Source organism: Salmo salar, chromosome ssa18 (genome assembly GCF_905237065.1).
Source record: "Salmo salar chromosome ssa18, Ssal_v3.1, whole genome shotgun sequence".
Classification (NCBI taxonomy): domain Eukaryota; kingdom Metazoa; phylum Chordata; class Actinopteri; order Salmoniformes; family Salmonidae; genus Salmo; species Salmo salar.
In genome coordinates, this window is record NC_059459.1 from 43,208,525 (window position 1) to 43,337,833 (window position 129,309).

The 129,309-nt window shown below is 45.7% G+C and overlaps 3 protein-coding genes and 1 long non-coding RNA gene across 9 annotated transcripts in view; 2 read left to right on the forward strand and 2 right to left on the reverse strand.

The window, feature by feature from the left end:
- The window catches only part of LOC106594219 (C-terminal-binding protein 2), a 360,185-nt gene extending 311,273 nt beyond the window's left edge, over positions 1-48,912 (forward strand). For 3 of the 4 annotated variants that reach the window (XM_045701166.1, XM_045701164.1, XM_045701167.1), the window contains 5 exons: positions 21,532-21,746; positions 26,625-26,755; positions 36,500-36,627; positions 38,058-38,175; positions 43,025-48,912. In XM_045701166.1, the coding sequence (XP_045557122.1) occupies positions 21,532-21,746; positions 26,625-26,755; positions 36,500-36,627; positions 38,058-38,175; positions 43,025-43,214 (782 nt within the window). In that variant the 3' untranslated portion in view covers positions 43,215-48,912. Of the gene's footprint in view, positions 1-21,531; positions 21,747-26,624; positions 26,756-36,499; positions 36,628-38,057; positions 38,176-41,522; positions 41,597-43,024 lie in introns of all 4 variants that reach the window. The other variant, XM_045701165.1, reaches the window with a different exon arrangement.
- An 8,430-nt stretch (positions 48,913-57,342) lies between these two features.
- LOC106595706 (ubiquitin thioesterase ZRANB1) lies at positions 57,343-104,798 on the reverse strand. Of its 3 annotated transcripts, none has more exons than XM_045701168.1 (10): positions 104,538-104,798; positions 102,716-103,745; positions 84,738-84,925; positions 82,143-82,296; positions 78,537-78,608; positions 75,749-75,947; positions 73,645-73,765; positions 72,536-72,665; positions 64,652-64,881; positions 57,343-61,053 (listed from the first exon to the last, which is right to left on the reverse strand). In XM_045701168.1, exons 2-10 carry the CDS (start codon positions 103,680-103,682, stop codon positions 60,841-60,843), a joined length of 2,274 nt encoding a protein of 757 aa, XP_045557124.1. In that variant the 5' UTR covers positions 103,683-103,745; positions 104,538-104,798; the 3' UTR covers positions 57,343-60,840. The 3 variants fall into 3 exon arrangements, with proteins under 3 accessions (XP_045557124.1, XP_045557125.1, XP_045557126.1); XM_045701169.1 differs by lacking the exon at positions 104,538-104,798 and adding an exon at positions 103,944-104,525; XM_045701170.1 differs by lacking the exon at positions 64,652-64,881 and having other exon boundaries at positions 60,887-61,053.
- Positions 71,578-72,529, reverse strand: LOC123728719 (uncharacterized). The gene is made up of 3 exons (XR_006760429.1): positions 72,109-72,529; positions 71,845-71,881; positions 71,578-71,601 (listed from the first exon to the last, which is right to left on the reverse strand). It is a non-coding gene; the product is annotated as an uncharacterized lncRNA (long non-coding RNA).
- A 10,348-nt stretch (positions 104,799-115,146) lies between the features above and the next one.
- Positions 115,147-121,684, forward strand: LOC106560341 (4-hydroxyphenylpyruvate dioxygenase-like protein). Its single transcript, XM_014123180.2, has 5 exons — positions 115,147-116,025; positions 116,420-116,586; positions 118,203-118,354; positions 119,286-119,422; positions 121,276-121,684. Exons 1-5 carry the CDS (start codon positions 115,325-115,327, stop codon positions 121,502-121,504), a joined length of 1,386 nt encoding a protein of 461 aa, XP_013978655.1. The 5' UTR covers positions 115,147-115,324; the 3' UTR covers positions 121,505-121,684.
- Positions 121,685-129,309: the final 7,625 nt, after the last annotated feature.

The following is a 129,309-nucleotide window of genomic DNA, read 5'->3' on the forward strand; positions in this document are numbered from 1 at the left end:
ACTCTCTCTGCCATGTCAGCATGGCTCAGCGTTCCTCTCAGACGGGACACTCTCTCAGACTGGACAATCTCTCTCTACCATGTCAGCATGGCTCAGCGTTCCTCTCAGACTGGACACTCTCTCTCTACCATGTCAGCATGGTTCAGCGTTCCTCTCAGACAGGACACTCTCTCTCTACCATGTCAGCACTGCTCAGCGTTCCTCTCAGACAGGACACTCTCTCTCTCTACCATGTCAGCACAGCTCAGCGTTCCTCTCAGACAGGACACTCTCTCTCTACCATGTCAGCATGGCTCAGCGTTCCTCTCAGACGGGACACTCTCTCTACCATGTCAGCATGGCTCAGCGTTCCTCTCAGACGGGACACTCTCTCTACCATGTCAGGACGGCTCAGCGTTCCTCTCAGACGGGACACTCTCTCTACCATGTCACCATGGCTCAGCGTTCCTCTCAGACGGGACACTCTCTCTCTACCATGTCAGCATGGCTCAGCTTCCTCTCAGACGGGACACTCTCTCTCTACCATGTCAGCATGGCTCAGCGTTCCTCACAGACGGGACACTCTCTCTCTACCATATCAGCATGGTTCAGCGTTCCTCTCAGACGGGACACTCTCTCTCTACCATATCAGCATGGCTCAGCGTTCCTCTCAGACGGGACACTCTCTCTACCATGTCAGCATGGCTCAGCGTTCCTCTCAGACGGGACACTCTCTCTCTACCATGACAGCATGGCTCAGCGTTCCTCTCAGACGGGACACTCTCTCTGCCATGTCAGCATGGCTCAGCGTTCCTCTCAGACGGGACACTCTCTCAGACTGGACAATCTCTCTCTACCATGTCAGCATGGCTCAGCGTTCCTCTCAGACTGGACACTCTCTCTGTACCATGTCAGCATGGTTCAGCGTTCTTCTCAGACGGGACACTCTCTCTCTACCATGTCAGCATGGCTCAGCTTCCTCTCAGACCGGACACTCTCTCTCTACCATGTCAGCATGGCTCAGCGTAACTCTCAGACGGGACACTCTCTCTCTACCATATCAGCATGGTTCAGCGTTCCTCTCAGACGGGACACTCTCTCTCTACCATATCAGCATGGCTCAGCGTTCCTCTCAGACGGGACACTCTCTCTCTTCCATATCAGCATGGCTCAGCGTTCCTCTCAGACTGGACACTCTCTCTACCATATCAGCATGGCTCAGCGTTCCTCTCAGACGGGACACTCTCTCTCTACCATGTCAGCATGGCTCAGCGTTCCTCTCAGACGGGACACTCTCTCTGCCATGTCAGCATGGCTCAGCGTTCCTCTCAGACGGGACACTCTCTCAGACTGGACAATCTCTCTCTACCATGTCAGCATGGCTCAGCGTTCCTCTCAGACGGGACACTCTCTCTGCCATGTCAGCATGGCTCAGCGTTCCTCTCAGACGGGACACTCTCTCAGACTGGACAATCTCTCTCTACCATGTCAGCATGGCTCAGCGTTCCTCTCAGACTGGACACTCTCTCTCTACCATGTCTGCACAGCTCAGCGTTCCTCTCAGACGTGACACTCTCTCTCTACCATGTCAGCATGGCTCAGCGTTCCTCTCAGACTGGACACTCTCTCTCTACCATGTCAGCATGGTTCAGCGTTCTTCTCAGACGGGACACTCTCTCTCTACCATGTCTGCACAGCTCAGCGTTCCTCTCAGACGGGACACTCTCTCTCTACCATGTCAGCATGGCTCAGCGTTCCTGTCAGACTGGACACTCTCTCTCTACCATGTCAGCATGGCTCAGCGTTCCTCTCAGACGGGACACTCTCTCTACCATGTCAGGACGGCTCAACGTTCCTCTCAGACGGGACACTCTCTCTACCATGTCAGGACGGCTCAGCGTTCCTCTCAGACGGGACACTCTCTCTCTACCATGTCAGCATGGCTCAGCGTTCCTCTTAGACGGGACATTCTCTCTCTACCATATCAGCATTGTTCAGCGTTCCTCTCAGACGGGACACTCTCTCTCTACCATATCAGCATGGCTCAGCGTTCCTCTCAGACAGGACACTCTCTCTACCATATCAGCATGGCTCAGCGTTCCTCTCAGACGGGACACTCTCTCTCTACCATGTCAGCATGGCGCAGCGTTCCTCTCAGACGGGACACTCTCTCAGACTGGACAATCTCTCTCTACCATGTCAGCATGGCTCAGCGTTCCTCTCAGACTGGACACTCTCTCTCTACCATGTCAGCATGGTTCAGCGTTCTTCTCAGACGGGACACTCTCTCTCTACCATGTCAGCATGGTTCAGCGTTCTTCTCAGACGGGACACTCTCTCTCTACCATGTCTGCACAGCTCAGCGTTCCTCTCAGACAGTACACTCTCTCTCTACCATGTCAGCATGGCTCAGTGTTCCTGTCAGACTGGACACTCTCTCTCTACCATGTCAGCATGGTTCAGCGTTCTTCTCAGACGGGACACTCTCTCTCTACCATGTCTGCACAGCTCAGCGTTCCTCTCAGACGGGACACTCTCTCTCTACCATGTCAGCATGGCTCAGCGTTCCTGTCAGACTGGACACTCTCTACCATGTCAGCATGGCTCAGCGTTCCTCTCAGACGGGACACTCTCTCTCCCATGTCAATACGGCTCAGCGTTCCTCTCAGACGGGACACTCTCTCTCTACCATGTCAGGACGGCTCAGCGTTCCTCTCAGACGGGACACTCTCTCTACCATGTCAGCATGGCTCAGCGTTCCTCTCAGACGGGACACTCTCTCTCTACCATGTCAGCATGGCTCAGCTTCCTCTCAGACGGGACACTCTCTCTCTACCATGTCAGCATGGCTCAGCGTTCCTCTCAGACGGGACACTCTCTCTCTACCATGTCAGCATGGCTCAGCGTTCCTCTCAGACGGGACACTCTCTCTCTACCATATCAGCATGGTTCAGCGTTCCTCTCAGACTGGACACTCTTTCTCTACCATGTCAGCACAGCTCAGCGTTCCTCTCAGACAGGACACTCTCTCTCTACCATGTCAGCATGGCTCAGCGTTCCTCTCAGACTGGACACTCTCTCTCTACCATGTCAGCATGGCTCAGCGTTGCTCTCAGACTGGACACTCTCTCTCTACCATGTCAGCATGGCTCAGCGTTCCTCTCAGACGGGACTCTCTCAATCTACCATGTCAGCATGGCTCAGCGTTCCTCTCAGACGGGACACTCTCTCTGCCATGTCAGCACGGCTCAGCGTTCCTCTCAGACGGGACACTCTCTCAGACTGGACAATCTCTCTCTACCATGTCAGCATGGCTCAGCGTTCCTCTCAGACTGGACACTCTCTCTCTACCATGTCAGCATGGTTCAGCGTTCCTCTCAGACAGGACACTCTCTCTCTACCATGTCAGCACTGCTCAGCGTTCCTCTCAGACAGGACACTCTCTCTCTCTACCATGTCAGCACAGCTCAGCGTTCCTCTCAGACAGGACACTCTCTCTCTACCATGTCAGCATGGCTCAGCGTTCCTCTCAGACGGGACACTCTCTCTACCATGTCAGCATGGCTCAGCGTTCCTCTCAGACGGGACACTCTCTCTACCATGTCAGGACGGCTCAGCGTTCCTCTCAGACGGGACACTCTCTCTACCATGTCACCATGGCTCAGCGTTCCTCTCAGACGGGACACTCTCTCTCTACCATGTCAGCATGGCTCAGCTTCCTCTCAGACGGGACACTCTCTCTCTACCATGTCAGCATGGCTCAGCGTTCCTCACAGACTGGACACTCTCTCTCTACCATGTCAGCATGGTTCAGCGTTCCTCTCAGACGGGACACTCTCTCTCTACCATGTCAGCATGGCTCAGCGTTCCTCTCAGACGGGACACTCTCTCTCTACCATGTCAGCATGGTTCAGCGTTCCTCTCAGACGGGACACTCTCTCTCTACCATGTCTGCACAGCTCAGCGTTCCTCTCAGACGGGACACTCTCTCTCTACCATGTCAGCATGGCTCAGCGTTCCTGTCAGACTGGACACTCTCTCTCTACCATGTCAGCATGGCTCAGCGTTCCTCTCAGACGGGACACTCTCTCTCCCATGTCAATACGGCTCAGCGTTCCTCTCAGACGGGACACTCTCTCTCTACCATGTCAGGACGGCTCAGCGTTCCTCTCAGACGGGACACTCTCTCTACCATGTCAGCATGGCTCAGCGTTCCTCTCAGACGGGACACTCTCTCTCTACCATGTCAGCATGGCTCAGCTTCCTCTCAGACGGGACACTCTCTCTCTACCATGTCAGCATGGCTCAGCGTTCCTCTCAGACGGGACACTCTCTCTCTACCATGTCAGCATGGCTCAGCGTTCCTCTCAGACGGGACACTCTCTCTCTACCATATCAGCATGGTTCAGCGTTCCTCTCAGACTGGACACTCTATCTCTACCATGTCAGCACAGCTCAGCGTTCCTCTCAGACAGGACACTCTCTCTCTACCATGTCAGCATGGCTCAGCGTTCCTCTCAGACTGGACACTCTCTCTCTACCATGTCAGCATGGCTCAGCGTTGCTCTCAGACTGGACACTCTCTCTCTCTACCATGTCAGCATGGCTCAGCGTTCCTCTCAGACGGGACTCTCTCAATCTACCATGTCAGCATGGCTCAGCGTTCCTCTCAGACGGGACACTCTCTCTGCCATGTCAGCATGGCTCAGCGTTCCTCTCAGACGGGACACTCTCTCAGACTGGACAATCTCTCTCTACCATGTCAGCATGGCTCAGCGTTCCTCTCAGACTGGACACTCTCTCTCTACCATGTCAGCATGGTTCAGCGTTCCTCTCAGACAGGACACTCTCTCTCTACCATGTCAGCACTGCTCAGCGTTCCTCTCAGACAGGACACTCTCTCTCTCTACCATGTCAGCACAGCTCAGCGTTCCTCTCAGACAGGACACTCTCTCTCTACCATGTCAGCATGGCTCAGCGTTCCTCTCAGACGGGACACTCTCTCTACCATGTCAGCATGGCTCAGCGTTCCTCTCAGACGGGACACTCTCTCTACCATGTCAGGACGGCTCAGCGTTCCTCTCAGACGGGACACTCTCTCTACCATGTCACCATGGCTCAGCGTTCCTCTCAGACGGGACACTCTCTCTCTACCATGTCAGCATGGCTCAGCTTCCTCTCAGACGGGACACTCTCTCTCTACCATGTCAGCATGGCTCAGCGTTCCTCACAGACGGGACACTCTCTCTCTACCATATCAGCATGGTTCAGCGTTCCTCTCAGACGGGACACTCTCTCTCTACCATATCAGCATGGCTCAGCGTTCCTCTCAGACGGGACACTCTCTCTACCATATTAGCATGGCTCAGCGTTCCTCTCAGACGGGACACTCTCTCTCTACCATGACAGCATGGCTCAGCGTTCCTCTCAGACGGGACACTCTCTCTGCCATGTCAGCATGGCTCAGCGTTCCTCTCAGACGGGACACTCTCTCAGACTGGACAATCTCTCTCTACCATGTCAGCATGGCTCAGCGTTCCTCTCAGACTGGACACTCTCTCTGTACCATGTCAGCATGGTTCAGCGTTCTTCTCAGACGGGACACTCTCTCTCTACCATGTCAGCATGGCTCAGCTTCCTCTCAGACCGGACACTCTCTCTCTACCATGTCAGCATTGCTCAGCGTAACTCTCAGACGGGACACTCTCTCTCTACCATATCAGCATGGTTCAGCGTTCCTCTCAGACGGGACACTCTCTCTCTACCATATCAGCATGGCTCAGCGTTCCTCTCAGACGGGACACTCTCTCTCTTCCATATCAGCATGGCTCAGCGTTCCTCTCAGACTGGACACTCTCTCTACCATATCAGCATGGCTCAGCGTTCCTCTCAGACGGGACACTCTCTCTCTACCATGTCAGCATGGCGCAGCGTTCCTCTCAGACGGGACACTCTCTCTGCCATGTCAGCATGGCTCAGCGTTCCTCTCAGACGGGACACTCTCTCAGACTGGACAATCTCTCTCTACCATGTCAGCATGGCTCAGCGTTCCTCTCAGACGGGACACTCTCTCTGCCATGTCAGCATGGCTCAGCGTTCCTCTCAGACGGGACACTCTCTCAGACTGGACAATCTCTCTCTACCATGTCAGCATGGCTCAGCGTTCCTCTCAGACTGGACACTCTCTCTCTACCATGTCTGCACAGCTCAGCGTTCCTCTCAGACGTGACACTCTCTCTCTACCATGTCAGCATGGCTCAGCGTTCCTCTCAGACTGGACACTCTCTCTCTACCATGTCAGCATGGTTCAGCGTTCTTCTCAGACGGGACACTCTCTCTCTACCATGTCTGCACAGCTCAGCGTTCCTCTCAGACGGGACACTCTCTCTCTACCATGTCAGCATGGCTCAGCGTTCCTGTCAGACTGGACACTCTCTCTCTACCATGTCAGCATGGCTCAGCGTTCCTCTCAGACGGGACACTCTCTCTACCATGTCAGGACGGCTCAACGTTCCTCTCAGACGGGACACTCTCTCTACCATGTCAGGACGGCTCAGCGTTCCTCTCAGACGGGACACTCTCTCTCTACCATGTCAGCATGGCTCAGCGTTCCTCTTAGACGGGACATTCTCTCTCTACCATATCAGCATTGTTCAGCGTTCCTCTCAGACGGGACACTCTCTCTCTACCATGTCAGCATGGCTCAGCGTTCCTCTCAGACAGGACACTCTCTCTACCATATCAGCATGGCTCAGCGTTCCTCTCAGACGGGACACTCTCTCTCTACCATGTCAGCATGGCGCAGCGTTCCTCTCAGACGGGACACTCTCTCCACCATGTCAGCATGCTCAGCTCCTCAGACTGGACACTCTCTCTACCATGTCAGCATGGCTCAGCGTTCCTCTCAGACGGGACACTCTCTCTCTACCATGTCAGCATGGTTCAGCGTTCTTCTCAGACGGGACACTCTCTCTCTACCATGTCAGCATGGTTCAGCGTTCTTCTCAGACGGGACACTCTCTCTCTACCATGTCAGCATGGCTCAGCGTTCCTCTCAGACGGGACACTCTCTCTCTACCAAATCAGCATGGTTCAGCGTTCCTCTCAGACGGGACACTCTCTCTCTACCATATCAGCATGGCTCAGCGTTCCTCTCAGACTGGACACTCTCTCTACCATATCAGCATGGCTCAGCGTTCCTCTCAGACTGGACACTCTCTCTACCATATCAGCATGGCTCAGCGTTCCTCTCAGACGGGACACTATCTCTCTACCATGTCAGCATGGCGCAGCGTTCCTCTCAGACGGGACACTCTCTCTCTACCATGTCAGCATGGCTCAGCGTTCCTCTCAGACTGGACACTCTCTCTCTACCATGTCAGCATGGCTCAGCGTTCTTCTCAGACGGGACACTCTCTCTCTACCATGTCAGCATGGCTCAGCGTTCTTCTCAGACGGGACACTCTCTCTCTACCATGTCTGCACAGCTCAGCGTTCCTCTCAGACGGTACACTCTCTCTCTACCATGTCAGCATGGCTCAGCGTTCCTGTCAGACTGGACACTCTCTCTCTACCATGTCAGCATGGTTCAGCGTTCTTCTCAGACGGGACACTCTCTCTCTACCATGTCTGCACAGCTCAGCGTTCCTCTCAGACGGGACACTCTCTCTCTACCATGTCAGCATGGCTCAGCGTTCCTGTCAGACTGGACACTCTCTCTACCATGTCAGCATGGCTCAGCGTTCCTCTCAGACGGGACACTCTCTCTCCCATGTCAATACGGCTCAGCGTTCCTCTCAGACGGGACACTCTCTCTCTACCATGTCAGGACGGCTCAGCGTTCCTCTCAGACGGGACACTCTCTCTACCATGTCAGCATGGCTCAGCGTTCCTCTCAGACGGGACACTCTCTCTCTACCATGTCAGCATGGCTCAGCTTCCTCTCAGACGGGACACTCTCTCTCTACCATGTCAGCATGGCTCAGCGTTCCTCTCAGACGGGACACTCTCTCTCTACCATGTCAGCATGGCTCAGCGTTCCTCTCAGACGGGACACTCTCTCTCTACCATATCAGCATGGTTCAGCGTTCCTCTCAGACAGGACACTCTTTCTCTACCATGTCAGCACAGCTCAGCGTCCCAGACACTCTCTCTCTACCATGTCAGCATGGCTCAGCGTTCCTCTCAGACTGGACACTCTCTCTCTACCATGTCAGCATGGCTCAGCGTTGCTCTCAGACTGGACACTCTCTCTCTCTACCATGTCAGCATGGCTCAGCGTTCCTCTCAGACGGGACTCTCTCAATCTACCATGTCAGCATGGCTCAGCGTTCCTCTCAGACGGGACACTCTCTCGGCCATGTCAGCATGGCTCAGCGTTCCTCTCAGACGGGACACTCTCTCAGACTGGACACTCTCTCTCCACCATGTCAGCATGGCTCAGCGTTCCTCTCAGACTGGACACTCTCTCTCTACCATGTCAGCATGGTTCAGCGTTCCTCTCAGACAGGACACTCTCTCTCTACCATGTCAGCACTGCTCAGCGTTCCTCTCAGACAGGACACTCTCTCTCTCTACCATGTCAGCACAGCTCAGCGTTCCTCTCAGACTGGACACTTTCTCTCTACCATGTCAGCATGGCTCAGCGTTCCTCTCAGACTGGACACTCTCTCTCTCTACCATGTCAGCATGGCTCAGAGTTCCTCTCAGACGGGACTCTCTCAATCTACCATGTCAGCATGGCTCAGCGTTCCTCTCAGACGGGACACTCTCTCTGCCATGTCAGCATGGCTCAGCGTTCCTCTCAGACGGGACACTCTCTCAGACTGGACAATCTCTCTCTACCATGTCAGCATGGCTCAGCGTTCCTCTCAGACTGGACACTCTCTCTCTACCATGTCAGCATGGTTCAGCGTTCCTCTCAGACAGGACACTCTCTCTCTACCATGTCAGCACTGCTCAGCGTTCCTCTCAGACAGGACACTCTCTCTCTCTACCATGTCAGCACAGCTCAGCGTTCCTCTCAGACAGGACACTCTCTCTCTACCATGTCAGCATGGCTCAGCGTTCCTCTCAGACGGGACACTCTCTCTACCATGTCAGCATGGCTCAGCGTTCCTCTCAGACGGGACACTCTCTCTCTACCATGTCAGGACGGCTCAGCGTTCCTCTCAGACGGGACACTCTCTCTACCATGTCACCATGGCTCAGCGTTCCTCTCAGACGGGACACTCTCTCTACCATGTCAGCATGGCTCAGCGTTCCTCTCAGACGGGACACTCTCTCTCTACCATGTCAGCATGGCTCAGCTTCCTCTCAGACGGGACACTCTCTCTCTACCATGTCAGCATGGCTCAGCGTTCCTCACAGACGGGACACTCTCTCTCTACCATATCAGCATGGTTCAGCGTTCCTCTCAGACGGGACACTCTCTCTCTACCATATCAGCATGGCTCAGCGTTCCTCTCAGACGGGACACTCTCTCTACCATATCAGCATGGCTCAGCGTTCCTCTCAGACGGGACACTCTCTCTCTACCATGTCAGCACGGCTCAGCGTTCCTCTCAGACGGGACACTCTCTCTCTACCATGTCAGCATGGCTCAGCGTTCCTCTCAGACGGGACACTCTCTCAGCTGGACATCTCTCTCTACCATGTCAGCATGGCTCAGCGTTCCTCTCAGACTGGACACTCTCTCTCTACCATGTCAGCATGGTTCAGCGTTCTTCTCAGACGGGACACTCTCTCTCACCATGTCAGCATGGCTCAGCGTTCCTCTCAGACGGGACACTCTCTCTCTACCATGTCAGCATTGCTCAGCGTTCCTCTCAGACAGGACACTCTCTCTCTACCATGTCAGCATGGTTCAGCGTTCCTCTCAGACGGGACACTCTCTCTCTACCATGTCAGCATGGCTCAGCGTTCCTCTCAGACGGGACACTCTCTCTCTACCATGTCAGCATGGCTCAGCGTTCCTCTCAGACGGGACACTCTCTCTTACCATGTCAGCATGGCTCAGCCGTTCCTCTCAGACGGACACTCTCTCTCTACCATGTCAGCATGGCTCAGCGTTCCTCTCAGACGGACACTCTCTCTACCATGTCAGCATGGCTCAGCGTTCCCTCAGACAGGACACTCTCTCTACCATGTCAGCTCTCGAGACTGGACACTCTCTCTCTACCATGTCAGCATGGCTCAGCGTTCTTCTCAGACTGGACACTCTCTCTCTACCATGTCAGCATGGCTCAGCGTTCCTCTCAGACGGGACTCTCTCCACCATTCAGCACGGCTCTTCCTCTCAGACGGACACTCTCTCTGCCATGTCAGCATGGCTCAGCGTTCCTCTCAGACGGGACACTCTCTCTCTACCATGTCAGCATGGCTCAGCGTTCCTCTCAGACTGGACACTCTCTCTCTACCATGTCAGCATGGTTCAGCGTTCTTCTCAGACTGGACACTCTCTCTCTACCATGTCAGCACGGCTCAAGCGTTCCTCTCAGACAGGACACTCTCTCTCTACCATGTCAGCACAGCTCAGCGTTCCTCTCAGACAGGACACTCTCTCCTACCATGTCAGCATGGCTCAGCGTTCCTCTCAGACGGGACACTCTCTCTACCATGTCAGCACGGCTCAGCGTTCCTCTCAGACGGGACACTCTCTCTACCATGTCAGGACGGCTCAGCTCCTCTCTCAGACGGACACTCTCTCTACCATGTCACCATGGCTCAGCGTTCCTCCCAGGACACTCTCTCTCTACCATGTCAGCATGGCTCAGCTTCCTCTCAGACGGGACACTCTCTCTCTACCATGTCAGCATGGCTCAGCGTTCCTCACAGACGGGACACTCTCTCTCTACCATATCAGCATGGTTCAGCGTTCCTCTCAGACGGGACACTCTCTCTCTACCATATCAGCATGGCTCAGCGTTCCTCTCAGACGGGACACTCTCTCTACCATATCAGCATGGCTCAGCGTTCCTCTCAGACGGGACACTCTCTCTCTACCATGTCTGCACAGCTCAGCGTTCCTCTCAGACGGGACACTCTCTCTCTACCATGTCAGCATGGCTCAGCGTTCCTGTCAGACTGGACACTCTCTCTCTACCATGTCAGCATGGCTCAGCGTTCCTCTCAGACGGGACACTCTCTCTCCCATGTCAATACGGCTCAGCGTTCCTCTCAGACGGGACACTCTCTCTCTACCATGTCAGGACGGCTCAGCGTTCCTCTCAGACGGGACACTCTCTCTACCATGTCAGCATGGCTCAGCGTTCCTCTCAGACGGGACACTCTCTCTCTACCATGTCAGCATGGCTCAGCTTCCTCTCAGACGGGACACTCTCTCTCTACCATGTCAGCATGGCTCAGCGTTCCTCTCAGACGGGACACTCTCTCTCTACCATGTCAGCATGGCTCAGCGTTCCTCTCAGACGGGACACTCTCTCTCTACCATATCAGCATGGTTCAGCGTTCCTCTCAGACTGGACACTCTTTCTCTACCATGTCAGCACAGCTCAGCGTTCCTCTCAGACAGGACACTCTCTCTCTACCATGTCAGCATGGCTCAGCGTTCCTCTCAGACTGGACACTCTCTCTCTACCATGTCAGCATGGCTCAGCGTTGCTCTCAGACTGGACACTCTCTCTCTCTACCATGTCAGCATGGCTCAGCGTTCCTCTCAGACGGGACTCTCTCAATCTACCATGTCAGCATGGCTCAGCGTTCCTCTCAGACGGGACACTCTCTCTGCCATGTCAGCATGGCTCAGCGTTCCTCTCAGACGGGACACTCTCTCAGACTGGACAATCTCTCTCTACCATGTCAGCATGGCTCAGCGTTCCTCTCAGACTGGACACTCTCTCTCTACCATGTCAGCATGGTTCAGCGTTCCTCTCAGACAGGACACTCTCTCTCTACCATGTCAGCACTGCTCAGCGTTCCTCTCAGACAGGACACTCTCTCTCTCTACCATGTCAGCACAGCTCAGCGTTCCTCTCAGACAGGACACTCTCTCTCTACCATGTCAGCATGGCTCAGCGTTCCTCTCAGACGGGACACTCTCTCTACCATGTCAGCATGGCTCAGCGTTCCTCTCAGACGGGACACTCTCTCTACCATGTCAGGACGGCTCAGCGTTCCTCTCAGACGGGACACTCTCTCTACCATGTCACCATGGCTCAGCGTTCCTCTCAGACGGGACACTCTCTCTCTACCATGTCAGCATGGCTCAGCTTCCTCTCAGACGGGACACTCTCTCTCTACCATGTCAGCATGGCTCAGCGTTCCTCACAGACGGGACACTCTCTCTCTACCATATCAGCATGGTTCAGCGTTCCTCTCAGACGGGACACTCTCTCTCTACCATATCAGCATGGCTCAGCGTTCCTCTCAGACGGGACACTCTCTCTACCATATTAGCATGGCTCAGCGTTCCTCTCAGACGGGACACTCTCTCTCTACCATGACAGCATGGCTCAGCGTTCCTCTCAGACGGGACACTCTCTCTGCCATGTCAGCATGGCTCAGCGTTCCTCTCAGACGGGACACTCTCTCAGACTGGACAATCTCTCTCTACCATGTCAGCATGGCTCAGCGTTCCTCTCAGACTGGACACTCTCTCTGTACCATGTCAGCATGGTTCAGCGTTCTTCTCAGACGGGACACTCTCTCTCTACCATGTCAGCATGGCTCAGCTTCCTCTCAGACCGGACACTCTCTCTCTACCATGTCAGCATTGCTCAGCGTAACTCTCAGACGGGACACTCTCTCTCTACCATATCAGCATGGTTCAGCGTTCCTCTCAGACGGGACACTCTCTCTCTACCATATCAGCATGGCTCAGCGTTCCTCTCAGACGGGACACTCTCTCTCTTCCATATCAGCATGGCTCAGCGTTCCTCTCAGACTGGACACTCTCTCTACCATATCAGCATGGCTCAGCGTTCCTCTCAGACGGGACACTCTCTCTCTACCATGTCAGCATGGCGCAGCGTTCCTCTCAGACGGGACACTCTCTCTGCCATGTCAGCATGGCTCAGCATTCCTCTCAGACGGGACACTCTCTCAGACTGGACAATCTCTCTCTACCATGTCAGCATGGCTCAGCGTTCCTCTCAGACGGGACACTCTCTCTGCCATGTCAGCATGGCTCAGCGTTCCTCTCAGACGGGACACTCTCTCAGACTGGACAATCTCTCTCTACCATGTCAGCATGGCTCAGCGTTCCTCTCAGACTGGACACTCTCTCTCTACCATGTCTGCACAGCTCAGCGTTCCTCTCAGACGTGACACTCTCTCTCTACCATGTCAGCATGGCTCAGCGTTCCTCTCAGACTGGACACTCTCTCTCTACCATGTCAGCATGGTTCAGCGTTCTTCTCAGACGGGACACTCTCTCTCTACCATGTCTGCACAGCTCAGCGTTCCTCTCAGACGGGACACTCTCTCTCTACCATGTCAGCATGGCTCAGCGTTCCTGTCAGACTGGACACTCTCTCTCTACCATGTCAGCATGGCTCAGCGTTCCTCTCAGACGGGACACTCTCTCTACCATGTCAGGACGGCTCAACGTTCCTCTCAGACGGGACACTCTCTCTACCATGTCAGGACGGCTCAGCGTTCCTCTCAGACGGGACACTCTCTCTCTACCATGTCAGCATGGCTCAGCGTTCCTCTTAGACGGGACATTCTCTCTCTACCATATCAGCATTGTTCAGCGTTCCTCTCAGACGGGACACTCTCTCTCTACCATATCAGCATGGCTCAGCGTTCCTCTCAGACAGGACACTCTCTCTACCATATCAGCATGGCTCAGCGTTCCTCTCAGACGGGACACTCTCTCTCTACCATGTCAGCATGGCGCAGCGTTCCTCTCAGATGGGACACTCTCTCTCTACCATGTCAGCATGGCTCAGCGTTCCTCTCAGACGGGACACTCTCTCTGCCATGTCAGCATGGCTCAGCATTCCTCTCAGACGGGACACTCTCTCTCTACCATGTCAGCATGGTTCAGCGTTCTTCTCAGACGGGACACTCTCTCTCTACCATGTCAGCATGGTTCAGCGTTCTTCTCAGACGGGACACTCTCTCTCTACCATGTCAGCATGGCTCAGCGTTCCTCTCAGACGGGACACTCTCTCTCTACCAAATCAGCATGGTTCAGCGTTCCTCTCAGACGGGACACTCTCTCTCTACCATATCAGCATGGCTCAGCGTTCCTCTCAGACTGGACACTCTCTCTACCATATCAGCATGGCTCAGCGTTCCTCTCAGACTGGACACTCTCTCTACCATATCAGCATGGCTCAGCGTTCCTCTCAGACGGGACACTATCTCTCTACCATGTCAGCATGGCGCAGCGTTCCTCTCAGACGGGACACTCTCTCTCTACCATATCAGCATGGCTCAGCGTTCCTCTCAGACTGGACACTCTCTCTACCATATCAGCATGGCTCAGCGTTCCTCTCAGACGGGACACTCTCTCTCTACCATGTCAGCATGGCGCAGCGTTCTTCTCAGACGGGACACTCTCTCTCTACCATGTCTGCACAGCTCAGCGTTCCTCTCAGACGGGACACTCTCTCTCTACCATGTCAGCATGGCTCAGCGTTCCTGTCAGACTGGACACTCTCTCTCTACCATGTCAGCATGGTTCAGCGTTCTTCTCAGACGGGACACTCTCTCTCTACCATGTCAGCATGGCTCAGCGTTCCTCTCAGACGGGACACTCTCTCTCTACCAAATCAGCATGGTTCAGCGTTCCTCTCAGACGGGACACTCTCTCTCTACCATATCAGCATGGCTCAGCGTTCCTCTCAGACTGGACACTCTCTCTACCATATCAGCATGGCTCAGCGTTCCTCTCAGACTGGACACTCTCTCTACCATATCAGCATGGCTCAGCGTTCCTCTCAGACGGGACACTATCTCTCTACCATGTCAGCATGGCGCAGCGTTCCTCTCAGACGGGACACTCTCTCTCTACCATATCAGCATGGCTCAGCGTTCCTCTCAGACTGGACACTCTCTCTACCATATCAGCATGGCTCAGCGTTCCTCTCAGACGGGACACTCTCTCTCTACCATGTCAGCATGGCGCAGCGTTCTTCTCAGACGGGACACTCTCTCTCTACCATGTCTGCACAGCTCAGCGTTCCTCTCAGACGGGACACTCTCTCTCTACCATGTCAGCATGGCTCAGCGTTCCTGTCAGACTGGACACTCTCTCTCTACCATGTCAGCATGGTTCAGCGTTCTTCTCAGACGGGACACTCTCTCTCTACCATGTCTGTACAGCTCAGCGTTCCTCTCAGACGGGAAACTCTCTGTCTACCATGTCAGCATGGCTCAGCGTTCCTGTCAGACTGGACACTCTCTCTCTACCATGTCAGCATGGCTCAGCGTTCCTCTCAGACGGGACACTCTCTCTCCCATGTCAATACGGCTCAGCGTTCCTCTCAGACGGGACACTCTCTCTCTACCATGTCAGGACGGCTCAGCGTTCCTCTCAGACGGGACACTCTCTCTACCATGTCAGCATGGCTCAGCGTTCCTCTCAGACGGGACACTCTCTCTCTACCATGTCAGCATGGCTCAGCTTCCTCTCAGACGGGACACTCTCTCTCTACCATGTCAGCATGGCTCAGCGTTCCTCTCAGACGGGACACTCTCTCTCTACCATGTCAGCATGGCTCAGCGTTCCTCTCAGACGGGACACTCTCTCTCTACCATATCAGCATGGTTCAGCGTTCCTCTCAGACAGGACACTCTTTCTCTACCATGTCAGCACAGCTCAGGACACTCTCTCTCTACCATGTCAGCATGGCTCAGCGTTCCTCTCAGACTGGACACTCTCTCTCTACCATGTCAGCATGGCTCAGCGTTCCTCTCAGACTGGACACTCTCTCTCTCTACCATGTCAGCATGGCTCAGCGTTCCTCTCAGACGGGACTCTCTCAATCTACCATGTCAGCATGGCTCAGCGTTCCTCTCAGACGGGACACTCTCTCTGCCATGTCAGCATGGCTCAGCGTTCCTCTCAGACGGGACACTCTCTCAGACTGGACAATCTCTCTCCACCATGTCAGCATGGCTCAGCGTTCCTCTCAGACTGGACACTCTCTCTCTACCATGTCAGCATGGTTCAGCGTTCCTCTCAGACAGGACACTCTCTCTCTACCATGTCAGCACTGCTCAGCGTTCCTCTCAGACAGGACACTCTCTCTCTCTACCATGTCAGCACAGCTCAGCGTTCCTCTCAGACTGGACACTTTCTCTCTACCATGTCAGCATGGCTCAGCGTTCCTCTCAGACTGGACACTCTCTCTCTCTACCATGTCAGCATGGCTCAGCGTTCCTCTCAGACGGGACTCTCTCAATCTACCATGTCAGCATGGCTCAGCGTTCCTCTCAGACGGGACACTCTCTCTGCCATGTCAGCATGGCTCAGCGTTCCTCTCAGACGGGACACTCTCTCAGACTGGACAATCTCTCTCTACCATGTCAGCATGGCTCAGCGTTCCTCTCAGACTGGACACTCTCTCTCTACCATGTCAGCATGGTTCAGCGTTCCTCTCAGACAGGACACTCTCTCTCTACCATGTCAGCACTGCTCAGCGTTCCTCTCAGACAGGACACTCTCTCTCTCTACCATGTCAGCACAGCTCAGCGTTCCTCTCAGACAGGACACTCTCTCTCTACCATGTCAGCATGGCTCAGCGTTCCTCTCAGACGGGACACTCTCTCTACCATGTCAGCATGGCTCAGCGTTCCTTTCAGACTGGACACTCTCTCTCTACCATGTCAGCATGGCTCAGCGTTCCTCTCAGACGGGACACTCTCTGTACCATGTCAGGACGGCTCAGCGTTCCTCTCTGACGGGACACTCTCTCTACCATGTCACCATGGCTCAGCGTTCCTCTCAGACGGGACACTCTCTCTCTACCATGTCAGCATGGCTCAGCTTCCTCTCAGACGGGACACTCTCTCTCTACCATGTCAGCATGGCTCAGCGTTCCTCACAGACGGGACACTCTCTCTCTACCATATCAGCATGGTTCAGCGTTCCTCTCAGACGGGACACTCTCTCTCTACCATATCAGCATGGCTCAGCGTTCCTCTCAGACGGGACACTCTCTCTACCATATCAGCATGGCTCAGCGTTCCTCTCAGACGGGACACTCTCTCTCTACCATGACAGCATGGCTCAGCGTTCCTCTCAGACGGGACACTCTCTCTGCCATGTCAGCATGGCTCAGCGTTCCTCTCAGACGGGACACTCTCTCAGACTGGACAATCTCTCTCTACCATGTCAGCATGGCTCAGCGTTCCTCTCAGACTGGACACTCTCTCTCTACCATGTCAGCATGGTTCAGCGTTCTTCTCAGACGGGACACTCTCTCTCTACCATGTCAGCATGGCTCAGCTTCCTCTCAGACGGGACACTCTCTCTCTACCATGTCAGCATTGCTCAGCGTTCCTCTCAGACGGGACACTCTCTCTCTACCATATCAGCATGGTTCAGCGTTCCTCTCAGACGGGACACTCTCTCTCTACCATATCAGCATGGCTCAGCGTTCCTCTCAGACGGGACACTCTCTCTCTACCATATCAGCATGGCTCAGCGTTCCTCTCAGACTGGACACTCTCTCTACCATATCAGCATGGCTCAGCGTTCCTCTCAGACGGGACACTCTCTCTCTACCATGTCAGCATGGCGCAGCGTTCCTCTCAGACGGGACACTCTCTCTGCCATGTCAGCATGGCTCAGCGTTCCGCTCAGACGGGACACTCTCTCAGACTGGACAATCTCTCTCTACCATGTCAGCATGGCTCAGCGTTCCTCTCAGACTGGACACTCTCTCTCTACCATGTCAGCATGGTTCAGCGTTCTTCTCAGACGGGACACTCTCTCTCTACCATGTCTGCACAGCTCAGCGTTCCTCTCAGACGGGACACTCTCTCTCTACCATGTCAGCATGGCTCAGCGTTCCTCTCAGACTGGACACTCTCTCTCTACCATGTCAGCATGGTTCAGCGTTCTTCTCAGACGGGACACTCTCTCTCTACCATGTCTGCACAGCTCAGCGTTCCTCTCAGACGGGACACTCTCTCTCTACCATGTCAGCATGGCTCAGCGTTCCTGTCAGACTGGACACTCTCTCTCTACCATGTCAGCATGGCTCAGCGTTCCTCTCAGACGGGACACTCTCTCTACCATGTCAGGACGGCTCAGCGTTCCTCTCAGACGGGACACTCTCTCTACCATGTCAGGACGGCTCAGCGTTCCTCTCAGACGGGACACTCTCTCTCTACCATGTCAGGACGGCTCAGCGTTCCTCTCAGACGGGACACTCTCTCTCTACCATGTCAGCATGGCTCAGCGTTCCTCTCAGACGGGACATTCTCTCTCTACCATATCAGCATGGTTCAGCGTTCCTCTCAGACGGGACACTCTCTCTCTACCATATCAGCATGGCTCAGCGTTCCTCTCAGACGGGACACTCTCTCTACCATATCAGCATGGCTCAGCGTTCCTCTCAGACGGGACACTCTCTCTCTACCATGTCAGCATGGCGCAGCGTTCCTCTCAGATGGGACACTCTCTCTCTACCATGTCAGCATGGCTCAGCGTTCCTCTCAGACGGGACACTCTCTCTGCCATGTCAGCATGGCTCAGCATTCCTCTCAGACGGGACACTCTCTCAGACTGGACAATCTCTCTCTACCATGTCAGCATGGCTCAGCATTCCTCTCAGACTGGACACTCTCTCTCTACCATGTCAGCATGGTTCAGCGTTCTTCTCAGACGGGACACTCTCTCTCTACCATGTCAGCATGGTTCAGCGTTCTTCTCAGACGGGACACTCTCTCTCTACCATGTCAGCATGGCTCAGCGTTCCTCTCAGACGGGACACTCTCTCTCTACCATATCAGCATGGTTCAGCGTTCCTCTCAGACGGGACACTCTCTCTCTACCATATCAGCATGGCTCAGCGTTCCTCTCAGACTGGACACTCTCTCTACCATATCAGCATGGCTCAGCGTTCCTCTCAGACGGGACACTTTCTCTCTACCATGTCAGCATGGCGCAGCGTTCCTCTCAGACGGGACACTCTCTCTCTACCATATCAGCATGGCTCAGCGTTCCTCTCAGACTGGACACGCTCTCTACCATATCAGCATGGCTCAGCGTTCCTCTCAGACGGGACACTCTCTCTCTACCATGTCAGCATGGCTCAGCGTTCCTGTCAGACTGGACACTCTCTCTCTACCATGTCAGCATGGTTCAGCGTTCTTCTCAGACGGGACACTCTCTCTCTACCATGTCTGCCCAGCTCAGCGTTCCTCTCAGACGGGACACTCTCTCTCTACCATGTCAGCATGGCTCAGCGTTCCTGTCAGACTGGACACTCTCTCTCTACCATGTCAGCATGGCTCAGCGTTCCTCTCAGATGGGACACTCTCTCGCTACCATGTCTGCACAGCTCAGCGTTCCTCTCAGACGGGACACTCTCTCTCTACCATGTCTGCACAGCTCAGCGTTCCTCTCAGACGGGACACTCTCTCTCTACCATGTCAGCATGGCTCAGCGTTCCTCTCAGACGGGACACTCTCTCTCTACCATATCAGCATGGTTCAGCGTTCCTCTCAGACGGGACACTCTCTCTCTACCATATCAGCATGGCTCAGCGTTCCTCTCAGACTGGACACTCTCTCTACCATATCAGCATGGCTCAGCGTTCCTCTCAGACGGGACACTCTCTCTCTACCATGTCAGCATGGCGCAGCGTTCCTCTCAGACGGGACACTCTCTCTCTACCATATCAGCATGGCTCAGCGTTCCTCTCAGACTGGACACGCTCTCTACCATATCAGCATGGCTCAGCGTTCCTCTCAGACGGGACACTCTCTCTCTACCATGTCAGCATGGCTCAGCGTTCCTGTCAGACTGGACACTCTCTCTCTACCATGTCAGCATGGTTCAGCGTTCTTCTCAGACGGGACACTCTCTCTCTACCATGTCTGCCCAGCTCAGCGTTCCTCTCAGACGGGACACTCTCTCTCTACCATGTCAGCATGGCTCAGCGTTCCTGTCAGACTGGACACTCTCTCTCTACCATGTCAGCATGGCTCAGCGTTCCTCTCAGATGGGACACTCTCTCGCTACCATGTCTGCACAGCTCAGCGTTCCTCTCAGACGGGACACTCTCTCTCTACCATGTCTGCACAGCTCAGCGTTCCTCTCAGATGGGACACTCTCTCTCTACCATATCAGCATGGCTCAGCGTTTCTCTCAGACTGGACACTCTCTCTCTACCATGTCAGCACGGCTCAGCGTTCCTCTCAGACGGGACTCTCTCTCTCCCATGTCAATACGGCTCAGCGTTCCTCTCAGACGGGACACTCTCTCTCTACCATATCAGCATGGCTCAGCGTTCCTCTCAGACGGGACACTCTCTCTCTACCACGTCAGCATGGCTCAGCGTTCCTCTCAGACGGGACACTCTCTCTCTACCATGTCAGCACGGCTCAGCGTTCCTCTCAGACGGGACACTCTCTCTACCTGACAATTGTGTTGGGGAGGGCTGAGTAGGCAAGGCTGATGCTAAGGGTCCCGTGCCAGGCCCTGCTCTCTGGGCTAAGGGACAATGAGACACTAGGCAGGTGGTGTAGTGTGGGTTGGAGAGATAAGGTGTACTTTGGAGAGAGTTGAGAGAGGGAGGAGAGGAGAGAGAGAGGAGAGAGAGAGAGGAGAGAGGAGAGAGAGGAGAGAAGAGAGAGAGGAGAGCAGAGAGAGAGGAGAGCAGAGAGAGAGAGGAGAGCAGAGAGAGAGAGGAGAGCAGAGAGAGAGGAGAGGAGAGCAGAGAGAGAGAGGAGAGCAGAGAGAGAGGAGAGCAGAGAGAGAGAGGAGAGCAGAGAGAGAGAGGAGAGCAGAGAGAGAGAGGAGAGCAGAGAGAGAGGAGAGCAGAGAGAGAGGAGAGCAGAGAGAGAGGAGAGCAGAGAGAGAGAGGAGAGCAGAGAGAGAGAGGAGAGGAGAGAGGAGAGCAGAGAGGAGAGCAGAGAGAGAGAGGAGAGCAGAGAGAGAGAGGAGAGCAGAGAGGAGAGCAGAGAGAGAAAGGAGAGCAGAGAGAGAGAGGAGAGCAGAGAGAGAGGAGAGAGAGCAGAGAGAGAGCAGAGAGAGAGGAGAGGAGAGAAGAGAGGAGACACCCGAGAGAGAGAGCAGAGAGCTCCTCCATCTGGCTGCCCATCCCACACTGAGATGAGACAGGACACACACACTATGGCTTTGCTGTTTGTAAGGTTGTGTGTGTGCGTGCGTGTGTGTGTGTGTGTGTGTGTGTGTGTGTGTGTGTGTGTGTGTGTGTGTGTGTGTGTGTGTGTGTGTGTGTGTGTGTGTGTGTGTGTGTGTGTGTGTGTGTGTGTGTGTGTGTGTGTGTGTGTGTGTGTGTGTGTGTGTGTGTGTGCGTGTGTGTGTACGTGTACGTGTGTGTGTACATGTGCGTGCGTATTGATGTTGTGACTAAACCATGCTCTCTGTCTCTGTGTGTGAAGGTCGTTCGGGTCAGGCGGTGGCCGTGCGGGCCAAGGTGTTTGGCTTCAACGTGATCTTCTACGACCCCTACCTGCAGGACGGCTTGGAGCGTTCCCTGGGCGTCCAGCGCGTCTACACCCTACAGGACCTCCTTTACCAGTCAGACTGTGTGTCTCTGCACTGCAACCTGAACGAACACAACCACCATCTCATCAACGACTTCACCATCAAACAGGTAGAGAGGACAGACACACAGCTGACCTTTGACCTTTATGGTATAACTCACTGACTCCCAGTCAGTTATTCATTCATATAGTTATTAATAAGTTATTCATTCATATAGTTATTAATATGAGTTATTAATCAGACTGTCCTTAACACCTCATCATCCTTATATATATATATATTATATATATATATATATATATATATATATATATATATATATATATATTATATATGATATGTTATCATTATTAACTACCAACTCTGCCTAGAAGGCCAGCTTTCTTGAGTCGCCTCTTCACTGTTGACATTGAGACTGGTGTTTTGCGGGTACTATTTAATGAAGTTGCCAGTTGAGGACTTGTGAGTTGTCTGTTTCTCAAACTAGACACTCTAATGTACTTGTTCTCTTGCTCAGTTGTGCACCGGGGCCTCCCACTCCTCTTTCTATTCTGGTTAGAGCCAGTTTGCGCTGTTCTGTGAAGGGAGTAGTACACAGCGTTGTAGAAGATCTTCAGATTCTTGGCAATTTCTCACATGGAATAGCCTTAATTTCTCAGAACAAGAATAGACTGACGAGTTTCAGAAGAAAGGTCTTTGTTTCGGGCCATTTTGAGCCTGTAATTGAACCCACAAATGTTGATGCTCCAGATACTCAACTAATCTAAAGACGGCCAGTTTTATTGCTTCTTTAATCAGAACAACAGTTTTCAGCTGTGCCCTACATAATTGCAAAAGTGTTTTCTAATGATCAATTAGCCTTTTGAAATGATAAACTTGGATTAGCTAACACAACGTGCCATTGGAACACAGGAGTGATGGTTGCTGATAATGGGCCTATGTACACCTATGTAGATATTCCATAAAAATCTGCTGTTTCCAGCTACAATAGTCATTTACAACATTAACAATGTCTACACTGTATTTCTGATCAATTTTATGTTATTTTAATGGACAAAAAAATGTGCTTTTCTTTCAAAAACAAGGACATTTCTAAGTGACCCAAAACACGCTGTCTGTGTGGGTGGACCATTTCAGTGTGTCTTTGACGTGTACGCCGAGGAACTTAAAACTCTCCACCCTCTCCACTGCTGTCCCTTCGATGTGGACAAGGGAATTCTCCCTCTGCTGTTTCCTGAAGTCCACGATAATCTCCTTTGTTTTGTTGATGTTGAGTGAGAGGTTATTTTCCTGACACCACACTCCGAGGGCCCTCACCTTCTCCCTGTAGGCCGTCTCGTCGTTGTTGGTAATCAAGCCTACTACTGTTGTGTCGTCTGCGAACTTGATGATTGAGTTGGAGGTGTGCATGGCCACACAGTCGTGGGTGAACAGGGAGTACAGGAGGGGGCTGAGCACGCACCCTTGTGGGGCCACAGTGTTGAGGGTCAGCGAAGTGGAGATGTTGTTTCCCACCTTCTCCACCTGGGGGCGGCCCGTCAGAAAGTCCAGGACCCAGTTGCACAGGACGGGGTTGAGACCCAGGGCTTCCAGCTTAATGACAAGTTTGGTGGGTACTATGGTGTTGAATGCTGAGCTGTAGTCAATGAACAGCATTCTTACATAGGTATTCCTCTTGTCCAGATGGGATAGGGCAGTGTGCAGTGTGATGGCGTTTACATCGTCTGTGGATCTGTTGGGGCGGTAAGCAAATTGAAGTGGGTCTAGGGTGGCCGGTAAGGTGGAGGTGATATGATCCTTGACTAGTCTCTCAAAGCACTTCATGATGACAGAAGTGAGTGCTACGGGGCGATAGTCATTTAGTTCAGTTACCTTCGCTTTCTTGGGTATAGGAACAATGGTGGACATCTATAAGCATATGGGTACAGCAGACTGGGATAAGGATTGATTGAATATGTCCGTAAACACATCAGCCAGCTGGTCTGAGCATGCTCTGAGGACGCGGCTAGGGATGCCGTCTGGGCCGGCAGCCTTGCGAGGGTTAACACGTTTAAAGGTTTTACTCACGTCGGGCCCCGGAGAAGGAGAGGAAGGGGGGGTGCAGTCCTTGTTAGCGGGTCGCGTCGGTGGAACTGTATTATCCTCAAATGACGTGAAGTAAAAGTTGTCAAAAATATAAATAGTAAAGTAAAGTACAGATCCCCCAAAAAACGACTCAATTAGTACTTTGCACCACTGGCTGAGTAGCACAGAGAGGGGAAATGTTATTGCTGTGTCAATATTACACAATAACACCAGACCCTGTCTTGTCTGACACCTGGTGGAGGAGACCTCTCTCTCTCTGTTTCCTCTTCCTCTCTGACTCTTCAGGTTGACTTCACTGCTCAGAGCTGCTGTCAATACAACAATACCCCATCTGGTCTGTCTAGTCTGCCACCTGGTGGAGGAGAGGAGCATTACACATACCTCCATTATCTCAGTTTCCTCTTCTGTTCTGTCATGTTTCTATTCTTTCTGGTTGACTTCACATCTGAGAGACACACAGAGAACAGAATAGAGAAGGCTCTATCTCTTAACCTAGTTCTTAACTCCTCTCCTTTTGTCTCTTCTTCGTTGTTCTCTCAAGGCTGCATCTTCTTATCTTCTCAAAACCAGTCACATTTTGTCTTCTTTTCTCTCCACCACCCTCCAGACACTGACAGGCTACAGCCCTGAGCTTCTAAGTAAAGCTTTCTTTCTAGTGTGTGTGTGTGTGTGCGTCTCTGTCTGTCTGTCTGTCTGTCTGTCTGTCTGTCTGTCTGTCTGTCTGTCTGTCTGTCTGTCTGTCTGTCTGTCTGTCTGTCTGTCTGTCTGTCTGTCTGTCTGTCTGTCTGTCTGTCTGTCTGTCTGTCTGTCTGTGTCTGTGTGTGTGTGTGTGTGTGTGTGTGTGTGTGTGTCAGAGTAGAACACAGCCATAATAAAAGGATGATTGGTAGCACAAGGGCTTTTCATGTCCTGGATTTCATATTTTGTCTAGATTTAAGGGATTACAGTTTCTTCCAAGAATATTAATTGGATTTTTCTGGAGCTGTTGTTTTTCTTGCTAGCAGTTTGTTGTTGTTGTCTAGTACAGTTATCAACTGTCATCTTGTCCTCAACGTAGTGCACTATAAAGGAAAGAGGGTTCGACGTGCCCATCTACAGCCAACTATGTGAGCTGAGCCAAGTAGTGCACTATCAAGGGAATAGGGTTCCATTTGGGATGTACCCATCTACGGCCAACTATGTGAGCTGAGCCAAGAAGTGCACTATCAAGGGAATAGGGTTCCATTTGGGATGTACCCATCTACAGCCAACTATGTGAGCTGAGCCAAGTAGTGCCCTATAAAAAGGGACTAGGGTTCCATTTGGGACTCACACATCTACAGCCAACTATGTGAGCTGAGCCAAGTAGTGCACTATCAAGGGACTAGGGTTCCATTTGGGACTAGGTTTCCATTTGGGACGTAGCCATGCACACAATTCTTAAAGCACTTTTGACAGTCATCATTCAGAGCTGATTTTCCTCAGGTGTAGATGTCTCTCTATGGGGATGAGACAGACATATTTGTGTGTGCGTGTGCATGTGTTGCCCAGGTGCTCAGCTTGTCATGTTTTCAGAAGAGCATTCAGTGGAGCGTCAAAGACGTTCTAGGCTCTTCTACAGCTCTATCAGTTTGTCATCTGTATTCTGGTCTCTCTTCTCCAGCTCTATCAGTTTGTCATCTGTATTCTGGTCTCTCTTCTCCAGCTCTATCAGTTTGTCATCTGTATTCTGGTCTCTCTTCTCCAGCTCTATCAGTTTGTCATCTGTATTCTGGTCTCTCTTCTCCAGCTCTATCAGTTTGTCATCTGTATTCTGGTCTCTCTTCTACAGCTCTATCAGTTTGTCATCTGTATTCTGGTCTCTCTTCTCCAGCTCTATCAGTTTGTCATCTGTATTCTAGTCTCTCTTCTCCAGCTCTATCAGTTTGTCATCTGTATTCTGGTCTCTCTTCTCCAGCTCTATCAGTTTGTCATCTGTATTCTAGTCTCTCTTCTCCAGCTCTATCAGTTTGTCATCTGTATTCTGGTCTCTCTTCTACAGCTCTATCAGTTTGTCATCTGTATTCTAGTCTCTCTTCTCCAGCTCTATCAGTTTGTCATCTGTATTCTGGTCTCTCTTCTCCAGCTCTATCAGTTTGTCATCTGTATTCTAGTCTCTCTTCTCCAGCTCTATCAGTTTGTCATCTGTATTCTGGTCTCTCTTCTCCAGCTCTATCAGTTTGTCATCTGTATTCTGGTCTCTCTTCTCCAGCTCTATCAGTTTGTCATCTGTATTCTGGTCTCTCTTCTCCAGCTCTATCAGTTTGTCATCTGTATTCTGGTCTCTCTTCTCCAGCTCTATCAGTTTGTCATCTCTCTTCTACAGCTCTATCAGTTTGTCATCTGTATTCTGGTCTCTCTTCTCCAGCTCTATCAGTTTGTCATCTCTCTTCTACAGCTCTATCAGTTTGTCATCTGTATTCTGGTCTCTCTTCTCCAGCTCTATCAGTTTGTCATCTGTATTCTGGTCTCTCTTCTACAGCTCTATCAGTTTGTCATCTGTATTCTGGTCTCTCTTCTACAGCTCTATCAGTTTGTCATCTGTATTCTGGTCTCTCTTCTCCAGCTCTATCAGTTTGTCATCTGTATTCTGGTCTCTCTTCTACAGCTCTATCAGTTTGTCATCTGTATTCTGGTCTCTCTTCTACAGCTCTATCAGTTTGTCATCTGTATTCTGGTCTCTCTTCTACAGCTCTATCAGTTTGTCATCTGTATTCTGGTCTCTCTTCTCCAGCTCTATCAGTTTGTCATCTGTATTAAGATACTTAAAAGAAGGACGCAAACAAATTATTTGTAATAACTTTGTTGGTGGTGCCCCTCTTTAGATCAAATCAACCCCCCTCCTCTCTCTCTCATCTTTCACCCCCCCCCCCGACCCTTATAGATGCGTCAGGGAGCGTTCCTGGTGAATGCAGCGCGGGGAGGGCTGGTGGATGAGAAGGCCCTGGCTCAGGCCCTGAAGGAGGGGAGGATACGTGGCGCTGCCCTGGACGTGCACGAGATAGAACCGTTCAGGTGAGACACACGTGCACGTACACACACACACACACACACGTGGACGTCCACTACACAGAACCATTGAAGTGAGACACACAGTGGATGAGGATATAGTTTACCTGGCAGTAACACCTCAGTATAGTTTACCTGGCAGTAACACCTCAGTATAGTTTACCTGGCAGTAACACCTCAGTATAGTTTACCTGACAGTAACACCTCAGTATAGTTTACCTGACAGTAACACCTCCTACCAGCTCAGTATAGTTTACCTGGCAGTAACACCTCAGTATAGTTTACCTGGCAGTAACACCTCAGTATAGTTTACCTGACAGTAACACCTCAGTATAGTTTACCTGACAGTAACACCTCAGTATAGTTTACCTGACAGTAACACCTCAGTATAGTTCACCTGACAGTAACACCTCAGTATAGTTTACCTGACAGTAACACCTTAGTATAGTTTACCTGACAGTAACACCTCAGTATAGTTTACCTGGCAGTAACACCTCAGTATAGTTTACCTGGCAGTAACACCTCAGTATAGTTTACCTGAGAGTAACACCTCTACCAGCTCAGTATAGTTTACCTGGCAGTAACACCTCTACCAGCTCAGTATAGTTTACCTGACAGTAACACCTCAGTATAGTTTACCTGACTGTAACACCTCAGTATAGTTTACCTGGCAGTAACACCTCTACCAGCTCAGTATAGTTTACCTGACAGTAATACCTCTAGTATAGTTTACCTGACAGTAACACCTCCAGTATAGTTTACCTGGCAGTAACACCTCAGTATAGTTTACCTGGCAGTAACACCTCAGTATAGTTTACCTGGCAGTAACACCTCAGTATAGTTTACCTGACAGTAACACCTCTACCAGCTCAGTATAGTTTACCTGACAGTAACACCTCAGTGTAGTTTACCTGACTGTAACACCTCAGTATAGTTTACCTGGCAGTAACACCTCTACCAGCTCAGTATAGTTTACCTGGCAGTAACACCTCTACCAGCTCAGTATAGTTTACCTGACAGTAACACCTCTACCAGCTCAGTATAGTTTACCTGACAGTAACACCTCAGTATAGTTTACCTGACTGTAACACCTCAGTATAGTTTACCTGGCAGTAACACCTCTACCAGCTCAGTATAGTTTACCTGGCAGTAACACCTCAGGATAGTTTACCTGACAGTAACACCTCAGTATAGTTTACCTGGCAGTAACACCTCTACCAGCTCAGTATAGTTTACCTGGCAGTAACACCTCTACCAGCTCAGTATAGTTTACCTGACAGTAACACCTCAGTATAGTTTACCTGACAGTAACACCTCAGTATAGTTTACCTGGCAGTAACACCTCTACCAGCTCAGTATAGTTTACCTGGCAGTAACACCTCTACCAGCTCAGTATAGTTTACCTGACAGTAACACCTCTACCAGCTCAGTATAGTTTACCTGACAGTAACACCTCAGTATAGTTTACCTGACTGTAACACCTCAGTATAGTTTACCTGGCAGTAACACCTCTACCAGCTCAGTATAGTTTACCTGACAGTAACACCGCTACCAGCTCAGTATAGTTTACCTGACAGTAACACCTCAGTATAGTTTATCTGACTGTAACACCTCAGTATAGTTTACCTGGCAGTAACACCTCTACCAGCTCAGTATAGTTTACCTGGCAGTAACACCTCAGGATAGTTTACCTGACAGTAACACCTCAGTATAGTTTACCTGGCAGTAACACCTCTACCAGCTCAGTATAGTTTACCTGGCAGTAACACCTCTACCAGCTCAGTATAGTTTACCTGACAGTAACACCTCAGTATAGTTTACCTGACAGTAACACCTCCTACCAGCTCAGTATAGTTTACCTGACAGTAACACCTCAGTATAGTTTACCTGGTAGTAACACCTCAGTATAGGTACCTGGCAGTAAGACCTCTACCAGCTCAGTATAGTTTACCTGACTGTAACACCTCAGTATAGTTTACCTGGCAGTAACACCTCTACCAGCTCAGTATAGTTTACCTGGCAGTAACACCTCAGGATAGTTTACCTGACAGTAACATCTCAGTATAGTTTACCTGACAGTAACACCTCTACCAGCTCAGTATAGTTTACCTGGCAGTAACACCTCTACCAGCTCAGTATAGTTTACCTGGCAGTAACACCTCAGTATAGTTTACCTGGCAGTAACACCTCTACCAGCTCAGTATAGTTTACCTGACAGTAACACCTCAGTATAGTTTACCTGGTAGTAACACCTCAGTATAGTTTACCTGGCAGTAACACATCTACCAGCTCAGTATTGTTTACCTGACAGTAACACCTCTACCAGCTCAGTATAGTTTACCTGGCAGTAACACCTCAGTATAGTTTACCTGGCAGTAACACCACTACCAGCTCAATATAGTTTACCTGGCAGTAACACCTCAGTATAGTTTACCTGACAGTAACACCTCTACCAGCTCAGTATAGTTTACCTGACAGTAACACCTCAGTATTGTTTACCTGACAGTAACACCTCAGTATAGATTACCTGGCATTAACACCTCAGTATTGTTTACCTGACAGTAACAGCTCAGTATAGTTTACCTGACAGTAACACCTCAGTATAGTTTACCTGACAGTAACACCTCAGTATAGTTTACCTGGTAGTAACACCTCAGTATAGTTTACCTGGCAGTAACACATCTACCAGCTCAGTATTGTTTACCTGACAGTAACACCTCTACCAGCTCAGTATAGTTTACCTGGCAGTAACACCTCAGTATAGTTTACCTGGCAGTAACACCACTACCAGCTCAATATAGTTTACCTGGCAGTAACACCTCAGTATAGTTTACCTGACAGTAACACCTCTACCAGCTCAGTATAGTTTACCTGACAGTAACACCTCAGTATTGTTTACCTGACAGTAACACCTCAGTATAGATTACCTGGCATTAACACCTCAGTATTGTTTACCTGACAGTAACAGCTCAGTATAGTTTACCTGACAGTAACACCTCAGTATAGTTTACCTGACAGTAACACCTCAGTATAGTTTACCTGGCAGTAACACCTCAGTATAGTTTACCTGGCAGTAACACCTCAGTATAGTTTACCTGGCAGTAACACCTCAGTATAGTTTACCTGACAGTAACACCTCTACCAGCTCAGTATAGTTTACCTGGCAGTAACACCTCTACCAGCTCAGTATAGTTTACCTGACAGTAACACCTCAGTATAGTTTACCTGACAGTAACACCTCAGTATAGTTTACCTGGCAGTAACACCTCTACCAGCTCAGTATAGTTTACCTGCCAGTAACACCTCTACCAGCTCAGTATAGTTTACTCGACAGTAACACCTCAGTATAGTTTACCTGACAGTAACACCTCCTACCAGCTCAGTATAGTTTACCTGACAGTAACACCTCAGTATAGTTTACCTGGTAGTAACACCTCAGTATAGTTACCTGGCAGTAAGACCTCTACCAGCTCAGTATAGTTTACCTGACTGTAACACCTCAGTATAGTTTACCTGGCAGTAACACCTCTACCAGCTCAGTATAGTTTACCTGGCAGTAACACCTCAGGATAGTTTACCTGACAGTAACATCTCAGTATAGTTTACCTGACAGTAACACCTCAGTATAGTTTACCTGGCAGTAACACCTCTACCAGCTCAGTATAGTTTACCTGGCAGTAACACCTCAGGACAGTTTACCTGACAGTAACACCTCAGTATAGTTTACCTGGCAGTAACGCCTCTACCAGCTCAGTATAGTTTACCTGGCAGTAACACCTCAGTATAGTTTACCTGAGAGTAACACCTCTACCAGCTCAGTATAGTTTACCTGGCAGTAACACCTCTACCAGCTCAGTATAGTTTACCTGACAGTAACACCTCAGTATAGTTTACCTGACTGTAACACCTCAGTATAGTTTACCTGGCAGTAACACCTCTACCAGCTCAGTATAGTTTACCTGACAGTAATACCTTAGTATAGTTTACCTGACAGTAACACCTCAGTATAGTTTACCTGGCAGTAACACCTCAGTATAGTTTACCTGGCAGTAACACCTCAGTATAGTTTACCTGGCAGTAACACCTCAGTATAGTTTACCTGACAGTAACACCTCTACCAGCTCAGTATAGTTTACCTGACAGTAACACCTCAGTGTAGTTTACCTGACTGTAACACCTCAGTATAGTTTACCTGGCAGTAACACCTCTACCAGCTCAGTATAGTTTACCTGGCAGTAACACCTCTACCAGCTCAGTATAGTTTACCTGACAGTAACACCTCTACCAGCTCAGTATAGTTTACCTGACAGTAACACCTCAGTATAGTTTACCTGACTGTAACACCTCAGTATAGTTTACCTGGCAGTAACACCTCTACCAGCTCAGTATAGTTTACCTGGCAGTAACACCTCAGGATAGTTTACCTGACAGTAACACCTCAGTATAGTTTACCTGGCAGTAACACCTCTACCAGCTCAGTATAGTTTACCTGGCAGTAACACCTCTACCAGCTCAGTATAGTTTACCTGACAGTAACACCTCAGTATAGTTTACCTGACAGTAACACCTCAGTATAGTTTACCTGGCAGTAACACCTCTACCAGCTCAGTATAGTTTACCTGGCAGTAACACCTCTACCAGCTCAGTATAGTTTACCTGACAGTAACACCTCAGTATAGTTTACCTGACTGTAACACCTCAGTATAGTTTACCTGGCAGTAACACCTCTACCAGCTCAGTATAGTTTACCTGACAGTAACACCGCTACCAGCTCAGTATAGTTTACCTGACAGTAACACCTCAGTATAGTTTATCTGACTGTAACACCTCAGTATAGTTTACCTGGCAGTAACACCTCTACCAGCTCAGTATAGTTTACCTGGCAGTAACACCTCAGGATAGTTTACCTGACAGTAACACCTCAGTATAGTTTACCTGGCAGTAACACCTCTACCAGCTCAGTATAGTTTACCTGGCAGTAACACCTCTACCAGCTCAGTATAGTTTACCTGACAGTAACACCTCAGTATAGTTTACCTGACAGTAACACCTCCTACCAGCTCAGTATAGTTTACCTGACAGTAACACCTCAGTATAGTTTACCTGGTAGTAACACCTCAGTATAGGTACCTGGCAGTAAGACCTCTACCAGCTCAGTATAGTTTACCTGACTGTAACACCTCAGTATAGTTTACCTGGCAGTAACACCTCTACCAGCTCAGTATAGTTTACCTGGCAGTAACACCTCAGGATAGTTTACCTGACAGTAACATCTCAGTATAGTTTACCTGACAGTAACACCTCTACCAGCTCAGTATAGTTTACCTGGCAGTAACACCTCTACCAGCTCAGTATAGTTTACCTGGCAGTAACACCTCAGTATAGTTTACCTGGCAGTAACACCTCTACCAGCTCAGTATAGTTTACCTGACAGTAACACCTCAGTATAGTTTACCTGGTAGTAACACCTCAGTATAGTTTACCTGGCAGTAACACATCTACCAGCTCAGTATTGTTTACCTGACAGTAACACCTCTACCAGCTCAGTATAGTTTACCTGGCAGTAACACCTCAGTATAGTTTACCTGGCAGTAACACCACTACCAGCTCAATATAGTTTACCTGGCAGTAACACCTCAGTATAGTTTACCTGACAGTAACACCTCTACCAGCTCAGTATAGTTTACCTGACAGTAACACCTCAGTATTGTTTACCTGACAGTAACACCTCAGTATAGATTACCTGGCATTAACACCTCAGTATTGTTTACCTGACAGTAACAGCTCAGTATAGTTTACCTGACAGTAACACCTCAGTATAGTTTACCTGACAGTAACACCTCAGTATAGTTTACCTGGTAGTAACACCTCAGTATAGTTTACCTGGCAGTAACACATCTACCAGCTCAGTATTGTTTACCTGACAGTAACACCTCTACCAGCTCAGTATAGTTTACCTGGCAGTAACACCTCAGTATAGTTTACCTGGCAGTAACACCACTACCAGCTCAATATAGTTTACCTGGCAGTAACACCTCAGTATAGTTTACCTGACAGTAACACCTCTACCAGCTCAGTATAGTTTACCTGACAGTAACACCTCAGTATTGTTTACCTGACAGTAACACCTCAGTATAGATTACCTGGCATTAACACCTCAGTATTGTTTACCTGACAGTAACAGCTCAGTATAGTTTACCTGACAGTAACACCTCAGTATAGTTTACCTGACAGTAACACCTCAGTATAGTTTACCTGGCAGTAACACCTCAGTATAGTTTACCTGGCAGTAACACCTCAGTATAGTTTACCTGGCAGTAACACCTCAGTATAGTTTACCTGACAGTAACACCTCTACCAGCTCAGTATAGTTTACCTGGCAGTAACACCTCTACCAGCTCAGTATAGTTTACCTGACAGTAACACCTCAGTATAGTTTACCTGACAGTAACACCTCAGTATAGTTTACCTGGCAGTAACACCTCTACCAGCTCAGTATAGTTTACCTGCCAGTAACACCTCTACCAGCTCAGTATAGTTTACTCGACAGTAACACCTCAGTATAGTTTACCTGACAGTAACACCTCCTACCAGCTCAGTATAGTTTACCTGACAGTAACACCTCAGTATAGTTTACCTGGTAGTAACACCTCAGTATAGTTACCTGGCAGTAAGACCTCTACCAGCTCAGTATAGTTTACCTGACTGTAACACCTCAGTATAGTTTACCTGGCAGTAACACCTCTACCAGCTCAGTATAGTTTACCTGGCAGTAACACCTCAGGATAGTTTACCTGACAGTAACACCTCAGTATAGTTTACCTGGCAGTAACACCTCTACCAGCTCAGTATAGTTTACCTGGCAGTAACACCTCTACCAGCTCAGTATAGTTTACCTGACAGTAACACCTCAGTATAGTTTACCTGGTAGTAACACCTCAGTATAGTTTACCTGGCAGTAACACCTCTACCAGCTCAGTATTGTTTACCTGACAGTAACACCTCTACCAGCTCAGTATAGTTTACCTGACAGTAACACCTCTACCAGCTCAGTATAGTTTACCTGGCAGTAACACCTCAGTATAGTTTACCTGGCAGTAACACCTCTACCAGCTCAGTATAGTTTACCTGGCAGTAACACCTCAGTATAGTTTACCTGACAGTAACACCTCTACCAGCTCAGTATAGTTTACATGACAGTAACACCTCAGTATTGTTTACCAGACAGTAACACCTCAGTATAGTTTACCTGGCATTAACACCTCAGTATTGTTTACCTGACAGTAACAGCTCAGTATAGTTTACCTGACAGTAACACCTCAGTATAGTTTACCTGACAGTAACACCTCAGTATAGTTTACCTGACAGTAACACCTCAGTATAGTTTACCTGACAGTAACACCTTAGTATAGTTTATCTGACAGTAACACCTCAGTATAGTTTACCTGGCAGTAACACCTCAGTATAGTTTACCTGGCAGTAACACCTCAGTATAGTTTACCTGGCAGTAACACCTCAGTATAGTTTACCTGACAGTAACACCTCTACCAGCTCAGTATAGTTTACCTGGCAGTAACACCTCTACCAGCTCAGTATAGTTTACCTGACTGTAACACCTCAGTATAGTTTACCTGACTGTAACACCTCAGTATAGTTTACCTGGCAGTAACACCTCTACCAGCTCAGTATAGTTTACCTGGCAGTAACACCTCTACCAGCTCAGTATAGTTTACCTGACAGTAACACCTCAGTATAGTTTACCTGGTAGTAACACCTCAGTATAGTTTACCTGGCAGTAACACCTCTACCAGCTCAGTATAGTTTACCTGACAGTAACACCTCAGTATAGTTTACCTGGTAGTAACACCTCAGTATAGTTTACCTGGCAGAAACACCTCTACCAGCTCAGTATTGTTTACCTGACAGTAACACCTTTACCAGCTCAGTATAGTTTACCTGACAGTAACACCTCTACCAGCTCAGTATAGTTTACCTGGCAGTAACACCTCAGTATAGTTTACCTGGCAGTAACACCTCTACCAGCTCAGTATAGTTCACCTGGCAGTAACACCTCAGTATAGTTTACCTGACAGTAACACCTCTACCAGCTCAGTATAGTTTACCTGGCAGTAACACCTCAGTATAGTTTACCTGACAGTAACACCTCAGTATAGTTTACCTGACAGTAACACCTCAGTATAGTAACCTGGCAGTAACACCTCAGTATAGTTTACCTGGCAGTAACACCTCAGTATAGTTTACCTGACAGTAACACCTCTACCAGCTCAGTATAGTTTACCTGACAGTAACACCTCAGTATAGTTTACCTGACAGTAACACCTCAGTATAGTTTACCTGACAGTAGCACCTCAGTATAGTTTACCTGACAGTAACACCTCAGTATAGTTTACCTGACAGTAACACGTCACTATAGTTTACCTGACAGTAACACCTCAGTATAGTTTACCTGACAGTAACACCTCTACCAGCTCAGTATAGTTTACCTGGCAGTAACACCTCAGTATAGTTTACCTGACTGTGCTGTTGAGGTCAATAGACATCTTTCAACGAGTTACACCAGATCTATAGGCCTACATAGTATCAACAGGTGAACCTTCCCAGGGGGACAGTTTACTGTAGGAGCTTTCATTGAGGGTTAGTTATGGTGTTGAGGGTTAGTTATGGTGTTGAGGATTAGTTACGGTGTTGAGGGTTAGTTCTGGTGTTGAGGGTTAGTTCTGGTGTTGAGGGTTAGTTCTGGTGTTGAGGGTTAGTTATGGTGTTGAGGGTTAGTTATGGTTTTGAGGGTTAGTTATGGTGTTGAGGGTTAGTTATGGTGTTGAGGGTTAGTTATGGTTTTGAGGGTTAGTTATGGTTTTGAGGGTTAGTTATGGTGTTGAGGGTTAGTTCTTGAGGGTTAGTTATGGTGTTGAGGGTTAGTTATGGTGTTGAGGGTTAGTTATGGTTTTGAGGGTTAGTTATGGTTTTGAGGGTTAGTTATGGTGTTGAGGGTTAGTTATGGTGTTGAGGGTTAGTTCTGGTGTTGAGGGTTAGTTATGGTGTTGAGGGTTAGTTATGGTGTTGAGGGTTAGTTATGGTGTTGAGGGTTAGTTATGGTGTTGAGGGTTTGTTATGGTGTTGAGGGTTAGTTATGGTGTTGAGGGTTAGTTATGGTGTTGAGGGTTAGTTATGGTGTTGAGGGTTAGTTATGGTGTTGAGGGTTTGTTATGGTGTTGAGGTTTAGTTATGGTGTTGAGGGTTGGTTATGGTGTTGAGGGTTGGTTATGGTGTTGAGGGTTAGTTATGGTGTTGAGGGTTAGTTATGGTGTTGATGTAGTTCTGGTGTTGAGGGTTAGTCCTGGTGCTGAGGGTTAGTTATGGTGCTGAGGGTTAGTTATGGTGCTGAGGGTTAATTATGGTGTCAGGGTTAGTTATGGTGTCGAGGGTTAGTTCTGGTGTTGAGGGTTAGTTATGGTGTCAGGGTTAGTTATGGTGTTGATGTAGTTCTGGTGTTGAGGGTTAGTTCTGGTGTTGAGGGTTAGTTATGGTGATGAGGAGATTAAGTGAGGAGACGAGGAGAGGAAATTAGGAGATGAGGAGATGAAGAGAGGAGATTAAGTGAGGAGATGAGGAGAGGAAATTAGGAGATGAGGAGAGGAGATTAAGAATTAAGATTAAGGAGATGAAGAAGCCACTGCCTGATTTGACTGATGGGTCTGATACTTGTTCTCTCTATCCCAACCCCTCTAGTTTTGCTACAGGCCCTCTAAAGGATGCTCCCAACCTGATCTGTACACCACACACAGCCTGGTACAGTGAACAGGCTTCTCTGGAGATGAGAGAGGCAGCTGCCACCGAGATACGAAGAGCCATCAGCGGTACGCCTGTTCCCCAGCACCTCACTAGTCAGGGACCCTGTTCCCCTGCACCTCACTAGTCAGGGACCATGTTCCCCTGCACCTCACCCTGTTCCCCTGCACCTCACTAGTCAGGTACCCTGTTCCCCTGCACCTCACTAGTCAGGTACCCTGTTCCCCTGCACCTCACTAGTCAGGGACCCTGTTCCCCAGCACCTCACTAGTCAGGGACCCTGTTCCCCAGCACCTCACTAGTCAGGAACCATGTTCCCCAGCACCTCACTAGTCAGGGACCATGTTCCCCAGCACCTCACTAGTCAGGTACCCTGTTCCCCTGCACCTCACTAGTCAGGGACCCTGTTCCCCAGCACCTCACTAGTCAGAGACCATGTTCCCCAGCACATCACTAGTCAGGGACCATGTTCCCCAGCACCTCACTAGTCAGAGACCATGTTCCCCAGCACCTCACTAGTCAGGGACCATGTTCCCCAGCACCTCACTAGTCAGGGACCCTGTTCCCCAGCACCTCACTAGTCAGGGACCATGTGCCCCAGCACCTCACTAGTCAGGGACCCTGTTCCCCAGCACCTCACTAGTCAGAGACCATGTCCCCCAGCACCTCACTAGTCAGAGACCATATTCCCCAGCACCTCACTAGTCAGGGACCCTGTCCCCCAGCACCTCACTAGTCAGGGACCATGTGCCCCAGCACCTCACTAGTCAGGTACCCTGTTCCCCAGCACCTCACTAGTCAGGTACCATGTTCCCCAGCACCTCACTAGTCAGGGACCATGTTCCCCAGCACCTCACTAGTCAGGGACCATGTGCCCCAGCACCTCACTAGTCAGGGACCCTGTTCCCCAGCACCTCACTAGTCAGCGACCCTGTTCCCCTGCACCTCACTAGTCAGGGACCCTGTTCCCCAGCACCTCACTAGTCAGGAACCCTGTTACCCAGCACCTCACTAGTCAGGGACCCTGTTCCCCAGCACCTCACTAGTCAGGGACCATGTTTCCCAGCACCTCACTAGTCAGAGACCATGTCCCCCAGCACCTCACTAGTCAGGGACCATGTCCCCCAGCACCTCACTAGTCAGGGACCCTGTTCCCCAGCACCTCACTAGTCAGGGACCCTGTTCCCCAGCACCTCACTAGTCAGGGACCATGTTCCCCAGCACCTCACTAGTCAGGAACAATGTACCCCAGCACCTCACTAGTCAGGGACCCTGTCCCCCAGCACCTCACTAGTCAGGGTCCCTGTTCCCCAGTACCTCAGAACCTCACTAGTCAGAGACCATGTTCCCCAGCACCTCACTAGTCAATAGTGATATATAATAATATTAATAATAATAATATACTCTCTCTCTCTCTCTCTCTCCATGTTTCTTAATCTATCTCCCTCTCCTCCCTCCATCTCCCCACTTTCTCTATCCCTAACTCGCTCCATCGCAGGCCGCATCCCTGACAGCCTAAGAAACTGTGTGAATAAGGAGTTCTTTGTGACCACAGGACCATGGGCAGTAATGGACCAGCAAGGTGTCCACCCAGAGCTCAATGGCACCGCCTACAGGTAGGCTGAGAAAGCACAGCGACAAGTGTGACATCTACTGTGTGTGTGTGTGTGTGTGTGTGTGTGTGTGTGTGTGTGTGTGTGTGTGTGTGTGTGTGTGTGTGTGTTTGTGTTCTACACACACACACCACACACACACACACACACACACACACACACACACACACACATACCATTTTATTTTATTGCTAATTTCACCACTTGACATATAGGTTTCTGAAGTTATTTTCATAGTCCTGGATAACTTTACTTTACTAGTTCCATACGGCAGTCCGATACATTTATGAAATACATGGACATTTACAGGCACAAAAAGACGGTTTGAGATAAAGAAACTGTCAGTTTAAAAAAAAACATGAATAGAAATGTCAATGTTATGTTTTTCATAGAATATAGTAGAAACCCTCCTGTAGGTTTTAACTCCAACCCTGTTCCTGGAGAGACACCCTCCTGGAGGTTTTAACTCCAACCCTGTTCCTGGAGAGATACCCTCCTGGAGGTTTTAACTCCAACCCTGTTCCTGGAGAGACACCCTCCTGGAGGTTTTAACTCCAACCCTGTTCCTGGAGAGACACCCTCCTGGAGGTTTTAACTCCAACCCTGTTCCTGGAGAGACACCCTCCTGGAGGTTTTAACTCCAACCCTGTTCCTGGAGAGACACCCTCCTGGAGGTTTTAACTCCAACCCTGTTCCTGGAGAGATACCCTCCTGGAGGTTTTAACTCCAACCCTGTTCCTGGAGAGATACCCTCCTGGAGGTTTTTAACTCCAACCCTGTTCCTGGAGAGACACCCTCCTGGAGGTTTTAACTCCAACCCTGTTCCTGGAGAGATACCCTCCTGGAGGTTTTTAACTCCAACCCTGTTCCTGGAGAGATACCCTCCTGTAGGTTCTAACTCCAACCCTGTTCCTGGAGAGACACCCTCCTGTAAGTTTTAACTCCAACCCTGTTCCTGGAGAGACACCCTCCTGGAGGTTTTAACTCCAACCCTGTTCCTGGAGATACCCTCCTGTAGGTTTTAACTCTACTCCTGTTCCTGGAGAGATCCCCTCCTGTAGGTTTTAACTCCAACCCTGTTCCTGGAGAGCTACCCTCCTGTAGGTTTTAACTCTAATCCTGTTCCTGGAGAGATACCATTTTAACAGGACAGCTCTAGTAACAGGGTCTAGTAACAGGGTCTAGTAACAGGACAGCTCTAGTAACAGGGTCTAGTAACAGGACAGCTCTAGTAACAGGGTCTAGTAACAGGGTCTAGTAACAGGGTCTAGTAACAGGACAGTTCTAGAAACAGGGTCTAGTAACAGGACAGCTCTAGTAACAGGGTCTAGTAACAGGACAGCTCTAGTAACAGGACAGCTCTAGTAACAGGACAGCTCTAGTAACAGGGTCTAGTAACAGGGTCTAGTAACAGGACAGTTCCAGTAACAGGGTCTAGTAACAGGACAGCTCTAGTACAGGGTCTAGTAACAGGACAGCTCTAGTAACAGGGTCTAGTAACAGGGTCTAGTAACAGGACAGCGCTAGTAACAGGGTCTAGTAACAGGGTCTAGTAACAGGGTCTAGTAACAGGACAGCTCTAGTAACAGGGTCTAGTAAGAGGGTCTAGTAACAGGGTCTAGTAACAGGGTCTAGTAACAGGGTCTAGTAACAGGACAGCTCTAGTAACAGGGTCTAGTAACAGGGTCTAGTAACAGGACAGCTCTAGTAACAGGGTCTAGTAACAGGGTCTAGTAACAGGACAGCGCTAGTAACAGGGTCTAGTAACAGGACAGCTCTAGTAACAGGGTCTAGTAACAGGGTCTAGTAACAGGACAGCTCTAGTAACAGGATCTAGTAACAGGGTCTAGTAACAGGACAGCTCTAGTAACAGGGTCTAGTAACAGGGTCTAGTAACAGGACAGCGCTAGTAACAGGGTCTAGTAACAGGACAGCTATAGTAACAGGGTCTAGTAACAGGACAGCTGTAGTAACAGGTCTAGTAACAGGGTCTAGTAACAGGAGAGCTGTAGTAACAGGGTCTAGTAACAGGGTCTAGTAACAGGACAGCTCTAGTAACAGGGTCTAGTAACAGGGTCTAGTAACAGGACAGCTCTAGTAACAGGGTCTAGTAACAGGACAGCTCTAGTAACAGGGTCTAGTAACAGGACAGCTCTAGTAACAGGGTCTAGTAACAGGACAGCTCTAGTAACAGGACAGCTCTAGTAACAGGACAGCTCTAGTAACAGGGTCTAGTAACAGGGTCTAGTAACAGGGTCTAGTAACAGGACAGCTCTAGTAACAGGATCTAGTAACAGGGTCTAGTAACAGGACAGCTCTAGTAACAGGGTCTAGTAACAGGGTCTAGTAACAGGACAGCTCTAGTAACAGGGTCTAGTAACAGGGTCTAGTAACAGGACAGCTCTAGTAACAGGGTCTAGTAACAGGACAGCTCTAGTAACAGGGTCTAGTAACAGGACAGCTCTAGTAACAGGGTCTAGTAACAGGGTCTAGTAACAGGACAGCTCTAGTAACAAGGTCTAGTAACAGGGTCTAGTAACAGGACAGCTCTAGTAACAAGGTCTAGTAACATGGTCTAGTAACAGGACAGCTCTAGTAACAAGGTCTAGTAACAGGGTCTAGTAACAGGACAGCTCTAGTAACAGGGTCTAGTAACAGGACAGCTCTAGTAACAGGGTCTAGTAACAGGACAGCTCTAGTAACAGGGTCTAGTAACAGGACAGCTCTAGTAACAGGGTCTAGTAACAGGGTCTAGTAACAGGACAGCTCTAGTAACAAGGTCTAGTAACAGGGTCTAGTAACAGGACAGCTGTAGTAACAGGGTCTAGTAACAGGACAGCTCTAGTAACAAGGTCTAGTAACAGGGTCTAGTAACAGGACAGCTGTAGTAACAGGGTCTAGTAACAGGGTCTAGTAACAGGACAGCTCTAGTAACAGGGTCTAGTAACAGGACAGCTCTAGTAACAGGACAGCTCTAGTAACAGGGTCTAGTAACAGGGTCTAGTAACAAGGTCTAGTAACAGGGTCTAGTAACAGGGTCTAGTAACAGGGTCTAGTAACAGGACAGCTCTAGTAACAGGGTCTAGTAACAGGACAGCTCTAGTAACAGGGTCTAGTAACAGGACAGCTCTAGTAACAGGACAGCTCTAGTAACAGGACAGCTCTAGTAACAGGGTCTAGTAACAGGGTCTAGTAACAGGACAGCTCTAGTAACAGGGTCTAGTAACAGGGTCTAGTAACAGGGTTGGACAGCCCTGATAGAGGGTTTCCTCTTACTCCTTCACCATGTGACCTCCCTGGATGTTGATCTGATCTCAGTCTGTCCACCTCCGTGTGCTTCTCTCACACAGCCAAGCCAACCAACCTCTGCACACCCTAACTACCGGTGTTCCTCAAGACAAAATGTAATACCTTTAGCACTCAGGTAAATACTGTGTGATGATCCGGGCCAGCCTCGTTCTGCCAGGCCTGGATATACTAACAACCATAGAAATATAATCTAGAGAACTGTTCTCCCCATTCACTCTACAGACTGTATTTCTATGACTAGAACCTCCCTGTTTCTCACCTATTTGCTGTGGACTGTAATGTTGTTATCGCCCTCTGTTCTGTTCTCTGAAAACATCCCTTTAGCGTAGAAATAGATATAGATAGATTCACTTCCTTCCGCATTGGCTCTATTCAACCATTACTCCTCTTTGCTCTCTGTGGAGCAAAAGGCGACAAGTCCACACTTGTTGCATATATTTATACGCTAGCAAAGGTAGTGTTCTCAACCCCCTTCTACCATTAGACAGACCAAATCCCTCTACCATTAGACAGACCAACCCCTTCTACCATTAGACAGTCCAACCCCCTCTACCATTAGACAGACCAACCCCCTCTACCATTAGACAGACCAACCCCCTCTACCATTAGACAGACCAACCCCCTCTAACATTAGACAGACCAACCCCCTCTACCATTAGACAGACCAACCCCCTCTACCATTAGACAGACCAACCCCCTCTACCATTAGACAGACCAACCCCCTCTACCGTTAGACAGACCAACCCCCTCTACCGTTAGACAGACCAACCCCCTCTACCATTAGACAGACCAACCCCCTCTACCATTAGACAGACCAACCCCCTCTAGCATTAGACAGACCAACCCCCTCTAGATAGACCAACCCCCTCTAGATAGACCAACCCCTCTACCATTAGACAGATAGACCAACCCCCTCTAGATAGACCAACCCCTCTACCATTAGACAGAACAACCCCCTCTAGATAGACCAACCCCCTCTACCATTAGACAGACAGACCAACCCCCTCTAGATAGACCAACCCCCTCTACCATTAGACAGACAGACCAACCCCCTCTAGATAGACCAACCCCCTCTACCATTAGACAGACCAACCCCCTCTAGATAGACCAACCCCCTCTACCATTAGACAGACAGACCAACCCCCTCTAGATAGACCAACCCCCTCTACCATTAGACTAACCACTAAGCAGATCTAGATGTTGACACTGGTAGGAGGAGGTGTGTTGTTCAGGAAGCATGACGTCACCTACATGACTTCTGTCATTCACATGAACAGTCTGCTTCTTGCTTCTTAATCTCCAGACTGACAGTGGTAGATATGTGTGTTATCACTGAACATATTTGTTTCAGTGTGATGTGGTAGAGGTAGAGAGAGAGACATTAAAGTGTCTCTGGGTGAAGAAAGGTCTTCTACTACTTTGATGCCCGTCCTCATCACTCAGTCACACAACGCTTAGGAATCTTCAGCTCTGGGCTGCTTTGCTATTGCCTGTCTGTCTACAGATGACCTTTGACCCTGACCCCTAACCTCCCTCTCCCTAGGTACCCGCCAGGCATGATGGGCATGGCTCCAGGGGTGATCCCGGGTGGGTTAGAGGGGATGGTGCCAGGGGGGGTACCAATCGCCCATACACTGCCCTCTGGTACGCACCCGTCCCAGGCCCCCTCGCCCAACCAGCCAGCCTCCAAACACTGTCATGGAGAGACCAGAGAGCACCTCACCGAGCAATAGCACCCTGACCGCCAGCATAGCAGCCAGCCAACCAGCCAGCAGAGAGGACAACAACAACAGGAAGAGCAACACCTCCTCAAACTCAACCAGTAGAGAGGACAACAACAACAGGAAGAGCAACATCCTCAACACCTCCTCAAACTCAACCAGTAGAGAGGACAACAACAACAGGAAGAGCAACATCCTCAACACCTCCTCAAACTCAACCAGTAGAGAGGACAACAACAACAGGAAGAGCAACATGCTCCTCAACACCTCCTCAAACTCAACCAGTAGAGAGGACAACAACAACAGGAAGAGCAACATGCTCCTCAACACCCCCTCAAACTCAACCAGTAGAGAGGACGACAACAACAGGAAGAGCAACATGCTCCTCAACACCCCCTCAAACTCAACCAGTAGAGAGGACGACAACAACAGGAAGAGCAACATGCTCCTCAACACCCCCTCAAACTCAACCAGTAGAGAGGACAACAACAACAGGAAGAGCAACATGCTCCTCAACACCTCCTCAAACTCAAGCTACACTCACAACCAACTCAAGTAAAACAAACACACAAACAAAAGAGCCTCAGTGAAGTGGGACCAATAAGACACAGAACACAACGATATAGAGCATCAGTCCTGGGAATAAACCTACCGAACTGTGAATGAAGAAGCAGTTCCTTCACGGATTTGTACTTAACATTTTAGTTTTGACTGTCTCGTTGGTTGATACGGTCTCTTTAGGTTCAGTACCAACTACTACAGCACTCAGTTTTATTCCGGAACATGCCCATTTGGACCGTATGTGTGGGACCATGGGTCCAGTGTTAGCTATCTATCGCCGTCGTATAGTGGCAAGCAGAGAGGAGACTGACAGTCCCGCCCACACCTCAGAGCATCATGGGAAGACTTCCTGACCAATGGGAGAACATTGAGAGAAACCTTTGCCCCCCCCATCCTTTGACCCCCCCATCCTTTGACCCCCCCATCCTTTGACCCCCCCATCCTTTGACCCCCCCCATCCTTTGACCCCCCCATCCTTTGATGGGGGGGTCAATATATATATATTATCATCAAACAGAAAGAGAAATACATTACAGATGACTTTATCATCAGTAATTGTAATCTGAGTGAACTTTAACCACTTTCCCGACCAATACGTCCTGCTATCATCATCATCATCATCAATGTTTCACAGTTGTTTCAGTTCCCAGGTGTTTACCACCAAAGAGCCCTATTATACTGCAGCGGATTGGTGGAAATGCCCTTTTCCCTCCCTATTATACTGCAGCGGATTGGTGGAAATGCCCTTTTCCCTCCCTATTATACTGCAGCGGATTGGTGGAAATGCCCTTTTCCCTCCCTATTATACTGCAGCGGATTGGTGGAAATGCCCTTTTCCCTCCCTGTTATACTGCAGCGGATTGGTGGAAATGCCCTTTTCCCTCCCTGTTATACTGCAGCGGATTGGTGGAAATGCCCTTTTCCCTCCCTCAGCCACAGAGTATCATAAACAACAAAGTGTTGTGTTACCAAGAGGGCATGTGTTGGCCGAACTCTGACATAACATATTGTAGATAGAGCCCCTGTAAGAACTGAGGACAAACATAGCTGGTTACTACAGCATGGATGTGATGATGGCCCGGATTCAATCCGATAACTTTTACATCCTCGTAATACGCTGTGAACGTGACGCGGCGTGACGTCATACTTCCAGGGTCAGTCCCTTAATCTTTTTTTGAATTCGGCTTGACAAATCTATCATCAAATTCGTGAAAACGCGGTCATTTAAGATATCAAATTATATTTGTGAATGAATTTACTTTCTGCCAGATGGCTTTTATTACGTTTTTTGTTGTTGCGATGAAGACCATTACGCTACATTTTTTTTGCAAGTTGAAGAACATTCAAAAAGCCAACAAAATTTTTAAAAACGACAAGGCTACTTCCTAGAAAATGGCGTGTCACTTTCATAGCGTATAACGTGCTGGACTTAAAAGATCATTTACGATTGAGACGTCATATGAACTGTTTACCGTGAATGCGGTCATGGTGAATGCGGGAACATTGCCTTTTGTTAAGAGTCTAAGCCAGGTCTACAAAGCTAACATATTGAAATTATTTTTAAGATGGTCCTACCAATGATTTTGAATTTTAGGACCCCCTTTAGATATAACAAAAATATATATTTAAAAAATAATTATTTGATGAAACGTTGAATTTGGCCTTACTGCTATTAGCCCATAGAAACGCATTGAATAACAGATTAATACATGGGGATAAAACAGTCAAAGAATATTATCAAAAGGAAGTTTGTTTTAAAGTTTCTGCCCTATATCTGAGAGATATAAAGAAAGATCAGGAAATTATTCATATATATTTTTACCCATATTTACTGAGAAACAAAATTATTTTACTGGCACCAAGCTACCTTTAGACAAGTCTTGACAGGCTTCTGTGTTCGTGAGAGTCTCACCTTGCCTTAGTGGTCATATTATACTGAACAGAAATATAAACACAACATGTAAAGTGTTGCTCCCATGTTTCATGAGCTGAAATAAAAGATCCCAGAAATGTTCCATACGCACAAAAAACATATTTCTCTAAAATGTTTTGCACAAATTTGTTTACATCCCTGTTAGTGAGCATTTCTCCTTTGCCAAGATAATTAATCCACCTGACAGGTGTGGCATATCAAGAAGCTGATTAAACAGCATGATCATTACAAAGGTGCACCTTGTGCTGGGGACAGACCACTCAAATCTGCAGTTTCGTCACACAACACAATGCCACAGATGTCTCAAATTTTGAGGGAGCGTACAATTGGCATGCTGACTGCAGGAATGTCCACCAGAGTTGTTGCCAGAGAATCTAATGTTAATTTCTCTACCATATGTCGCCTCCAACGTTGTTTTAGAGAATTTGGCAGTACGTCCAACCGACCTCAAAACCGCAGACCACGTGTAACCATGCCAGCCCAGGACCTCCACATCCGGCTTCTTCACCTGCGGGATCGTCTGAGAGCCCCCCCCCCATCCGGAGACAGCTGATGAAGCTAAGGAGTATTTCAGTCTGTAATAAAGCCCTTGTGTGGGGAAAAACTCACTTTTATTGGCTGGGCCTGGCTTCCCAGTGGGTGGGCCTTAGCCCTCCCAAGCCCAACCATGGCTGAGCCCTTGCCCATCCTAATTTATTTATTTCAATTGACTGATTTCGTTAAATGAACTGTAACTCAGCAAAATCGTTTAAATTGTTGCGTTTATATTTTTGTTCAGTATAGTTTTGTTGGCCAAACCTTTCGGGCGCTACAGACGTTTTCTTGAGAAGACCCATGGTCTCTTGGTCTGACAAAGACCCTGCAGCTTGGCCACCTTCCACCACAGATGGAAGGCTGCCACTGGTGGATGCTATGAATTGAGACACAGCCCATGCAACAAAAAAAATATATATATTATATCTCTAGCTTAGACATATTTGATGGGGATATTTTTATTTACTATGCTAATTGATTTTCCGTGGGGGGGGGGCCACGGACATCGACTCTAGGGGATAAAAGTTGCACAGCCGACAAAAGCGCGATGGGATTGAATCCCGGCCATTGTTGGAGTCGTGGTTACAGTATAAACCGTCAGAGAGCATCAGCTTTGAGGTTTAATCCAAAGGGCTGTTAAGCCAATAACACAGCACATAGAAATACATCAATAACACATTAAAATATAAAAAAATACATCTATAATACATTATTTTGGCAATTGTAAGTTCCAAGGTAAAACAATATTGTTCCATATCGTCCAGGTCAGTCAGTGTTCAACAACACGTTTCTCCAACGCTCTGATTGTAGTTAATCATATCCGACTTATTGGGAGTCGTGTTACACACGGCGCTCCAGAGACAACAGGAGTCTGTTCAGTTTATTACGGAGGGATTCCACTCCTCTCAGAGCTTTAGGATTCAATCTGATCGCGAGTTATAAGCATTGTGGTTCTTTTTTTCTTTAAGGCAATTTCTGATTGAGCTGACCCATTGCAGCGTTTACCGTGAATGGGATCTCCACGGACGCTGTAACATTACCTTAACAAGCTGCGTTGTCAACAGCGTTTATACGGATTGAATCCCAGCCCTACTCTCTCTCTCTCTCTGAACCTCAACATGAAACTGGACTATTCCCTCAGATAGCCCTGTGTCTACCCTGAAAGACGGTCTGTGAGACTGACTCTCTCTCTCTCTAAACCTCAACATGAAACTGGACTATTCCCTCAGATAGCCCTGTGTCTACCCTGAAAGACGGTGTGTGAGACTGACTCTCTCTCTCTCTGAACCTCAACATGAAACTGGACTATTCCCTCAGATAGCCCTGTGTCTATCCTGAAAGACGGTGTGTGACACATCTCACTGTCAACAAGAGAAAAGGACGTCATTTGCTGTTCATTATTGGATAAGAATAAATTTTGTGCAGCTGTCAAGATACACGACGTTTATTACTCACTAAAGAGGATGTTTGTGGTTTTAACTGTTTTGCAAGAAGGACACACTGTCTGTTTTTCTCTCTGTTTGGCAAGATAACATTTTTCTGGGTCTCCTTGCAAATGGACAAGCAAGTCTGACTCTCTCTCCCTTATTGACGGCGAAAGGAAACCGCTTGTGACTCTCCTACGTGAGCGATTTAGTTGTGTTGAGCCCCACTACACATCTCTGATCGATTGATCTCCGTGATCAGGAAAGGATTCAAGCTCAACTTGCATTCCTTTATGACTCAGGAAAACACAACATTTTTTGCAGATATCATTTCCCCTCCAAAATTGCTTCCAATAATGTGGGTAGTTCTGGATATTTTTCCCTCTTCCTTCCTTCCTCCATTGTGGTATTTTTATATAATGAGGCACATCCCCCATTGTTGGTGTTAAAAGAGTTTTGCTAGATTTGTTCCTGTTAGATTTGTATTGCCTAGTTCAATGTTCCTATAACCATTAGTCCCATGTGATCCCTCCATCCTCCTCATCTCTTCTTCGTGCTATTGAAAGACGTGGCCCTTTGGGCCGTTTTGCTATTTTACTCTATTATAAAAAACGGGTAGTTTGTATCCTGGATGCTGATTGGTTGATAGCCGTTAGTTATTCACGATAATACATAAATGCCTGTTTTACAGTTCCATTGGAATGAACTCTGTACTTGGTCAGAGTACTAGGGAAACGGTGTCCCAGCAATAGCAAAAGAAGAGACAGCCAGCCAGCAGTGGGTTTTATTTTAGTGTGAGTATTTGTTACTTGTGCAAGGTGATCATTTATCATTCAGTGCAGCTCAAATAAAATAAAAAATGATTGAGATTTAGCTGTGTGTGTGTGTGTGAGATTGTTTAAAAGCAAATGACTCCGTCATCTAACATCTACCTGGGGCTGGCAGGGTAGCCTAGTGGTTAGAGCGTTGGGCCAGTAACCGAAAGGTTGCTGGATTGAATCCCTGAGCTGACAAGGTAAAAAATCTGTCGTTCAGGGGCAGAACAAGGCAGTTAACCCACTGTTCCCCGGTAGGTCGTCATTATAAATAAGAAGAATTTGTTCTAAACTGACTTGCCTAGTTAAATAAAGGTTACACACACACACACACACACACACACACACACACACACACCATACTGACCCAAAAGTTATTTTATTGGCATTTACGTATGTCCCCATTATCAGTAAAACAATAAAAACATATTTCTTTCACTTAATTGCTGTGTTGTTTCGTTGTTCAGTCGTTTCATTCTCAACCAGGATTTCTATGGAACGCCGTTTGGGTCCAAAAAAATACACGTCAAATAACACTATTTGACATGTCAAATAATCTTGTGGACCAATCAGGACCTGAATATGACTGCACATCACATAATAATTTATGTGTTTAATTTAAATAAAGGTTAAATAAACAATAAGTACACATACCTCTCTACATACATCTGCTGTATTCATATACACTGAACAAAAAATATTAAATGCAACATGTAAAGTGTTGGTCAAATTTTTTAAGAGTTGAAATAAAAAGACCCCCCCCAAAAAATTACATACAAACAAAAAAGCTTATTTCTTGTTTACATCCCTGATAGTGAGCATTTCTCCTTTGCCAAGATAATCCATCCACCTGAGGCATATCAAGAAGCTGATTTAAACAGCATGATCATTACACAGGTGCACCTTGTGCTGGGGACCAAGTGTTACCATGCCAGCCCAGAACCTCCACATCTGTCTTTTTCACCTGTGGGATCGTCTGAGACCAGCCACCCGGACAGCTGATGAAACTGTGTGTTTATGCACAAACTGTCAGAAACCGTCTCGGGGAAGCTCATCTGCGTGTTTGTCCTCCTCACCAGGGTCTTGACCAGACTGCAAATGCTCACCTTCGATGGCCACTGGCATGCTGGAGAAGTGTGTTCTTCACGGATGAATCCCGGTTTCAACTGTACCGGGCAGATGGCAGAGTGTGTATTTAGGAAACGTATTCCTTGCCACCCATTCTAAAACGAACTGCAGCTCTTTGTTAAGCGTGGCAGTAATTTCAGTCGCTGTAGTAGCTGACGGGTATTGTGTTGAGTCATCCGCATACATAGACACTCTCGCCATTTGCATGTCGTTAGTAAAGATTGAAAAAAGTAAAGGGCCTAGACAGCTGCCCTGGGGAATTCCTGATTCTACCTGGATTATATTGGAGAGGCTTCCATTAAAGACCAACCTCTGTGTTTTGTTAGACAGGTAACTCTCTATCCAGTAATGCCATAACACATTTTTCCAGCAGGGGACTGGTCGATAATGTCAAAAGCCGCACTGAAGTCTAACAAAACATCCCCACATAATTTTTTTTATCATCAATGTCTCTCAGCCAATCATCCGTCAATTGTGTAATTGCTGTGCCTGTTGAATGTCCTTCCCTATAAGCGTGCTGAAAGTCTGCTGTCAATTTGTTTACTTTAAAATAGCAATGTATCTGGTCAAACACAATTTTTTCCCATAAGTTTACTAAGGGTTGGTAACAGGCTGATTGGTCGGCTATTTGAGCCAGTAAAGGGGGCTTTACTATTCTTAGGTAGCGGAATTACTTTAGCTTCCCTCCAGGACTGAGGGCACACACTTTCTAGTAGGCTTAAATTGAAGATATCGCAAAAAGTAGTGGCAATATCGTCCACTTTTATCCTCAGTAATCTTCCATCCAAATTGTTAGACCCCGGTGGCTTGTCATTGTTGATAGACAATGGTTTTCACCGCTTCCACATTCACTTAACAGAATTCTAAATTACAACGCTTGTCTTCATAGTTTTGTCAGATATACTTGGATGTGTAGTGTCAGCGTTTGTTGCTGGCATGTCATGCCTAAGTTTGCTAATCTTGCCAGTGAAAAAAATCATTAAAGTTGTTGTCAGTATCAGTGGGTTTTGGGATGAATGATCCATCTGATTCCATGAATGATAGAGCCGAGTTAGCCCCTTTTCCCCAAAATGTCATTTAAGGTGCTCCAAAGCTTTTTTACTATCATTCTTTATACAATTTATCTTTGTTTCATAGTGTAGTTTCTTCTTTTTATTCAGTTTAGTCACATGATTTCAAAATGTGCAATACGTTTGCCAATCGTTTGTGCTGCCAGATTTATTTGCCATTCCCCTTTTGCCTCATCCCTCTCAACCATACCATTTTTCAATTCCTCATCAATCCACAGTTTTCACAGTTATTTTCTTAACGGCTGCATGCTTATTAGTAACTGAAATAAGCAATTTCATCAATGTGTCAAGTACAGCGTCTGTTTTGCTCCTCATTACACACCAACAAATATTCTTTACGTCAACAACATAGGAATCACAACAAATCGTATTGTATGAACTCTTATACACTATATTAGGCCCAGCCTTTGGAACTTTGGTTTTCCTACATATGTCTATTATACTGTGATCACTACATCCGATGGATCTGGATACTGCTTTCAAGCACATCTGAGTTTGAGTTTTAAAAAAATTACAGGGACAGTGCACATTAAATCAACTTTTCAATATAAGTTATGGTTTTAGCCGGCTGGCTCATTTTCAACCGCAGTCACTGGGCAGCTTATTAAAAACAATTATAGTAACAATACAAACAAAGAGCAGAGAGCACATGCAGAGCAACATAGAATAAGCAACATGTAGAATGCAGACAGAGAAACATAGGACAAGCAACACGTAGCATGCAGACAGAGAAACATAGAACAAGCAACATGTAGCATGCAGACAGAGCAATAGCACAAACAGCAACAAAACTAAATATATAAAAGAAACAGTGTTTCCACACCTCACAAGCTACAGACAACATGGAAAGCGGCAATACACAGCTAGGGATTATGTTCACATAATATATGCCAGACAATTTTATCCAAAGCACAGCCATGTTCTACTAACTGAACTACAGAGGACCTGGAGCCATGCTCTACTAACTGAACTACAGAGGACCTGGAGCCATGTTCTACTAACTGAACTACAGAGGAACATGTTCTACTAACTGAACTACAGAGGACCTGGAGCCATGCTCTACTAACTGAACTACAGAGGACCATGTTCTACTAACTGAACTACAGAGGATCTGGAGCCATGTTCTACTAACTGAAATACAGAGGACCTGGAGCCATGCTCTACTAACTGAACTACAGAGGACCTGCAGCCATGTTCTACTAACTGAACTACAGAGGACCTGGAGCCATGTTCTACTAACTGAACTACAGAGGACCTGGAGCCATGCTCTACTAACTGAACTACAGAGGACCTGGAGCCATGCTCTACTAACTGAACTACAGAGGACCTGGAGCCATGTTCTACTAACTGAACTACAGAGGACCTGGAGCCATGTTCTACTAACTGAACTACAGAGGACCAGGAGCCATGTTCTACTAACTGAACTACAGAGGACCATGTTCTACTAACTGAACTACAGAGGACCTGGAGCCATGTTCTACTAACTGAACTACAGAGGACCTGGAGCCATGTTCTACTAACTGAACTATAGAGGACCATGTTCTACTATATGACCCATAGAGGACCTGGAGCCATGCTCTACTAACTGAACTACAGAGGACCTGGAGCCATGTTCTACTAACTGAACTACAGAGGACCTGGAGCCATGTTCTACTAACTGAACTACAGAGGACCTGGAGCCATGTTCTACTAACTGAACTACAGAGGACCTGGAGCCATGTTCTACTAATTGAACTACAGAGAATGTTTCCTCCTGGGACAAAGTTATGGTAACTACAAGTGGTAACTACACTGAACCAACATATATAAACGCAGCATGCAACAATTTCCACGTTTTTACTGAGTTACAGTTCATATAAGGAAGTCAGTCAATTGAAATGGATTCATTATTCCCTAATCTATGGTTTTCACAACTGGGAATACAGATATGAATCTGTTGGTCACATATACCTTAAAAAAAAAAGGTAGTGCCGTGGATCAGAAAACCAGTCGGTATCGGTGTGACCACCATTTGCATATTTCAGCGTGACACATCGCCTTCGCATAGAGTTGATCAAGCTGCTGATTGGCCTGTGGAATGTTGTCCCATATATTGTCCATTTCCTCTTCAATGGCTGTGCGAAGTTGCTGGATATTGGCGGGAACTGGGACACGCTGTCATACACGTCGATCCAGAGCATCCCAAACATGCTCAATGGGTGACACGTCTGGTGAGTATACAGGCCATGGAAGAACTGGGACATTTTCAGCTTCCAGGAAGTACAGATCCTTGCGACATGGGTCCGACATGCTGAAACATGAGGAGATGGCGGTGCAACAATGGCTCTCAGGATCTCATCACGGTATCTCTGTGCATTCAATTTGCCATCGATAAAATGCAATTGTGTTCGAATGTACGTAGTTTATGCCTGACCAGGTTGAAGCCTGCTTGAAAGAGCCGCTAAACTGCTAGCCATCAAGCTAACATAGTTATTTCCAGATGAGTTTTGCAATGGAGCCCTCTTTGTCTGGAGAAGTAAATGAACGTTTCCAGCGTTATAGGAGCAGTATCTACTACGCTTTGTCCATGTCCTACGCTTTGTCCACGCTTAGTCCATGTGGGTTTTAATGACCTTATGAAGGGCAACTCTGAACAGTTGAAACAGGATCTTAAAGAGCTGATTGACTCTCTGCTTGACACTAATAAAAGACCCATCATATCTGGCCCCTGTGTCCTCTCTGAATCGTGGCACTGAACGCTTTAGCAGGATTCTTTCTCTTCACAACTGGCTACGTGATTAATGTTGACAATTTCGATACCTTTTGGATACAAAACACGTTTTATAAGCAGGATTGGATCCACCCAAATCATTTGGGTTCCTGGATCTTTTCACAGCATTATAAAGCTGTATTGAGACAATTACTTATTAATGACCCAAGCCCAGCTCAGTTAATCCCTACCATTGTGTCACTTAGTCATTATAATGCTTTTGTAAATGTACATTATACCAGGTGCATTGGTAGATACAATGTAAGTGACCTAATTACTGCTCTGAATGCCTCTGTTAATCCTACAGCTATTGTATGCAGTAATCATGTGCCAATGAACCAGATTTATACTGTTAGCACTGAGGTGGTGTACCCTAGAAGGATGTCCGCTGTGTGCAGCTCACCTTGCACTAACATAAATAACATGAGCATATCTACTTCTGCTAATCTTCCCAGTAAAGCAATGAAAACAAGCAAGCATCCCAGAAAAGTGCTCAAAATAGCCCATGATAACATATGTAGCTTAAGAAACAAGGTTCATGAAATCAATCATTTGCTAGTAACAGATGACATTCATATTCTATCTCTGAAACACAGATAATACCTCTGATACAGTGGTAGCAATACAAGGTTATAACCAGTGATGCACCGATATGACATTTTTGGCCGATACCAATATCCGATATTTTCCTTGCCAAAAAACCCGATAACCGATACATTTTTGCGGCGTTTTAAGCATTCAAGTACAGTTAAATAGTTAACACACACACACGGACACAGTGGTCTAAGGCACTGCATCTCAGTGAAAGAGGCGTCACTACAGTCCCTGGTTCGATTCCAGGCTGTATAACATCCGGCCGTGATTGGGAGTCCCATAGGGCAGGGCACAATTGGACCAGTGTTGTCCGGGTTTGGCCGGGGTAGGCTGTCATTGTAAATAAGAATTTGTTCTAAACTGACTTGCCTAGTTAAATAAAGGTTACACACACACACACACACACACACACACCATACTGACCCAAACGTTATTTTGTTGGCATTTACGTATGTCCCCATTACCAGTAAAACATAATCAAAACCTATGTCTTTTACTTACTTGCCCTGCTGTTTCGTTGTTCATTTGTTCAGTCGTTTCATTCTCAACCAGGATTTCTATGGAACGCCGTTTGGGTCTTTGCATGGCCACGCAGTCATGGGTGAACTGGGAGTACAGGAGAGGGCTGAGAACGCACACTTGTGGGGCCCCAGTGTTGAGGATCAGTGGGGTGGAGTTGTTGTTTCCTACCCGCACCACCTGGGGGCAGCCCGTCAGAAAGTCCAGGACCCTATTGCACAGGGCGGAGTTGAGACTAGAGGTTGACCGATTAATCGGCCATAGGACCAATTTGAAGTTTTCATAACAATCGGTAATCTGCCTTTTTGGACGCCGACTATGGCCGATTACATTGCAATTCACGAGGAAACTGTGTGGCAGGCTGACCACCTGTTACGCGAGTGCAGCGTCAAAAGGACCTTGTGGCTGCTGTAAGTTGCTAGCTAGCGTTATACTTATCTTATAAAAAACAATGTCTTCACATAATCACTAGTTAACTACACACGGTTTATGATATTACGAGGTTAACTAGCTTGTCCTGCGATGCATATAATCAATGCGGTGCCTGTTGATTTATCATCGAATCACAGCCTACTTCAACTTCGCCAAACGGGTGATGATTTAACAAAAGCACATTCACGTAAAAAGCATAATCGTTGCACCTAACCATAAACATCAATGCCTTCCTGAAAATCAATACACAGAAGTATATTTTTTTAAACCTGCATATTTAGTAAAAAGAAATGCATGTTAGTAGGCAATATTAACTAGGGAAATTGTGTCACTTCTCTTGCGTTCTGTGCAAGCAGAGTCAGGGTGTATGCAGCAGTTTGGGCCGCCTGGCTCGTTGCGAACTGTGTGAATACCATTTCTTCCTAACAAAGACCGTAATTAATTTGCCAGAATTGTACATAATTATGACATAACATTGAAGGTTGTGCAATGTAACAGCAATATTTAGACGTAGGGTTGCCAACCGTTTGATAAAATACGGAACGGTTCCGTATTTCACCGAAATAATAAACTTTTTGTTTTCGAAATTATAGTTTCCGGATTTGACCATATTAATGACCAAAGGCTCGTATTTCTGTGTTTATTATATTATAATTAAGTCTATGATTTGATATTTAATAGAGCAGTCTGACTGAGCGGTGGTAGGCAGCAGTAGGCTCGTAAGCATTCAAACAGCACTTTACTGCGTTATCCAGCAGCTCTTAGCAATGCTTCAAGCATTAAGCTGTTTATGACTTCAAGCCTATCAACTCCTGAGATTAGGCTGGCAATACTAAAGTGCCTATAAAAACATCCAATAGTCAAAGGTATATGAAATACAAATGGTATAGAGAGAAATAATCGACGCGTCATAAGTCCTATAAAAACTACAACCTAAAACTTCTTAACTGAGAATATTGAACCACCAGCTTTCATATGTTCTTGTGTTCTGAGCAAGGAACTTAAACGTTAGCTTTTTCACAAGGCACATATTGCACTTTTACTTTCTTCTCCAACACTGTGTTTTTGCATTATTTAAACCAAATTGAACATGTTTCATTATTTATTTGAGACTAAATAGATGTTATTTATGTATTATATTAAGTTAAAATAAAAGTGTTCATTGTTCATTCAGTATTGTTGTAATTGTCATTGTTACAAATATATATATAAGAATCGTCTGATTAATCGGTATCGGCTTTTTATTGGTCCTCCAATAATCGGTATCGGCGTTGAAAAATCATAATCGGTCGACCTCTAGTTGAGACCCAGGGCCTTAAGCTTGATGATGAGCTTGGAGGGTACTATGGTGTTGAATGCTGAGCTGTAGTCAATGAACAGCATTCTCACATAGGTATTCCATCGTCTGTGGACCTGTTGGGGCGGTAAGCAAACGGAAGTGGGTCTAGGGTGGCCGGTATGGTGGAGGTGATATGATCCTTGACTAGTCTCTCAAAGCACTTCGTGATGACAGAAGTGAGTGCTACGGGGCAATAACTGAACTAAATGACTGACTATCTTTGCCTTCTTGGGTACAGGAACAATGGTGGCCATCTTGAAGCATGTGGGGACAGCAGACTGGGATAGGGAGCGATTGAATATGTCTGTAAACACACCAGCCAGCTGGTCTGCGCATGCTCTGAGTACGCGGCTAGGGATGCCGTCTGGGCCAGCAGCCTTGCTAGGGTTAACACGTTTAAATGTCTTACTCTCGTCAGCCACGCGCAGTCCTTGGTAGGGGGCCGTGTCGGTGGCACTGAATAATCCTAAAAGCGGGCAAAGAAGGTGTTTAGCTTGTCTTGTGTTTCCAGTACTTGTCTTATATTATGTCCAATGTAACGTCCAGGTAAAAAAAACTGTCTGATTAGGATGAATAATATCTGACAAAACCTTTTTAATTCTATGTGCCAAGCATTTAGCTAGACTTTTTGCATCACAACACTGAAGTGTAAGAGTCCACCAATTATTTTAAATGGACTGGATCTTTATATATATATATATAAATATATATATATACACACACCACTTAGATCCTGTTTCAGTAATAATGAAATCAGACCTTGTCGAGTGTCTGATAATCTACCATTTATATAGGAGTGGTTAAAACCTGCTAATAACGGTCCTCTTCAGTATATCAAAAAAAAGTTTGGTATACCTCCACTGGTTTGCCATCCAGCCCTGGAGTTTTCACAGAATTAAAGGCTTTAATTGCATCAAGAAGATCCTCCTCTGTAATTTGTCCTTCACATGAGTCTTTCTGTACAGATGTTAATTTCACATTATTAATAGTAAAAAAAAATCCATACAATTAGCTTCGGTTAGTGGAGATACTGAAACGAAAACATGTTCTTAAAGTACTTTACTTCCTCTTTCAAAATATAGTTTGGTGAATCATGGGCAACTACATCATTTGTAGTTTCGGTAAATTATTTTTGGTAGCATTTCTATGTTGTAGATTTAAAAAAGAATTTGGTGCATTTTTGCCCATATTCCATCCAGTTCGCTTCATTTTTTATAATATATTACACTGGATCTTTCCTGAATAAGTTCCTCCATTTCTTTTACCTGGCACCGTTTCCAAATGCTAACGTTTTTAGCATTTGTGGCACACATCTCAAGTCAAAGTCATGGTACTGATGTTAGCATTACAGTATGTACCAATCATCTATCAGAAGAGAAGATTGCAAAACGAGAGGGTTTACTTCGCCCGAAATCTCTCAATAAGTGTTGGATTGACAAACAAAAAAAGTGAACTGCTAATTTGCTATGTGAGGTTTATATGCAGACTAGGGCACGCGCGTGCGCCATCGCCCGCATGTGGATTTTCTACATCCTCACCAGACGAATATCTGGACGCGTAGGTTGAAATACCAAAACGAACTCTGCACCAACTAACACATTAATGGACATTTTGGCTAGCTAGCTTACTGTTGCTAGCTAATTTGTCCTGGGATATAAACATTGGGTTGTTATTTTACCTGAAATGCACAAGGTCCCTTTTTTCTTCCTGGATCTTTCTAGAATTTCGACCCATTTTGAGTCACACAACATCGTGTTTTCTCTACTCTGACAATTAATCCACAGATAAAAAGGGGAAACCTAGTTGGTTTATAGTCATCATTATCTTCTTCTTCTGTGGACTTTATATGGCGGTTTGGTAACCAACTTTAAGGTGCATTACCACCACCAACTGGACTGGAATGTGGACCTCAGTTCATCTTTCAATCACCCACATGGGTATATGCTCCTAAAAACCAATGAGGTGATGGGAGAGGCGGGACTTGCAGCACATCATCCAAACTGCTCACGCACATCAACGAGCGTCTGTTTGGCTAGTTGGCTCTATTTCCAAACTGCTCACGTGCGCCAACGAGTGTCTGCGTACCCGGTCTAGTCAGCATGTTAGGTTGTTACAAATGGATGCCGTGGCATTTCGGCAACTGTGAAAAAAACTACTTTATATGGGAGTTGTGCCTGTTGTTCACACTCGTATCTGCCCTCTCATTGGCTAGAATGGTCCCACTCAATTATCTTGGCAATATAATAGAACATCTTTGCTGTAAGTGACTCTGTTGAGCTTCAGAATCCATTTGAGATACTTTCAGATGATTTGGACATGATGCCGGAACATGCTAATAAATCGGTAGCATGACGTGAATGGGATATGTGCCAAAAATGCTAATAAATCGGTAGCATGACGTGAATGGGATTTGTGCGAAAAATGCTAATAAATTGCTAGCATGACGTGAATGGGATTTGTGCCAAAAATGCTAAAACAGTGTCAGGAAATAAAACCAAATCATGGATTGCCATCATACCTTTTCCATAAGACTGCTTACAGAGTAAGCAAATCAATTGTGTCATTTTGTAATTTGGGTGAACTATCCCTTTAATGGACTCCTTTTAGAAAAGCAGCTGAGTGTTTGTTATTTTAGGCCCATCTCTTCTCCCACCATAATATCGATCCACCGCTGGAACATCAATGACTTAATACATCACACTAACAAATGGCACCCAACTTGTACAGGTTTTCTCCTCACAGAAAGAGAATGATGGAAATAATCAAACAAAAACACAGAAAAACCAAGAGCAAAATAAAGTGTAAAACTCCCCTCTCGCTGCCTCTCTCTCCTAAACAAATAAATAGTTTCACCATCCAACTTCTCTCGCTGTGCCTCTCTATCTCTCTCCCTCCCTGTGCCCCTCTCTCTCGCTCTCCCTGTGCCCCTCTCTCTCTCTCTCTCTCCCTCTCCCTGTGCCTCTCTCTCTCGCTCTCCCTGTGCCCGTCTCTCTCTCTCTCCCTGTGCCCCTCTCTCTCTCTCTCCCTGTGCCCCTCTCTCTCTCGCTCTCCCTGTGCCCCTCTCTCTCTCTCTCTCTCTCTCTCTCCCTGTGCCCCTCTCTCTCTCTCTCGCTCTCCCTGTGTCCCTCTCTCCCTGTGCCTCTCTCTCTCTCTCTCTCTCTCTCCCCCCTCGCTCTCCTAAACAGTTTTACCATCCAACTTTTTAAAGGATTTTGCAGAAGGGATAAACGATCCAGAAAAACAGATGCTCTTCCTGGTTAACCTTGTAGATACACACATTGTGGGATGAAAAGTCTCCTTAATAACTCTGCTTTAGCTTTTAAGCTAATTCTGTTAGCATTTATAATCCTCTAAATAGAATAGTTTAATTTCATGAGTGCAGCAGTCCTTTAAGTTTCCTTAAATATAACTATAGCTTCCTAAATATAGCGCTACTTCTCTCTGGTGGAGGGGATTGAAAACGGCAAGTATTCTCAATAACAAAATAGGTAGCGGAAAACTTTAGAAAAATTGTTAAGTAATGTGGTTTCGTAGGTAGATGTCCATAGTAGTGATAGTCAATGAGGATTCCTGTCTTCCACTTTGATGCTGGTATTTTTTGTTGTTGTTTCCTAGTACATCATTTATACAACACATGCATTATTACAATGATGGATAAATAATTACACTGGGGGAAATGGAAAAACTAAATATTTTAAAGATGATTAACATTTCACAAACTATAGTTGTTTATTTAAAATCCTATGGGTTGCTACTTGTGGTAGTTGCTGTCCTTGGGTGCGTTCGTAAATTCCCTCTGGCTATCTACTCCCATTTCAGAACACTGTCGTCAGTGTGAGAGAGGGACAGAATAACTGATTCATTTATAAAACACGCAACACCCGTTGAATACGACCGGTGTCAGTAAACCTCTGCAAAATAAAATAAAAAATACTAATTCAATTGTTGCCAGCAGCACAGTTACTGTCACCAACACTCTGGATAACATGTAAACAGCCTAACCAGCTCTACTAGGGAGAGTAAAATGGTCAGAGTGAGCTGTTCTCTCATTATGTGTCTGGAAGTAGCTAGCAAGCTAGCCACCGTTAGCCAGTTAGCTTGGGTGCTTGATTGCCGTTGTGCGCTCTGAATTTACAATCTGACAAGGCTCTCCAGAATGAATTTACGAACGCACCCATTGTTGTTGTCATGGTTTGTCGAGGAGATTCTAGAACGTGTTCTAGAGTGTTCTTTCAGAACCAGAGCAAGTCTCCTCTCTTCAGTGCTTCTGAGACGGCAGAGTGAAAGACCATTGAACGCTCCGCCTGCGTCCCAAATGGCAACCTATTCCCTATATAGTGCGCACTACTTTTTGAGCAGAACCCCTATGTGCTTTGGGATACAGCCTCAGGTGGCAGCGCAGAAGACCGTCGATCCTCTTTGAGGTGAGGAGGCGTATGGTACTGTATGAAGGATGCTAGTGGTCTCGAGTCCCATCCAGTGACGCCATATCCTCCTCTGTCACCCTCTCCTGTGTCTGTCACTGTGTCCTTCCCCTCCTTCACTCATCTTCATCCTCCTCCTCCCCGTCGGAGAGAGAGGCGCAGGGACATATCTGTCGGTATCCATCCAGCCAGTTCTCCACCATTTGTGTGACCAGAGGGTGGTTGCGTCGACGGGACGACTTCTGCATTGCGGCCAACATGCCTCCCTCCGTTACACAGCAGTCCAACCACTCCCTCAACAACTTCTCCTGCTGCTCCTCGTTACCCATCTAGAGACAGAGAGACAGAGAGAGAAAAACCATGCTTTAGACAATGTAACTGTTACACAGCAGTCCAACCACTCCCTCAACAACTTCTGCTGCTTCTCGTTACCCATCTAGACAGAGAGTGACACACATTGGAAAGAATTAACAAAAAAACTAAGCAAACTAGGATGTAATGTATGTGGGTATAACTGACAGTAAAGTGACAGTTATTAATGTATGTGGGTATAACTGACAGTAAAGGGACAGTTATTAATGTATGTGGGTATAACTGAGTGGACAAAACATTAAGAATACCTTCCTAATATTGAGTTGCTCCCCCTTTTTCCCTTAGAACAGCCTCAGTTCATCAGGTCATGGACTCTACAAGGTGTCGAAAGTGTTCCACAGGGGATGCTGGCCCATGTTGACTACACTGCTTCCCACAGTTGTGTCAAGTTGGCCGGATGTGTTTTTGGTGGTAGACCATTCTTGATACACACGGGGAAACTGCTGAGCGTGAAAAACCCAGCAGCGTTGCAGTTCTTGACTCAAACCGGTGTACCTGGCACCTACTACCATACCCCGTTCAAAAGGCCCTTACAATCTTTTGTCTTGCCCATTAACCCTCTGAATGGCACACATACACAATCCATGTCTCAAGGTTTAAAAATCCTTCTTTAACCTGTCTCCTCTCCTTCATCTACACGGATTGAAGTGGATTTAACAAGTGACATCAATAAGGGATCATATCTTTCACCTGGATTCACCTGGTCAGTCTGTCATGGAAAGAGCAGGTGTTCGTGTTTAATACATTTAGTGGATTTTACCTTCTTATCACTGGAGACAAATGTGAAACCAGTCACATGGCAGCAAACTGAAGCATATCACCTTTTCCACAGTGACGTTTATGAAATGCTGGCCTTTATAACCTCGCAGGAATGAAATGTGGAGAGCCAAGCTATAGGCTTCTGTAGCCATGCGCAAATGACAGTACAGCGCCAAACCTACCGAGTCGATTTGTGATTTCTAGAACGTTCTCATTATACGTCCGGACTTTTCACTTTATTTTTAAAATAATTTATATCGTGTTAAATATTAGCCACTATCGGTAGCCACCGTCAGTTATACCCACATACATTAATAACTGTCCCTTTACTGTCAGTTATACCCACATACATTAATAACTGTCACTTTACTGTCAGTTATACCCACATACATTAATAACTGTCCCTTTACTGTCAGTTATACCCACATACATTAATAACTGTCACTTTACTGTCAGTTATACCCACATACAATAATAACTGTCACTCTACTGTCAGTTAAACCCACATACATTAATAACTGTCCCTTTACTGTCAGTTATACCCACATACATTAATAACTGTCACTTTACTGTCAGTTATACCCACATACAATAATAACTGTCACTTTACTGTCAGTTATACCCACATACATGAATAACTGTCCCTTTACTGTCAGTTATACCCACATACAATAATAACTGTCCCTTTACTGTCAGTTATACCCACATACAATAATAACTGTCACTTTACTGTCAGTTATACCCACATACATTAATAACTGCCCCTTTACTGTCAGATATATCCACATACATTAATAACTGTCCCTTTACTGTCAGTTATACCCACATACATTAATAACTGTCACTTTACTGTCAGTTATACCCACATACATTAATAACTGTCCCTTTACTGTCAGTTATACCCACATACATTAATAACTGTCACTTTACTGTCAGTTATACCCACATACATTAATAACTGTCCCTTTACTGTCAGTTATACCCACATACATTAATAACTGTCACTTTACTGTCAGTTATACCCACATACAATAATAACTGTCACTCTACTGTCAGTTAAACCCACATACATTAATAACTGTCCCTTTACTGTCAGTTATACCCACATACATTAATAACTGTCACTTTACTGTCAGTTATACCCACATACAATAATAACTGTCCCTTTACTGTCAGTTATACCCACATACATTAATAACTGTCACTTTACTGTCAGTTATACCCACATACAATAATAACTGTCACTTTACTGTCAGTTATACCCACATACATTAATAACTGTCCCTTTACTGTCAGTTATACCCACATACAATAATAACTGTCCCTTTACTGTCAGTTATACCCACATACAATAATAACTGTCCCTTTACTGTCAGTTATACCCACATACATTAATAACTGTCACTTTACTGTCAGTTATACCCACATACAATAATAACTGTCACTCTACTGTCAGTTAAACCCACATACATTAATAACTGTCCCTTTACTGTCAGTTATACCCACATACATTAATAACTGTCACTTTACTGTCAGTTATACCCACATACAATAATAACTGTCACTTTACTGTCAGTTATACCCACATACATTAATAACTGTCCCTTTACTGTCAGTTATACCCACATACATTAATAACTGTCACTTTACTGTCAGTTATACCCACATACAATAATAACTGTCACTCTACTGTCAGTTAAACCCACATACATTAATAACTGTCCCTTTACTGTCAGTTATACCCACATACATTAATAACTGTCACTTTACTGTCAGTTATACCCACATACAATAATAACTGTCACTTTACTGTCAGTTATACCCACATACATTAATAACTGTCCCTTTACTGTCAGTTATACCCACATACAATAATAACTGTCCCTTTACTGTCAGTTATACCCACATACAATAATAACTGTCACTTTACTGTCAGTTATACCCACATACATTAATAACTGCCCCTTTACTGTCAGTTATATCCACATACATTAATAACTGTCCCTTTACTGTCAGTTATACCCACATACATTAATAACTGTCACTTTACTGTCAGTTATACCCACATACATTAATAACTGTCCCTTTACTGTCAGTTATACCCACATACATTAATAACTGTCACTTTACTGTCAGTTATACCCACATACAATAATAACTGTCCCTTTACTGTCAGTTATACCCAAAAACATTTATAACTGTCACTTTACTGTTAGTTTCCTTACATTTATAACTGTCACTTTAATGTTAGTTTCCTTACATTAATAACTGTCACTTTACTGTCAGTTATACCCATTTATAACTGTCACTTTAATGTTAGTTTTCTTACATTTCGCATCATTCCATTACATAGTTAGTTCACCATCGTGTTGGTGAGAGTCTCAGCTGTCCACAGAGGGGGTTATATTAGTGTGTAGCCCAAACCAGTCGGACACTACAGACAGAAGGTTGCAGAAGAGGCTGTACCGACTTCAGACGAGTCTTGTGGGCGTCCCAGACCAACAGGGAACGCCATCGTGTTGGTGAGTGTCATTATTCAATAGAGAGGTCATGATACTTATCTAGCCCAAACCGGTCGGACGCTACAGACCGTTTTTCGGGATGTCTCCTGGTCTGACAAACACAGCTCTAGCTCTCCCACTTTTTCACTGTACATGTGGAAGGGCGATATCAGCGGGTTGAGACGCCCCCCCAAAAAAAAACATCTCTCTAGTTTAAACAGATGTATTTTAATATTATGTAATTAGATTTACGCTGGGGGCGCGCGGAAATTGTAGGCTAAGAGTTAATGTTTACCTCATGTGCAGACAGAAAATGTACGTGCAGCAGTTTTCTCTCGCTGTCTACCAGCGGCAGGAAGGTTACGGTTACGTCATCGTCAGTGTTGAGGTTGGCGCCCGCGCCGCGATTGTCGTAGCCGTCGTTCTCCATGGCGACCAGGGCAGAGAAGTGTCCACGCGTGTAGCCCAGGGCGATAGGACTCTTCCAACAGAAGCTCTGCTCCCACAACAGGGGCAGGTACACACCTGTACAGGTAGAGAGACAGGTCAGTCTCAGACAGGAACACATCTAGAGGACGTGAGGTAGAGACACAGGTCAGTCTCGGACAGGAACAGATCTAGAGGACGAGAGGTAGGTCAGTCTCAGACAGGAACACATCTAGAGGCTGAAAAGATTTGGCATGGGCCCTCAGATCCTCACGAAGTTCTACAACTGAACCATTGAGAGTATATTGACTGGCTGTCTCACCGCTTAGTAGGGCAACTACTAAGGCGCTACAGAGGGTAGTGTGTACGTCCCAGTACATCACTAGTACAGAGGTCCCTGTCATCCAGGACCTCTATACCAGGCGGTGTCAGAGAAAGGCTCTAAAAATGTTCAAAGACTCCAGCCACCCAAGTCACAGTCTGTTCCCTCTGTTACCGCACGGCAAGCGGTACCGAGTCGTCGAGTCTAGGTCCAAAAGGCTCCTGAACAGCTTCTACCCCAAAGCCATTAGACTGCTGAACAGTTAATCAAATGGCTACCCAGACTTTGTGCCTTTCTCTCCTACCGACATGTACATAGTACAAAACATGAAAGGAAAGGATTTGGAGATCTGTGTAGTTTTGATGTTACCCAGCGACCATGGCAACCCCACTCCTGGGCCCATCGCGCCCACAACGCACATACAACTCTGCTATGAGATAATATGTTGTTCCTATAAGGTTTCATATGTAGGCTCAGCGTTGGTACAAACACACACACACACACACACACACACACACACACACACACACACACACACACACACACACACACACACACACACACACACACACACACACACACACACACACACACACACAGTCTCTATCTACAGCTTCCTCTGGTCTAATAACAACACACTATTTCACCTGATTGTTTTCATGCAGGGTCCAGGTTGTTAAAATCCTGCCACCCATTCTATAATGACATGAAGTGTGTGTCTCTCTCTCTCTCTCTCTACAGGTCTGGGGTCAGACTGACTGGCCTACTTATATAGATGTGAGTTAAAGCTATAACTGTTACGTAGCTGCCCATTACGCTTGGAAGACTGAAGTGTCTGGGTCCTTGTAAAGCGCTACTTTAAACCTGTGTATTATCACAATAGACTCCCAAGATAATGATTCTACCGCTCCACTCACCTTGGAAACGAGTGTAGCCTAACGTTTCTCCGCTCCGCTCACCTTGGAAACGAGTGTAGCCTAACGTTTCTCCGCTCCGCTCACCTTGGAAACGAGTGTAGCCTAACGTTTCACCGCTCCGCTCACCTTGGAAACGAGTGTACCCTAACGTTTCTCCACTCAAATTGGAAAAGAGTGTAGCCTAAAGTTTCTCCGCTCCACTCACCTTGGAAACGAGTGTAGCCTAACGTTTCTCCGCTCCGCTCACCTTGGAAACGAGTGTAGCCTAACGTTTCTCCGCTCCACTCACCTTGGAAACGAGTGTAGCTTAATGTTTCTCCACTCACCTTGGAAACGAGTGTAGCCTAACGTTTCTCCGCTCGGCTCACCTTGGAAACGAGTGTAGCCTAACGTTTCTCCGCTCACCTTGAAAACGAGTGTAGCCTAACGTTGCTCCACTCACCTTGGAAACGAGTGTAGCCTAACGTTTCTCCGCTCACCTTGGAAACGAGTGTAGCCTAACGTTTCTCCGCTCCACTCACCTTGGAAACGAGTGTAGCTTAACGTTTCTCCACTCACCTTGGAAACGAGTGTAGCCTAACGTTTCTCCGCTCGGCTCACCTTGGAAACGAGTGTAGCCTAACGTTTCTCCGCTCACCTTGAAAACGAGTGTAGCCTAACGTTGCTCCACTCACCTTGGAAACGAGTGTAGCCTAACGTTTCTCCGCTCACCTTGGAAACGAGTGTAGCCTAACGTTTCTCCGCTCCACTCACCTTGGAAACGAGTGTAGCTTAACGTTTCTCCACTCACCTTGGAAACGAGTGTAGCCTAACGTTTCTCCTCTCCGCTCACCTTGGAAACGAGTGTAGCCTAACGTTTCTCCGCTCACCTTGGAAACGAGTGTAGCCTAACGTTTCTCCGCTCCACTCACCTTGGAAACGAGTGTAGCCTAACGTTTCTCCGCTCACCTTGGAAACGAGTGTAGCCTAACTTTTCTCCACTCACCTTGGAAACGAGTGTAGCCTAACATTTCTCCGCTCGGCTCACCTTGGAAACGAGTGTAGCCTAACATTTCTCCGCTCATCTTGGAAACGAGTGTAGCCTAACTTCTCTCCACTCACCTTGGAAACGAGTGTAGCCTAACGTTTCTCCACTCACCTTGGAAACGAGTGTAGCCTAACGTTTCTCCGCTCCGCTCACCTTGGAAACGAGTGTGGCCTAATGTTTCTCCGCTCACCTTGGAAACGAGTGTAGCCTAACGTTTCTCCGCTCCGCTCACCTTGGAAACGAGTGTAGCCTAACGTTTCTCCACTCCGCTCACCTTGGAAACGAGTGTAGCCTAATGTTTCTCCGCTCCGCTCACCTTGGAAACGAGTGTAGCCTAACGTTTCTCCGCTCCGCTCACCTTGGAAACGAGTGTAGCCTAACGTTTCTCCGCTCCGCTTACCTTGGAAACGAGTGTAACCTAACGAGTGTAGCCTAACATTTCTCCGCTCCATTCACCTTGGAAACGAGTGTAGCCTAACATTTCTCCGCTCGGCTCACCTTGGAAACGAGTGTAGCCTAACGTTTCTCCACTCACCTTGGAAACGAGTGTAGCCTAACGTTTCTCCGCTCACCTTGGAAACGAGTGTAGCCTAACTTCTCTCCACTCACCTTGGAAACGAGTGTAGCCTAACGTTTCTCCGCTCACCTTGGAAACGAGTGTAGCCTAACGTTTCTCCGCTCCGCTCACCTTGGAAACGAGTGTAGCCTAACGTTTCTCCGCTCCGCTCACCTTGGAAACGAGTGTAGCCTAACGTTTCTCCGCTCCGCTCACCTTGGAAACGAGTGTAGCCTAACGTTTCTCCGCTCCGCTTACATTGGAAACGAGTGTAACCTAATGTTTCTCCGCTCAGCTCACCTTGGAAACGAGTGTAGCCTAACGTTTCTCCGCTCACCTTGGAAACGAGTGTAGCCTAACGTTTCTCCACTCCACTCACCTTGGAAACGAGTGTAGCTTAACGTTTCTCCACTCACCTTGGAAACGAGTGTAGCCTAAAGTTTCTCCTCTCCGCTCACCTTGGAAACGAGTGTAGCCTAACGTTTCTCCGCTCCACTCACCTTGGAAACGAGTGTAGCCTAACGTTTCTCCGCTCACCTTGGAAACGATTGTAGCCTAACTTTTCTCCACTCACCTTGGAAACGAGTGTAGCCTAACATTTCTCCGCTCGGCTCACCTTGGAAACGAGTGTAGCCTAACGTTGCTCCACTCACCTTGGAAACGAGTGTAGCCTAACGTTTCTCCGCTCACCTTGGAAACGAGTGTAGCCTAAAGTTTCTCCGCTCCACTCACATTGGAAACGAGTGTAGCATAACGTTGCTCCACTCACCTTGGAAACGAGTGTAGCCTAACGTTTCTCCGCTCACCTTGGAAACGAGTGTAGCCTAACTTCTCTCCACTCACCTTGGAAACGAGTGTAGCCTAACGTTTCTCCCCTCACCTTGGAAACGAGTGTAGCCTAACGTTTCTCTGCTCCGCTCACCTTGGAAACGAGTGTAGCCTAACGTTTCTCCGCTCCGCTCACCTTGGAAACGAGTGTAGCCTAACGTTTCTCCGCTCACCTTGGAAACGAGTGTAGCCTAAAGTTTCTCCTCTCCGCTCACCTGGGAAACGAGGGGAGCCTAACGTTTCTCCGCTGACCTTGGAAACGAGTGTAGCCTAACGTTTCTCCTCTCCGCTCACCTTGGAAACGAGTGTAGCCTAACGTTTCTCCGCTCCGCTCACCTTGGAAACGATTGTAGCCTAACGTTTCTCCGCTCACCTTGGAAACGAGTGTAGCCTAACGTTTCTCCGCTCCGCTCACCTTGGAAACGAGTGTACCCTAACGTTTCTCCACTCAAATTGGAAACGAGTGTAGCCTAAAGTTTCTCCGCTCCACTCACCTTGGAAACGAGTTTAGCCTAACGTTTCTCCGCTCCACTCACCTTGGAAACGAGTGTAGCTTTATGTTTCTCCACTCACCTTGGAAACGAGTGTAGCCTAACGTTTCTCCGCTCGGCTCACCTTGGAAACGAGTGTAGCCTAACGTTTCTCCGCTCACCTTGGAAACGAGTGTAGCCTAAAGTTTCTCCTCTCCGCTCACCTTGGAAACGAGTGTAGCCTAACGTTTCTCCGCTGACCTTGGAAACGAGTGTAGCCTAACGTTTCTCCTCTCCGCTCACCTTGGAAACGAGTGTAGCCTAACGTTTCTCCGCTCCGCTCACCTTGGAAACGACTGTAGCCTAACGTTTCTCCGCTCCGCTCACCTTGGAAACGAGTGTACCCTAACGTTTCTCCACTCAAATTGGAAACGAGTGTAGCCTAAAGTTTCTCCGCTCCACTCACCTTGGAAACGAGTTTAGCCTAACGTTTCTCCGCTCCACTCACCTTGGAAACGAGTGTAGCTTTATGTTTCTCCACTCACCTTGGAAACGAGTGTAGCCTAACGTTTCTCCGCTCGGCTCACCTTGGAAACGAGTGTAGCCTAACGTTTCTCTGCTCCGCTCACCTTGGAAACGAGTGTATCCTAACGTTTCTCCACTCCGCTCACCTTGGAAACGAGTGTAGCCTAACGTTTCTCCGCTCCGCTTACCTTGGAAACGAGTGTAACCTAACGTTTCTCCGCTCCGCTCACCTTGGAAACGAGTGTAGCCTAACGTTTCTCCGCTCACCTTGGAAACGAGTGTAGCCTAACGTTTCTCCGCTCCACTCACCTTGGAAACGAGTGTAGCTTAACGTTTCTCCACTCACCTTGGAAACGAGTGTAGCCTAAAGTTTCTCCTCTCCGCTCACCTTGGAAACGAGTGTAGCCTAACGTTTCTCCGCTCGGCTCACCTTGGAAACGAGTGTACCCTAACGTTTCTCCGCTCCACTCACCTTGGAAACGAGTGTAGCCTAACGTTTCTCCGCTCACCTTGGAAACGATTGTAGCCTAACTTTTCACCACTCACCTTGGAAACGAGTGTAGCCTAACATTTCTCCGCTCGGCTCACCTTGGAAACGAGTGTAGCCTAACGTTTCTCCGCTCACCTTGGAAGCGAGTGTAGCCTAACATTTCTCCGCTCACCTTGGAAACGAGTGTAGCCTAACTTCTCTCCACTCACCTTGGAAACGAGTGTAGCCTAACGTTTCTCCCCTCACCTTGGAAACGAGTGTAGCCTAACGTTTCTCCGCTCCGCTCACCTTGGAAACGAGTGTAGCCTAACGTTTCTCCGCTCCGCTCACCTTGAAAAACGAGTGTAGCCTAACGTTTCTCCGCTCACCTTGGAAACGAGTGTAGCCTAAAGTTTCTCCTCTCCGCTCACCTTGGAAACGAGTGTAGCGTAACGTTTCTCCGCTGACCTTGGAAACGAGTGTAGCCTAACGTTTCTCCTCTCCACTCACCTTGGAAACGAGTGTAGCCTAACGTTTCTCCGCTCCGCTCACCTTGGAAACGAGTGTAGCCTAACGTTTCTCCGCTCCGCTCACCTTGGAAACGAGTGTACCCTAACGTTTCTCCACTCAAATTGGAAACGAGTGTAGCCTAAAGTTTCTCCGCTCCACTCACCTTGGAAACGAGTTTAGCCTAACGTTTCTCCGCTCCACTCACCTTGGAAACGAGTGTAGCTTTATGTTTCTCCACTCACCTTGGAAACGAGTGTATCCTAACGTTTCTCCGCTCGCCTCACCTTGATAACGAGTGTAGCCTAACGTTTCTCCGCTCACCTTGGAAACGAGTGTAGCCTAACGTTGCTCCACTCACCTTGGAAACGAGTGTAGCCTAACGTTTCTCCGCTCACCTTGGAAACGAGTGTAGCCTAACGTTTCTCCGCTCCACTCACATTGGAAACGAGTGTAGCCTAACGTTTCTCCGCTCCACTCACCTTGGAAACAAGTGTAGCCTAACGTTTCTCCGCTCACCTTGGAAACGAGTGTAGCCTAACGTTTCTCCGCTCACCTTGGAAACGAGTGTAGCCTAACGTTTCTCCGCTCCACTCACCTTGGAAACGAGTGTAGCCTAATGTTTCTCCGCTCACCTTGGAAACGAGTGTAGCCTAACGTTTCTCCGCTCCGCTCACCTTGGAAACGAGTGTAGCCTAACGTTTCTCCGCTCCACTCAACTTGGAAACGAGTGTAGCCTAACGTTTCTCCGCTCCGCTCACCTTGGAAACGAGTGTAGCCTAACGTTTCTCCGCTCCGCTCACCTTGGAAACGAGTGTAGCCTAACGTTTCTCCGCTCCGCTTACCTTGGAAACGAGTGTAACCTAACGTTTCTCCGCTCCGCTCACCTTGGAAACGAGTGTAGCCTAACGTTTCTCCGCTCACCTTGGAAACGAGTGTAGCCTAACGTTTCTCCGCTCCACTCACCTTGGAAACGAGTGTAGCTTAACGTTTCTCCACTCACCTTGGAAACGAGTGTAGCCTAACGTTTCTCCTCTCCGCTCACCTTGGAAACGAGTGTAGCCTAACGTTTCTCCGCTCACCTTGGAAACGAGTGTACCCTAACGTTTCTCCGCTCCACTCACCTTGGAAACGAGTGTAGCCTAACGTTTCTCCGCTCACCTTGGAAACGAGTGTAGCCTAACTTCTCTCCACTCACCTTGGAAACGAGTGTAGCCTAACGTTTCTCCGCTCCACTCACCTTGGAAACGAGTGTAGCCTAATGTTTCTCCGCTCACCTTGGAAACGAGTGTAGCCTAAGGTTTCTCCGCTCCGCTCACCTTGGAAACGAGTGTAGCCTAACGTTTCTCCGCTCCGCTCACCTTGGAAACGAGTGTAGCCTAACGTTTCTCCGCTGACCTTGGAAACGAGTGTAGCCTAACGTTTCTCCGTCTCCACTCACCTTGGAAACGAGTGTAGCCTAACGTTTCTCCGCTCACCTTGGAAACGATTGTAGCCTAACTTTTCTCCACTCACCTTGGAAACGAGTGTAACCTAACATTTCTCCGCTCGGCTCACCTTGGAAACGAGTGTAGCCTAACGTTGCTCCACTCACCTTGGAAACGAGTGTAGCCTAACGTTTCTCCGCTCACCTTGGAAACGAGTGTAGCCTAACTTCTCTCCACTCACCTTGGAAACGAGTGTAGCCTAACGTTTCTCCCCTCACCTTGGAAACGAGTGTAGCCTAACGTTTCTCCGCTCCGCTCACCTTGGAAACGAGTGTAGCCTAACGTTTCTCCGCTGACCTTGGAAACGAGTGTAGCCTAACGTTTCTCCGCTCCACTCACCTTGGAAACGAGTGTAGCCTAACGTTTCTCCACTCACCTTGGAAACGATTGTAGCCTAACTTTTCTCCACTCACCTTGGAAAGGAGTGTAGCCTAACATTTCTCCGCTCGGCTCACCTTGGAAACGAGTGTAGCCTAACGTTGCTCCACTCACCTTGGAAACGAGTGTAGCCTAACGTTTCTCCGCTCACCTTGGAAACGAGTGTAGCCTAACGTTTCTCCGCTCCACTCACATTGGAAACGAGTGTAGCCTAACGTTGCTCCACTCACCTTGGAAACGAGTGTAGCCTAACGTTTCTCCACTCACCTTGGAAACGAGTGTAGCCTAACGTTTCTCCACGGAAACTCTTGTAATACTTCACTCCGTACACGATGATTGGTCGACGAAGAATGTGTGCTAGAACAAAGATGTGAGTCTGTTCCAGGCTGGCACCAGGCTGTGGGGAAAACAGACAGACAGGAAAACAGACAGGAAAACAGGAAGACAGGCAGACAGGAAAACAGACAGACAGACAGGTAGACAGGAAAACAGACAGACAGGAAAACAGGCAGACAGACAGGAAGACAGACATGAAAACAGGCAGGTAGACAGGTAGGTAGACAGGAAAACAGGCAGACAGACAGGAAGACAGACATGAAAACAGGCAGGTAGACAGGAAAACAGACAGGAAAACAGGCAGACAGACAGACAGACAGACAGACAGACAGACAGACAGACAGACAGACAGACAGACAGACAGACAGACAGACAGACAGACAGACAGACAGACAGACAGGCAGACAGGAAAACAGACAGACAGGAAAACAGACAGACAGACAGACAGGCATGAGATTGGTGATTAGGAGATATTCAATGTACTACAATACTTTAGTCTCCTCACAATGGAAGGCTTAAAAGGATAGTCTACCCAAATGACATTGGTTTCCTTATCCTGTCAGCAGTCTATGGACAAGGTATGACAGCAATCCGTGCTCTGGTTTAGTTTCCCTGGAACTTTTTCCACATGCTAATGTTTTAGCATTGGTGGCACAAATCCCATTCAAGTCATTTTTATTTATTTTACCTTTATTTAACTAGGTAAGTCAGTTAAGAACAAATTCTTATTTATAATGACGGTCTACCGGGGAACAGTGGGGTTAACTGCCTTGTTCAGGAGCAGAACGACAGATTTTTACCTTGTCAGCTCGGGGATTCGAAATTGCAACCTTTCGGTTACTAGTCCAACGCTCTAACCACTAGGCTACGCTGCCATTAGCATTTCATTAACTTTCACATGATTTGGTCATGACAGTGACATCTGTATATTGTATAACTCTGACCAGATAAACAAAGGAGAGAGAGAGAGAGAGAGAGAGAGAGAGAGAGAGAGAGAGAGAGAGAGAGAGAGAGAGTTAGAGTTAGAGTTAGAGAGTTACCTGGCTGGCCAGAGAGAGTATGAAGGCCCAGTCCTCTTGCCACTGTTCCTCTCGGAGGGAGAAGTGGAGACCAAAACTCTGAGAATACCAGGACTCCCACTCCTTCCACCGTGTGTAGAACCTGCCACACAGAACAAACACCTCATTACCAGGACTCCCACTCCTTCCACCGTGTGTAGAACCTGCAACACAGAACAAACACCTCATTACCAGGACTCCCAATCCTTCCACCGTGTAGAACCTGCCACACAGAACAAACACCTCATTACCAGGACTCCCACTCCTTCCACCGTGTGTAGAACCTGCAACACAGAACAAACACCTCATTACCAGGACTCCCACTCCTTCCACCGTGTGTAGAGAACCTAGAATACAGAACAAACACCTCATTACCAGGACTCCCACTCATTCCACCGTGTGTAGAACCTGCCACACAGAACAAACACCTCATTACCAGGACTCCCACTCCTTCCACCGTGTGTAGAACCTGCAACACAGAACAAACACCTCATTACCAGGACTCCCACTCCTTCCACCGTGTGTAGAACCTGCCACACAGAACAAACACCTCATTACCAGGACTCCCACTCCTTCCACCGTGTGTAGAACCTGCAACACAGAACAAACACCTCATTACCAGGACTCCCACTCCTTCCACCGTGTGTAGAACCTGCCACACAGAACAAACACCTCATTACCAGGAATCCCACTCCTTCCACCGTGTGTAGAACCTGCCACACAGAACAAACACCTCAATACCAGGACTTCCACCGTATGTAGAGAACCTGCAACACAGAACAAACACCTCATTAGCTTTGCCTGCCAGGGATCAAATACAACCCAAAGAACCAGCTAGACAGCAGTAGCCATCATCTAATCTCCTATGGATATAACTACCTGCCAGGAGTCTCCTACTCTGCAACAAGGCTCTACTTAGTGATGGGGGAAAATACTGACAGTTACATATCGGGATATCTGTCTCTGTCTCTCTGTAGCAGACCTATAGTGAGCCATATCTCTCTGTCTCTCTGTAGCAGACCTATAGTGAGCCATATCTCTCTGTCTCTCTGTAGCAGACCTATAGTGAGCCATATCTCCCTGTCTCTCTGTAGCAGACCTATAGTGAGCCATATCTCTCTGTCTCTCTGTAGCAGACCTATAGTGAGCCATATCTCCCTGTCTCTCTGTAGCAGACCTATAGTGAGCCATATCTCTCTGTAGCAGACCTATAGTGAGCCATATCTCTCTGTCTCTCTGTAGCAGACCTATAGTGAGCCATATCTCTCTGTCTCTCTGTAGCAGACCTATAGTGAGCCATATCTCCCTGTCTCTCTGTAGCAGACCTATAGTGAGCCATATCTCTCTGTCTCTCTGTAGCAGACCTATAGTGAGCCATATCTCTCTGTCTCTCTGTAGCAGACCTATAGTGAGCCATATCTCTCTGTAGCAGACCTATAGTGAGCCATATCTCTCTGTAGCAGACCTATAGTGAGCCATATCTCCCTGTCTCTCTGTAGCAGACATATAGTGAGCCATATCTCTCTGTAGCAGACCTATAGTGAGCCATATCTCCCTGTCTCTCTGTAGCAGACATATATATAGTGAGCCATATCTCTCTGTAGCAGACCTATAGTGAGCCATATCTCTCTGTCTCTCTGTAGCAGACCTATAGTGAGCCATATCTCCCTGTCTCTCTGTAGCAGACATATAGTGAGCCATATCTCCCTGTCTCTCTGTCGCAGACATATAGTGAGCCATATGTTTGGAACATCGAATCGCAATATTGGGGGGGTTCACTGTAACATATGAACAATAAAGTTATATTGTATTGTATTGGCCACAGCGTGTAGATACGGGGCCAGAGTCCAGCCACAGTGTGTGGTATTCCAGTGTGTGGTATTCCAGTGTGTGGATACGGGGCCAGAGCCCGGCCACAGTGTGTGTGTTTCTCAACAGGAAGAGCAGTCGTGCAGTCTGTCCTGGAAATCTTTGCAGAGGACAGTGTGTGTGTGTGTGTGTGTGTGTGTGTGTGTGTGTGTGTGTGTGTGTGTGTGTGTGTGTGTGTGTGTGTGTGTGTGTATCCATATATCCGTGTGTTTCTTACCAGTGAGAGCAGTCATGCAGGCTGTCGTGGAGGGTCTTGCGGAGGACAGAGTCCTTGTCGTATATCCCCCAGGTAGCCTGCAGTACTGAGTCTAACAGGCAGTCTCCCTGTGTACGGTTCCACAGGGCATACAGTCTGCTGTCCAGCCTGGTACCCAGCTCCAAAGACCAGTTGATGATGGGAGACTCTTCCTCTAGCTCTGTAGAGAGACAACACACACACACACACACACAAACACACAGAGAGAAAGGACACACACACACACAGAGAAAGGACACACACACAAAGAGAGAGAAAGGACACACACACACACACACACACACACAGAGAGAGAGAAAGGACACACACACATACACACACACACACACACACACACACACACACACACACACACAGAGAGGACACATAAATTGTTAGCCATTTAGAGAGGGAGGGAGAGAGAGGACACAGCCACTCAATGACTTATTTCTTCTCTCGTCTCCACTTGGCCCTGCAACAACCAACTGGAGCATCCTATTTCTCCCACGTAACCCAATTACACTACTAGCTGAAATAGGTCACAAGACACCTGTGAGACCTAGACACACCTGGGAAAATCATTGAGTAAGTGAACACTTAATAAGGATGTACAGCTGAAACGTCTGTGTCGTTAACCCTGATGGTAACTAGCTAGCTGGTGAGAGGAGAGGGCGGTGAGGTAACTAGCTAGCTGGAGAGAGGAGAGGGCGGTGAGGTAACTAGCTAGCTGGGGAGAGGAGAGGGAGGTGAGGTAACTAGCTAGCTGGGGAGAGGAGAGGGTGGTTAGGTAACTAGCTAGCTGGGGAGAGAAGAGGGCGGTGAGGTAACTAGCTAGCTGGAGAGAGGAGAGGGCGGTGAGGTAACTAGCTAGCTGGGGAGAGGAGAGGGAGGTGAGGTAACTAGCTAGCTGGGGAGAGGAGAGGGTGGTTAGGTAACTAGCTAGCTGGGGAGAGAAGAGGGCGGTGAGGTAACTAGCTAGCTGGAGAGAGGAGAGGGCGGTGAGGTAACTAGCTAGCTGGGGAGAGGAGAGGGTGGTGAGGTAACTAGCTAGCTGGGGAGAGGAGAGGGCGGTGAGGTAACTAGCTAGCTGGAGAGAGGAGAGGGCGGTGAGGTAACTAGCTAGCTGGGGAGAGGAGAGGGAGGTGAGGTAACTAGCTAGCTGGAGAGAGGAGATGTAACTAGCTAGCTGAGGAGAGGGTGGTGAGGTAACTAGCTAGCTGAGGAGAGGGTGGTGAGGTAACTAGCTAGCTGGGGAGAGGAGAGGGCGGTGAGGTAACTAGCTAGCTGAGGAGAGGAGAGGGTGGTGAGGTAACTAGCTAGCTGAGGAGAGGATGGTGAGGTAACTAGCTAGCTGAGGAGAGGGTGGTGAGGTAACTAGCTAGCTGAGGAGAGGAGAGGGTGGTGAGGTAACTAGCTAGCTGAGGAGAGGGTGGTGAGGTAACTAGCTAGCTGAGGAGAGGGTGGTGAGGTAACTAGCTAGCTAGCTGAGGAGAGGGTGGTGAGGTAACTAGCTAGCTGGGGAGAGGAGAGGGCGGTGAGGTAACTAGCTAGCTGGGGAGAGGAGAGGGTGGTGAGGTAACTAGCTAGCTGAGGAGAGGGTGGTGAGGTAACTAGCTAGCTGAGGAGAGGAGAGGGTGGTGAGGTAACTAGCTAGCTGGAGAAAGGAGAGAGTGTGGTGAGGTAACTAGCTAGCTGAGGAGAGGAGAGGGCAGTGAGGTAACTATCTAGCTGAGGAGAGGAGAGGGCGGTGAGGTAACTAGCTAGCTGGTGAGAGGAGAGGGAGGTGAGGTAACTAGCTAGCTGGGGAGAGGGTGGTGAGGTAACTAGCTAGCTGGGGAGAGGAGAGGGCGGTGAGGTAACTAGCTAGCTGGGGAGAGTAGAGGGCGGTGAGATAACTAGCTAGCTGAGGAGAGGGCGGTGAGGTAACTAGCTAGCTGGGGAGAGGAGACGGTGGTGAGGTAACTAGCTAGCTGAGGAGAGGAGGGTGGTGAGGTAACTAGCTATCTGGGGAGAGGTAACTAGCTAGCTGGTGAGAGGAGCAGATTGGGGCTCCTAAAGGAGGACTCTTCGCTTTTTCACCTGCTCATCTGAAAGACTGACTGACACAGAATTATCACCCACAAAATTCACACCTAACATACACTGAGTGTACAAAACATTAGAAACACCTGCTCTTTCAATGACAGACTGACCAGGTGAATCCAGGTGAAAGCTATGATCCCTTATTGACGTCACTTGTTAAATCCACTTCAATCAGTGTAGATGAAGGTGAGAAGACAGGTTAAAGAAGGATTTTTAAGACTGGAGACAATTGAGGCATGGACAAAATACTTAAGTGCAAGACAAAATACTTAAGTGCCTTTTGAACAGGGTATGGTAGTAGGTGCCAGGCGCACCAGTTTGAGTGTGTCAAGAACTGCAACGTTGCAGGGTTTTTCCCACACTCAACAGTTTCCCCGTGTGTATCAAAAATGGTCCACCACCCCAAAGGACATCCAGCCAACATGACAACTGTGGGAAGCATTGGAGTCAACATGGGCCAGTAGCCCTGTGGAATGCTTTCGACACCTTGTAGAGTCTTCCATCATTTTATCTGGTCATCTGAGACGGACGCAAAAGGATCATACACACATACACACATACACACACCTAACACATATTTGATTCTAATGGTAAATCTACAACATGCAGTACGTATCCCTGGCATGGGGTTGATGGGAGATATTGAGAAATATCCAGAGATATCAAGAATCCTCTGAGATCTTTTTACCTTTCTGTACATCTCGATCTAACACCTCATCAAACAGCTTCTCCTGGACTGCAGTGGGCAGGTCTTCGATGTCTGCAGAAACACACAACGAGAGAGAGAGAGAGGAATTAGGTGACTTAATAATATATTTGCTTTTTTTTTATCAGCTAGATTACAAAATGACCCTTGTTCACATTTGCCTATATTGACTGCCTAACACCCCCACAAATCAAAACGGTCATAGTGAAAATAGAAACAGCACTGAGAAAAGATGCTTGTAATGCTGCTCCATAAAACGGTCTACATTTTGCCAATGGTGACTGAACAGTAAACATGCTCTTCATAAACTGCTGCCTTCAGAAAGAATTCATAACCCTTGACCTATTTATTACACATTGTGTTGTGTTACAGACTGAATTCAAAATGGATTAAATAACAAAAAATCTCCCCCATCTACACACAATACCCCATAATGACGAAATGAAAACATGTTTTTAGAAATTTTTACTAATTTAGTGAAAATGAAATACAGAAATATCAAATTTTCAAAAGTATTCACATCCCCTAGTCAATACTAATCTGTATCAGCTTTGAGTCGTCTTGGGTACGTCTGTTTCAGCTTTGAGTCGTCTTGGATACGTCCGTTTCAGCTTTAAGTCGTCTTGGGTAAGTCTGTTTCAGCTTTGAGTCGTCTTGGGTACGTCCGTTTCAGCTTTGAGTCGTCTTGGGTACGTCCGTTTCAGCTTTGAGTCGTCTTGGGTACGTCCGTTTCAGCTTTGAGTCGTCTTGGGTATGTCCGTTTCAGCTTTGAGTCGTCTTGGGTACGTCTGTTTCAGCTTTGAGTCGTCTTGGGTATGTCCGTTTCAGCTTTGAGTCGTCTTGGGTATGTCTGTATCAGCTTTGCACATCCTGGATTTGAGGATTGTCTCCCATTCTTCCTTGCAGATTTCCTCAAGCTCTGTTAAGTTTGCTGTTCACCGCCGCTCGCCAGCTATCTTCAAGTCTATCCACAGATTTTCAAATGGGATTCAAGTCTGGGATTTAGCTGGACCACTCAATGATTTTCACACTCTTGTTCTGAAGTCATTTCAGCGTTGCTTTGGCTGTATGCTTGGGGTCATTGTCCTGTTGAAATGTAAATCTCCACAGTTTAAGGTCGTTTGCACTCTGAAGCAGGTTCTCATCAAGGCTTTGCCTGTTTTTGGCTCTATACATTGTTCCCTCCATCCTTACCAGTCTCCCAGTCCCTGCCGCTGAAAAGCATCCCCATAGCATGATGCTGCCACTGCCATGCTTCACGGTAGGGATGGTGTTAGACGGGTGATAAGCTGCGTCTGGTTTTCTCCAGACATAGCGCTTTGCATTCAGGACAACAAAAGAATCCCGATGTGTCTCATCAGACCACAGAATCTTTTGCCTTTATGCTCTTAGTCTTTCACGTGCCTATTTGCAAACTCCAGGCATGCTGTCATGTACCTTTTTCTCAGGAGTGGCTTCCGTCTGGCCACTCTCCCATAAAGCCCAGATAGGTGAAGTGCAGTAGAGACTGTTGTCCTTCTGGCAGGTTCTCCCATCTCAGCCAAGGAACTCTGTAGTCATTGGTGGTCATTGGGTTCTTGGTCACCTCCTTGACCAAGGTCCTTCTAGCCCGGTAGCTCAGTTTGGTCAGACAGCCAGCTCTAGGCAGAGTCTGGGTAGTTCAATATTTTTCCATTTCCCAATTATGGAAACTTTCAAGACTCTAGAAAATGTTTTATACCCTTTCCCAGATATATGCCTCATCACAATTATCAGGGATCTACGGAGAGTTCCTTGGACTTCCTGGTATAGTTTCTACACGAACATGCGCTGTCAACTGTGAGACCTTATATAGACAGGTTTGTTTCTTTCTAAATCATGTCCAAACTATTTAAAATTGGCCGCAGGTGGACTCCAAATAAAGTTGCAGTGACATCAAGAACGACAAAAGGAAATTGAATGAACCTGAGCTCAATTTGGAGTGTCATAGCAAAGGGGTGTGAATACTTATGTAAATTAGATTCCATTTTCAATATATTTGCAAAACAAAATTCTAAAAACATGTCTTCACTTTGTCATTATGGAGTATTGTGTTTAGATGGTTGAGAAAAAGAAAAAGGGAGAAAAAAAAATCCATTCTGAATTCAGGCTGTAACAACAAAATGTGGAATAAATCAAGTGGTATGAATACTTTCTGAAGGCACAGTAGGTGCATGGCTAACTGCATACACAGAAGAGAACACTGGTGGCCATTCTCTGGCTCAATAGTGAATACACTGGACTTGAAAGAGAGAGAGAGAGAGAGAGAACCCTCTCACTGTAATGGCCTGAAGCCAAGCTCTGCCTGCACAGAAATACTAGCCTGCTCTGAAACAGAATACAACCCGGGAACTCTACAGTGTGTGTGTGTGTGTGTGTGTGTGTGTGTGTGTGTGTGTGTGTGTGTGTGTGTGTGTGTGTGTGTGTGTGTGTACAGTTAAGTGCACATCTCTGAAATCTCAATGACGATATTATGCAGGCAGGAAAAGACTGGCTGCAGTCTCTCCCTCACTAAGACTAGCTACTGTACTACAAGACTGGATGCAGTCTCTCTCTCCCTCACTAAGGCTAGTTACTGTACTACAAGACTGTATGCAGTCTCTCCCTCCCTCACTAAGACTAGCTACTGTACTACAAGACTGGATGCAGTCTCTCTTTCCCTCACTAAGGCTAGCTACTGTACTACAAGACTGGATGCAGTCTCTCTCTCCCTCACTAAGACTAGCTACTGTACTACAAGACTGGATGCAGTCTCTCTCTCCCTCACTAAGACTAGCTACTGTACTACAAGACTGGATGCAGTCTCTCTCTCCCTCACTAAGGCTAGCTGCTGTACTACAAGACTGGATGCAGTCTCTCCCTCACTAAGGCTAGCTACTGTACTACAAGACTGGATGCAGTCTCTCTCACCCTCACTAAGACTAGCTACTGTACTACAAGACTGGATGCAGTCTCTCTCTCCCTCACTAAGACTAGCTACTGTACTACAAGACTGGATGCAGTCTCTCTCTCACTAAGGCTAGCTACTGTACTACAAGACTGGCTGCAGTCTCTCTCTCCCTCACTAAGGCTAGCTACTGTACTACAAGACTGGATACAGTCTCTCTCTCTCTCACTAAGGCTAGCTACTGTACTACAAGACTAGATGCAGTCTCTCCCTCACTAAGGCTAGTTACTGTTCTACAAGACTGGATGCAGTCTCTCTCTCACTAAGACTAGCTACTGTACTACAAGACTGGATGCAGTCTCTCTCTCCCTCACTAAGACTAGCTACTGTACTACAAGACTGGATGCAGTCTCTCTCTCCCTTACTAAGGCTAGCTACTGTACTACGAGGATAACCTACATTGTTTATTCACACACTTAAACATACTTGCTAAATGTATTTTATATACAGAACAACTTAAAATTGGATCAAACGTTTCAGTCCTTTTGCACATTTTTTATCATGATGAACAAATCTCCCTCGGACATTTAGCCTACAGCTTGTTAACCATCAATTCATCATCACTGAGGAACACTTGAGGACAAACAGCTTGATGTACAGTAAAGACAGGGCAGGTCGGTCACCTGCGGGCAGTGTGAAGGTCACCAGGTCAGAGAGGAAGTAACAGTTGAAGTCTCCTTTACGTTGGTGCAGAGAGGCAGCGATCTCCCTGCGGATCTGTTCTGTCAGCTCACCACACACCATGGCAGGGATACACTTAGCTGCCTGCTGGGACACCTGCACGGGGATGGAGGGAGGAGAGACTCGTTATGACAAGACACCTTTTTATTTTCTGGCACCCTGCTGCTCCAGGAATAACCTCCTCCAGAATTAGTTGATTTTAGACAGTTTTATCCAGTTAAAGGAATTCAAGTTGACAGTAACAGACTTGCTACAGGAGATATGCAACTGAGAGCATGGATGACAGTAACAGACTTGCTACAGGAGATATGTAACTGGGAGGATGGGTGACAGTAACAGACTTGCTACAGGAGATATGTAACTGAGAGGATGGGTGACAGTAACAGACTTGCTACAGGAGATATGTAACTGGGAGGATGGATGACAGTAATAGACTTGCTACAGGAGATATGTAACTGGGAGGATGGATGACAGTAATAGACTTGCTACAGAAGATATGTAACTGGGAGGATGGATGACAGTAACAGACTTGCTACAGGAGATATGTAACTGGGAGGATGGATGACAGTAACAGACTTGCTACAGGAGATATGTAACTGGGAGGATGGATGACAGTAATAGATTTGCTACAGGAGATATGTAACTGAGAGGATGGATGACAGTAATAGACTTGCTACAGGAGATATGTACGACGTGCCTTGTTGATAAGGAACTAATGGGGATCCATAATAAACCCCAGGAAGAGTAGCTGCTGCCTTGGCAGGAACTAATGGGGATCCATAATAAACCCCAGGAAGAGTAGCTGCTGCCTTGGCAGGAACTAATGAGGATCCATAATAAACCCCAGGAAGAGTAGCTGCTGCCTTGACAGGAACTAATGGGGATCCATAATAAACCCCAGGAAGAGTAGTTGCTGCCTTGACAGGAACTAAATGGGGATCCATAATAAACCCCAGGAAGAGTAGCTGCTGCCTTGACAGGAACTAATGGGGATCCATAATAAACCCCAGGAAGAGTAGCTGCTGCCTTGGCAGGAACTAATGGAGATCCATAATAAACTCCAGGAAGAGTAGCTGCTGCCTCGGCAGGAACTAATGGGGATCCATAATAAACCCCAGGAAGAGTAGCTGCTGCCTCGGCAGGAACTAATGAGGATCCATAATAAACCCCAGGAAGAGTAACTGCTGCCTTGGCAGGAACTAATGGGGATCCATAATAAACCCCAGGAAGAGTAGCTGCTGCCTTGACAGGAACTAATGGGGATCCATAATAAACCCCAGGAAGAGTAGCTTCTGCCTTGGCAGGAACTAATGGGGATCCATAATAAACCCCAGGAAGAGCAGCTGCTGCCTTGGCAGAAACTAATGGGGATCCATAATAAACCCCAGGAAGAGTAGCTGTTGCCTTGGCAGAAACTAATGGGGATCCATAATAAACCCCAGGAAGAGTAGCTGCTGCCTTGGCAGAAACTAATGGGGATCCATAATAAACCCCAGGAAGAGCAGCTGCTGCCTTGGCAGGAACTAATGGGGATCCATAATAAACCTCAGGAAGAGTAGCTGCTGCCTTGGCAGGAACTAATGGGGATCCATAATAAACCCCAGGAAGAGCAGCTGCTGCCTTGGCAGAAACTAATGGGGATCCATAATAAACTCCAGGAAGAGTAGCTGCTGCCTTGGCAGAAACTAATGGGGATCCATAATAAACCTCAGGAAGAGTAGCCGCTGCCTTGGCAGGAACTAATGGGGATCCATAATAAACCCCAGGAAGAGCAGCTGCTGCCTTGGCAGAAACTAATGGGGATCCATAATAAACCTCAGGAAGAGTAGCTGCTGCCTTGGCAGAAACTAATGGAGATCCATAATAAATACAAACCAAAAATTCTCTCATATTCTATGCTAGTTGTACCCATGCTAGCATCTTTAGATCTCCCCTTTCTTAATTTCTAACAGATATTTTAATCTCTGTCACATGAAACTGCTCAAACATGCGGTGCTTTTTTGAGAACAATGTTTCCCCACTAATTGCAATTTGGAAGATTTGCGCATACAGCCATGTGCGTATTGTTGAGCTTATAATATGAATAAATCAAACTGGATCAACATTTTAAGCTAAACGATCTGATATGTTGCATCAGCCTCATTGCTTTAAAAAAAAAATTATAAGAGTACTTGGATTAGTAAAAAAATAAAATAAATCAGTCCTACTTGCAATTTTTTTTTAAATGTGACCCGTTTCAGGAAACTTATGTTGGATTTTCAAGATGTCTGATTCGTGAAACGAATGAGTACAGCTGCTTGCTTATATGTGAATTACAGTTGTGATAAGTCTGACCATGAGTCTGATGCCATTTTGTTTTTTTTCATCTGGATTCTTTGTCTCCCTGACTTGCGACCACTTTACATTCGAGCCATTAGGACAATGGCTACTGTTCTAAATAGCTAGCCGGTCCACGTGAGGTTAAAAAAATGATCCGAATCTGGACATTCACCTTGACTCTTATGTATTTAAAAACTTTTTTTTTTTTTTTACTTTACCTCAGTGAGAAGGATAGCCAACATGTCTTGTCTCTGGAAGCGGATGGCCAGGTGAACTAGCGTAAAGCCATCGTTGAAGGCAGTGGCACGGTTCAGGAGACGGACCTCGTCTGAAGTCATCTGACGGGCGATGTCACCGCCTGACGACTTGTAGGCCTCGACAGCAGCCATGTTCCCCTCCACCACACCTGCAGCACAGACATTTTTTCCCTTTTAGGCTACATTTTAAATCATAAGTAGACACCTAGGCTACATTTAGACAGGCAGACCAATTCTGATTTAAAAAAATATATATATATTTGAAAAGAGCTTATGTGATTGGTCAAAAGAAGATCAGAATTGGGCTTCCTGTCAGAAAGGTAGCCAGAGAGACAGGGAAAGGGAGGGAAGAACTCATTACTGGGGATGACCCGGAACAAGTTATATTAAATTGAAACTTTATTTGTCTCTGCAGAGAATTTGATTGTGCAGCCAGGAGTAGGCTACACAAAACAACAAATAGTACTACAGTATACACGTTTTTTAAAACAAATTATGGATATATACATAGTCTGTGAGGGTGCAGAAGAAGGGAGGAATGACGTCGTAGTGTTGTGTGTTGGGGGGGGAAATTCAGTCCACTGACTTCACTGAACACAACACACTGTGTACCTACCACTGTGAGACTGTCAAGATAAATAAACATTGTGTAAAGACATTGTTTGAATCCCCCCCCCCCAAGGCTAGGGTGTTCCTCCCTCACTACCACAAACACTGTTCTATTGTCAGATCCCGACTGTCATCTCTCCCTACTCTTGTCATCCACAGAAAGGAGCTGGCAGTGAACAGTCAAGGCTGTCAGGCTGGTCATTGTTAAGAGATATACTGTAGGTCTAGGCCTGTAGAGCTGGCAGTGAACAGTCAAGCTGGTCATTGTTAAGAGATTTACTGTAGGTCGAGGCCTGTAGAGCTGGCAGTGAACAGTCAAGCTGTCAGGCTGGTCATTGTTAAGAGATATACTGTAGGTCTAGGCCTGTAGAGCTGGCAGTGAACAGTCAGGCTGGTCATTGTTAAGAGATATACTGTAGGTTTAGGCCTGTAGAGCTGGCAGTGAACAGTCAAGCTGTCAGGCTGGTCATTGTTAAGAGATATACTGTAGGTCGAGGCCCGTAGAGCTGGCAGTGAACAGTCAGGCTGGTCATTGTTAAGAGATATACTGTAGGTCGAGGCCTGTAGAGCTGGCAGTGAACAGTCAGGCTGGTCATTGTTAAGGGATTTACTGTAGGTCAAGGCCTGTACAGCTGGCAGTGAACAGTCAGGCTGGTCATTGTTAAGAGATATACTGTAGGTCTAGGCCTGTAGAGCTGGCAGTGAACAGTCAGGCTGTCAGGCTGGTCATTGTTAAGAGATATACTGTAGGTCGAGGCCTGTAGAGCTGGCAGTGAACAGTCAGGCTGGTCATTGTTAAGAGATATACTGTAGGTCGAGGCCTGTAGAGCTGTCAGCGAACAGTCAGGCTGTCAGACTGGTCATTGTTAAGAGATATACTGTAGGTCTAGGCCTGTAGAGCTGGCAGTGAACAGTCAGGCTGGTCATTGTTAAGAGTTATACTATAGGTCTAGGCCTGTAGAGCTGGCAGTGAACAGTCAGGCTGGTCATTGTTAAGAGATATACTGTAGGTCTAGGCCTGTAGAGCTGGCAGTGAACAATCAGGCTCGTCATTGTTAAGATATATACTGTAGGTCTAGGCCTGTAGAGCTGGCAGTGAACAGTCAGGGGTGTCATTGTTTAGAGATTTACTGTAGGTCTAGGCCTGTAGAGCTGGCAGTGAACAGTCAGGCTGGTCATTGTTAAGAGATATACTGTAGGTCGAGGCCTGTAGAGCTGGCAGTGAACAGTCAGGCTGGTCATTGTTATGAGATATACTGTAGGTCGAGGCCTGTAGAGCTGGCAGTGAACAGTCAGGCTGGTCATTGTTAAGAGATAAACTGTTGGTCTAGGCCTGTAGAGCTGGCAGTGAACAGTCAGGCTGGTCATTGTTAAGAGATTTACTGTAGGTCTAGGCCTGTAGAGCTGGCAGTGAACAGTCAGGCTGTCAGACTGGTCATTGTTAAGAGATATACTGTAGGTCGAGGCCTGTAGAGCTGGCAGTGAACAGTCAGGCTGGTCATTGTTAAGAGTTATACTGTAGGTCTAGGCCTGTAGAGCTGGCAGTGAACAGTCAGGCTGGTCATTGTTAAGATATATACTGTAGGTCTAGGCCTGTAGAGCTGGCAGTGAACAGTCAGGCTGGTCATTGTTAAGAGATATACTGTAGGTCTAGGCCTGTAGAGCTGGCAGTGAACAGTCAGGCTGGTCATTGTTAAGAGATATACTGTAGGTCTAGGCCTGTAGAGCTGGCAGTGAACAGTCAAGCTGTCAGGCTGGTCATTGTTAAGAGATTTACTGTAGGTCAAGGCCTGTAGAGCTGGCAGTGAACAGTCAGGCTGGTCATTGTTAAGAGATATACTGTAGGTCGAGGCCTGTAGAGCTGGCAGTGAACAGTCAAGCTGTAGGTCTAGGCCTGTACGCTATGTCTAGTGTGGCCATTAAAGAAGAGATATTGTACGTGGACATTACTTTGCTTTGTGTGTAGCCTAGGTAATAAAAACATATCCCTTGATGTTGAAATACACCTGTAAGGAAAGTTTAAAATCGTTAACATTCATATCATTGCATTACAGATGTAGAAGCTTTCCCATTTGAAATATGATGTCCCAAATGTGCAGCTTCTGCAACAGTATCTGAATGGATTAAAGCTTGGATCGGCTCCAGAGGTACGTCCCCATACAGAAAGCTGGTTAGAAAATGCTAGATGTAATTGACAGGCTGTTGTGTTCATTAAAAGACCTACATCATTTTCCATCACATACTGAATGGGCTCCATACTGTTCCTAGTCACTGCCAATTAATCTACAGCCCCCATAGGGCTTTGGTCCTAAGTCCTTATGTAGGTTAGTATGCATTATGAAGTCATTAAGTAGGTTAGTGTTCCTAGTCTCCCATAGGGCTTTCGTCGTATGTCATTATGTAGGTTAGTATGCATTATGAAGTCATTATGTAGGTTAGTAGGCTTTATGAAGCCATTATGTAGGTTAGTAGGCTTTATGAAGTCATTATGTAGGTTAGCAGGCTTTATGAAGCCATTATGTAGGTTACTGTTCCTAGTCCCCCATAGGGCTTTGGTCAAGAGTAGTGCACTATATAGGGAGTCATTTGGGAGGTATCCTTTATCTCATTTGAGTAAGGAGGAAGAGGAGGAAGAGAGCACTGATATGACAGCAGAGGTGGAAAAAGTACTCAATTGTTATACTTGAGTAAAAGTAAAGATAGCTTAATAGAAAACAACAAGTAAAAATTAAAGTCACCCAGTAAAAACACTACTTGAGTAAAAGTATAAAAGTATTTGGTTTTAAAGATTAAAGATACCCAAGTATCAAAAGTAAAAGTACAAACCGTTTCAAATTCCTTATATTAAGCAAACCAGAAAGCACAATTTTATTTTTATTGACTGATAGCCAGGGGCACACTCCAACACTCAGACATAATTTACAGATAGCCAGGGGCACACTCCAACACTCAGACATAATTTACAGATAGCCAGGGGCACACTCCAACACTCAGACATAATTTACAGATAGCCAGGGGCACACTCCAACACTCAGACATAATTTACAGATAGCCAGGGGCACACTCCAACACTCAGACATAATTTACAAACGAAGCATTTGTGTTTAGTAAGTCCGCCAGATCAGAGGAAGTAGGGATGACCAGGGATGTTCTCTTGATAAGTGTGTGAATTGGACCATTTTCCTGTCAAAATGAAACGAGTACTTTTGGGTGTCAGGGAAAATGTATGGAGTAAAAAGTACATTATTTTCTTTAGAAATGTTGTGAAGTAAAAGTAGGCAAAAATCTAAATTAGTAAAATAAAAGTACAGATACCCCAAAAAACAACTTGAGTAAAAATACTTTAAAGTACTATTTAAGTACTTTACACCACTGGTAAGGAGGTGGAGGTGGATAATGGAGAGGAGGAAGAGAGCTCTGAATTGACAGCAGGCAGAGGGACTCAGGAGAAATACACCTTGGTCTTCTTATGTACGTGCTTCTGAAAAGAACTTGGATGAATCCTACGGAGAGGCGTGGCTTAACGTGACCCACAGCACACAGATTTCCCATCATAGCGATGTATATCTTGAAACCATGAAGTCGGTCTAACTTGGTCCTTGGACAGTTGATGAAACTTGATTTGGTGGTCTTTTGTCCTACTATTTGTTAAAGCAAAAAAAAAAAAGGTACCAGCAGCTTTTAGCATCTTTGCTATAAAAGCAGGGTTAGTTAGCTAACAATAGCTAGGTGAAGAAAGTCCATTGGTATCGGGCTCTTAGGCTGATAATCGTGACATACATTCCATGCGACAGTCTCTGTTCATTGCTAACATTTTTACGTTTAGAATTAAAAGCTGTGTTCGAATACTCATGCTAACCGCACTAAGTGTACCATTTGTGACATAAATGGAGTATATAGTATGCTTTTTGGTCATAGTATGGATATAGATAGTATGCTAAAAGTTCCCGGATGTCGTACTAAATTCGCCAAAACACCAAGTATACACGCAGTGGACACTATTTCCATGCTTTTTTCAGAAATTGGCCGTGGCTTCACAACGTTTTCAGATTTGGAAAAAATGAAGGAAAATATGCAGCCCAAGTCCGACAAGAGCGGATACAAATCTGTTACTTTAACTAATTATGAAAAATGTTGAGCAATGTAATAAAGTCGACTTCTCCAATAAGTTACGTTACACGTTACGTTGGCTGACAATTTGTTAGCTACGCTATCCTTACGAACCGCATAGCATATCATTACAGCAGTATGTACCAGGTATGTGAGCTACCTACTGTAACGTTAGTTGGCTACTAGTACATCGAACTTGCCAGTACATTTACTTTACGCTATCTAACTAACTACCCAACGTTTATTGACTTGATTATTCACGTCATTCATAGCTTAGCTAAGTGGTATAGTCGTTCGGGTCCGTTTGTAAATTCACTCTGGCTATCTACTCCCGATTTCAGAGCACTCTCGTCTGACTGCCTGAGGCAGAGCACAGTATAACTGATGAATTTACGAATGTTCAACACCCATTGAATATGGACGGTGTCAGTAAACGTTGGCGAAAAAGGGTCATTAAATTGTTGCCAGCAGCAAAGTTAGTCACCAACGCTCTAGATAACATGAAAACAGGCTAACCAGCTCTGCTAGGGCCAGTAAAATGGTCAGAGTGAGTTGTTCTCTCATTATGTGTCTGGAAGTAGCTAGCAAGCTAACCAACATTAGCCAGTTAGCTTGGGTGCTTGATTGCTGTTGTGAGGTCAAAACGCTCGGATCAACCCTACTCCTAAGCCAGAGCGTCCAGTGTGCGCTCTGAATGCCCCGATCGGGACAACGCCCTGAATTTACGAACGCCCAGAGCGCACTCTGGCACTCCAGGTTGAATTTACAAACACACCCGAAGTCTAGCTAGTAATATGTTATGCTAACAAGCTAGCAAGAGGTTGCATAGCAACAGCATCAACATCCGGTAGACAGGCGAAGCGCTAGTACGCTCAACTGAAAGGATACCGTTCGTTTACAGTATACTAAAAGTAACTAATAGTATATACTCATTAAGTAAGTAGTATACAGTATGTTAATATGGGTATTCGAACACAGCTAATGTGTTTTTAGGTATGATGTAGTTTGTTGATTAGAACGACGTGGAAGTATGTTAAAAAAACAACCAACCAAGCATATCCCAAATGTTCATAGAACGATAAAAAAATTATTAAAAACCCATGGGGCAATGCACAATTGGCCCGGTGTCGTCCGGGTTAGGGAGGGTTTGGCCGGCAGGGATATCCTTGTCTCATCGCGCACTAGCGATTCCTGTGGCAGGCCGGGCGCAGTGCAGGCTGACACGGTCGCCAGGTGTATGGTGTTTCCACCGACACATTGGTCCGGGTTGGATGTGCATTGTGTCAAGAAGCAGTGCGGCTTGGTTGGGTTGTGTTTCGATGGACGCTTGGCTCTCGACCTTCGCCTCTCCCGAGTCCGTACGGGAGTTGCAGTGATGAGACAAGACTGCAACTACCAATTAGATACCACGAAATTGGGGAGAAAAAAGGGGTAAAAAAATGTACATTTAAACATGGGAGTAAAGGGTGTGCCCTACTCGGCGGTGTGGTCACGTTAAGCCACGCCTCACCGTGTACATCCATCTTTCAGTATGATTAAATGTACACACTCAGTACCATGCTGAATCCTATTTCCCCATCCTCTCTATTCAATTGACAAATAGGCTAATAGTATTGTCAGAACACTGCATTGTATAACATTTTATCCAACTTCACTCAATTCAACACATCAAAGTTTATAATGTAACGACTTGACATGGACTCATTCTTTCCAACAGGAAAACATGAACAAAGTTATTGTTGTTGGCTTACTGAAACGGAACAATATTACACAAACACTGCCTGCTTCCTTCTGCTATGGAAAACCAATGAGATCATCTGATCAGAGTTTTACTTCAGAATAACCAGTACTTAAACTAAAACCAATGAGATCTGATCAGTTTCCTTCAGAATAACCAGCACTGAATCTTAAACCAATGAGATCTGATCAGTTTCCTTCAGAATAACCAGTACTGAAACTAAAACCAATGACATCATCTGATCAGTTTCCTTCAGAATAACCAGTACTGAAACTAAAACCAATGACATCATCTGATCAGTTTCCTTCAGAATAACCAGTACTGAAACTAGAACCAATGAGATCTGATCAGTTTCCTTCAGAATAACCAGTACTGAAACTAAAACTAAAACCAATGAGATCTGATCAGTTTCCTTCAGAATAACCAGCACTGAAACTAAAACCAATGACATCATCTGATCAGTTTCCTTCAGAATAACCAGTACTGAAACTAGAACCAATGAGATCTGATCAGTTTCCTTCAGAATAACCAGTACTGAAACTAAAACTAAAACCAATGAGATCTGATCAGTTTCCTTCAGAATAACCAGTACTGAAACTAAAACTAAAACCAATGAGATCTGATCAGTTTCCTTCAGAATAACCAGCACTGAAACTAAGACCAATGAGATCTGATCAGTTTCCTTCAGAATAACCAGCACTGAAACTAAAACCAATGACATCATCTGAACAAAGTTTCCTTCAGAATAACCAGCACTGAAACTGAAACTAAAACCAATGAGATCTGATCAGTTTCCTGGGTAGGCCGTCATCGTAAATAAGAATTTGTTCTTAACTGACTTGCCTAGTTAAATAAAGGTTAAATAAATATAACAATATAACCTAACCTAATAACCCAGTTAATATCACATTCATTGGTCAATATGCATGTCTCAAGACAATATTGTGTCTCAACAAACTCTCTAGCCAGACTTATGACAGTATTGTATCTCAACAACAGACTCCCTGGCTAGACATTATGTAGGCTATGGGTTGTGAAGTCATTATGTAGACTATGGGTTGTGAAGTCATTATGTAGGTTAGCAAGTGTTATGACATCATTATGTAGGTTAGTAGGAGTTATGACATCATTATGTAGGTTAGTAGGAGTTATGACGTCATTATGTAGGTTAGTAGGAGTGATGACGTCATTATGTAGGTTAGTAGGAGTTATGACATTATGTACGTTAGTAGGAGTTATGAAGTCATTATGTAGGTTAGTAGGTGGTATGACATCATTATGTAGGTTAGTAGGTGGTATGACATTATGTAGGTTAGGTGTTATGAAGACATTATGTAGGTTAGCAGGAGTTATGACATCATTATGTACGTTAGGAGTTATGAAGTCATTATGTAGGTTAGTAGGTGGTATGACATTATGTAGGTTAGTAGGTGGTATGACATGTAGGTTAGTAGGTGGTATGACATCATTATGTAGGTTAGTAGGTGGTATGACATCATGTAGGTTTGTAGGTGTTATGACGTCATTATGTAGGTTAGTAGGTGGTATGACATTATGTAGGTTAGTAGGTGGTATGACATCATTATGTAGGTTAGTAGGTGGTATGACATCATTATGTAGGTTAGCAGGTGGTATGACATCATTATGTAGGTTAGTAGGTGGTATGAAGTCATTATGTAGGTTAGTAGGTGGTATGACGTCATTATGTAGGTTAGTAGGTGGTATGACATTATGTAGGTTAGTAGGTGGTATGACAGGGCAGCCAAATGATTGCGGTCACCGGAATAACTGTTCGAATAGCATTTTATTGTATAAAAAAAATATATGTTTTCTTTGACACACATTTTCTCCAATCCTCCGCTTCTGACTGCATGTGCTGCCATAGAAATATAATGAACAGAACAGGCATCCTCATTCAGGAGCGAAGCAGGAAGTAAAATATATGCCATGTGATTTGATACATTCCATTGTATGAGCCACATCACTTACATGATTTGAATGAAGATTCTACATTACCATGTAGTGTAGGCTGACCCTGGTGTGATGTTCTGATTACCATGTAGTGTAGGCTGACCCTGGCGTGATGTTCTGATTACCATGTAGTGTAGGCTGACCCTGGTGTGATGTTCTGATTACCATGTAGTGTAGGCTGACCCTGGTGTGATGTTCTGATTACCATGTAGTGTAGGCTGACCCTGGTGTGATGTTCTGATTACCATGTAGTGTAGGCTGACCCTGGTGTGATGTTCTGATTACCATGTAGTGTAGGCTGACCCTGGTGTGATGTTCTGATTACCATGTAGTGTAGGCTGACCCTGGCGTGATGTTCTGATTACCATGTAGTGTAGGCTGACCCTGGCGTGATGTTCTGATTACCATGTAGTGTAGGCTGACCCTGGTGTGATGTTCTGATTACCATGTAGTGTAGGCTGACCCTGGTGTGATGTTCTGATTACCATGTAGTGTAGGCTGACCCTGGCGTGATGTTCTGATTACCATGTAGTGTAGGCTGACCCTGGCGTGACGTTCTGATTACCATGTAGTGTAGGCTGACCCTGGCGTGACGTTTTGATACCCATGTAAATCTCTCTCAGACAAGGATGACTTTAATCAATATATTTCGGCTCTATTTCCACTCATATTTCGAAAATGCTAACTAGCATCAAAGTAGACATGCAACACTACAAATCCCTGCAAGTCATCTCTAGCTGAAACCTTTTCTAAAACAGGTTGTGTCAATTTAAAAAAAACTTACGAGACAGTTCACACAATTGTCAATTTAAAGAAATGCAGACAATTTATTCATTATTACATTTATGTAGCATTAGATGGTTAATCCAGAGATTCTTACCTTTGCCTCAACTCGGCAGTCTAACCCAGACCACCATGCTATTTTGTAGTTCTTTATGAAATAATCCAAGCTTGATGATGAGTTGGTTATTTGAATCAGCTGTGTGGTGCTGGGGGCAAAAACCATAATGTGCACAACCCTGGCCTAGGAAACCAAAGACTTGTTTCCTTGTTTCCTTCCTTGTTTCAGTAGGGAGCAACAAAGTTACATCACATTGTTAAGAGTCCATGTTATGGCTGTTCATTCCAAAATTATGATAGATATTTTTAAATATATATATAATATATATCTCTATCTATATCTATATCTATATATTTCTGTTTATGATGTTATTTTATTTCATGACAGTCTTCATCCATAACCGTCGGTTATATGGTAATTGTACCAGCCCTAGTCATGAAGTCATTAGGTAGGTTAGTAGGTACCCCTTCAAGGTGTTAACCAACTTTGTCTCAACAAAGACTCAAGACATTATTGTATGTAAACAACAACAACAAACTTCCTAGCCGGACAGAGACAGACATCGGACCATGGAGGAGGGAGGGGAAAAGAGGTTAACCGACCTAATGTTCATCAGCAAGGTCAAATAATAAAACTGATCTGATATCACAGAAGAGAGGTTAACCTAATCATAAACTGTGATCTGATATCACAGAAGAGAGGTTAACCTAATCATAAACAGTGATCTGATGTCACAGAAGAGAGGTTAACCTAATCGTAAACGGTGATCTGATGTCACAGAAGAGAGGTTAACCTAATCGTAAACGGTGATCTGATGTCACAGAAGAGAGGTTAACCTAATCATAAACGGTGATCTGATATCACAGAAGAGAGGTTAACCTAATCGTAAACGGTGATCTGATATCACAGAAGAGAGGTTAACCTAATCGTAAACGGTGATCTGATGTCACAGAAGAGAGGTTAACCTAATCATAAACGGTGATCTGATGTCACAGAAGAGAGGTTAACCTAATCATAAACGGTGATCTGATGTCACAGAAGAGAGGTTAACCTAATCATAAACGGTGATCTGATGTCACAGAAGAGAGGTTAACCTAATCATAAACGGTGATCTGATGTCACAGAAGAGGAGGTTAACCTAATCATAAACTGTGATCTGATGTCACAGAAGAGAGGTTAACCTAATCATAAACGGTGATCTGATGTCACAGAAGAGAGGTTAACCTAATCATAAACGGTGATCTGATGTCACAGAAGAGGTTAACCTAATCATAAACAGTGATCTGATGTCACAGAAGAGAGGTTAACCTAATCATAAACGGTGATCTGATGTCACAGAAGAGAGGTTAACCTAATCATAAACGGTGATCTGATGTCACAGAAGAGGAGGTTAACCTAATCATAAACAGTGATCTGATGTCACAGAAGAGAGGTTAACCTAATCATAAACTGTGATCTGATGTCACAGAAGAGAGGTTAACCTAATCATAAACTGTGATCTGATGTCACAGAAGAGAGGTTAACCTAATCATAAACTGTGATCTGACGTCAAAGGCCTGATAGTCAATATAAATATCAATAGAAAATATTATGTGTGTCTCTACAACAAACTCCATAACCGGACAGAGAAATCTGCCATAGGGAGGACAGTAAATGTATTAATCACCAAGTTAGATGAGCTGTGAGGTGGTGAGAGTTATATGACAGCCCTAGTCCTCACATAGCCCTCACAGAGCCCTCACCCAGTCAACATCAGACATTGGTCAATATGCATGTCCCAAGACAATATTATTTATGTGTCTCGACAACAGACCAAAGCCAGACAGACCGTCTGACTGTGGACAGAGGGGAGTAAATCAGAGCCAAGGTCAGACTGTCACAGCGTTGTCATGTGTTGTGCTCATGTTATGTCAAGGCTATTTTTAACTTCCTGCTATGACGGATGGCTGACTGCTTGGCCCAGCAGAGCAGTCAGCACTAACCAGGTTAAAGAAGCATCAGTGAGTTATGTTTACATGAACATTAATAATTGGATATTAAACTGATTAAAATGGCAGAAGGCTGAGTATGACAGTCATGTAAACAACCTTTCTCTGTTCATATTAAATCTGTGTCAGGTCATATTTGAAGTAAGCGTACGCCGATTAAAACACCTGGTTTTCTGAGCAATGTTTCCAATTATTAGGACATAAAGTGGCAAGAAAACGTATCTGAACCCTTTTAAAATGCCTGGATTTCTGCATAAATTTGGTCATAAAATTTGATCTGATATTCATCTAGGTCACAACAATAGACAAACACAGTCTGCTTAAACTAATAACACACTAACAATTATACGTTTTCACACCATGTAAACATTCACAGTGCAGGGTGGGAAAAGTATGTGAACCCTTGGATTTAATAACTGGTTGACCCTCCGTTGGCAGCAATAACCTCAACCAAACATTTTCTATAGTTGCGTATCAGACCTGCACAACGGTCAGGAGGAATTTTGGACCATTGCTCTTTACAAAACTGTTTCAGTTATGCAATATTCTTGGGATGTCTGGTGTGAACTGCTCTCGAGGTCATGTCACAGCATCTCAATCAGGTTGAGGTCAGGACTCTGACTGGGCCTCTCCAGAAGGTGTATTTTCTTCTGTTGAAGCCATTCTGTTGTTGATTTACTTCTGTGTTTTGGGTCGTTGTCCTGTTGCGTCACCCAACTTCTGTTGAGCTTCAATTGGCAGACAGCCTAAAATTCTCCTGCAAAATATCTTGATAAACTTGGGAATACATTTTTTCGGCGATGATGGCAAGCTGTCCAGGCCCTGAGGCAGCAAAGCAGCCCCAAACCATGATGCTCCCTCCACCATACTTTACAGTTGTTATGAGGTTTTGATGTTGGTATGCTGGGCCTTTTTTTCTCCACATAGTGTTGTGTGTTCCTTCCAAACAACTCAACTGTAGTTTCATCTGTCCACACAATATTTAGCCAGTAGCGCTGTGGAACATCCAAATGATCTTTTGTAAACTTCAGAAGTGCAGCAATGTTTTTTTTGGACAGCAGTGGTTTCTTCCGTGGTGTCCTCCCATGAACACCATTCTTGTTTAGAGTTTTACGTATCGTATACTCGTAAACAGAGATGTTAGCATGTTCCAGAGATTTCTGTAAGTCTTTAGCTGAAACTCTAGGATTCTTCTTAACCTCATTGAGCGTTTTGCGCTGTGCTCTTGCAGTCATCTTTGCAGGACGGCCACAATTTGTCTTAACGTGGACTGATGAACATCAAGGCTTTTAGAGATACTTTTGTAACCCTTTCCATCTTTATGCAAGTCAACAATTCTTAATCTTAGATCTTCTGAGATCTATTTTGTTCAAGGCATGGTTCACATCAGGCAATGCTTCTTGTGAATAGCAAACTAACATTTTGTGAGTGTTTTTATAGGGCAGGGCAGCTCTAACCAACATCTCCAATCTCGTCTCATTGATTGGATTCCAATTAGCTTTTGGAGAAGTCATTAGCCTACGGGTTTCACATACTTTTTCCAAGCTACACTGAATGTTTAAATGATGTATTCAATAAAGTCAAGAAAAATACAATAATGTGTGTGTTATTAGTTTAAGCACACTATGTCTATTGTTGTGACAGATCAAACATTGATGACAAATTTATGCAGAAATCCAGGTAATTCCAAAGGGCTTTTTCTTGCCACTGTATAAAACACCTTGATCTACGTTCCAGAGGTGTATTTGATAAGAGAACGTTCTAGCACCAGCCAAGCGAGCCTCCCTCTTTAGCGCGAGAGAAGTGTTTTTGGGAACAAATTAGAAGTTGTTATCACATACAAACTTTATATATGCCGGAACTCAGAATCAAAATACCATGTTGGCTGTGGTAGAACTGTCATTTTGACTCCGTGTTTATAGGCCATGTTGACAAAGAGACAGCTAGCCTCTCTGGGCTAGGCGGGACGAATTCGTCCCACCTACGCAACAGCCAGTCTAATCCAGTGGCGTGATTTTCAAATACCTTAGAAATGCTATTACTTCAATTTCTCAAATATATGACTATTTTACAGCTATTTAAAGACAAGACTCTCGTTAATCTAACCACACTGTCCGATTTCAAAAAGGCTTTACAACGAAAGCAAAACATTAGATTATGTCAGCAGAGTACCCAGCCAGAAATAATCAGACACCCATTTTTCAAGCTAGCATATAATGTCACAAAAACCAAAACCACAGCTAAATGCAGCACTAACCTTTGATGATCTTCATCAGATGACAACCCTAGGACATTATGTTATACAATACATGCATGTTTTGTTCAATCAAGTTCATATTTATATCAAAAACCAGCTTTTTACATTAGCATGTGACGTTCAGAACTAGCATACCCCCCGCAAACTTCCGGGGTATTTACTAACAATTTACTAAATTACTCACGATAAACGTTCACAAAAAGCATAACAATTATTTTAAGAATTATAGATACAGAACTCCTCTATGCACTCGATATGTCTGATTTTAAAATAGCTTTTTGGTGAAAGCACATTTTGCAATATTCTAAGTACATAGCCCAGCCATCACGGGCTAGCTATTTAGACACCCGGCAAGTTTAGCCTTCACCAAAATCAGATTTACTATTACAAAAGTTTGATTACCTTTTGTTGTCTTCGTCAGAATGCACTCCCAGGACTTCTACTTCAATAACAAATGTTGGTTTGGTCCAAAATAATCCATCGTTATATCCGAATAGCGGCGTTTTGTTCGTGCGTTCCAGACACTATCCGAAATGGTAAATTAGGGTCGCGCGCATGGCGCAATTCGTGACAAGACAAATCTAAATATTCCATTACCGTACTTCGAAGCATGTCAACCGCTGTTTAAAATCCATTTTTATGCCATTTTTCTCGTAAAAAAGCGATAATATTCCGACCGGGAATATCCTTTTAGGTAAACAGACAAAGGAAAAGAAAGCTTTCGGTCGACGCGGGCACGAGCCTGAGTCTCACAGTACTGTAACCAGCCACTACCCAAACGCGCTACTTTGTTTCAGCCAGAGCCTGCAAAGCCACGATTCAGCTTTTTGCCGCCTTCTGAGAGACCATGTGAGCCGTAGGAAGTGTCACGTTATAGCAGAGATCCTTTGTAATGGATAGAGATGGCAAAGAAGTTCAAGAAATGGTCAGACAGGGTACTTCCTGTACAGAATCTTCTCAGGTTTTGACCTGCCATTTGAGTTCTGTTATACTCACAGACACCATTCAAACAGTTTTAGAAACTTTAGGGTGTTTTCTATCCAAAGCCAATCATTATATGCATATTCTAGTTACAGGGCAGGAGTAGTAACCAGATTAAATTGGGTACGTTTTTTATCCAGCCGTGTCAATACTGCCCCCTAGCCCTAACAGGCTAGAAGAGGCTGTCCCTCAGGAGAGACAGCTAGAAGAGGCTGTCCCTCAGGAGAGACAGCTAGAAGAGGCTGTCCCTCAGGAGAGACAGCTAGAAGAGGATGTCCCTCAGGAGAGACAGCTAGAAGAGGATGTCCCTCAGGAGAGACAGCTAGAAGAGGATGTCCCTCAGGAGAGACAGCTAGAAGAGGATGTCCCTCAGGAGAGACAGCTAGAAGAGGATGTCCCTCAGGAGAGACAGCTAGAAGAGGATGTCCCTCAGGAGAGACAGCTAGAAGAGGATGTCCCTCAGGAGAGACAGCTAGAAGAGGATGTCCCTCAGGAGAGACAGCTAGAAGAGGATGTCCCTCAGGAGAGACAGCTAGAAGAGGATGTCCCTCAGGAGAGACAGCTAGAAGAGGATGTCCCTCAGGAGAGACAGCTAGAAGAGGATGTCCCTCAGGAGAGACAGCTAGAAGAGGATGTCCCTCAGGAGAGACAGCTAGAAGAGGATGTCCCTCAGGAGAGACAGCTAGAAGAGGATAGCGATCTCTCCCTCCCACTACAAAATATACGTTGTGGACAGAATCAAGACATTAAAACGGAATTAAATAATATTCCTAAATGTATTGAACTTAGTAACTTAGTATCAACTAAACTTATTCAACTTATTAGGAAATGATGTTAATCATGAGAAATTAACAAAATGCATCAGTGATTTGTATTTTCCTGCAGCTTTTCTGAAACGGCACAGGACAACCCATCTGTGTGTGTGTGTGTGTCTACTTTGTGTAGCCGTTAGCGACGATGCTAATGATAACATTCTTCTGGTAGAGCTGGAAAGGCATTCCCAAAAACCTTCTCAATTAAATGTTAACTACAAAATAGCCTATGCTTACCTGGCAGAATGATATCATTATTATTTGTATCAATCAAGGAGGCCATTTTTTGTTGTTGCAAACTCTACAAATCACATGAGCGCTACAGAAACATCACCAATCAAACGGGAGAAAGAGACCGACCGGGAGAAAGAGACCGACCGGGAGAAAGAGACCGACCGGGAGAAAGAGACCGACCGGGAGAAAGAGACCGACCGGGAGAAAGAGACCGACCGGGAGAAAGAGACCGACCGGGAGAAAGAGACCGACCGGGAGAAAGAGACAGACCGGGAGAAAGAGACAGACCGGGAGAAAGAGACCGACCGGGAGAAAGAGACCGACCGGGAGAAAGAGACCGACCGGGAGAAAGAGACCGACCGGGAGAAAGAGACCGACCGGGAGAAAGAGACCGACCGGGAGAAAGAGACCGACCGGGAGAAAGAGACCGACCGGGAGAAAGAGACCGACCGGGAGAAAGAGACCGACCGGGAGAAAGAGACCGACCGGGAGAAAGAGACAGACCGGGAGAAAGAGATCGACCTGGCTTTCCCTTCCCCCCGGTCGGTCTCTTTCTCCCGGTCGGTCTCCCGCTCACTCTGTCCCTCCCTCTGTCGCCACTCTCCCACTGGACCCAGACAGACAGCAGACCTCTCCTCCTCCTCTCTGTCACAGTCTGCTCCCCAGCCTAGTCAAAGTAGCTGCTCATCCCTACAGGCCTGAGGGATTACTTTCACTATCAGAGACAGAGATTCTCCCAGAACAGCAAGGACAAAAACTCAGGGATTCAATGGGTCCAAGATTCCCTTCTAACTAAACCCTCCCTTAATTAATAATACTGTAGTTCTATGTGTGTTTATTATGTAACAATGCAGCTGCTGTGCCACTAACTGTAACAAGTCTATTTTCATTCTAGATAGTTATTCCTCCAACAAACACCTTGTGTATCCACAAAACATCTCTCTACTCGACTGCATTCAATATAGCAAAGGCCTAGTCGTGCTTAGAGAGAAAGCTCACAGTTTCTATCAAATGGTAGGCTTATAGGCTTCCTTGCGCTCTGTCCTCTGGCAACAGCCTGACTCGTACTGGCACACGCACTTGACGTGTACACAGAGGTACATGTGGGTCGCGCTCCCCGACTCTCCCCGGGGTTCGCGCTCCCCGACTCTCCCCGGGGTTCGCGCTCCCCGACTCTCCCCGGGGTTCGCGCTCCCCGACTCTCCCCGGGGTTCGCGCTCCCCGACTCTCCCCGGGGTTCGCGCTCCCCGACTCTCCCCGGGGTTCGCGCTCCCCGACTCTCCCCGGGGTTCGCGCTCCCCGACTCTCCCCGGGGTCGCTCTCCAGCATCATATGCGCCTTGAGTATTTTTTTTACGTTAAATTATTATTCGTTTTTTTCTCGCGTAGCATTAATTAAGCATCGGCACAATATAACGGAACCACTGTAGTCACTCCGTCACATTTAAGACCTGGAAAACTGAATGAAAGACATTTTGAGAGTAAGGACCAACGGACATCCTGAAAACAGAGAACACCATCGTGAGAGTCTCATCTTTCCATAGAGTTTATAGACCAAACGGTTGGGACGCTACAAACGTTTTCATGAGAAAACCAATATTTCTGGATGTCTCGTGTCTTGACAAACACCGCTGTAGCTCGGCCAGTTAGTGAACTACCGCAGCGTGGCCAGTTAGTGACAACCAGGGTGAACTACCGCAGCATGGCCAGTTACTGACAACCAGGGTGAACTACTGCAGCATGGCCAGTTACTGACAACCTGGGTGAACTACCGCAGCGTGGCCAGTTAGTGACAACCAGGGTGAACTACCGCAGCATGGCCAGTTACTGACAACCTGGGTGAACTACCGCAGCGTGGCCAGTTAGTGACAACCAGGGTGAACTACCGCAGCGTGGCCAGTTACTGACAACCAGGGTGAACTACCGCAGCGTGGCCAGTTACTGACAACCAGGGTGAACTACCGCAGCGTGGCCAGTTAGTGACAACCAGGGTGAACTACCGCAGCGTGGCCAGTTACTGACAACCAGGGTGAACTACCGCAGCGTGGCCAGTTACTGACAACCAGGGTGAACTACCGCAGCGTGGCCAGTTACTGACAACCAGGGTGAACTACCGCAGCGTGGCCAGTTACTGACAACCAGGGTGAACTACCGCAGCGTGGCCAGTTACTGACAACCAGGGTGAACTACCGCAGCGTGGCCAGTTACTGACAACCAGGGTAAACTACCGCAGCGTGGCCAGTTACTGACAACCTGGGTAAACTACCGCAGTGTGGCCAGGAACGAGAGCGTTTCATTCATTTTCACCTGATCTTGTGTCTGTGTAATGTCCAATCACAGACAGGAGGACTTTATGTATACTAACACTAACTTACATCCTATAATAACCACTCACTCACCTGCACAAGCATTGAGGAACAGCCAGTCAGTTTTCCTCATCCTGTTCTTAATCTGTTTGGTCTTCTTGAAGTCAATGTTCTCCGGATGGTGATGCTGCTCCTCTCCGCTGCCCATTGCCCCGGCCGCCAGCTCAATCCTCTGGAAGTCCATCTTTACCTCCGCCTCCCTCTTAGAGGTGGGTGGAGAGGTCATCCTCAGTCCCTGTCCCTGTCTCCCGCTCAGCCCCCTACTGCAGCTCCCTCCACTCCCTCTCCACCTGGCCCCATCTCTGTCCTGTTCATTGATGTTTGAGGATGTGGAGGAAGGAGCCTCCTCGGACTGCCCAGCCAGCTCTATAGGAATAGCCTCCCGGTTGTTAGGTTGAGGTTGGGGGTGGTCGCAGACGATGCACTTCCGGGTCTTGGGATAGTTCTGGTAAGTACAGGCAGTGCAAGTCCAGTGCTGGCTACTGCTGCTACCACCACCACCACCTCGGGTGTTGAGTCTGTTGAGTCTGTTTCGGTCGTTGTACTCCTCTGTACATGGGTCCATGGGGGGAGGGGCTGGGCGGTAGCCCACGTTGGTGCCTGACGTCTGGGGGGCCTCTGTGGGACTGCAGGGGGTCCTCTGGTGGCGCTGACACAGACACTGGGTACAGCGAATGGCACGAGGCCAGTTCAGGTAGGTGCACATGTGACAGGACCACTTGGAGCTATTCTCAGTCACGCTGGGAGGCTTGACACGGGGCCTGGCACTGGAATCTGGGTAGATCAGGAGGCTACCGCAGCTTCCCTCGGGGCTTGGAGGGTCCTGCCAATCACAACCAGGCTCCATAGTAACACTGCTGGGGCTGCTGCTATTGTAGGTCTCCTTTGTGATTATGGGGCTGCTGGGACACTGTGCACGACACATGGTGCACTTAACAGCGGACGGCCAGTTCTCATAGGTGCAGTAGTCGCAGGCCCACTTCACTCCCACCTCTGTCATCACGGATGAGGTAGAAGGAAAACGGTTCTGTTCCCGTTACCAAGGGGATCACTACGGCACTGGCTGCGGAGACAGAAATGCACAGAAATGTAAGAGCTACTTTAGCAAAACTGTTTGCATACATACAAAAAAGAAAAGAAAATGGGTAGATACATAACAAATGGGATAGGGTAACCCTTTAGCTGAACAGACAATAAGATAAGTATTTGGAAAGACGACACATTTATCTGCATTTCATTCCGTTTTTTTTATTAAGCTTACCGAGGACAATTTCATGTTCCGTACACTCCCAACTCAGGAAATACTAGCTAGCTAGTAGCTAAGGGGCCCCACCACAGAGTTGAGTACCTTGAGTAAACACTGTACTTTGCCAAGCAACTCAACCCCCTCCTCCTCAAGCCCCGTTCATTGACGTTAGCTAGCGCGAAATGCTAACTAGTTCGCTTTTGTTATGGAGGCACCACCTGTCGGGGTTTCAAACCGACAGCCATGTTTTTTTGTTTTTACCGTCTGTGTCGGGGTGAAATATTGAAATAACCCCCTCCAACGTCCCGTTTTTAAAAAGGATATTGTTCGAAGTTAACTAACTAGTTAGCTACGCTTGCTAGTTAGCTAACGGTTAGCTTGCTAGCTAGCTTTGCCTGTTTGCCAATCGATCAACTGTTAATATTAGCTAACGTTAGCTACTAGCTAGCTAATCCTATTATACTCAATAATGAAAAACATTGTCTTTGTCATCGATCATTGTCATTAGCTACTAAAACTATAGCTAACTAGCTACCTAACTAACTCATTGATGAATTGTATCTTTCCCTGTGTACTTTTCCTCTTTGGTCCAGAACCATAATAACAAACCTGAATCGCGCAGTCCTGCCTCCTCTTCCTTCTATCAAGCCTTCCTAGTCCGTTCTTCCAGTGGATTTCTTTACCCCCTTTTCTCTCACATGTTTTTCTTTGACCACTGTAAACTCTATAGGGGGGAGACAGGGAAAAAAAGGGGGGGGACTGTGTTATAGTGTAAAGCTCCTTTCCGCTTCGGGTCTTTATATCATGTTGTCAATCCCCCGGACTCCATGGTTAGTAGTGATGAATCGTTCGCGAACAACAACGATCGGTTCTTTTTTTTTTGAACAGGTCTTTTTGATGAACGTCGGGAACCGAATTGCATTTGTGAAAGAGCGGTTCATTTGACTCTCTCGTTTGCTTACTGTTACGACTGTTTCGGTGGCCTTTTTTTTGTTGTTCCAGACGATTTAAACTGCAGATAAATTATACACAAAAAAAGTATCTGAAGATAGTAATTCCTCACCGCAAGAACAATCGTTTGTGATGATACTCATTCTGTTCCACACCACATTTTTTTGCAGTGCTTTTTAATTTGTTTCTCCATTTCTTTTGCAGGACATCTAATCATTTGGTCAGGTGAAATGTATTTGAAGTCATATGTCACGATCTGACATGATGTCAGGCAACTTTTTAGGCTTTACATTAGAGATTTGCAATGATTTTTTTCACGGTTTTAGGTAGCTTCGTTTTTAAACACTAGGCCTACTGAACGTAGTGCCGTTTATGAGCTAAATGAACGGCTATTTTAGCTGAACTTAGCCAAATGAACCGGACCTCCGAAAAGTCCCGAGGTAATGTGGCTCAGTTGGTAGTGCATGGTGTTTGCAACGCCAGGGTTGTGTGTTCGATTCCCACGGGGGGAAAAAAATACAAAATAATGGAAGTATATATATATATATATATATATACTCACTACTGTAAGTTGCTCTGGAAAAGAGCTAACTGACGTAAATGTATCAAATGTAGAAGAGAGAGGACGCGAGCATAAAGCAATTGAGGTACTCCCCTTGCGTCATTTCTCCTCAAAAACCATTGGATGAGAAGCTCAGAGTTCATGACAAAAAAATCGCCGGTGTTTTTATTGCCGGCGACGAAGATTGAAGGGACAACATTGTAATCTGACTGAAGGAGTAGTACCACAGATACTTTTGAATATATATTTTGAATATTGTGACGATAAACCCAGGGTTGTCACAATATGTTTTTCACCTTTCCCCCAGTCCCCATTCTGCGTTAAAATGTTTCAATTTTCACCCCACCCAGAAGGTGGCGGCAATACACCTTTTTTGGTTGCAGTCAGACAGAGATGCAGAAGATTGAGGGGGGGCAAAGATTATATATTATATTGATAAGATAGTTAAGTGACCGCTCTAACAATGGAAATACATGTCCTCAAAGAGGGAAGGCGAGATCAGGTGGGACGATTCTAGCCAATGAGAGGGCCGATACGCAATGGTGCGTAAAATAATTAACTGGCACAGGCAGACAAATCTTCTCAGCCACTTCCTCTCTGGAAAATGTCCATATTCTTGCAAGTTAAAGTTTTCCTAAAAGAGCCACTGTGACACTTCAAAATGCTCACCTGTTTAGCTAAAAAATATATATATAAACAGTACCAGTCAAAAGTTTTTTCTTTATTTTAAATATTTTCTACATTGTAGAATAATAGTGAAGACATCAAAACTATGAAATAACACATATGGAATCATGTGGTAACCAAAAAAAGTGACACTGTCTGTGATTTATTTAGAATTCAAGGCACACTTAACCAGCATGGCTACCACAGCATTCTACAGCGATATGCCATCCCATCTGGTTTGCACTGTTTTGCATGTTATTTTGGCATTAATATGTGTCACGTTTGCAAACAATGTGGTGGTGGGGCAGCGGGCGGAAAATACAGAGCATAGGCGTTGGTAGTGTTCTCTAGTTGCGCCGTTATTGGCTCAGTGTTCTGTCACTCATGGGTACACTACGTCACCGCAAAATCTACAGGGAGAGCAAAAAAATTCAAGCCCCTTGGGTGCTGCTGTAGATTTACATTAGAAGTGCACATCCAAGAAGGCTCAAGGTCATTTGTAATCACTAGCCTGCTATTCAGTGGAGTGGGTGTGTGTTCCAAGTCTGGGTTTAAGGGTCTCTTTTCCAATCTTAAAAGGACAAACATTCACATGCAACACCATGGGCCAGAAAAGGTTGAATACATTGGCCATGCTGTCAACCCAGCATGACTTCTGCCGTGTTCAAAACACCTGGAAACTCAGAACTGGGAAATCTCAGACTTCAATGAGTTCAAGACAACTGGGAATTTGGAAAAAAACAAGCTCTGACTGGGAAAATACGTTTTGAACGATCATTCAAATCGGAATTCCAAGTCGAGAACTCAAGCCTCTTTCTAGAGGATCACCGATGTCATGATTAAACCTTGTTTTTTTTCCAAGTTCCCAGTTGTCTTGAAAGCAACATAAATCCAGAGAATGCCAGACTTTGATGACAAAGAGAACGACTGCCACCTTCCTGTAAAAGTGAGCACAGCACAACAAAGTCCAAAAATGTCTTGTATGCTGCTGCATAAATGATGTAATATGCCGGGGAGATATGTATACTGTAGCTAAGAAAGTAATGTTAAGTGTAAGTTGTGTAGTAAGCTATTAGTAGCCCATGTGCCTCACCCTAATAATTTGGTCCCTCTCCCCCTCATAACTTAGCCTACTGTTCTGACTTGGTGGTGCACATGTAGCCTATAACCTGTTTTAGAGAAATGTAATCATCAAATTTTGTAAGAGTTTTCATTGTCTGCTTATATGCCCCCTTTATTTATCCTACGGTTCTGACTTGGTGTACAGGGAGAACACTGAAAGAACTTCCCATGTTCTGAATTCTGTCGCTGTACATTTCAAAAGTGCTGAACGAATAGTTATATTGACTACGTCCGTCCTGGCTCGCTCATTAATGTCTTAATCGAAATTACCGAATGCCTCTTATCCGCTCGTCGTCCCCTTATGCCATAGTTTGTACATCTCAATTGTCAGTAGAAACCACATTTGTTTAAGCAAGTCAGCCATATCAGCTATGTTTTTTTTAAAAGGCAGTAAATGAGGCTGAATGAACTGTTTCGCTGCCAGACAAGGCTCCGCTGATCGCCAGGTGTAGTGGTGGTAAAGATTCACTCCATGGTGCTGAAAAGAAAGCTATGCTGTTGGGACAGCTTTATGTAAGCCCTAACAGTTTGTGGGCATTATAGTGCAATTAATGTAATGTTTATTGTTGTGTTGCGTAGTGGCTTTGCTGGCATGCATACAAAAAAAATGCCATGTTAAAATCCCCAATGCATCTGCCATACACCATGCTGGATCTAGAGTAATGTACCTGAAGTAGAACTGCACTTTCTAGCAAAACCAACTCTGAATTTTGCCCAAGGAAGTACATACGTCTCAACAGATCTCATATAGTGAGTGTCTTGGCCTTCTCTACTCCTGTTGCAGTATGCCATTCTCTGTCCGTATTTAGATGAGACATGTTGAAGCTCTGTGTTTGAAGGACCTTTGCCCAGTCAAGCACACACAGAGGACTTGGAACCTCACGATGGCATTCTTCAACTCCCACAACTGGCTCAACTTCTTTACATCAGCGAAGAAGAAGGTTGGTTCAGCAGACGCCACTTACGGTCATGCATGAATACAAATACGGGTGGGCCCTCGGAATCAAACCCACAATCGAGGAGTTGCAAGAGCCATGCTCTACCAACTGATCCATACAGGACCGCTGGTTGGGTCTGTCTGTCTGTCTGTCTGCCTACCTGCCTGCCTGCCTGCTAGCTACCACCCTGTAGGTGTGATGGAGGCGTTACCCTGTAGGTGTGATGGAGGCATTACCCTGTAGGTGTGATGGAGGCGTTACACTGTAAGTGTGATGGAGGCGTTACCCTGTAGGTGTGATGGAGGCGTTACCCTGTAGGTGTGATGGAGGCGTTACCCTGTAGGTGTGATGGAGGCGTTACCCTGTAGGTGTGATGGAGGCGTTACCCTGTAGGTGTGATGGAGGCGTTACCCTGTAGGTGTGATGGAGGCGTTACCCTGTAGGTGTGATGGAGGCGTTACCCTGTAGGTGTGATGGAGGCGTTACACTGTAGGTGTGATGGAGGCGTTACCCTGTAGGTGTGATGGAGGCGTTACACTGTAGGTGTGATGGAGGTGTTACCCTGTAGGTGTGATGGAGGCGTTACCCTGTAGGTGTGATGGAGGCGTTACCCTGTAGGTGTGCAGGCGTTACCCTGTAGGTGTGATGGAGGCGTTACACTGTAGGTGTGGAGGCGTTACCCTGTAGGTGTGATGGAGGCGTTACACTGTAGGTGTGATGGAGGCGTTACCCTGTAGGTGTGATGGAGGCGTTACCCTGTAGGTGTGATGGAGGCGTTACCCTGTAGGTGTGATGGAGGCGTTACACTGTGGGTGTGATGGAGGCGTAAGTTGCAAGCTTCTGCTAAATTACATACACATATTATTAAATATTCTGAACGGTCAGACCTCTTGACAAGGTCGCTGTGCCTCCTTTGTTTAATTTTCATTAGAGAAAATCATTTGAATTTGCATCCCTCAGGATCTCTCCGGCCAATAGGGTCCAGCTGAGACATCATCTCTCAGAGCAGTCATCCCTCAGGGTCTCTACGGCCAATAGGGTCCAGCTGAGACATCATCTCTCAGAGCAGTCATCCCTCAGGGTCTCTATGGCCAATAGGGTCCAGCTGAGACATCATCTCTCAGAGCAGTCATCCCTCAGGGTCTCTACGGCCAATAGAGTCCAGCTGAGACATCTTCTCTCAGAGCAGTCATCCCTCAGGGTCTCTACGGCCAATAGGGTCCAGCTGAGACATCTTCTCTCAGAGCAGTCATCCCTATGCTGCCCCCTGCTGATAGGTCATCTCTCAGGGCATCTATGAGGAGAAGTGGGGGTTTCGAAAGGTGCCACTCAAGATGTTTGGGTTATGGGACATTACTCATGGTCTGAAGAAATGACAGTAAGGAATTTCAGTTAAGCCCAAAAAAGGTCTTCCCTCACTGTGAGCTGTGAACTTTACCTGCAGGTAGCCACGTATGTAACGTTACGTTTTCCAGAAATCTAAACGCTAGCTAACGTTAGCTACCTTAACTTATTTTAAAAAAATATATGCATTACATTTTACAATGTTTTGTTTATTATTGAATTATTGAATATTATATGGTTCCTTTCGAAATCCCCACTTCTCCTCATATATGCACTGAGAGACGACCTATCAGCAGGGGGCAGCATAGAGACCCTGGACTTTTTACATTTTACATTTTAGTCATTTAGCAGACGCTCTTATCCAGAGCGACTTACAGTAGTGAATACATACATTTCATGCATTTTTTTCAAAAAAAATTGTTGTACTGGCCCCCCGTGGGAATCGAACCCACAACCCTGGTGTTGCACACACCATGCTCTACCAACTGAGCCACAGGGAAGGCCGGCCCATTCACCATCTCTACCTCGTCTTCATTTCCTTCAGGTTCATTGATCCTCCATCGTCCTATTCTTCAAATCCCGATTGTTTTAACCTAGTTCGCTGTTCTGCCAGACTCATGAGCTCACTCTGTAAATTGTCCACCGTTGCTCTGCTCTCAAATTCGATCAAACATTTGCTTAGTTCTTGAAGGTGCTGTCTGTGGAAGGCCACTGGCACTAAAGGTTTTAGGGTCCAGAAGAGCAATGTCGACCATACAAAGTGTCATTACTCAGAAATCACAAATGGATGCCATCTATAACTGTATCCAGAATTTGATTATGAACACCAATCCTGTATGCACTCTCTGCCCCAGTAAAAGTCTCATCTTGTGCCATCTCTCCAGGCATGGTTTTCTTCTTTCGAGACCTTTTTCGTTGGCATAGTGTTCTCTAACTCCAGCTCTGTTTCCTCATCTCGTTGCTGCAACTTCCTGTTGGCCCACTGAGCAAATGTGTCTGCAGCTGCCTTGACCTTTTAAAAAATCTCTTGCCATTCCTTTCAGCTGCTCCTCTGTAGACACAACCATACGATGCGCAGACAGAATGTCCATTCCACTTGTTTGAAGATATTTTTTTTAACTGGTGAGGTGACCTGAAATATTCTAAGGAATATCTGAGCTGTAAGTATTGTTTCATACTTCAGCAACCCCTCAATGTATCCTTGTGCCTTGACCTGTGCAGTAGTGTTGATGTGAGAAGGACATCAACATACACAGAACCTCATCTGGATTTCCAAAAAGCTCCAAAGACCTTCTTTAAAGGCACTGTCTTTAGCCCACCAGTGAGTCTCTCCGAATTGGAGCAAGATGTCTGTATTTTGAGTCCTTGCTCTCCTTCTCCCAAATGTTCATCCTCTGGTAGGATTCACAGAAGAACACAGCGATGTTGTTAATGAGAGAGAGAGAAAAAAAAGTGACCCACTTGGCAAGACACTCTCTCTGTTGTGTCTGCCAAAACAAGGTAAAAAAAAAATGTGTGGATAGCAACCACACATGCAATGGATTGGTGGACTTTACATTGTGTGTCGGATGGTGTTAATGACGTTATCGATGGTAGTCTTTCGTGATAGAGTGATTAGAGAGCATCTGCCCCCTTCTTGACCCAGGCAGTTTCCTGCTTTTCTCTTATGCAGGCAGTGAGATGCTCTTTCATACACAGGTCGTACTTTCCCAGCAGTCAATGCTGCTGTCATCTAGCGTATAAGTTGCTTCAGACTGCATGCCTCTGTAGCTCAGACCCCTCTTGCCTATGACTTTAACAACTATCTATAATGCTCTCTAGCACTTGCCGCCTTCTGTGCACTTGCTCTCTATGAGCAGACATCTGACTGCCGAGGAACAGGGCTCTCAATGTTACCTTTGAAAGAACTTAGAAAGTAGGCCTCAGCATAACCTCTATGCATAATGCTCTTCTCATGCTCTTCCACTCTCTGATGGATATGCTTCTGTAACAGTATAGCTTCCGTCCCTCTCCTCGCCCCAACCTGGGCTCGAACCAGGGACCCTCTGCACACATCAACAACAGTCACCCACGAAGCATCGTTACCCATCGCGCCACAAAAGCCGCGGCCCTTGCAGAGCAAGGGGAACAACTACTTAAGGTCGCAGAGCGAGTGACGTCACCGATTGAAACGCTATTAGCGCGCACCACCGCTAACTAGCTAGCCATTTCACGTCGGTTACACTTCCAGTCTGCCATTCCATTCATGAAAAGGGCTGTTCTCTGTGGGCTTTTTAAATACCATACAAATGAAAGCAGAATAAAGCATTGTTCTCTTCATTGTAAATGACAACCACTTCTTGATTGGTCCCATCTTTACAAAAGGAAACCTTCTGCACCACAGACTTTTCACATTTTTGTTGGGGGCGGAAACTAAAAAAACAAACATATCTAGGTCCCCATGACTACGGCCTCTTAAAATTAGGTTGGCATCCTGGCTCTGGCTTAATCTACATCTGTCCACTGCAGATGCACTATCCTCAACCTGGATGAGTAATTACTATACATTTGTATATTATTATAATATTATAACATTAAATACAAAGTATAATGTTAATATAATAGTATACTGTTAGTATAATATTAATATATTAATTATATAATAGGATACTATATACCACTAGTATACTATTAATATATTAATTATATAATAGTATACTATATACCACTAGTATAATATTAATATATGAATTATATAAATACAAAGTATAATGTTAATATAATAGTATAATGTTAGTTTAATATTAATATATTAATTATATAATAGGATACTATATACCACTAATATAATATTAATATATTAATTATATAAATACAAAGTATAATGTTAATATAATAGTATAATGTTAGTATAATATTAATATGTTAATTATATAATAGGATACTATATACCACTAGTATAATATTAATATATTAATTATATAAATACAAAGTATAATGTTAATATAATAGTATAATGTTAATATAATATTAATATATTAATTATATAATAGGATACTATATACCACTAGTATAATATTAATATCTTAATTATATAATAGGATACTATATACCACTAGTATAATATTAATATATTAATTATATAATAGGATACTATATACCACTAGTATGATATTAATATATTAATTATATAATAGGATACTATATACCACTAGTATGATATTAATATATTAATTATATAATAGGATACTATATACCACTAGTATAATATTAATATGTTAATTATATAATAGGATACTATATACCACTAGTATAATATTAATATATTAATTATATAATAGGATACTATATACCACTAGTATGATATTAATTCCAATTGGACAATACAGCAGTTTAGGAAATACACAACCACAACATTTCTAATTTTTTGTAGGTTTTGTTCCGTCATTAAATCCTTGTGAAAGAAAAATGGTCTCCATTTGGTGGTTAGTCTCTAGTGTGTTAATGCTTAGTACTAACTTGTCAATAATCAGAACCAGTCATGCAGAACAATGAGTTCAACGTTTCCAACGTTTGCTGTTGCACGTAAACCCTTTTTTTTTTATGTCCCGCCCCATCCAGGCTGTGATTGCTCAGTTCACGAAAAGTGACATTGACGAGCGTTTGTTTCAACAAAAAGGCACCCGATATATAGCTAAATAGCCAGCTAGCCAAACCCAAACATTGCTTATCTTATCCCTATTGTCTTCTGTCTTACCACTTCAGCTGCAAAATCCTTTAACTAACAGTTGAACTGGTATCGCTTGGCTCAATGGGTTGCTCTCTCTGCTCTCTCTCTCCTCTCTGCTGCCAGTGCCTTCAGGCTCACTAGGCTGAGATGATTGATTGGTAACGGCGCCAAATGAATAATTTGCCATTTTAAAACTGGATCAGCCTCAAGGTACTGCAACCTCTTTTCTCTCATATTAGGGCATGGAACCAGTAGAGCCAGAGAAATAGTTCAGAAATAGACCTGTACTCGCCTTAAGCCAGGTTCATGCATGTAGGAACCATAATAACAATCCTTGGCACTTTACAGAAATAACCATACGTGTCATCCTGCTAACTCCTCTGAAAGGGACACCCATGTTCTGGAAAAGACCCAAGAGGTGTAACCATAGCAACAGTACATAGTTGGCCACAACCCAGTTACAGGAATAACCAGGCATGTCTACACCCCAGACAGGTGCATGTCTCCATCCAGACAGGTGCATGTCTAAGGGTGTCTAATGGCACAGAGCACATATATCAAATGACACAGAGCACATATATCAAATGACACAGATCACATATCTAATGACACAGATCACATATCTAATGACACAGAGCACATATATCTAATGACACAGAGCACATATATCTAATGACACAGAGCACATATATCAAATGACACAGAGCACGTATAGAGTGCACTAGTTTTGCTGGCTCCTGAAATAAATAATTGCCACATATGTACTGAAAAATTCACAATACACCACCTTTAAAGTTTTTTTCTCTTTTTGTTTTGTCCATCTTGCTCCAATCAACTATTTATCCAAATGTCACCATTTTAACAGAGATGGGAAAGGGGCGGGGCCCAGGTAAAGTTAGAATGGACTGGTCAGTCAGACACACAGCACTTGGTTATTTATATTTTGCGTTGTATCGGCCCCAATTGTCAAGCAGCCCAACGGGAAAACTCCCAATGCTCCAGATGGCAAGTCCGTTATTGGCTCTGAGAGAAGATGTCGCAGCTGGACCCTATATAGGGCTTAGAGAGTTAGACTGCTCTGAGAGAAGACGTCGCAGCTGGACCCTATATAGGGCATAGAGAGTTAGACTGCTCTGAGAGAAGACGTCGCAGCTGGACCCTATATAGGGCTTAGAGAGTTAGACTGCTCTGAGAGAAGACGTCGCAGCTGGACCCTATATAGGGCATAGAGAGTTAGAGACACCTGAGGTATGACTGCTCTGAGAGAAGACGTCGCAGCTGGACCCTATATAAGGCATAGAGAGTTAGACTGCTCTGAGAGATGACGTCGCAGCTGGACCCTATATAAGGCATAGAGAGTCAGACTGCTCTGAGAGATGACGTCGCAGCTGGACCCTATATAGGGCATAGAGAGTCAGACTGCTCTGAGAGATGACGTCGCAGCTGGACCCTATATAGGGCATAGAGAGTTAGACTGCTCTGAGAGATGACGTCGCAGCTGGACCTATGGGAGAAAGGTAGACTTGCTGAGGGAAAGAAAAATAGAAATACATTAGCTAGCGAAAGAGGAGACTGGCAGCTGACCCTGAGTGGAGAAAACAGGTGGCCATACATCCCCAAGTAGGAACCACGGAACGGCCAGGCAAGCTGAATGTATGGCCATGACTAAATATATGCCAAGCGTAAGCATGCAATGCAGGCATTATTTTCATATCCATATGAGGAGAGTCTAGCCCCTACTATGTTAGAGCTAAAAGCAGATATGGGTGTTATCCAGCCACTACTATGTTAGAGCTAAAAGCAGATATGGGCGTTATCCATTGGGTTGAAAGAAAAAGGTGGCAGAACGCATAGGAGGTTTTACTTCATTTACATAAAGGATGGACCTATGTATTGTATATGCATAAAAGCAGAGCCGGGGCCTAAGGAAGGCAGTTGTTGTCCGCGGACCGGCTCGGCTTTATTACTCTTTATTAAAGTCTATATTGAATTTACAAGTTCTTGTAAGAAGTGTTATTCTTAAGACAATTTTCCACGACAGACCCTATATAAATTATTTTTCTTTTCGGTGACGACGCACACACCAACTTGACGTCATAACAAAATGGCAGCCTACTTGAGCCGGTTGCACCACATTTCACTCCACGTTACAAACGTGGATAAAATAGCGTATGAACTGGTTTCTAAATTTAAGTTTAATTTATTTGTTGCGAGGCTGACGGAGAAGTCTAAACAGTTGGCTTTTAGAAAAGGAGCGGCAGTTTTCGTCGTCAATGAAAGACCAAACAAGTCCCCTCTTGAATTGAACGGAGTAACGCTATCGACCGGGAGAGGGATATCTCCTTCACAATCGGAACCGGGATGGACTAACAACATTCAACCGGGGGAAAACAACGACAAGGATCCGAATTGTCTTTACGATGTCCACCCACATTATCCCGTCGATACCGCGTCTAACGTCTGTTTCGAAGTGGAAGATGTGGAAAGGTCATTCAAGTCTCTTCGTAACCTCGGCTGCGATTTCTTGGTTCCCCCGACAGAGGTGTGTGACGAGAAGGGACTTGTCACCTATTCAGTCGTCAAATCAATATTGGGAAATGTGAACCACACGCTCGTTGACACGAGTAAATATAAGGGGAGCTTCTTACCCGGGTTTCAGGAGGTTGAAAACGTGGCTAAGAGTACAGAGTCATGTCCAATCACTCATTTTGATCACATTACCTATGCTTGTCCAAGACGGTGCACACCGCAGGTGATGAGCTGGTATGAGCGACACTTTGGCTTCCAGAGATTCTTCATTGACAGGTTAAGTGGCTTTGTTTAAAAAAAAAAATGGTTCTGTAATTGAAAATAATGAATTGTTAGATGATTATTGATCATGCATCTCAATACAAAGTGATATGAATAAAAGTTATTGTGAGTACAGAACATTTTTGTTTGGGTTTGGCACCAGACCTGTTAGTGCTGTCATGCCACTCTGTGTCATAAGCCAAACATATGGCAGAGTGGAATGATAGCACAAACCGGGTTTGGTACCCAGGCTAAGCTATAAGGATAAACCATATAATTAGGCATTTTAATACTAATTAAATAGTATGTCTATGGGATCAACAATTAAGAAAAATAGATTCTCTTTCTGTAAGTGTTTTTTTTCATCAGGGACAATAAATACATGGATTCTGTCTGTTTCCCTGAGCAGTAATGAGGATGTGGATGAGGGCTATGTTCTGAACAAGGAGGGCATTGGACTGCGTCTCACAGCCATGGAGTACTGGAAATGCAGCGAAACAGGAATCAAGCTTCCCTTCACAGATAGGAAACAACCGGACTGCAAGTTTGTCATTGCAGAGTCGCTGCCTGAACAAGGTCATCACTTTCTAAGAGTTATACTGCTCATTTCTTCATATTTAGTTTTTTTCCCACGGTTCCTCAAATCCTCTCCTCCTCTTTCTCACCTGTATTGGAAGAGAAGGTCAAAGGTCTCTCGGCTTCAATAGGATTTGAGGAGGTTAGGAGTAGAGGTTGACACGGGAATGAAAATTCAGTCAAATTATTTTCCCCCTGTACTGCCCTGACCCGGCAACAGTTCTATAACCCCAGAACTTTCCTGTCCCTTCCTGATAAAATCCGTCCCGTCCCGTGCGCAGAAATATGTAGGCTATTGTTTGTTTAGGAAGTATTACAAATAATGTAATATTGCGACTGTGATTATGTGGTTGTATTGTCTAATTGTAGTTAAATGTTCAGACTGTAAGCCTAAATCTCTCTGGATGAGAAGGTATTCTATATGACCTAAATAGATGGGTGGAGGATGAGGACAGCGCCCCCTGCAGGATGGTCTGTTCACTAGTGTAAATCTGTAGCCTGACATCTGAGCACATATTAACATTTACAACGTCAACCTAAAAAATTAAATACAAGAACACCTAAACCGACAGTACAGCACAAGTCAATATATTTTCATTTCACTCTTCACCTCAAATGTCACGGGTTTTTAGTTAAATACTCAAACAATTGGTCTTGATGGTAAAGTTGTTGTGGGTAGAGCAGCTCTGCCGCTTGTCCCGCTCTGCGGTTGGTAGACTATTTGATTGAAATGCAGCATTTGTGTTTTAATTTTTTTTTTAACAAGCCGTATACTCGGGGTTTCTTCGTTGTCAAATACAACAAATACAACAAAAGTGATGGGACCTTGGCTGTAATGTTAGTGATGGGACCTTGGCTGTAATGTTAGTGATGGGACCTTGGCTGTAATGTTAGTGATGGGACCTTGGCTGTAATGTTAGTGATGGGACCTTGGCTGTAATGTTAGTGATGGGACCTTGGCTGTAATGTTAGTGATGGGACCTTGGCTGTAATGTTAGTGATGGGACCTTGGCTGTAATGTTAGTGATGGGACCTTGGCTGTAATGTTAGTGATGGGACCTTGGCTGTAATGTTAGTGATGGGACCTTGGCTGTAATGTTAGTGATGGGACCTTGGCTGTAATGTTAGTGATGGGACCTTGGCTGTAATGTTAGCGATGGGACCTTGGCTGTAATGTTAGCGATGGGACCTTGGATGGAACAAGACACTGTAATTCCTCCATGGAAGACTTCATAATTTAGCCTGCTAATGTCGGTTAGCATCTGAGGTAACCTAATGACTGGCGCGAGAGTGAGCCGCGGGGGAAATTACCTTATTTTAAATTTTACTCAAATTGCTACACTGTTGTTGTTTTGAAGAAATGCTCCACACATGACATATTTCTGCCCCCAAAAAACTCAGTTTATAACTATTTGTATAGACTGTCGATCCTGTCCCGAAATGGACTTGAGAACTTCACTTCCTGTTCCGGTGTCAACCTCCTAGTTAGGAGAGATGATGTGAGGAATAGATGGACTGAGAGAAAGAGGTTTTGCATTTACCCATGACCAATTTTCATTGTAATGAATTACCACCTGCCGAGACCTGAATCTTGTCCATCTCTGTCTGTGTGCCAGGCAGGAACCAGGTGGACACCTTCCTGGAGCAGCACAGAGGCCCAGGGATACAGCACATTGGATTGTACACACAGGACATAGTATCCACAGCACAGACCATGGGCCAGGCAGGAGTACACTTCTTCTCTCCTCCACCTGCCTACTACACGGAGGTTTGTCTCACTCAGTCACCATAGCACCCAATGGCTCATCCCAAATGGAACCCCTAGAGGATTTGATTGGTATAAGCAATATGGTGAAACTTCCACTTAGCCTATCAGAGAGCAGGGTGGAGCTACTACCATATTGATTGCGCCTAATAATTATACATTTATTGAACTTTTTTATAGCACTTTTCATAATCTAGAATCTCTCTCACTCATGTCCGTCCGTCTCTCACTCATGTCCGTCCGTCTCTCACTCTCAATGTCTGTCCGTCTCTCTCTCATGTCCGTCCCCCTCATGTCCCCCTCTCTCCCTCATGTCCCCCTCTAACTTGTGACTGAAACAGGTGTGTGAGATGCCCCAATGCATTGTGTTTCCAGTACATGTATCATTCAAAGGAACCCAAACAGTCCTCTGTAGCTCTACATGCATCTACAGGAAGTTGTTTTCTGGAAGTAGGAAGTTGTAGCGTGATTGAACACTACAGGAAGTTGTTTTCTGGAAGTAGGAAGTTGTAGCGTGATTGAACACTACAGGAAGTTGTTTTCTGGAAGTAGGAAGTTGTAGCGTGATTGAACACTACAGGAAGTTGTTTTCAGGAAGTAGGAAGTTGTAGCGTGATTGAAGCGTGTTGTTGGTTGATTTCCTCTTGACTACATTGTGGACGCGTCTCAGATCTTACAGCTCCTTGGTAGGTATTTAACATGTCAGCTAACCACATCGTATGACGTAGCCATCTGACGCCTGTCTGCACAATGGATGACGTGGCACGCAACCATTGGTTAATGAAACGCCTGCACATCTAGTCAGGCAGGAAGTCGAGCGTTATGTCGACTACCACTGTGCTCGTTAACCCCCTGTGTCTGTTCTGTGGCAGGAAGTCAAATGTAACGTCTACTACCACTGACCTCGTTGACCCCTGTGTCTGTCCTGTGGCAGGTGGGTAAGCAGCAGGAGATGGAGGACGTAGGTTACGACCCCCAGATGCTGTCTCAGCACGGCATCCTCCTGGACACAGACCTGCGCCAGGCCCAGACTGACCCCTCCTGTCAGACTACAGACACGCAGAAGAAAAGGTACCAGATTCATTAGCTAGCCTGTAGGTATCAAGTGCTAGTGTTCCTCAAAAGCTGTCAAGGGTTTTCAATATAGTACTTTATTTCACTTCATTTAACCGATGTTTTCCTCTCTTCTCATTCCCTCTCAACAGATACAGTTGAAGTCGGAAGTTTGCATACCCCTTAACTCAGTTTTTCACAATTCCTGACATTTAATCATAGTGAAAATTCCCTGTCTTAGGTCAGTTAGGATCACCACTTTATTTTAAGAATGTGAAATGTCAGAATAATAGTACAGAGAGTGATTTATTTCAGCTTTTCTTTCTTTCATCACATTCCCAGTGGGTCAGAAGTTTACATACACTCAATTAGTATTTGGTAGCATTGCCTTTAAATTGTTTAACTTAGGTCAAATGTTTCAGGTAGCCTTCCACAAGCTTCCCACAATAAGTTGGGTGAATTTTGGCCCATTCCTCCTGACAGAGCTGGTGTAACTGAGTCAGGTTTGTAGGCCTCCTTGCTCGCACATGCTTTTTCAGTTCTGCCCACACATTTTCTATAGGATTGAGGTCAGGGCTTCGTGATGGCCACTCCAATACCTTGACTTTGTTGTCCTTAAGCCATTTTGCCACAACTTTATGCTTGGGGTCATTGTCTATTTGGAAGACTCATTTGCGACCAAGCACTAACTTCCTGACTGATGTCTTGAGATGTTGCTTCAATATATCCACATAATTGTCCATCCTCATGAAGCCATCTATTTTGTGAAGTGCACCAATCCTCCTGCAGCAAAGCACCCCCACAACATGATGCTGCCACCCCCATGCTTCACGGTTGGGATGGTGTTCTTTGGCTTGCAAGCATCCCCCTTTTTCCTCCAAACATAACGATGGTCATTATGGCCAAACAGTTTTATTTTAGTTTCATCAGACCAGAGGACATTTCTCCAAAAAGTATGATCTTTGTCCCCACGTGCAGTTGCAAACCGTAGTCTGGCGTTTTTATGGCGGTTTTGGAGCAGTGGCTTCTTCCTTGATGAGCGGCCTTTCAGGTTGTGTCGATATCGGACTCGTTTTATTGTGAATATAGATATTTTTGTACCTTTTCCTCCAGCATCTTCACAAGGTCCTTTGCTGTTGTTCTGGGATTGATTTGCACTTTTCGCACAAAAGTAGTTCATCTCTAGGAGACAGAAAGCGTCTCCTTCCTGAGCGGTATGACGGCTGCGTGGTCCCATGGTGTTTATACTTGCGTACCATTGTTTGTACAGATGAACGTGGTACCTTCAGGCATTTGGAAATTGCTCCCAAGGATGAATCAGACCTGTGGAGGTCTACAATTTTTTTTTCTGATGTCTTAGCTGATTTCTTTGATTTTCCCATGATGTCAAGCAACGAGGAACTGAGTTTGAAGGTAGGGCTTGAAATACATCCACAGGTACACCTCCAATTGACTCAAATGATGTCAATTAGCCTATCAGAATCTTCTAAAGCCATGACATCATTTTCTGGAATGTTCCAAGCTGTTTAAAGGCACAGTCAACTTAGTGTATGTAAACTTCTGACCCACTGGAATTGTGATACAGTGAATAATAAGTGAAATAATCTGTCTGTAAACAATTGTTGGAAAAATGACTTGTGTCATGCACAAAGTAGATGTCCTAACCGACTTGCCAAAACTATAGTTTGTTAACAAGAAATGTGTGGAGTGGTTGAAAAATGAGTTTTAATGACTCCAACATAATTGTATGTAAACTTCCGACTTCAACTGTACCTGTTCCAGGTGTTCACCAAGTCCATCTTCTCATTCCCTCTAAACAGATACCTGTTCCAGGTGTTCACCAAGTCCATCTTCTCATTCCCTCTAAACAGATACCTGCTTCAGGTGTTCACCAAGCCCATCTTCTCAGAGGACACTTTCTTCCTGGAGCTAATTGAGAGGAGAGGTGCGTCAGGGTTCGGAGAGGGGAACATCCAAGCCCTGTGGAGGTCTGTCCAGGCATACATGGACACAGAGAGGGCAGAGACTGAGGCACAAGGAGAGAACACAACTCAACCACAGAACATAACCCCAGAACCGAAGCACTGCCACAACGCGTAACATCTTACAGCGAACACCTTCCTCCGCTACTCTTTTGTCTGTGTGAGGCTACAATACACTGAGGTTCCCGGGGAAGCTGTGAAGGACCGGGGAAGCATGATTGAATGATTGTGTTTATGAGTCTGTTATTAAATGTTTATGTTTAATGATTTTTCATTAAATCATGTATGACTACAAATATTTTTATGGCTTATATAAATTATTATACAGTACCGGTCAAAAGTTTGGGTTTTTCTTTATTTTTACTATTTTATACATTGTATAATAGTGAAGACATCAAAACTATAAAATAACACATATGGAATCATGTAGTAAACAACAACAACAAAAAAGTGTTAAACACATCAACATTTATTTTAGATTCTTCAAAGTAGCTTCCATTTGCTTTGACAGCTTCTACACACTTGGCATTCACTCAACCAGCTTCATGAGGGAAGCTTTTCCAATAGTCTTGGTGTTCACTCAGCCAGCTTCATGAGGGGAATGCTTTTCCAATAGTTTTGGCGTTCACTCAGCCAGCTTCATGAGGGGAATGCTTTTCCAATAGTCTTGGCGTTCACTCAACCAGCTTCATGAGGGGAAGCTTTTCCGACAGTCTTGGAGATCTTTGGTGGTGGAAAACCAGGAAGTTGCTGCTCCATTCTCATTTCACCTCTTAGCTGCTGTCGTTGCAATGCCTCAGTGAACTTCCAAACGGTGGGTTATAGGGCTGTTACGGTGACCAAATTACCTCCACACCACCAGTCAAGTTCAACGTGACCGTTTAGCTGATGGTCATTAGTAGCCTACCAAACTTGCTAACTGTCTGGTACTCAGCACTCTATTGTCTCTCTAATCTCTGACATCAATGCAAATGTAATAAATCTAATCAAACACTTCATGAGAGTTCATGTTGCGCAACATTTCTATAGGCTATGCAATTGCGTGAGAACAGAGTGATGGCCTCTACTAAAAAGAGGATCCCATCAGCTTTCTATAGGCTAGGCCTACTATATTTATTTCTCAACTTTCCTAATATTAAGCACATTGCTTCTCTTTATAACAGGAGTACAGCCTACCTGGCTGGCATGAAAATGAACCACGGGAAAAGCGTCCTCCATTCGCTATTTAAGTGCATAGATGACGTATTTTTTCCCTTGCCCCTGTTTTGAGGCAGGTGAATGATTCATGGTCAATTCTAAATCAAAACTAATTCCACATGGTCATGGCTCACATCAACACCATCATGCCGGAAACCCTAGACCCACTCCAATTCGCATACCGCCACAACAGATCCACAGATGACGCAATCTTAATCGCACTCCACACTGCCCTTTCTCACCTGGACAAAAAGGAACACCTATGTGAGAATGCTGTTCATTGACTACAGCTCAGCGTTCAACACCCTCGTACACACAAAGCTCATCACTAAGCTAAGGACCCTGGGACTAAACAACTCCCTCTACAACTGGATCCTGGACTTCCTCACGGGCCACCCCCAGGTGGTAAGTTTATGCAACAACACATCTGCCAGTCCCATCCTGTCCATCGTAGTCCCATCCTGTACTCCCTGTTCACCCACGACTGCGTTGCCAAGCACGACTCCAACACCATTAAGTTAGCTGACGACACAACAGTGATAGGCCTGATCACTGACAACAATGAGACAGCCGATAGGGAGGAGGTCAGAGACCTAGCAGTGTGGTGCCAGGACAACAACCTCTCCTTCAACGTGAGCAAGACAAAGATCGTGGACAAAAGGAGGGCCGAACAGGCCCCCATTAACAATGACGGGGCTATAGTGGAGCGGGTCGAGAGCTTCAAGTTCCTTGGTGTCCACATAACCAACGAACTATCATGGTCCAAACATACCAAGGCGGTTGTGAAGAGGGCACGACAACACCTTTTCCCCCTTCAGGAGACTGAAAAAAATTTGGCATGGGTCTCCAGATCCTCAAAAAGTTCTACAGCTGCACCATCGAGAGCATCCTAACCAGTAACTGGCAACTGCTCGGCATAAATGTAGATAAAATGTAGCATTGTTTTGTTTGATAAAATCTATTTTTATGTTCAAATGTAGGAACTGGGTTCTACAGTTTGACCCCACTGCTGTCTCTGGCTCCACACCCACCCTGCCCGGCCATCTAGATGTTTGAAAGTTAGTTTATAAGCTAATGATCCATCACGTATGACATTCCTGGGACTGTGTAAACATACTTTTTTTTTAATTACCATAGCATTTTGTATGTTCTCTGTAGTTATGCACTTGAAAATGTATCATGTTGACCAATTCGGCACATTTGGGCAAACTCCTAGACTCCTATCTGAAGGTATGGCCTTTCTCTTGCATTTCAAAGAAAAAAAAATTGAAAACGCATGTTTTTTGTTTTGTATTATCTTTTACCAGATCTATATTCTCTTACATTAATTTCACATTTCCACAAACTTCAAAGTGTTTCCTTTCAAATGGTATCAAGAATATGCATATCCTTGCTTCAGGTCCTGAGCGACAGGCAGTTAGATTTGGGTATGTCATTTTAGGTGAAAACTGAAAATAAGGGTACGATCCTTGGTTAAGCACGGTAAGGTCTACACCTGTTGTATTCGGCATCCTTGGGTAAGCACGGTAAAAAGGTTTACACCTGTTGTATTCGGCACATGTGACAAATACAATTTGATTTGATTTGAGGGCAGACACAAAAGGGACAGAGCACTCCTAACGTTACAATGCAAATTTGTCAATATTAACTACCTGCAAAGCCTTTTAACTTAAACAAAAGATTCCACTATCATTTTATCTAGTTACCCAGAGTCCGATGAACTGATGGATTCCATTTTTATGTCTTTACATGCGGTATGAAGGAAGTTACAGGTAGTTTTGCGCTCCAATGTTCACAAGCCTTACAGCAATGACAGGAAGTCTACCGGTACAGAGAAGGCAGAGACACAACAAGGACGGGGACAGAGCACTCCTAACGTTACTAGCCAAACTAGTCAACATTATTAACAATCAAACCATTTATAAAAACACATATTTACACTTTGTGACCAGTTGTAATTTTTAAATAAATACAATACCATAAATAAATCATGTCATCTATAAGTTATAAATGTGTTTTTATAAATTGTACTTTATGAATTCAATGTCATTTCACTGCATCTCAATTATACACTGAACAAAAATATAAACACAACATGTAAAGTGTTGGTCCCATGTTTCATGAGCTGAAATAAAAGATCACAGAAATGTTCCATACACACAAAAACCTTATTTGTCTCAAATTTTGCACACAAGTTTGTTAACATCCCTGTTAGTGAGCATTTCTCCTTTGCCAGCATGATCATTACACAGGTGCACCTTGTGCTGGAGACAATAAATGTGCAGTTTTGTCACACAACACAATGCCACAGATGTCTCAAGTCTTGAGGGAACCTGCAATTGGCATGGTGACTGCAGGAATGTCCACCAGAGCTGTTGCCAGAGAATTTAATATCAATTTCTCTACCATAAACCGCCTCCAACCTCGTTTTAGAGAATTTGGCAGTACGTCCAACCGGCCTCACAACCGCAGACCACATTTATGGTGTTGTCTTGCTGATGTCAACGTTGTGAACAGAGTGCCCCATGGTGGCGGTGGGGCTATGGTATGGGCAGGCGTAATCTACAGACAACAAACACAATTGCATTTTATTGATGGTAATTTGAATGCACAGAGATACCGTGACGAGATCCTGAGGCCCATTTTCGTGCCATTCATCCTCCTCCATCACCTCATGTTTCAGCATGATAATGCACGGCCCCATGTCGCAAGGATCTGTACACAATTCCTGGAAGCTGAAAATGTCCCAGTTCTTCCATGGCCTGCATGCCCACCAGACATGTCACCCATTGAGCATGTTTGGGATGCTCTGGATCGACGTCTACGACAGCGTCTTCCAGTTCCCGCCAATATCCAGCAACTTCGGACAGCCGTTAAAGAGGAGTGGGACAACATTCCACAGGCCACAATCAACTCACAGGCCTGATCAACTCAATGCAAAGGAGATGTGTCGCGCTGCATGAGGCAAATGGTGGTCACACCAGATACTGACATTTTTTTTTAATCCACGCCCCTACTTTATGAAATCCGTAGATTGGGGCCTAATACATTTATTTCAATTGACTGATTTCCTTATATGAACTGTAACTCAGTAAAATCTTTGAAATTGTTGCATTTTCTATTTTTTGTTGTTGTTCGGTATACAATGAACACATTCAGAAGTAGTATTTTCTGATTTGATTTGATTTGTGTCAAAAAGCAATTTAGAGACCGGTACTGTATGTTATTGTATATGAGGAGGACTGACTTGACCGTTACTGTAAATGATCATAAAGTAGTACCTCAAGTCATTACTGTAATTGATCATAAAGTGGTAGATCAAGTCATTACTGTAATTGATCATAGTGGTACCTCAAGTCATTACTGTAATTGATCATAAAGCGGTACCTTAAGTAACTACTGTAATTGATCATAAAGTGGTACCTCAAGTCATTACTGTAATTGATCATAAAGGGGTACCGCAAGTCATTACTGTAATTGATCATAAAGTGGTACCACAAGTCATTACTGTAATTGATCATAAAGTGGTACCTCAAGTCATTACTGTAATTGATCATAAAGGGGTACTGCAAGTCATTACTGTAATTGATCATAAAGTGGTACCTCAAGTCATTACTGTAATTGATCATAAAGTGGTACCACAAGTCATTACTGTAATTGATCATAAAGTGGTACCTCAAGTCATTACTGTAATTGATCATAAAGTGGTAGCGCAAGTCATTACTGTAATTGATCATAAAGTGGTACCTCAAGTCATTACTGTAATTGATCATAAAGTGGTACCTCAAGTCATTACTGTAATTGATCATAAAGTGGTACCTCAAGTCATTACTGTAATTGATCATAAAGTGGTAGCGCAACTCATTACTGTAATTGATCATAAAGTGGTACCTCAAGACATTACTGTAATTGATCATAAAGTGGTACCTCAAGTCATTACTGTAATTGATCATAAAGTGGTACCTCAAGTCATTACTGTAATTGATCATAAAGTGGTAACTCAAGTCCGTACTGTAATTGATCATGTCTTTGTGATGTTTGCTAAATAATAATGAAATGAATGCTGGGAAAATAGCTATTTGACTTGCTGCACAGTTCTTGGTAGAAGATCCAGTTCAGTACTTTTCCAATGACTCTGACCCCACTGACCCCATATAGAAAATGTCAGTTAGTCACAACACACTGAAGATGACTGTCAAGCATAGACACTACACTTCTGCACACTTTGTTCTCCACAACTAACAACATTGATGGGCATTGCTCCCCCCCCTCCCCTCCCTTTGACACTCTGTCCCATCCCCCCAAAATGGCCTCCATCTCTACTCCTGAGTCATGGGCTCGCAGAGCCAAAGACAAGGCCCAATTCCAAATGGACCCTGCATCCTAGGGTCCTTCGACCCCCCAATTAACTACATTATCCTGGAGGGTCTTTAAGGTTCAATGATCTCATCTCTCTGCTATGAGCTGTGGGTGAACTAGATGTCTGATGGGTGGCTGTGTCAATAAATGGCTGTCTATGGAGACCAGATGGTCCTTTCATGTCTTCTGGTCTCATATTAGTTTCCAAAGGTCACTGTCTGACCCCCAAAATGGCACCCTGTATTTGCTATGTAGTGCACTACTTTTGACCAGGGCTCATAGGGCTCTGGTGAAAAGTAGTGCACTACGTAGGGAATAGTGTGCCATTTGGAAGACAACTCTGTTGAACTGGGCTCCCGAGTGGCGCAGCGGTTTAAGACACTGCATCTCAGTGCAAGAGGCGTCACTATAGTCCCTGGTTCAAATTCAGGCTGAATCACATACGGCTGTGATTGGGAGACCCATAGGGCGGTGCACAATTCGCCCAGCGTTGGCCGGGTTTGGCGGGGTAAGCCGTCATTGTAAATAAGAATTTGTTCTTAACTGACTTGCTTAGTTAAATAAATGTTAAATAATTAAAAATAAAATAATTACCTGCTTGGATTTGGTTAACTGTTTCCATGACAACAGTTGGACGCTAGTACATTTCCCATTTGGTCAACTGTTTCCATGACAACAGTTGGACGCTAGTACATTTCCCATTTGGTCTTTGTTTCCATGACAACAGTTGGATGCTAGTACATTTCCCATTTGATCAACTGTTTCCATGACAACAGCTGGATGCTAGTACATTTCCCATTTGGTCAACTGTTTCCATGACAACAGCTGAATGCTAGTACATTTCCCATTTGGTCAACTGTTTCCATGACAACAGTTGGACGCTAGTACATTTCCCATTTGATCAACTGTTTCCATGACAACAGTTGAATGCTAGTACATTTCCCATTTGGTCAACTGTTTCCATGACAACAGTTGGATGCTAGTACATTTCCCATTTGATCAATCGTCAAAACTACTAATTGGTGATTCCACTCATATGGATGTAGTTCTGCAACTCTGCCAGTTGGTGTCCTTGTTCTCCTTTCACTTAAATGTTGTCTTGTCTGTAGTAGCCTGCCTTGTCTCGATTTGTAATAAAAGAGATTATACTTAGCTTTGATGGTCTACTACGGGTAAGGCCCCTTTATTGGTAGATGGCTAACTGCAACACACAATCCTCAGTTAGCACCAGTACACCGGCTACGGTAGTGAAGATTAGTGTGTCACGTCCTGACCCTAGTAAGATGTCATTTTCTATAGTAGAGTTGGTCAGGGTGTGACAGGGGGTGTTTTGGGGTTTTCTATGTTTTCTATTTCTATGTTTAAGTTCTAGTTTTTCTATTTCTATGTTGGGATTGTTTGGGTTGATCTCTAATTGGAGGCAGCTGAACCTCGTTACCTCTAATTAGAGATCATATTAAAGTAGGGGTTTTTCTTCCTGGGTTTTGTGGGTAGTTGTTTGCTGTTTAGTGTATGTTCACCTGACGGAACTGTTGTCGGTTGTTTTGTTCTAGTGTCTTCATAATAAAAGTGAATATGAGCACTATACACGCTGCGCCTTGGTCCCCTTTATACGACTCGCATTACATAGTGACAGTTTGTGCATTCAAAATTTGTAACCTGGACCGCAAATTACTTACAGTGCAATAAAATGTTTGTTACAGCAAAGACAAGACACCAAGACAGACATGAAATGGCAAGAATGACCATGAAATAAATGGTGTAGAATTGTATCAACATATTTTAAATTGGTTTTAGTTTTTTGCTTTTGTTTTATTGATGAGAGGTGGATTGCTTTTTTTGAGAGCTTTTAGATAAAAAATAGGCTACTGTATGTTTCAATTAATGATCAATTTAATTAGAAACCCAGATGGCTGCACACATCCCCTGCATGAGGTTCTGGAGCTAGGATCATTACTTCCTGCATGAGGTTCTGGAGCTAGGATCATTACTTCCTGCATAGGGTTCTGGAGCTAGGATCATTACTTCCTGCATGAGGTTCTGGAGCTAGGATCATTACTTCCTGCATGAGGTTCTGGAGCTAGGATCATTACTTCCTGCATAGGGTTCTGGAGCTAGGATCATTACTTCTTGCATGAGGTTCTGGAGCTAGGATCATTACTTCCTGCATGAGGTTCTGGAGCTAGGATCATTACTTCCTGCATGGGGTTCTGGAGCTAGGATCATTACTTCCTGCATGGGGTTCAGGAGCTAGGATCATTACTTCCTGCATGGGGTTCTGGAGCTAGGATCATTACTTCCTGCATGAGGTTCTGGAGATAGGATCATTACTTCCTGCATGAGGTTCTGGAGCTAGGATCATTACTT

Coding starts and splice junctions, on each gene's coding strand:
- LOC106595706 (XM_045701168.1), bottom strand. CDS start 103,682: ATGACAGAGGTGGGAGTGAAGTGGGCCTGCGACTACTGCACCTATGAG. Junction 78,609..82,142: donor GACCTTCACACTGCCCGCAG/GTGACCGACCTG, acceptor GTGTTTCTGCAG/ACATCGAAGACCTGCCCACT. Junction 61,054..64,651: donor ATTTTCTGTCTGCACATGAG/GTAAACATTAAC, acceptor CTCTGTCTCTAG/ATGGGTAACGAGGAGCAGCA.
- LOC106560341 (XM_014123180.2), top strand. CDS start 115,325: ATGGCAGCCTACTTGAGCCGGTTGCACCACATTTCACTCCACGTTACA. Junction 116,587..118,202: donor AGAGTCGCTGCCTGAACAAG/GTCATCACTTTC, acceptor TCTGTGTGCCAG/GCAGGAACCAGGTGGACACC. Junction 118,355..119,285: donor CACCTGCCTACTACACGGAG/GTTTGTCTCACT, acceptor GTCCTGTGGCAG/GTGGGTAAGCAGCAGGAGAT.